We start from the raw sequence: 135,226 nt of genomic DNA, 5'->3' as shown, positions 1-135,226 counted from the left end.
AAGTCCAGAGGACACTAGGGAGCTCCTCTAGCCAGTTAGACTAGGTTAGTTCCAACCTAGTCTTCAACCCTTGCAGGATGGTTCGGTTGACGTTCTCCACTTGACCGTTGGCTTGGGGGTGATCGACCAAGGTGAAATGTTGGCTGATCCCGAGCTCGGCGCACCAGTTCCTGAAAGGGTTTTCGGCGAACTGTCGCCCGTTGTCGGATATCAAGACATGCGGGATCCCGAAGCGGCAGACTATGTTCTTCCAGAAAAACTTCTGAAAATTCCCTTCCAGAGATAGTGGCCAGGGGTTCCGCTTCTATCCACTTTGTGAAGTAATCGATGGCCACCACGAGATGTTCGTATCTCCCGGAAACTCGGGGAAAAGGCCCCAAAAGATCTATTCCCCACTGGGTAAAGGGCCAAGGACTGCGGATGGGGACCATCTCCCGAGTGGGCTGGTGACGCAGCGGGGTGTGCACCTGGCAAGCTTGGCATTTCTGAACTAGAGCCGCGGCATCTCGAAACACTGCGGGCCAATAGTAGCCTAAGATCAGGCACTTTTTGGCTAACACCCGGGACCCCACATGTGTCGCACATAAGCCTTCGTGAACTTCACGGAGGATGTAGTCGCCTTCCTCGGGAGTCACGCACTTTAACCAGAGAGACAGATACGACCTCCTGTAGAGAGTTTCCCCAGCGTAGGCGTATTTAGCAGCTCTGAGTTGGAGTCAGCGAGTTTCGGTTTTGTCCCCGGGAAGGACACCGGAGTTGAGGAAGTTCACGAGGGGAGTCATCCAGGTGGCCGAGCTGTCTATGGCCAAGACCTGGATCGGGTCATTGCTTTTCTGCTTGACTACCTCTACCAAGACTTCCTTGCTCAGGTGGTCAAACGAGGAGGACGCCAGTTTCGACAGGGCGTCCGCGCGCTTGTTCTGGGATCTCAGCACCCGCTCGATTTCAAAAGTATCGAACAGGGTTATTGCCTCTCGTACCTTAACCAGGTATTTCTTCATGACCTCCTCCTTGGCTTCATACTCCCCGCGAACTTGTTGGACTACGAGCTGAGAGTCGCTCCGGATTCTGATCGCGGTTATACCCATCTGGTGAGCTATCCGCAATCCTGTTAATAGGGCCTCGTACTCAGCCTCATTGTTGGATGCCGGGAAGTTGAATCTGAGCGCGTAGGTCAGCTCTTCCCCGGTGGGCGAGGTGAGCAGCAGGCCGGCACCGCTCCCTTCCTTACTCGAGACCCCGTCTATGAATAGTACCCACAGCTCTTCCGGCCGTACCTCCGTGGGCGGAGAGCTCGGCTCAGCCATGGACAAACTTGTCCCCTCGGCAAGGAAGTCTGCCAAGGCCTGAGCTTTGATAGCAGTGCGAGACTGATAGCCGATGTCGTGCTTGGCCAGCTCGACGGCCCACTTGATCATTCTGCCCGAGACCTCAGGTTTTGTGAGTATCTGACGTAAGGGTTGATCCGTCATGACAACAATGCTGTGGGTTTGGAAGTAAGGTCGGAACTTCCGAGTGGCGTGCACCAAGGCAAGGACCAATTTTTCTGCCGGCGTGTACCGCGTTTTCGGCCCTTGTAGAGCACGGCTGGCGTAGTATATTGACCTCTGAGGCCCCATGTCCTCCCGCACCAACACCGCGCTAACGGTCTCGTTGCAAGCAGACAAGTATAGGAACAGGGTTTCTCCCTGCTCCGGGGCGGTCAGAGCAGGTAGCTCAGCTAGGTATGCCTTTAGGTCGGTGAAGGCTTTCTGGCATTCCTCAATCCATTGAAAGTCCTTAGGTGCTTTCAAGATTCGAAAGAAAGGTAGCCCCCTTACCGCGGAGCGCGAGAGGAATCTATTCAGGGCGGCCATCCTTCCCGTAAGCCGTTGGACCTTCTTGACGTTCCTCGGAGGGGCCATGTCCTTAATGGCCTGGAGCTTATCCGAGTTGGCCCGGATCCCCTCTCGAGAGACTAGGAAGCCCAGGAACTTTTCCGACTTAACCCCGAAGGTACATTTCTTCGGGTTCAGCCGCATCCGGTTTTCCCATAGAATGTTCAGGATTTCCCTCAGGTCGGGAGCGAGCTGCCGGTCAATTCGACTCTTGACGATCATGTCGTCCACGTAAACCTCCATGCTCCTGTCGATCTGTTTCTGGAACAACTTGTTGACTAAACGCTGGTAGGTAGCTCCGGCATTTTTTAGCCCAAATGGCATTGTCCGGTAGCAATAAATCCCTTCCTCAGTGATGAAGGAAGTCTTTTTCCGGTCCTCCTCGGCCATCTCTATCTGGTGGTATCCCTTGAAGGCATCCAGAAAACACAAAACGTCAAAACCCATAGTAGAGTCTACTAACCTGTCGATTCTCGGCAAGGGGAAGCAGTCCTTAGAGCAGGCCTTATTGAGGTCTGTGAAGTCCACGCACATCCTCCAGGACTGGTTCTCTTTCTTCACCAGGACGGGGTTGGCTAGCCAGGTCGGGTAGTATACCTCCAGGATGATCTTGGAGTCCAGCAGCTTGCCGAGCTCCTTCTTGATCACCTCGTTCCGCTCCGGGGCGAAGCTTCTCTTCTTCTGTTTCACTGGCTTGAAGCGGGAGTCTATGTTGAGGTGGTGGACAGCCAGGTCAGTCGGAATCCCGGGCATGTCTTCAACCATCCACGCGAAGACCTGGGAATATTCCCTCAGAAGGGCCTTCAATCTCTCCTTCTCCTCAGAGGGTAGCAGCGCACCGATGCGGAGGACCTGGTCAGGCCTGTCCTCCCTCAAGGGGAACTCCTCGATCTCGTCTTGGGTGCCCAACTGTCGGGCCTCCTCCCCCGGGATGTAGGGCTCCAAGTTGGTCGTCTGGGCGACCACCTTCTCATGTCCTTGGAGCATGGCCAAGTAGCAAGCTCTAACCACTTCTGGATCTCCATGCATCTCGGCTATCCCTCCCGGGGTGGGAAATTTGACGCTGAGATGGAACGAAGAGGGAATAACCCGGAGGGCGTTCAAGGCGGGCCGACCCAAGAATACATTGTACGGGGATGGTTGCTTGACCACCACGAAGTTGACAGGGATGGCCCGGCATTTGGGCACCTGTCCTACCGTGACCATTAGGGTGATCATCACCTCCGGGCTGATAGGCGGTCCAATGAAGCCCATCAGGGGTGTCCGAACTAGGGTTAGCTATCCGTCCTCCAAACCGAGTTTCTTGAACACCCGGTAAAACAGGATGTCCACTGCGCTCCCCTGATCGACGTACATTTTCTTCACCCGATAGTTATTTGTCACGACGTCTATCACGATGGTCTCGTGGTTTCCAGACGCCAGGGGAATCGCATTCCTTGGTCCGAAGGTGATCTCCTCATCCATGCGCAAGCGCTTCAGGGAATCATCCCCCTCGGGGGGAGGCCGCCTGTTCTTCCGAGCTGCATGGTTGTCCCCCCCTGTGGGGCCCCCAGCGATGGTGTTTATCACCCCTGCTAAGTTCTGGGTGTCCTGGTCGGGGGAGTTGCCCCGAGGAACGTCACGCCGCTCAGGGCGGTCGCGACGCTGGCCCTCGCCCCTGTCTCCGCGGTAGGTGCGTCCTGACTCCTGGTCTGGTCGAACTTGCCGCACGAATCGCCCCAGGAAGCCGCGCTGGATCAGATCTTCGATCTCCTTTTGCAGGGCCCAGCACCCCTCCGTATCATGCCCAACATCACGGTGGAAGGCACAGTATCGGTCTTGGTTCTTTTTGTTCCTGGGGGTCCCCATCTTGGGTGGCTGTTCCCCTAGACCCTCTACCTCCATGACGGCCAGGATCTGGGCCCTAGGCCGAGTCAGGGGGTGTAGCCTTTCTCCGGGAGTGGCGGCGGAGCGGGGGCTTTCTCTTTCGAAAGTCGGTCAAAGACGTTCTTTTTGGTCGGGCCATCCTTGTTCTCGGGGGGGTTTCCCCGTCCCCTCCGGTTTCCGAGCTCCCGATCTGACTCTCTCTTCAAGCGGGCAGCCTCCTCTGCATTAGCGGCCGCGTGAGCCCTGGTCAAGAGCTCCTCCAGGTCTCCAGGAGGCTTCTCGGCGAGTTTGTAGAAGAGCTCCTCCGCCTGGAGCCCGTTCATGAAGGCGGGCATGACCACCTTTTCATTCTTGTCCCTGATCTGCAAGCTCTCCGTGTTGAAGCGGGTCATGAATTCCTCAGGAACTCGTCCGGCTTCTGCCTGATGGCCATTAGGTGAGCCGCGTTTTTCGAGTAAGTTTTCGAGGAGACAAACTGGGCGGCGAACTGTCTGGCTAGCTCAGGGAAACTCCAGATGGACCCCGGTGCCAGACCCTGGAACCAGAGCCCAACCTTCCCCTTCAGAAACTTGGGAAAGGTCTTGCAGCGGATTTCATCCGCTGCTGTTTGCAGACGCATGTGCGTCAGGAAGACCGAGAGGTGGTCTTCCGGGTCGGTGGAAGTGTCATATAGCTCAATGTTCGGGATTTTGAACTTCCGGGGCAGTGGGCAGTCGTCTATCTCCCGGGTAAAGGGCGAGGTGGTGTAGTTGTCCTTGTACAACCGTGGCCGCAAGATCTGCTTGAGTTCGTCTCAAACAGGCTTCCACTGGGGAAGGTCGCGCGGTCAGCTTTTGACAGAGCGGTCGGGGGAGCGCTCAAGCTCGCCCCGCGCAGGCTTCCGCGGTGAGGGGTTTCTCGGTCTATTCCCCGCAGACCGGTCGCGGGAGTACCTCTCGCTATCCCCGACCATCGAGGCTCGTGGGCGAGGGGGAGTCCCCGGCCGTTTCCTTCTGGGGGGCTGGTCCCGTGACTCATCCTCCGAGGGGTCGGGAGGTGATTCCTTCTCCTTCCCCTTCACCTTGGAGGTCTGCGCGCCCCCGGCTTCGCCTCCCTCCTTCGCCTGCCGGATCATATCTTCCAACATGGGTAGGTTCTCCGTCACGAACTGAAGGATCTGCTGTCTCCGCTCTCCTGAGAGGGCTGAGCCTCCGGCGCCCCGAGCCGCCTCGGTCTCCTTTCGCTGGGACCCCTCGCCAGCCTTGGGATCGGTGGTTTCCATGGTTCGCTTAGAACGAGTTCTTGCCATCAACACAACTGCACTTACCTTTCGTTCCCACAGACGGCGCCAACTGAAGAAGCGTTAAGTTTCCCTGAGCCGAGCTGACCTGATGAGCTCGGCGTGCTGATGATGAGAACGTATCCCAACCCTGCAAAACAAACAAGAAGTAGTCTCTAGGGTGACCAATTGGGGAGCCCCGAGGTGGTCGCCGAGGGCACTCCGACGGTCAAATTAGTCTTCCGGTGGGGGGGATTCACTGGGGGTAAAACTGCTGGGAGTGTTTTGCCAATAGTGAGCGTACCTTGTACAGTTGGTGTGCGGTACCATTTATACCTGCTTGTGAGTCCGACCTCCGTATGTTTCGGGACCTGCCCGGGATAACCTCAATCCCGCGCTGAAGGGGATTCTCCCCGCCCTCTGCGGGATTGTTTTCCAGAGCCTCTCGGAGCCCTAGTGGTGATGTGCCCCAGAACGGTTGTCAGGGGCCTGGGGCCCAGGCCAGCTCTGACCTTCTTGGGCTGCCACGTGTTTAAACCCAGGACGGGGCCTCTACAAAGTGCATTAAATTAAACAAAGTTAGTTACAATCATCCGAGAAAAGCAAACTCCTCTGATGTATCCCTCGATAAGATGTTGACCATTAATAGAATGTTTGTTACATATATATTCGTAGAGAATTTTTTAATCATTTTGAAAGATACTTGCTTAATTGTTTTATGGTCCATAACTAATTTTAATCGAGACGAGTCGAGTTTCTTTTACAGAGAATTGGTATGCTTCAAAAAGAGTGTGGTTGATTTTTTTTTGTAAGCTTTTTGTGGTTTACTCTTTTGGGAGTCCAAAGCCAATTTAATGGACAACAAAAGGCAATGATTGAAGCCCATGTGGAGCTGTAACTAGGTAGATTGGGAGATTCTGTACAAAACAAAAAATTGATTTTGCTTTGGAATAATACCTCTCTCGTGTTTTTGATTGACACAAAGAGGAAAATTTTTATTATGAAACTCAGTGGAAATCGTCCAAGTCCAACACAACTTGCTTGACAAAATTAAGAGGAGAGTTCTATAGGGTCTCAACCAGATTGCAAGCCTTGGCATGAAACGCTAAAGGATATACCTAACATCGTTTGGTTAGTTCAGCACCCATCTTTTAGAGACATTATTCGTAATTTAGGAACAATCACTTTTTATACGGAAGAATTTAGTATAAAACTTTCGTAAACAAAAAAAAAAAAAAAAAAACTTTGATCTATTAAAAGGTTTTTGAATAAAATTTTAATTAACTTGGCAATTACAATGTTTGTAAGTCGTTATGAGCGAGAATTAGTTGCGATGCCATTGATTGATAATGTGGGCAACATGTAACCAAATGATAAATGCATAATTTCGTGATTGTGAGGATAAAGTTGAAAATCTCAAAAGTGACCAAAAAAACAGTTTATACCAAACCCAATGCTTTCCCCTTATGTATAGTATAGTTTATTCAAGATTAACCAGTACATCATCAACATTCAGACCTTTAACTAGGTAACAAAAGATGCATCGCCTTCAATGGACAGCAAATTGGATAACTGGTTTTGCTTTTTAATTATAAGTCTAATTTGTTCTCTAATAAGTTAATTTGTGACTGGACCCTTCCTGAGGCCTGATTTCTGTGGAGAGTGGGACTATCTTTTTATGAAGTTTCAACTAATCAATCTTCAGAAAGGCGTAAACCATCAGGTTTGGTTTATTTTTGGCAAATTCCTGAGATAGGAAACAAATGAAGCTGCTTTTCTTGGAGCTCTTCATTTTGTACTAGAGTAGCTGTGTGGTCAGGACTCCCAGAGCCCAGGTCCAGGGTAGCATAGATCAGAAATAAGGAGAATGGAAGTAACTGTTCTGGTAATATGAATTAGAATGGAGCAGCATCTCAAACAAGAAATTGCATCCTGCAGTAGTTTATTCATGAAATACAAAGACAAGCAGTAGAATAACATCTCCAAGAAAACCACGTAACTTTGCATGCAATCAGAAAGAACCAAAGGAAACAGGATTGTTCAACTACAAATCATGATCAAGAATATTCTTCTGATGCGCACAAGTGACTAGATAGAACAATATTAATGTCTTACAACACACATGTTCATCAGGCCGAATATGTCCACATGGCAATGTTGCAGAAGAAAAACTAGGTACAAATCATCACATGAGAGCACAAGTAATAAGTTTTTCATTGAATTGTCAGTAAAAAGAAACAACTAATTTCAAGAATATAAAAGAGCGGAATAATGCACAAAATCCTGCCAGACAAATTGGAATATATCAAGCTATTCCGATTTAGCCAATAAGATATCGTATCTCTGAGGTGAGCAGTTCTCCAGAGTATTAAGAAACAAACTGGCTAAATTATACATGATGTTGTGAACAGCAGCATGAAAACAGAAACCCATCACACAAAAGGAAGCATCACGAGTCACTTGTGAAAAGTTCTTAAGCAACAGACTGCGTAATACAAGTGCAGTTACTAGTTAAATAGAGAAAACTTTTTCCTTTCTGCTGCGCGTGTAGAGACCCCTGATTCATGAGTAACGATCAGGCTGTAAAAGTTGTTATACAGAAGTGATAGTCATAAAAATACAAAAGTAACTTGCCAGGCAATTGTCCATACCTGCTCTATGTTGATATCAACAATTCCTAATAACAAAGCACACTAGCAAACTGGACCAAGACCGTGAATAGAGTTGCATTCATCAATGATCTTCAGTTAACTTCTCTAGTTTCAATGAGACATGCTTTTGAGTTGTCTTATGGATGTAAGAAAAGTTCGTAGCAAAACTATTAACAGCACCTTGCACAACTAAATGTCGCTTTGACAGATAGCGTAATGGGCTAATAGCTCAAACACATGGGAAAGAGCATATAGACCACTAAGATTATTCATCATCGTAAAGCCCCTTACAAAGAGCACACTACCATACTTCCCTAGAAAAGGTTTATGAACAATAATAAAGGAAAAATGGAGTTCCAAAAAAACATAAAAAAGCAGAACAGCAAGAATCCCGAGGGCAGATGAACTATAAGTTAAATGGTGCTATTTTCATGAAAAGAAAACACAAGAAGCATTTGGCTATGAAGTTAAAGGGAAAAGAACTAAGATGTCTCGAAGAAACCACAGTGTGCTTAAGTTGCCTGAAAATAGTGGCATACCATAGACTTGTATTTACTAGAAGTTGGATTTATATGTCATGTGCCTCAATGACAAGTAGCTAGAAAATTTGGGGAAATCCTTTCAGCTAAAAAACAAAAAGAAAGATAACATTAACTAATATGAAACAAATACATCACTGAAAACAAGTCATAGATCTGCACTCTTCAAATTGATCAGGGACCAAAATTCCTAATGCTATAAACATAGAACCAGGGCATGCGTAGTACTAAATATGACTTGGATTAATACGTCTGAACTAGGCTATTTAACTGCATGTATTTAGTTTCCAGGGAAAGAGTCTAGTTTGATACTTCTGTGTAGTAGAGAAGGGATTTCTTGTTTGATACAGTTTCAACGTAGTTAAAAGTGGTACACTTAAACAAGAAGCAAGAAGCCAGTACACATCTCCCTGCAAGAGGTACAGCAAGAAGTGGTATACTTAAAGGACGACTACAACAGGTTCTGATACATCTCCCTGCACTCAAGCTTGCGTGCCAGTACACATGGATAAAATATGGTATTTTGACTGCATGCACATATTTGCAAAAGTTTTACTCTGTAGTATAGTACCAGACATAAACCTGGTATACAAGTTCATGCCCAACATAAACTTCTTCTGAGGTCCATGACTAGTGTGTCCCTATATGTAGACATGCATGATCAATCATCCCTATGATCATGAGCACAATTTCAGCAAGGAGACAAATAGTTCCAATAAATTGTACCTGTCAATGTGAAACCTTCATAGTATTCCATATACTTTTCCATCCAAAATGCATCTTACATGTAAAGCAGTTACATGAGGTTACTATTAAGTTGCAGCCAAGTGCTCAGTTGGTATTAGATACATGTGCAAAATTCAAATTTTGTACTCTGTCATCAAGTCTGTAACTGATAGAAGTGCATCTAGGCAAAACACTTTTTTTCCACAGGAAGAAGGTCTTCTGGAAGTGTACACACTTAAGATGCATTTCCTGTGGCAAAATAAAGACTTTCAAGTTGCAGCCACACATACTTTTAAGTCATTTTACTGATAACCGTTTTGGTAAAGTAAAGCAACCAAATGTCATCCTAATATATCCACCATAATAAAATACCAGTTGCCCCTCTTCCTGCAAAAGTAATTAGTGGTCTCGTATTTTCATAGAGCACCCTGCTGTAAGTTAATCATCACTAAGATATGAAGTCAAACTTTCCTTCCTTTAAGGACCTATAGGCACAAGGGGTTTTGTATTTCAAGAGTCTAGAACTTTTGCGAGCCCAACCATGGGAATTCTCCTAAGACTGCTAGCTAACTCCCAAATATATCCTTTTGGATCCATCTTAAAGTCCAGGATGCTATCTCTAGGACCTTTAACTTTAACCTGAAAAGTGAGCATTCAACAATAAGTTCATTATACCACCAGTATCACCCAAGCACTTGACAAAATTATCTTCTCCCAACCTTGTAATTACCAATGCTATTATCCTTGAAGACACTTTCTAACATCTCTTTGTCAAGGTTGTACATAATCAACATAGAATCTCCATGAATGTCAGAGTTCAAAGCAACAGCTATCTTTCAGGAGAACATGTAAAGGGGAATATTGAGGAAAAGGCAAAAGGGGAAGCCTTTATTATGCAATATATGCCTTTCTTTAGGTTGTCGTTGATGGAAAGGAGATACATAGCTTTTGAGGGAACACACACAAGCTTCACCTGATCACTACCGAAGTGTAATATTTTGGTTAATTATAGTTACCCAACTAATTTTTTACTCTATGCAAGTTTCCTTGACAGAGTATTGGATATCCAATAAAGAGCTCTTTGCTTTGGTTTGTACTCTGGTGCATAGATCTCATGCTACTGATTTCTCTGGCATGCTCAAGATTTTATCTGGCTCGATTTAGATTTCTTCCCCATGCCTTTTGTCTTTGCTTTCAAGAACCAGTTGAAACTTGAAAAGTTGACATATCTTTGATCTTCTAGATATACCAAAGACGCATCCACAACCTGGTCATCCTGTAGTGACACATACTACCTGCCTCCCATATCCAGTATTTAGAGAAAAATGAGCAGTCTACCAAGTCATAATAGCATGTCCCACTATTATATCATTTTCTAAACCAAGAACATGCAAGCTAGAGAATGGTCTTATTCCTAGACTGGAAATTGGCCAGGTACCATGTATGGAATAGATTTGGAACTCAGTTTCTAAGTAAATACCAGTCAAGTATAAAACCGAGTATAAATGCATGGCTGTGAAAGGTCCATGACATAAAGAGGTGTATAAGACATTGTTCATATGGCTTTTTTTTTGGGGGGGGGGGGGGGGGGGTGTTTGTAGGAGGAAAAAAATTCAACTTGGAACCAGTTAAGTTCAATAGCCATTTTCTACTACCTTCACAAATCTTTAAGATAAATAACTGCAGAGATAATTTGAGATCTTACTTTAATTACCAATTTACTTGTCCATTTAGTGTGTGGTTTATCTGGGTTATTACATTTATGCTAAAGTATGTTATTCTCCACAAAGGTACCAGATGTGCCAGATATAATAAAGAAAGCAGATACACCATAGATGCAACAGAATATGCATCGAACAAGTGCCAGAATTTGAATAACAATTGTTTGTTCATTAGTTCCTTTTCCATTCTTGAGTGTGAGGGAGTCAGCTTACTTAGGTGTTTATACCCCATAAGCACTAGAAACAACATTCTTCAGTTATAACAAGCAGGATAGCTGAAAAACCTTGCATAGTCATCTTGAGATTTTGTTTTTACCATACAAAAATTTCATTCAACAAGAAGAGGAAAATTTACATTGCATCAACTTAATCTCAAGGTTGTACCAACAATGATTTCCAATTAACAAATATTCCCTACAGCCATTTTGCACGACAATGATCAATACATGATGAGACCAGTAGCATGGGTAGCCAAACTCTAAACATTTGGAGCGGTTTGCAGGTATCCAAGTCCAAATTACTAGACTAAGAGAATTAAACATGCATTATTCCTTTCACTGGTTTCCACATGGACTGATTTTTCTCTGCAATATATGAACAATTCATAGGGTGACTCAAGGAAACAGAAAATCATAACTCCTACTTATAATACAGCTTGAACTATCAAACCTAAACATGTGAAAAACATGCGCAGCATATACCAAGATAGAGCAAAGCATATGGAGGCAAATGCAACGTACATAAAATAACAACTAGCTAGGTTTATTACTGCAACAATGAAATACAATTGTCACAAAACACACACACCCCTTTGAAATTTTTTGTCTTTACAGATATCATTTGGTTTCCTTACAGAGAATCCGAAACAACACAGGGATTTAATAACCTCTCTTGCCAGTAGGAGTTCAAGCTAAGCATCCAAGTTCTCCATCTGAATGCTGCTTTTGAGAGGCACATACTCCCCAAGATATCCACCAAGATGGTCATAAAGAGCACTCTTATCAATTCCCTGATGATGATAGCTCTTACAAACATAGTAAAACACGCTTTGCACCAACAACCCCACAAGATTGACAATCACTAACACCCCAACCAAGAATCCACCAACCAAAATTCTTGGCAGCACACCATAAGAGTCCCCACCATGAACCACAATTGAACCAAAAAGGGCATTGATCACCCCACAAATTGCCAAATACCCAAAAACAAGCCCAAAAGCAATCCGGGTTCTGCCCTTGAGCAGCTCATAGCTCTTTTTCATAGCCGCAAATCCATAAACAGGCTCAAGAACAGACACCACACTAGCCAAATGCCACAATGCGCTTATATAAACATGAACCACCAAAAACAGTACAAAAACAACCACCATCGAAAACAAAAACAAAGGCACATTTTCGGTATCCACAGCTATAATCAGAAGCACAAGAAACCCGATAAAAATCACGTTATAAATCACCATAGTGAGTGTAACCCACATGAAAGTAACGAAAAGCCTCTTAAAAACAGAAGGGATGGCTGCCATTGTGGAGGAGAAAGACACAGGCTTGGAAGTGTAAAGCGAGGCAACAGTGAAGACTACAGCAGCCGTGGAAAGAAGGGAGAAGGCAAAGAGGAAGATGAGGTAACAGAACTGAAAAGTCAGGAGCTTTGTCCATTGGGAAGTGTGAGAACCAGCAGGGTCAGCTTGAAGCTGAGAAAGTATGGGGTGAGTGAAGAGGGAGTGGGCTAAAATGGCAAAGGAAAGTGGGAAGATTAAGGAAAGCGTGATGAGGTAAAAGGTTTTGGGAGATTGTTTTGGTATTGAAACTGATTCTTTTAGGATGTCTGGTATGGTCAAGAATTGGAGTTCTTCCAGAGACAGATCCATAGCTGTTTTCTGATGTTGACTGGATAGATAAATGGATGGACGGATGGATGGATTCTTGAGTTTTCAGAACAAATATATGAATTTGTCTGGAAAATTACTGGGTTTTTCTTGAGTTTCTATGTGGGGTTAAGTAATCCTGGGATCTGGAAATTGGGTAGGAGGAAAGTAAAGGAGATGAAGAAGAAAGGAAGAAACAAGAATGAGCTGAAAAAAAAAAAAAAAAAAAAAAATTGGTGGTATCAGATATGAGCTACTCCGCTAGTTTGCTTCTTGATGGGAATTTGGTTCACCGCCACTTGCAAACAGTCAATTCCTTTGCGTGTTTTTAATTGTTGGCAAGTAAATTGTTCCCCTCGTTCATTGAAGAAGTGCATCATTTTTGGATAAATTACACTTAATTCCTCTATATTCATATGCTTATCTTAGTTGGCACACTCAATTTTGTTTATCAGAACGATTTAGAAGGGGATTGACATTCACATTTTCACTCAATAAATAATGGCTAACTGAGAAGTGCAAATATCACCTCTTATTCAAAATGGGTTCATACTGATTTTTCTGATACAATTAGTACACTATGTCTACCTTTACCCTATTCCTTTAATTTTCTTGCCATTTCATTTTTTCAAGCCAATAATTTTAAAACATTATATTACCTTGAATGATCCTTTATTTACTTTAATTCATTGTCAATTTTGGTGCAAATTTTTATCATAAATTATTCACTAATAATGAGCTATAGTAGGGTATCTTTATACAAACTACAAACATTAGATAGTCAATTGAATATCCCTTAAAAATATAAACAATCTAATAAATAACCTTTTTGGGTTATGATAGGTAATTAGCTATCGATTTTTACGATCAAAGTATTACAATTATCTTCATATTCTTTTGCAGAGAATGGTTGAAAATTCATTTATTTTATAAATCATTATTATAAATGAAAACAAAATATAATTAAGATGTCACTAGTGAAATAATTTATATTTAAAAATAAAGGAAAGACAAGCGGGAAAAAATAGAGCGAAACAAAAGGAAAAACAACTGAATACTTCTTTTATGAAGGTTTTAAAAAGGGGTGAGAAGTCATGACCAACAAAATTGGAGGCACGAAGTGAGATAAGGGCATAAATACAAGGGGGTTGAGCATAAAGGTGTTAATGGGCTTGGAGGCGATTAAGACCCGAGGAAGCCTGGTCTGAAATTGGGTCGGGCAAATTGTATAAGCAGTAAATGTTGACCAAGTGGCAAATGCTGGGATCGACATCATACAATGGACCAAACCGTACGTCGCTTTTTCCATTGTGCGAGTGAAATTGGGAGGCCTGCTAACATTTCCGAATGATGGATAAGGTTCTCAATACTTAGGTTATAATCCGTCATACCTAATTTGTACAATTGTATAATAGAAGTGCGTAAATGCTGTTGACATTTATAAACGTCAGTTGTGTCAGAATTACGTGACGTGATTTTTTTTTTTTAATAGAATAGATCGTTTGATTCAAATAAATACACATTAATGGCAAAAAATACACCCAACAAATACGATACAGATACATATAAATCTGAAATCAATAGATATAACAAATCTAGCAAAATAATAATTCAAATAAAAATAACATTGATACTCCTGTATATCTTTCATTCGGATGAATCCTTGTAACCTAATACATCAATGCATGTCTGCTGACAATCAAATCTGATTAAAACTTGTTCAAACCTAAAAAGAAATTTAGATCGGACAATAATGAAGATATTTCAAATCTAAGAAATTAGATTCTAGATTTACAAAATCTCAAATTTCACAAAAATAAAAACCCAAAAAACGCACACACAGAAAAACCCAGAAGAGAGTAAATCAATGTTTGAATTTATTATATTTATGACTAAATCATGACTATAAATTATAGGGAGGGTCGTCTCTAATAAGTAATAACTCTTCCTGACGCTTGTTCGAATGGCATTATGTATACGATGATGATGATTATGCAGTCAACGACTAAAGTTAGTCTAGTGAGAATTGATGAATTCTTAAGCCCTTATACCAATGGCATCTTATTTTTTTCACCTTCTAATTTCTTTCGGAGTCTTTCCCTTGTATGAAGTAAAAAGAATGCTCATATTTAGATTTACATGGTGTTAATTTGTGAACTTGTGGATATAATTAAGAAAGTTTATTGCAAAAAAAAAAAAATTAGGATTGCCTGAAAATTGCATTAGAAGTTGGAATAGTAGAAAATAAAAACAGTTTCAGGTTCGACTTCTAGAGCATTATCTTCCATTTTTTGTCTACATCTGTTTCATTTGGCTATGTGTGTTTTCTGGATGTGTGTGTGTATGCGTGTTTTTTTTTTTTTTTTTTTTAAATCCTGATATACCATCTAATAACATTAACGAATAAATTTCTCTGGTATCATCTTGTTTTGATTGAGTATCCTTCTATAGTCCTGGGTCACTTGTGTTTCCCAGACACCAATCTGTTAAATTCCGAAAAAACCAGGTTGACAAATTCTGCATTTTTTCAGTTAAAAAAAAATTTTACAGTGTAAATGGGAATTAAAGACATCTCACTTGATACTCCTTTCCTTAGGGATGGCGCGAGCACCCGCTCCGTGGGGGCTAATGGAATGGGGGGAGGGGGAATTTTTTCCCCTCGTTAATAAACGAGGCAAGGAGCAGAGGAGTATTACCCCCGCTCTGCCATCCATTAGAAAAATAAAATGTTTGGGTGTATATAATTGGTTATAAATATATTATTAGTTATAAGTATTATATAATGTATATTAGTATATATAACATTAATAATTATACATATATATTAATAAAAATTATTAATTAGTTATACTCAATTTATTAATATATTTGTATTAAATTCCTAATGACAATTGAAGTAGGAAATTAAAGACTTGATGACCAATGACATGTTTTGGGAGGATGATTTTTAAAATTCAAAAATGATAACTTGACCACTTTAGTTGTATCTATCTCATCATGTTGAATTGTATTCAAATAACTTTTATTTGATTATTTTTATGAATTTCAATTGTAAAATTACAATGAATAATGACTTAATTATATGTTAGCATTTTAATTTCTTGATTTTTGATAAAATTTTCATTATAATACAATTATAGGACAAATTTTTAGTAGCTCCCACAGGGCACCTGTGGGGGAAGCGGCATTGGGTGGGGGCAGGGGAGACTAGTGGACAGCCTCGTCCCCACCGCCGCCCCGTTACCATTCCTGCCTTTTCCCTCAAACCATTAAACTCATCCCTCTCCGGCTCTCCCCCACAAAATTCTGCATTTGACTAGCCAAGAGTAGTAATTGCAATATGTGTTTCCTTAATTACTGTCGAATAAAATGTCACTTTCCTTATCGTCAAGAATCAAAAGACAACTCCGAGGGAAAACCCCATGGCCATGATGATTTTCATGTTGATCATGAGTTCATGACTCAAGATCCAAGAACTTCTTTCCATGCGATCCAATTTGACAAGGGTTTTTGGTAACTCTAAAATGGATTCTTATAGTATTATCAGTCATTAGTCACAAGGTTAGATTTTGATCCACTAGTTATCTTATTATTTGTCATAAGTATGATGTATTAAACACTAGGATATGAAACTTGTATGCTGAATTCAAAAAAAAAAAAAAAATGCTTCTTTTAGATATTGTAATGGAAACGAGAATATGAGCTTTTATGACGATGATAATTGGCAGATTTCTTCACTGATAATATTATTATCATCCAATGATCTAAATCTTATTAAAAAAGTATTCCCACAGTTTTTTGCTGCAACATTCTGACACCATACAAAATTACTGGATTTGGGGCAGTATGACCGTCCCTGCACGGTTAAAAATTTGTGCGGCTGAAAATTGGCCCTCAAAATTTTGTGCGGCTGAAATAACACCATGTAACTCGAAATCCGCGCCAAGTGTGGGGCCCACCACTATCTGTTGTGAAAATACATCCTGTGAAAAAAAAGTTACGCGCAGTTGAACCAATGTTACGCGCAGTTGAAATGAGCTAAAATTGGCAGGGACGGTTGCAGGTGCAACCGTCCCTGCCCCGAGTCCAAAATTACTCCATGGTTGTCGCATTTTAGAAATGTGGCGACCCTAAATGGGGGGCACAATCTTGCAGAATACCAAAATTGTGATGTTCTTTGAATTCATCATTATTTGTAGAAATTCGCCCTACTAATTGCTATTAGGCTGTATAATTAATATCGACTCTTCATTTTGTCAAAAATTGTAAGGCCTAATAGTTTTGGAATGCAAATATACTAATATGGATATACGTTTGACCACACAAAATTGGAGTTCGTTCTTCAAGAACTTTTGTGTGGGCAAAATATGAAGAGAATTGGCCTAATGTCTGTGCCGTTCTATCATAGCTATTTCATCCCAAATTACCACCACATACAAATTCACACTCGCAGTTTAACCACGAATTATTGCTCTTTTTTTTTCAGAAAAAGAAAGAAATCTTACTGGGCTTCTTTTTTTTTTTTTTTTTTTATAGGAAAGTTGATGTTATGCCCAAAGAACTAGATAAGAAATCACCACCATGATATGATTCACACACACACACACATATATATATGTATGATTTTGAACAACAAAAGTTACAATCAAAGCAGAAAACGGAGGGACTTGTCATTTCTTTCTAGCACTGAGATCAATCCAAAGATAACATAAAAAAGCTTAAAACGCCATTAATGAACTTTATTACATCAAGCTAGCCCATGGCACCTATTACATGCAGAGCAATTCTTGATCATGAGCTCAAGCCTTAGTCCTTTGCAGGTGGAGCAAAAGTAGGGGGATTCAAGAAAGGATTGGGAAAAGGGAATATTGGTGGAAAAGGAAAACTGGGAAATCCAGGGATTTTAGGGAAACCAGGAAGTGGAGATAAACCACCTGGGGAGGGAGGTGGAAGGGGGAAATTTGGGAATGGGGATGGAAATGGAAATGGAGGAAAAGGGATGGGAAAAAGCCAGGTTGGGGTGTTAGGGGCACCAACATTTCCACTGTCATCTTTTACCTCCTCCAAATTTCGAAGCTGCCGAGCACTGCAAAAATTGCAAGAAAAATTCATGACCAAAACCAAGATTACCAGAGAGATGAATTTGAGAGCCATTTTTTGAGAGGAAAATGCACCGAGGGGGAGAAGAAAAAGAGTGAGGCAGTGTAACTGGATTCACCAGCAAAGTGCTTATATAGAGGCAAATGCAGCTCTTACATTTTCTCTGCCCAGGAAGTTTGGTAAAGAAATTTGACCCTTTGGTTCCCTTGGTCACAAAAATTAATGTGCTTAACTGTAAGAATTATTGAGGTTAAAAGGAAGATAAACTGTGTAAATTGTGTTAATGGATTGCATGAATTCTTGAATGCGTGTGGAATTCACACTGTGCTATTTGGCACATACTAATCAAACCCTCAACCATAAAAGTTTGCATTTAATTTACGAGATTGCATTTGTTTGTTTACATTAATGTTTATTTGACTGTAGCAACAAGATGACAAAGCGCCACTATGCCACCAAGAAGGATTAAATGACTGCTATGTTAGTTATGCGTTTTCTTGAATTTGTTGTGTCAAAGAAGAAGTGTTCTATAATCAATATTTTGCTAAAAAAAATGAATTTTTTTTCACAGAGATTGAAATATAAGAAGCATGGAAAATCTAGAATGACTATGAATTGCTGTTACAACCGTTTACGTTCATGGCGTTCATCAGTGTTTGGGTGTTTATATACATATATTTTTCACTTTCCTATGTCAAATATAATTAGTAAAATTTTAATAAACACGACGTTGCCAGATTTCAAAAGTAAATATTTTAAAAGTCCATCTATGTACTAACGAGTGGGGTTAGCCTAACGGTCAGAGAAGAACTTTTAGAGTTTTTCCTTCTATGAGGTTCAAAATTCAAATTTTGTGTATGGCAGTTTATTAATGCTAGTATGCTTGCCTAATTTTAATTTTGTGTATGGCTGTTTATTAATGCTAATATGCTTGCCTACTTTTTAAGATTACCGATCGAACTTCTTGTGTAGGAAATCCTTTACTAATGCTAATGTGCTTGCCTACGCATTAATATGCTAATTCTAATGCTAATGTAGTGTTGAGTCTGTGCAATAATAAAAACCTACTCATAAGAATATTTATTCCAATATAATGGTAAGTAGGGTCGTCTCCACAGGAATTAGAAGAAAAATTTGTTTCTTTCCAAACAAAGCCAATTAAGGAGGTTTTAGAAAATTAAGATTAAAATAAAATACTTAACGAAAATAACAATAATTAAACGAAAGCAAATTAAATTTAAATCAAGGATCAACAAGCTCTAGTCAAGAATATAACTTCGGAAGTGGTTCATGCAACTGTTCTTCGATGCAAGAATTATTTCATCTATTCGATAATAAACAGGTTATGGTTGTCAAACAAACGATGACAACCAACTTTTTATCGTCTCGATAGTTAAGGTACGTCTGCTAGTTACTTCCTTAACAAAAAAATAACTCTAGATAAACTCGTAAAATTTAATTTCTTGATTGCATTAGAAATTAGAAAATTCATGTTCTAATTAATGAACACACTACCAAGATTCATTCAAATTAGATCATATGTCTCCCTAACATGAAACCAATCACGCTAGTCGCTACTAATTTAAAACAATTAAACAATTATAGATTTAACTATCCTAATTGACATTAGTTTGTCAAGTTGAATTAAATATCGAGCTTTTGATATTCAAACAACAAAAACACCCATGAGAAATTAAATCAGAAAACATACAAAACGAAAACAATTAGATCTCACAGATGTAGATGAATCAAATCCTTTGTTATTTCTCAATTAGAAAAGAAAACTTAGTTGCGCATGGCCAATTAAAACAATTCACCCTATTTTTCCAAAGCCATTCGCACAGTGTTTGATAAAAGAAAAACTAAAGAAACGAAAAGAAACATGTTGCCCTCGTTTTCTTTTTCCTGATCCAAAAGTCACCACCCCCTGTTTCTTGCCTGAGACTAATCACATAAAGAGTCCAAATGCAATTCTCTATCTTTTCGGAAGTACTAATCACTCAGGAATCCGGCTTTTCTCTCTTCCCAGTTTGCTAGTTCCTGTCAACTACTAATAATAAAGACGTGTTTTCTAAATAGAAAAGATACTACAAAAGATAATCTTCTATAGGGTTTGTTTGGATTGTAAATTATTTGAGATATTTTTACTGTAGCACTTTTGTGATGTGATGCATATGAGATAAAAAGATAATTGAGAAGATAAAAAGCTGTATTGAAAATTGTAATGGTGATGTAAGCAAATATATTTGGGAAAATAACCTACTATCCAAACAAACTCGAACTATAACTAATAAAGAAAATCAAAGTCTTCCAAATCTTCACCCAAAAGCTATCCGAAGTTCTACTCGGACTTGGAAATCCCCGTGTGCAAATTCCAAATCATCTGGACTCGATAGCAATTCTTGAAAAATCATCAATTTTATCACTTTTTGCTCCACTTCCCTACGATTAGCACCAAATACCAAATATAATTAAAATCTACCTAATAATGCAATATTTGGCAAATACCGAGGGGAAAATAATCATAAACTGAATAACAATTTTGCAACCTATATCACCTACACATTAATAAGCTAATGCTAATGTACTTTTTCAGAGTACTGAACTTCTTGCGTAGAAAGTCCTTTACTAATGCTAATGTGCTTGCCTACGCATTAATATACTTGCCTACTTTTTAAGATTACCAAACTTCTCGTCAAAAATCGGATTAGTAAAATAGAAACAGGAATACAAAACAAAGTTGATAAAAAATAATATAAGATTGATACAGTGTCTATACATGTAATTCCTTTGGAAGTTTTAAAAAAAATACTTCTTACATGCATTTCTAATAATACTCTTCTTTTTTTAGTCAGAAACATACGCATCACATCATATATAAATATTACTGAATAATACCAAAAAAAAATACTTTTTAAAATGATTTTCAATCAAAATCTTCCTTTCATGTTATATATTGTCTACTTTTTTATTTATTTATTTTCTGATGTTGTTGAAAGTGAAAGGATTCAAAGGGAGCATATTTTGGCATTCCAGTGAGTGTTATTTAGGCCTGTCAATCGGGCCTAATGAGTCGGGCTTTGATGAGCTCAAGCTCAACTCATTTAATTTGAAACATTTTCGGACTTCGGACTATGAGTTTCGGGTTCATAAATGTGAAGTTCATACTCAACTCACATAATATTCGGGTTGTGAGCCTTAATCGGGTTTAGCCCAAGCTCACTTATTACTCCTTAATTTTCTTCATATAATTACTATAACTATTAAGTTGTTAAACTAATTTAACATTTACAAGACTATAATATTAAAACTAAACATGAACAAATAATAGTTCTTAAAAAGTATATAAACCAAAAATTTTTTCAACAATATTTATATTTAATTCGTTCAAAATGCATGAAAAATAGTAATAAAACATGCGATCATAAGCCAATACATCTTTAAAAGTTGAAACTTTTTTTATAATCTTGTGATTTAAATCCAAATATGCTTGATGATTTTTGTGTTTGTAGACCAAAAAGAAATTAACCAATATTATGCCAGTACAAAAATTTACTCAACCAATAAGAAAAGTTAGAGATTTAGTTATGCATTACTAATATTGGCTCTCAAGAAAGCTCATGAAAGAGTCTTTAGATATATTTTTGTGTTTTGTAATTTATATATATATTTAGTATTTAGTAATAATATATTTGGATATATAATTATACATAATATCAAAATATAAATATTATATATATAGGTAATTAAAGGACCGGGCCTATATCGGGTTTGAGCCTAATAAGGCTCAAGCTCGGCTCATATTTAATTCGGACCTTTTTTTAGGCTCAAGCTCAGCCCGACTCACTAAATGATCGGGCTCATCGGGCTTTTTATCTGGCCGAACGAGCCAAGCTCGGGTTGGTCCAGCCCCATTGACAGTCCTAGTGTTATTACTAATTCGACATGTTACACCTGCTCAATATGAAGAAGTAGAATTTTTTTCTCATTTTCCACAAAATATTACATTTTGTTTGGATTGTATTTTTTTTGAATTATTTGTAAAAAATTACTGTAGTAATTTGATATATGTGAGGTAAAAAAGTAATTGAAAAATGTGTTCACGAAGAACGTAACAATTTTCCATTTCATCTGTTACTTAATTATGATATACCATTAGATAATAATAAGTACCATTGGGTACACAAATTAAGTAACCACTAGCCATTTGGGTTGGTGGCCACCACCAAAGACTTTAAATTTTGGTAGGTGGGAGGTCAAGTGTACACAAATTAAGTCGGATGTTGAGAGAGTTTATTGCCCTAATTATCTAAGTGATAGTAAACTCCTTTTCTAACTTTCTGACCTTATTACAATTAGCTAAAGACAACATGCTGCTAATTCATAGCAAAACATGCAGAAAAATATTCCGCTAGCAACAATAAGCATAACAAAAAAAAAAAAAAAAATCTTCATGCGGATCTTTCAATCAATTGATAATAAATCATTTTTCTACTTCAAAGAAAAAAAAAACAATAAGCATAACGTAGTACTCAAAAGTGATGGGAAAAATCAAACAGAATCACTTTTTTGATATCTCATTATTTGGAAAAATTACTTTGTCTACATCATGTACACGTTTCTAATCATATTTTTATCTTTCCAATTATTCCTATATTTTTATATCATATACATCACATCACAAAAGCGCCACAATAGCATAGTAAATTCTTTTTATTTTTTTTTCAAATAAAGACGTACCCAGGCACTTATTTGGTAGGAATTCTGTTGGCTTTAGTTCACCTCCAAAATCAAATGTCTGTTTGTGAATTACTATTCTATACGAAAAACTCATATAAAGGGTCTAATTAATCTTTATTGGGCACAATTTGTAGAGTTTCACCCTCCCACGGGGCATTGGTTTTTTCAGACTTGAAATTCAATCGTAAAGTAAGAGGGATCGTAAGTAGGAGGTTCTGGATTTAAAATCCCCCACTTATACAAAAAAAAAGAAAAAGAAAAAGAAATCTGATTATTTACTTGCAATTTGGATTAGGAATATTTTCAATTTTTCGCATCAAGAACAAGGGCAGAAAATCTCTGAGTAACGATTAAGTCCAGAAACATCAATCCTACACTACAAATATTCATCAAAGACTCCAAAACATAAAAGAGGTACGGTTCAGAAGAATTAATCTTACATTAAGATTATTAATGAAAATATCAGTTAGGTGCTCCCAAATTATCAACTCAACAAAAACTTGCAAAGTTGCATTCCAAAGGTGAAAGGTAAAATCAGAAAAGAAACTTCACAATCAAATCTATTTCATCACAGGTGTATATAGTCTTCAACAGATTCGATTCGTTGAAAAATAAAATTACCATAATCCCAAAGCATCACAGGAGCCATAATGCATTTCTCAAAGCCAGTCAGTAGGTAATAAAATACTGGTGTTTCATAGCCTCTCTCATTTTTCCTTAAAAAGGAGAAAAAGAGGGGGATGTTTTGGGGGGGGTTGGGGGTGGTTTGGGGAGAGCAAACATAAAAACGTCTTATTCTGGTGTAAAAGAAATGCACTACAGCATGTTATGGAATGCACTTTAAGGATTTGTGCATCTCCTAGACCAGAAGAAGTTCACTTGTTGCTTGAGAAAAGATGATCGACTAGTAGTTAACAAGGTTGAAGTTCACCTGACAAATTACATTTACACCAATTGAACGTGTAACAAAGATACCAAAATTCTACCATGTTTAGCCCTTTCATATCTATCGTGAAACAAAATCAAACAGTGCTATGAATATGCACTAAAATTAGCTAGAAATCACAATAGGAAACTATGGAAGGGAAAAATGAATTTAGCCTACAAAAATGAGTTTGTTCTACATAAATCAATGGTACACTCAATACCAAAATTTCACAAATCTATACTATCAGCACAAAACTACATTCTCTACTGGCAGAGCAAGAGAATGTGGGAAAGTCTAAGGACCTGCGAGATGCAACCAAGCAAGCATGATTGATCATTCAATAGGACCAGTTCTGCGTCTATATACTGCCTGGTATGTTTGTCCACCATTTCGTGCAACCTTCTGTCCTTCCTCAGTAGCAGTACTCAAAAGCTTTACAACCGGATCATCTTCCAGCTCTTGCACAGTAAGGGGTTCGAACAATGGGTGCCTCTCCAAACAAGATTTCATCCACTCCCCCAGTTCTTCCACATCAGTAATGGTGTAAATAATTCCACCAACTGCAAGAGCATAAGCATACTCATCCAGCAAGTAAGGACTAATAACACGACGGCGATGATTTTTTTCTTTAAAGTGAGGGTCCGGGAACAGAAAAAACATCTTTTTAAGCTGCCCCTTCTCAAAGTAATTGGGAATGTACTTCATCGAATTGGTGCGAACCACTGAAATATTCTGGTACTGCCCAGGATTACCAGTCCTCAGTGCTAAAATCCTTTCCTTTACATACTCTGTCACCTTATCCCTGAGTTCCATTCCAATCATAAGGGTTGCAGGAAAAAGCGTTGAAAGGCTAATTAAAAGCCCTCCAAAACCACAACCTATGTCCGCAAACTCAATCTTTTTGGAATCATTAGATATCTGAGGATAATGACTGGAATAATCAAATTGAGAAGGGGCAACAGGAACAGGGAAATGGGAATCACTCAATGGATTGCTATGTGCCCGAGCACGATAAAATCGTTTCCGAGGTAGCCCAGTACTCTTGCTAAGGGTAGGATTAACATTAGACTCATGCTCCATCATATTCCCACTTCCCTTCCCTATTCTTCTCCCCCGTTTCCTCCTCCTTTTGCCTAAATGAATCCAACAGCAAAATTAAAATTCCAAGTCAGAAAAATGTAGAATCTAGAGCTACAAAACTAACGAACGAAAACTAACTACTCTACATCAAAACTTAGGAAAGCCGAGCATTTTCAATTCTTATTCAATGCAAATAACAATAATCTTTCATCTAATAATACACGTAATCCCTCCTTCACCAAGAACCCTATTCTTTAAAACCACCAAATCACACACAAATATCGTACAACTAATTGGAAATTTCCCCATACCAGAAAAAAAAGGGTTCTTTTTTTACATTGTTATCAGTCTTGGATTGTAGTCAAGAATGTGAGAAATTCATGAAACAGTTACTGCTGAAGGATTTTTTGCAATCAAAATAGTAATATTCTGAGTTGGGATTTCAATTCTATTTCTTACTAATTTCCAAAATTCTGTTTACAAATGAATTTGAATATCGAAGTAAAAGCAAAATTTGCTCACCTGGTTTTGAACAAGTCCTTTGGAGAAGCTGCACTGGGTTGGAACAAAATTTGTGCCCTAGTACGGTATTATTTTACTCAACCGGGCTTTGCTTTGTATTTGGGATAATTTCAGAAACCTCCCTTGAGGTTTCATGAAATATCACCTAGATCTCCTAAACTTTTCAAAATCTCACTTAGCACCCTTAAAGTGATAGTAGGGCCATATACTAATATCAAGGGCGATGAATTGTCAATAATACCCTCATATTTAAATTTTCTAAACTTGTTTTTCTTTCTCTAAATTTCCTACTTTTCTTTAACAATGTCTATACAAACATACATATATACATACATACACACATATATATGTATATATATGTATAATTAAATTACAAATATCAATGAAATATAGGATTTAATCAATGAAATATTCAATGTATTTGGAGAAGAATAGCTGCAAGTTCTATTATTTTTTTCCTTTTTTGGTGTTTCACAACTTTATTTATTTATTTATTTATTCCTATTCATGTAGAGCGTAAGAGAAATAAACTAATTGAAACTCCGAACAATTATTTAAAGTCTAACTTTTTCTATAATAAAATTTTCATATTTCACACCCATAAAAAAATTCTGTCTATTTTGAGTAAATTTTTTGTATGATATTGAAATTGAATTTCGTCTATTACTAAGTTTTTTTTACTCAAATATTTGATTTTACATGCTAATTACCTTCAATGCTATGAAGGGTTCTATTTATAGAAATGGTTTTAGTGTTTGGATTGTAAGTTATTTGAGATATTTTTACTATAATATTTTTTGTGATGTGATGTATGTGAGATAAAAAGATAATTAGGAAGATAAAAAAGGTGTATTGAAAATTGTAATGGTGATGTAAGCAAATATATTTGAACAAATAATCAGCTGTCCAAACACAATTATTTTGCTTTTACTATCTTTTCCTACTGTAGAAGTGACATTGACTATAACATAAAATCTTACCATTTTTCATCTATCCACTTTTAAGATGGTTCTAATTTAGTACTTTTTTTTCTTGGTTTGTAAAATGTTCATTTTTTTATGGCCTAAGGGTATTAAAGGCACTAAAATAATCTTTCTCCTCAAACATGAATTTTTTTAATATTACTTTTGGTTAGAAGGGCTTTCAATGTTACCAAAATATCAATTCAAGGGGTGCTAAGTGAGATTTTGAAAACCTCAAGGGAGCTAGGTGATATTTCATAAAACCTCAGGGGAGGTTTATGAAATTATCCCTTTGTATTTTCAGAGCTTCTCGCTTGGGTAATTGCACTTTGCCCCCAAAGGTTCCAGTTTGTTATAATTTTGGCCCTGAATGCGAGGTCATTTTTCACGTGCTTTCTAGCATGGCCTATTTATTCAAGGTGTCAATTAGTGGAGGAATGCTAAGCCACGTCTTTGTGTTAAAGCCATTGTTTAAAATTGACACCAAATTTCACGCCTTCTTAATTAAGTCCTCACACAATACTCATAAAGGAGTGAAATTTAACTGTTTTTATGAATTATGATACCTTGGAAAAGCATCACCATTAATAGTGAAGGACATCCTATTTAAGTTTCAACAACATGGAAAATTAATGATTTTTCTTCTGTAGCATGGGACTATGTACAGGTACAATACACACTTTAATTTTATTCGACGTTTAATTCCTTGCTCTCATAAGTTTTGACTCTCTCAATAAAAATGCAGACTACATATAAGAAAGACGTCTAACAATAAAGGTGGATTACCTAACTTTTAAAACACTGCCCCAAAAAACTTTGGCTCTTTTAATGCAAATATGGACTACAAACAAAAGAGACGTCCAGTGATAAAAAATAATAATTGTAGAATTAAACTTTCAAAAATCTTGACAATTACCATCAGTCAAGACATGTTTACATACAAAGATATCCAAAGATCCAAGTATGAACAACTTTTTTGCATGCTTACCAATCTTTTTTTTTTTGTCGAAACGATAAGATTATATTGCTTGGAATATAAGTATATACAGGCGAGACTTGCTCGATGCTTTACAATGTGCATTTAGCACAATAGATTGGGGTTGACCCATTCTACATCAAAATAATTGCTCAAAGCTTGAGCGCTAAACAAACAACTTAGATCATTCCTTTTATATTTTCCTATGCAAAAAGAGCATTTGTAAAACATATTACTTAGCTCGCGGATGTCCTCTATCAGGGTAGCTAACCACATGTCTACTGTTTTTGTTCCCTGAATTTGCTGCAAAAGTTCTGTATCAGGAACTCCAATACATACCAGCCTCCAACCTTGTTCTGCTGCTTTGATCAACGCCCACTTTACACCTTCAGTGTCGTGTTGAAGTTGGTTTCAGCTTTCGTTTTCCCTCATTTTCCATCCCATCACATCCTGCCCTCTACAGTCAGCTGCTACAATACCATACCCAATGGACTTTGATGCCTTGTTCCACTTGGTTGCTATTCTTATATGCATTCCTGCTGATCTATTGTCTGGGTTTTGGCTAGCTTCTTGTTCCTCCATTTGAAGTGGTGCTGTTGTTTGTTCAATGCTACACCTCCTAGCCTTTTTGATCCCTTCATTGAACTCCATCCAAGCATTCCAGGCTTTGTTGATCACTTGTGCTGGATCATGTGTTTTGTTGTTGAACTCTTTATCGTTCCTGCTTTTCCAAATTTGCCAAAGAATATATGCTGTAAGAGATATATGGTCCATCCCCTGATCTCTCTGAATTGCTTCGGATAATGCAGCCCACCAGCTGTTGAAATTCCCAGTCAGCTCCTGAATCCCATCCCATTGTATTGGTGTAGCTTTCCAGATCTCCTTTGCTTTCTTGCATTTCAGCAGTAGATGTTCCAAGGTTTCTAGCTTCTCTCCACAACCTAAGCATATAGGGTCTCCTTTTGACATTCTTCTCCAGATTAATTCTTTGATTGGAATTGCTTCTTTCAGGCCTTTCCATATGAAGATCTTAACTTTGTGACTGATTCTTAGGCTTCACAGCACTCTCAACATGTCATTCCTTCTTGGTCTGTTGCTGGGCTCAATCCTTTCTCTTCTCCCTCTGCCCTCTTGTTCTTTCTTAGTTTGGATTGCCTTGTAGCCTGATTGTACCGTGTACTCCCCTTTTTGGTTTTCTGTCCAGAAGAAGTCATCCTCTCTTCCTGTAATACTTATGGGGATCTTGAGAATGTTTTCAGCATCTTCCTTTTTGAAATTTTTGAAGATGAGATTCCTATTCCACCTGTAGCCTTCTATCAAATCAGCAACTTTCTGTACTTGACAATCTTCTGGCTTGGTTGTGACAGGCCTCCCTAAATGTTGGTTTGGAATCCATTGATCTTCCCAAATTCTTGTTAAAAGTCCATTCCCTATCCTTTTCTGTATCCCCCATTGAAGCTCTTCTCTTGCACTCATGATGCTTTGCCAAAACCATGAAGCATTGTTGGGACTTTTGCAATCCAGCACACTGCAATTTGGGAAGTACTTGCTTTTCAGAATTTTTTGTTGGATAACAGATTTGGATTTCTGATGATTCTCCAAATCTGTTTAGCCAGCAAAGCACTATTGAAGCTTTGAATCTCCTGGAATCCCATGCCTCCTCGTTTTTTCTCCCTTGTCAACTGCTTCCAAGCTACCCAGTGAACCTTATTCTTGTTGTCTTTTTCTCCCACCAGAAATTGAAAAGCATAGCTTATCTCTTTGCATAACCTGCAAGGTAATTTGAAACAAGACATTGTGTAAGTAGACATTGCCATAGACACAGCTTTGATCAGAATTTCTTTCCCAGCTGAACTCAGGAGCTTATATTTTCAGCTTAGCATCCTTGTTTTGATGTTATCTTTTATGTAGCCAAACAGCTGTCCTTTAGACCTTGATATCACCATGGCCAATCCTAGGTACTTCCCTTGCGATACTGGTTGAATACCTCCTAGTTCCGTACACACGTCCTCCTTTGTTGCTAAATTCACATTTTTGCTAAAAAATACACTAGATTTGTCTAAGTTAACCATCTGACCAGATTCTTGTTCATATACCTCTAGTATCCTCTTCAGCTCCTTTGCTTCTTGAGAGTTGGCTTTGCAGAAGATCAGGGAGTCATCAGCAAAAAGAAGATGGGTTATTGAGGGACCATGTCTGCTTATTTTCATGCCAGCCATATTCCTTGTCTGTGTTGCTCTCTTCAGCAGGCTAGAGAAGCCTTCTGAACATATAAGAAATAGATAAGGTGACAGAGGGTCACCTTGTCTTATCCCTCTTTCTGGTACAATGTATTCCTTACACTCTCCATTGATGTCAAAGGAGAAGGAGACTGTACTTATGCACTTCATAATCCATGTTATCCATTTTTCACAGAACCTCATTTTTTCCATCATAACTTACAAAAAATGTCATTCTACTATATCATAGGCCTTAGACATATCAAGCTTCACAGCCATAAATCCATCCTTACCGTGCCTTTGTTTTTAAGATGATGCAAGTACTCATGAGAGATAATGATGTTATCAAGAATGTGTCTCCCAGGGATAAAAGCAGATTGATTAATGCTGATGCAATGATGCAAAATTGGTTTGAGCCTATTGACTAGAATTTTGGCAATAACTTTGTAAATCACACTACAAAGGCTAATGGGTCTGTATTGCTTGATGTTGGTGGGGCAGGGGACTTTTGGGATCAAGGAAATGATGGTATGGTTGATAGCCTTTAACATATTACCAGAATGAAAAAAGCTTTTATAGCATTTACCAGGTCTCCTTTGATTATATCCCAGAATTTTTGGAAAAAAAGGGGGGACATCCCATCTATGCCAGGAGCCTTGTTGCTATCCATAGAGAAGATTGCAGATTTGATTTCCTCTTCTGTTACATCCTTAGTTAGATCCTGGTTCATAGTCTCAGATATGGATTTTGGGATTCCAGCTAGAATCTCATGATTACTACTCTCGGTTGATTTGGTGAAGAGTTGCCTGTAGTAGTTACCAATTTCAGCTCCCAGTTCAGCCTCATTTTCTGTCCATGTCCCATCTTCCTTTTGTAGTTGCTGCATTCTATTCATCTTCCTTCTACTGTTAACCTGTGCATGGAAGAACTGAGTATTCTTGTCTCCTTCTTGTAGCCATCTGAGTCTAGCTTTCTGGCTCCAAAACATTTCCTCATCCTTGTAAGCTTCCTTCAACTGCATTTTAAGAGAAGCCTTTTCCTTTCTGATACTTGGCAGTGATGTTCCTTGGATCTGATCCAACTTCTCCTTTATACTCTCAATCCTTTTCCTAGAGTTCTTGTTACTTTTGTTGCTCCATCTAAGTAGAGCTATTCTGCAATTCCTCACTTTTGTCTTAATGTGAAACATCCTGGACCCCTCTACATTCTTGTCCCAAGCTTCCTTGATTACCTGAGTTATTCCTTCCCTTTGAAGCCATCTTTCGTCAAAGAAGAATCTTTTTTTCCTGTTCCTTTTCATGGGGTTAGTATCCAACAGTAGAGCACTGTGATCAGACGCATGAGACTTAATGTGAGTGCATTTTGCCTTTTCAAATTTCAGATTCCATTGTACACTGCTCAGTGCCCTATGAAGCCTTTGTTTAATCTCACCATCCCCCTCCCAGTTATTGCTCCAGGTCCAAGGCTGTCCTTCGTAACCAATGTCAACCAACTGATTCTCATTGATAAAGTTTCTGAAGTCATTGAACGTTCACTCTTCTCTTATCCTTCCTCCCCATTTCTCCTTGTTGGAACAAATGTCATTGAAATCCCCTACTATTATCCATCTATTACCCCATAGATGTTTCCTTCTTTGTATGACTGACCATTGCTGTCTTCTTATTGAGTCATCACAGCTAGCATAGATCCCAACCATCCACCAGTCACTGCTGCTGCTTTGGTCCTCTATATGAGCCTCTAAAGTGAAGGCCGTGTGTTGCACCTGTAGTACTTTGGTATGTGCACTCCAGTATAAGACCATGCCACCTGCTCTTTCCATTGATTCCACTATGTAGCTGTGTTCATAGTTTAGAATCCTTTGAATCTTTTCCATATATTGTTTCCTATTCTTAGTTTCACATAGAAACATCAATTCTGGGGAGAGGAGTCGCTTGAACTCCTTCAAGTGGGGAACTGTCAAGGGGCTCCCCGCACCTTGGCAATTTCACACCATAACCTTCATGGATCACTTGGGGTCCAGTGAAAGCTGGCACCCACCCCTTCCTCTGATCGTTCTATTTCCATTTCCTGGCCTCCTCCTTTGTTTTTTTTCTGAATGTGTTCGATGGTCTCAGTGTCTGTCATATTTTCATCCTCCAATGCCAATTTCCTTTTGGTCGTTCCTACTTGGCTTAGACAATTGCCATCAATCTGTTGCAAAACCTTCCTTCCCCTTCCCATTGATATCCTTGCTGTTTTCCTTGTTTTCCTTTCCTGTCTCTGAGGATGTTCTACTTGAGTGCATTTGCTGCTTTGACTCACAGGTTTGTCTTGTACCTCACTTGGCATGGTCATGTTACCACTGTCTTCTTGGATGGTTAGACCAGGTTTTTTCTTTGGTTCTTGCAGCTCCCTGTCCACCATTATCTCATCATCTCCATTATTTCCTTGAAATTCTGGCTTTTTGCATCTTTCCATTTCTTGTAAAAGCTCCACCATCTTGTTACTACTGAATGGTTGAGCTCCTGACTGGACTTCCTCATTTATGATTTCCTCCACACTGGCAATACTTGTATGACTTTCTCCCCTTTTTTCCTTGCTGACCAGAATCTGTACCTGTAGTTCCTTATTCAACTTCCTTGGTATATAGTCCACTTTCTCCTTTGGTTTATGTATTTCCTTATCCCTTTCTTCCAGATGTTCCTTTCCTCTTGGAGTTGTGGCTTCATGTTCCCCATCCTGTCTCTTTGAGTCTTTCCTCACCAGTTCCCCATTTTCCACCCCCCAATATTGCCTTTTGGAAGGAGATTTGTAGTTGTTATTCTCCTTTTGGAGTGAAGATTTCCCAGAATTTACTCTCAACCATGGACCATACTGGTTCTCTTGCTGACCATTTTCTACTACTATCTTTGACTTACAGGCCTTTTCATTATGGCCTATAATCCCACATGTGTAGCAAAAGTCAGGACACCTTTCATATTTGAATTTAATCCATCTCATTAGTCCATTCATTTTGATTGTTGTTCCTCGAAGCAATGGATGAAAAATGTCAACCATGACATGTGCCTTTAGATGCTTTCCTTCTTTACCTCCATTTTGCGGAATAACTACTTCCCTGACTTCCTTAAACACTGCACCTACTTTCTTCCCTACCTCCTTAGAGATGCAATGTAAAGGAAGGTTCCACATTTGAACCCATAGTGGTGCTATTCTGAAGGCATTAGGATCATCCTCAATCCCCTCGTACCACCTACTCAGCACAAGTATCTGGTTATCGAAAATCCAAGGCCCTCCATTGACTATCCTTTCTCTAGTTTCCTCCCCCTTAATTCCGAACTGGAAGAAGTTTGGTCCTAGCTCAGTCATCTTGAGATCTTTCGGATAACCCCAAGCATTTGCCACAAAATTTTTAACCCCAGTAAAATTAGCTATCTTATCTCCCTTGATTCTCCCCAACAGACTGGTCTGGCATTCCTGCCTGCCTATGCAAGCATCTCCTTCATCTAGGTCAGTCACACTGTATTCATGGCTATTTAAGGCAAACTTTTGCATAATTTCAGTCAACTCTTCCGCCATAGTAGTAATATGATATTTAGGTGAAATCCCACTTCTCTGTAGGTATGAACTAGATCTAACCAAATTTATACAGATGAGCACTCAAATCTGCGTACTTCCACTAGATAATGCCTTTCTGGGAGACCAGAAACAAGTAGATAGAAAAAGGAAGAAAAAAGAAGAGCAATAAATGTAATTAATGCAGAGAATTAGTTTAAGAAAGAAAACCTAAGTGAAACCCTGGCTTTAAGCAAGCATGCATTTATGGCTGCAAATTTCTGTACTGTGACGTTCCATCTTCTTAGCTCCGACCAGCTTGTATTTAAGTTGTCCGAAGCTCCTGGAACCTGGGCAAGCTCCTGTACTGACAACAATCAGCACTTACAACTGTTATTGTTTGGAAATGCGGACAAATTCGCCTTGATTGGTTGCAAAGTATCTAATTGTTTGCTCCTTGTCTGAGACTCTGTTTTTGGGTTTTTGAAAGTTTGAAAAGTTTGCAGAGTTGGAAAGTTTTGGCTCCCACTATTGGGGGGAAAAGCTCTAGTAGAGAGAGAAAGAGAACTCATAGGAGAGAGAAGATCGCATGCTTACCAATCAAAGGGGTTCAATTTGGATCCTCGAAACAAGTGCGCACATAGGTTAGCAAAGTTGATTGTTCAACTAGTTATGAATGCTGAATGAGAAGTAAAATTTTTCCATGTGGCTCCAAGAGAGTGTACAAAACGATTACAAAGAAAGTAGGAGTGTTGTATCAAACCTTGTGATATCAAGTTAATGCAATCAAATTGATTTTCGATAAAAAAAAAATGGATCCTCGAAACAATTACGCATACAACACCTTAGCCCCCACGCTATAAACCCGGGGACAAACTCCATGTAAACCTTCTGTCACGCCTTTGTGCTTCACTGATATCTGTAGCCATAGAAAACTCACGACTTCAGATGCTTGTTACTTACTCGTAAAAGCGTGACAGAAACACCAGCCCAAATTTACGCCAACTCCTCGTACTGATTAAAGGTGCAATTTTTTTTTTTTTTTTTGCAAGAAAAGTCAACGAGAAATGTGACTATTCCTTATCCATCAAATTGAGGGAAAGGTAATATTCTAAGTCCTCCTGGCCAGTGCCCACTCTTCCAACTTATCAGCCATGGCAGAAGAAATTAGTTCTTCAAAAAAAAGGTAAACGTCCTATGAATTCGTATAAGAATTGGGCTGTCTCCAAGTTCATTCTTCATCAAGAACCAACTTTTGGTTCTTTTTTGATTTGTTATTAATCTTTTTCTTGCAGATATGCAATTGTGACAGGGGCAAATAAAGGGATTGGCTATGGAATTTGCAGGCAGTTAGCTTCTAATGGAATCACAGTGGTATTGACTGCTAGAAATTTGAAGAGGGGACTTGAAGCTATTGAGAGTTTTAAAGGGCTTGATTTCTTTGACAATATAGTTTTTCATCAGCTTGATGTGGTTGATCCTTCAAGTATTGCATCTCTTGCTGAATTCATCAGAATACATTATGGAAGACTTGATATTCTGGTAATAATTAAGTTGCTCCAATTCTGAAAACTGTGTAGTTTCCGACTGAAAATGCTTTCTCTGCTTGCTAGATGAAGGGAAAAAATCCAGACTTTCGTACAAGAAAAGTATCTTGGTGAATCACCTAACAAAATCTGAATCAAAGAGCTTGATATTAATCATTCTTGCAATCTTGGGCCTTATTTAGGCCTTTTTTTGGTGCTTAAGTACTTATATAATCCCAGTCATTCTCTAAAAGGTTTTGGATTGGATGCCTTGGTTTTGAAATTAGTGTCTGCATCCAAATTTCTGACAATCTTTTGCTACTGAAAGCGTATAATTGGTTCATTTCATGTGTATATCAGCAGATATGAACTCTTATATAGCGAATTTTTTGCAATCGTCGTAATGAATTGCTTTACGTTCGAAGACATAAAATTGCAGATATTATTGGGAAGAAGATGAAATTGCATTGTCAAGTTGGTGTAGTGGCATCTTAGCGAACAAAAACAGGATGCACGAAATACTTTGGCTTCATTTTCTGTTATAATCTTCTGCTCTTTTTGGAGGTCTACTTAGCTTCTACATGGTTGAGAACCTTAATGTTTTAGTAACTTTTTGTAACAACCCTGCAGTCTTGTAACTTGACTTCTTTCAGCATTGCCCCAGGTTAAAAACTAAAAATGGTCTTTTTGACTGCTGTTGTTTTAGGGATGATCTTGTGTATGAAAGTTTCTTCCTCTTGGGAAGCAAGAAAATGGTGGGGTTTACAGGAAGTTGGGAAATGAGATCTGTGCACTAAAAATCTACTTTTTCACTTTTTTACAGTTCGAGAATTGTGACTTAGAACATCAATAGGACACTCATATATAAGCTTTTGTGTTCCAGGTGAATAATGCAGGGATTGGTGGAGTTGATGTAGATGTTGATGCTTTAAGAGCTTCTGGATATGGATCTGGTGGAGTGAGTCATTTCTGACTGTTAGCTTCTAATTGGCATTTTTTGATGCTAAGTTCATGATAGACTATGCATGTTGAAATTGTAGCTAATGAGGACTTCAGCCCTTGGAATGGATGCTTGAAATTTACAGCTATTGATTTATGTTGATTTACTTCATCTGCATCAGGCAATGATTATTCATACTTAGTCATGATTCTTAGCACCCATGGGAAGCTACTTATGTTTACAGCTGCATGTTAGAGCTTCTGTAGAATAATAACAAGGTTATGGTACCCTAGTTTTGGAGTTAATGATTGTTTCATACTTGCTGCTGAAAACTGAAGGCTGAAAGTGTAAATGTTTTTAGAATTCATTATCAATTCAGAGTATTCTGGTTCCAATATTGTCTGTAATTGCTTCCTCTGGATAGTATTAGCATTACAATTGTCCAGTTGCGAGCAACATTTTCCTTGGCCGAAGTTGCATTTTGTTTGAAAAGAGATGAATTCATTAGTTCTAACTTTGCAATAATCAATTAGGATTTGCAAATCAGAGCTCTTCGTACCAAATATCTTCTAGGAAAAGATCAAGTTTGAAGCCTTTTGACCTGCAAAGGTCATCTTTAATTGCCACAACCCAAACTGTGAAACCGATTTCTCTTTTGTGTTTTGATGTACTTATATGTGCACATACCTATGGTTACACATTGTGATGCATTTTTCTAACTAATAAGTTTGATGATGTGTGTAATGTTCATAATCATTCAACCTTATTTGCAGAGTAATGTTTTATCACCATTACAGTTATCTTGTGTTCTTCTCCTAAGTTTTTCTGTTTACACTAGCCATGTGTTGGCAATGCTATCTTCTGGAAAACAAAAAAACAGTAACTTTGCAGGAATCCCTCCCTTCTGAATAAGTTGAATTGTGCAAATACATAGCAAGTAGTTGAATAATTGCCCTTCACTTTAGTTAGTTGTTGAAGTGCTGATTACCTTCAATCATGCAGCCTGATGGATCACATATAGATTGGAATGGCATCTTGACTGAGACATATGACTTGGCAGTAGAATGTCTGCAGACAAACTACTATGGTGCAAAAAGAATGATTGAAGCATTTCTTCCTCTCCTTTACTTATCTGATTCACCAAGGATCGTAAATGTTTCTTCGTCAATGGGAAAGTTAAAGGTACTAAAATCTCAGATTGTGTTCTTGCATATGAAATTTAGGACCTAAAATGAGTGCTGTTTTACACCAAGCTTAGTTGGAAACAGGATACAGATGCATTGACTAGACCTGACAAACTAAAATGTCATACTTGCCTAAGTTGTTGAGACAATGCTAATGTTGTACCTTGGCCAAACGTGCTGTGTCTTTAAAGATGATCTCTTTCTGTTTCATACTTTCATTTTTCATGTCTTATGGTTAATGGAAATATGCTCTTGACTCATTTGATCATGTTTCAGCACATACCCAGTGAATGGGCTAAAGGAGTACTAAATGATTCTGGAAACCTTACAGAGGAGAGAGTGGATGAGGTGGTGAATGAATTTCTCAAGGATTTTAAGGAGGGTTCACTTAAAGCAAAAGGTTGGCCTCCATCTATGTCAGCATATACAGTTTCAAAGGCAGCTATGAATGCATATACTAGGGTTCTTGCTAAAAAGCACCCAAAGTTTCGTATAAATTGTGTTTGTCCTGGTTTTGTAAAAACAGATGTAAACTTCAATACTGGTCATTTAACTGTTGAAGAAGGTGCTGAAAGTCCAGTAAGACTAGCTCTGCTGCCTGATGATGGTTCTTCTGGTTTGTTCTTTGTTCGAAATGAAGTTTCTTCTTTTGAATAAAGTATTGAAGGAACACTTGAAATGAAGATGATGTATTATCTTACTATACAACTTATGGTAAAGTACGTACTTTAGCTCATCGGTTTACAAATAGTATCATTTTGCTGCATATTGAGCTCTAAGACCTAGCTAATGATGCCTACAAATTTTGGTTTTGCTCAAATCCTGCTTTATCCAGGTTCAAATGGTTCTTTCACTGCTGACAGATTACTCATCCAAATTGCTTAACCAAGATGCCACTCCATAGCAGGTTATATGCTCAGAGTCAATGATTATGAGTTCTGAATTCGACTGCACTAGACATCTAAGGGTTTGACACTTGAATCTGACCTAATGGTCTCAGTTCCAGTTGTCCATGTATCATCTGTACCAGAAATGCTCTCACTCTCAATTGTCAGTGTATGATGCATATCAGAAGTCAGTACAGATCCTTCGTCCATGCAACTTGGACTATGATAATTTGCTTGGATAGTTGAATCCCTTTTGGATATTTTAATGGCTTCCAACTCAATAGCTACTTCCTTCATAGTTGGTCTTCTCTCCTGACTTGAGTTTAAGCATCTTTGGGCAAGTTTAGCAACAAGAATAGCCTCTTCTTCGTTCTCTCGTCTACAAGTTGACGATCAAGGATTGTTTTCAGAGAATTCGGATTCATGGATTTTTTTAAAAACTGTCTGCCAGACTCCTAAAATCTTCTTCTATTTCTTTGGAAGGTATTGGCTTTTGTCTTGTTATTAGCTTAACAAAAACAACTCCAAAACTCAAGAGATCACTTTTCTCAGTACATTGGCTTGATTGAAAGTATTCTAGATCCAGATACCCAAAAATCCCTCTAACTCATGTAGGTAAGTAAGTTTTATCAACATTGATAGATTTCGAAGTTCCCAAGTCGGATACTTTGGCTATATATATATATTTATCCAGAAAGTATGTTGCTTGATTTCACATCTCTGTGTAAGATGGGAGCTGAAATTTCAGAATATGCAGATATGCCAGTGACCCTGCTATCTCTATGGCTATTCTTAGTCTCAAGTTATAAGTGAAGCGGAAATCATCATCACTCTGATTATGTATGAGATTATGAAGGCTTCGGTTGGGGATGAATTCATAAACCAGTAGGGGAACTTCTATAAGCAAACGACAACCTAGGAGTTTTACCACATTCCTATGACTGACTTGTGACAGAATTACCACCTCATTGACGAAATCCTCAAAGTGACTGTCAGTAACATTTCAACCTTTTTTATTGCTAATCTTTCCATCAGTTGACATCCCTTTATACACTGTAACTTGGCCACCTTGACTGAGTATTCGACTTCCATTGAATCCATCAATAGCCTTGCTCAATTTCTTAGCACTAACGAGATGTGTTCTTTCAATAGCATCCGCAGAAAAATGTTTCTGTGACATTCTTCATTCACTTCCTTTACTTTCAGACAAATGTTGCTGTAACATTCTTTCAATAGCACTAACATGTGCAATACGTTCTCTAGAAATACCATCAATTGAATGGAAGAACATTGCCATGGTCACTTAAATATTTACAAAAGGAAGGGAAGAAGGGGATCTAGGGTGGGTTAGCAACAATATCAACTATTTCTTCACGCCTTCCCTTGATTTGGGGGTTGGCTTCGACCAAAGAAGCAAGCAATCACCAAAAAAAAAAGGGTATTAGACTAATGTCCAAAAGGAGGATCAATTGGAGCAGAAGGAGTGAACACAAGCAAGAAGGCCAAACTAATAAACTCAACCATCTCTTTACAGCTTATCATGTTGGCAAGCAGCATCTAAAATCTAAATATGGGTTTAATTCATAGAACCAAGTTGCATTCCCCAAGCTTTTGCATTCACACTGATAAGTGAAAATGGCTCTGGATTGTAATTCAAAAGGGACTTCTTTTAGGATTGCAACCTGAGATGGAATCAATATCAGAAGAGTTTAGGGGCAAGGACCACACATCAGGAGCATATCTCAAAGGCAATTTTGGAGGGTCCGAATAGTTCTCCAACTTCAGTTTCTGGTCCTCCAAGAAGGCATAAGCACAGGTATTGGATGCAAAGCTCTGCAAAGCGTTACGTGCAATTGAAAACTGTATTAGCTGAGTAGCAGGGAATGCTTGCTTGACAGGAATTGATGGCACAGGAACCGGTTATGTTGTTGGTGCCACACATTGAGGTGCAACCAGACAAGATCTCTGGACTGCCAAGTCTCGGTCTGAAGAGAGCATTTCCACAGCCAAGAAACATCACTTGTTGCATTCTCTGGAAACAAAGAAAGGAGCTTCGGCGAGGGAACCTTCTGCAATGGCCCGATCAAATGAATCACACCAGCAAACTTGGAGCAAGGGTAAGTTTATGGTTACTGTTTGATCGCTCAGGGACATTTCCAGCACCTCAACAATTTCTTGGGAACCTTTTCCAGGTTAAAGCACCCCAGATACTGCTTTGAACTGCTCATGGAATCGCCAGAGACATTAGTACAGCTTATGGTGAATGCTTCATTTAGAGCACAATCAGGACCAATCCCAAAGAGGGAGGGAATTGTCACTCCTCCACAGGTATCAATGCATCCTGGCTTCGCCATTGGAATTCGTGTCGCCCCAATGATTGGACAATGAGGTAAAGAAACACAAATAACATACAGATTAAGCTCAAATTGCTCATACCAAATTATTTATTTCTTAACTTCTGAATAAAGTCTGAAATGTTGCAAATGCAGAGGGCTGTAGGAGCATGGGGGATTTTGTCGACTATCATAGTGGTGCATTTAGATGCAAAAGTCTGTGAGTCAAGTTAGAAACGTAGCCATTAAAGCAAAGTAAAAGAATGACACAAGCAATCATTTGAGGAATTTTCACTAAGCAGAAGAGCTGAACTGAATTGGTTTAAGATGCATTTCTTCAATTGCTAGGAAGGTGGCAGGATTTAGATATTTTACGTGAAATGTCTACGTCCAACTTGTCAACATTCAATAGTCCAGACTGACTTGCTAAGCCATTCTTACCAGCAAATTATAACCTCAAGTCAAGTGAAACATGATTTATCCAAGTAAAAAAAAAAGACAGCCTATGCTAAAAACACCTCTATTTTGTTCATGGTAAATATCTTGACCCTGCTGCGGATAACTTCTCTATAAATTTACAACTTTCACTCTATGTTATCATCTTATCTATCTTTATGCTACTACATTGCAGCAGGGCATCAAAGATTGGGACTGACTCACACAACGTGTGATGGCAACTTGACTAGTTTTAAATTAACGGGTTAGTCTTGTAATTACATTTTTATAAATAATATTTCGCTTACATTATAAACATATTTTTAACATATTTTTTTATATTTTTAACCACATTTTTATCTTACATTCATCATGTTACAAAAAGCGTTACAATAATTATTTCAAATAATGCTCTATCCAAACACACTGATGGACGCTAAAGCACAGTACATTGTCCCACAAAAAAATGGGAAAGAAGGAGGGGAAGAAAATAACCACAGGAAGTTGTTTCTTGAACACCAAGCTCACAGTGCATACAAACATTTTGTGGAATTCTTAGGGGCGACTGCCCTTTCCAGCCGTGTCATTTTCCCGCCAGCGCTGATTGTTCAATACCGCGTAGGCATCTGAAGTTGACTTAACGTTCTCATTTCCGATTGTCCATGTGTGGTAACATCACACATCACAACAGCTTCTTCGTCAGTGCAACTTGGACTTTGATAATTTTCTTGAATAGTTAAATCTCCTCTCGACATTTTGATGTTTTCCAACTCGATGGAAACTTCCTTCATAGTTGGTCTCCTCCTTCCATCCCAGTTTATGCATCGTTGTGCAAGTTTAGCAACAGCAATGACCTCCTCTTCATTTGTTTGATCTATAATTTGAGGATCAAGAATGGTTGGAAGAGAATTCTCTTCCATGGATCTCAGAAACCTTTGCGCCAATCCTAAATAGACATCTTCTCCTTCTTCTCTGGAAGGTATGGGCTTTTGTCTTGTCAGGAGCTCAAGAAGAACCACCCCAAAGCTGTAAACGTCACTTTTGTCAGTAATTTGGCTCGACAGGAAATATTCTGGATCGATGTAGCCGAAAGTCCCTTGGACTCGAGTAGTCATGTGGGTTTTGTCAATTGGAATGGACAATGAAGCTCCAAAGTCTGATACTTTAGCTATGTATTTTTCATCCAACAATATGTTGGTGGACTTGATATCCCTGTGAAAGACCGGAATTGAAAGCCCCGAGTGTAGGTATGCCAATGCTCCTGCTACCTCTGTGGCTACTTTTAATCTCAAGCTCCAAGTAAAAGGGAAGGATTCAGCCTCATTGTCGTTTTGAATGAGGTTAAATAGGGTTCCATTAGGGATAAATTCATAGACAAGCAGAGGAACTTCTGTCTCCAAGCAACAACCCAGAAGTTTTACCACATTCCTGTGATTAACTTGCGAAACAATGACGAGCTCGTTGATGAACTGCCCCAACAGGCTTTTGTCAACCTTCGACTTCATGATTGCCACAATTCTTCCATCGGCTAGGATCCCTTTATATACTGTACCTTGGCCACCTTGACCAAGTATTCGACTTTCGTTGAATCCATCAGTGGCCGCCTCCAATTCCCTAGAAATGAAAATTCTAGTTTTTTCAATAGCACCATCTGCAGCAGATAATTGTTTCTCCAATAGAAGACCTCCATTTCGTTCAAAATGGCCCTGCTTCTTCTTTTTATTGCGTCTCTTCTGTAGCAGGACAAGACCAGTAAACACTGCAATTGTCACCCCAGCAGCCACAGCAACACTTGTAATCGATACCAAAAAATATAATGGAACTGTGACTACTACGAGGATGAGAAATAGCAGAAAGAATAACTTGGGAGGTCTCATTATTGGGAAGTAGAGCAAAGTTTGTCTTTCAATAGCATAGGGATATTATCGAACTGATCGAAGAGCATCTGCCTAAATAGGTGAACCAAAATGTTGTAATTAATCAAATATCGTAGGGGAAATAGTCAAATTACCTTGGAGAAGTCTACATCAGTTGAGATCAGATGTGGGCTATTTTTTCCACTAGCAACTTCCTCGATGTTTCACTGCAATTGTTGGATGTACTCCTGGAAGCTCCACTGCAATTGCTGTATGTTATCGACGACTTTATGAACCAGTATGGAACAATCCACTTGTGTTCAAAACTTGTTTGGCCGGCCTCTTAGTCTTCTTGTCATCTTAACTCTTTTAACCATCTCTTTTCCTACACTAATTAACCATCGATGACTTGGCTTTTGTGTTGTTATTAGCTTTAATAAAAACAACTCCAAAACTCAAGAGATCACTTTTCTCAGTACATTGGCTTGTTGAAAGAATTCTGGATCCAGATACACAAAAATCCCTCTAACTCGTGTAGGTAAATAAGTTTAATCAACTTCGATAGATCTCGAAGTTCCCAAGTCAGATGCTTTGGCTATACATATTTATCCAAAAAGTATCTTGCTTGATTTCACATCTCTGTGCAAGATGGGAACTGAAATTTCAGAATGTAGATATGCCTGTGACCCTGCTATCTCTATGGCTATTCTTATTCTCGAGTTATAAGTGAAGGGGAAATCATCATCACTCTGATTATGCATGAGATTATAAAGGCTTCGGTTGGGGATGAATTCATTAACCAGTAGGGGAACTTCTATAAACAAACGACAAACCTAGGAGTTTTACCACATTCCTATGACTGACTTGTGACAGAATTACCACCTCATTGACGAAATCCTCAAAGTGACTGTCAGTAACATTTCAACCTTTTTGATTGCGAATCTTTCCATCAGTTAACATCCCTTTATACACTGTACCTTGACCACCCTGCCTAAGTATTCGACTTCCATTGAATGCATCAATAGCCTTGCTCAATTTCTTAGCACTAACGAGATGTGTTCTTTCAATAGCATCCGCAGAAAAATGTTGCTGTTACATTCTTTCAATAGCACTAACGTGTGCAATACGTTCTCTAGAAATACCATCAATTGAATGGAAGAACATTAGCCCCGCGTGAATGGTACAGCGGCAGTACCTCCCCTGGTGTACCTCTAGGTCCTAGGTTCGAGTCCCTGCGCTGCTGGATTCCTCCGCGCACTTACCGTGCTTGGATCGGGTTGGGGCGCCAAGGCCCGGGCCACAGGGAATTAGTCGGGCCCCATAAGAGTTGACCCCCATGTGGTTTAATTTTTTTTTTTTACACAACCCCTCTATGGTTTCAAAAACTATACATAACCCCCTCATAGTTTGGATTAAAGTGTCAAAGTGAAGGAAATAGTTATTCGTAATGGAACTTTTAAAAATGTTGAAATTACCCTTATAAATACATGATACACTAACCCAGTATGATTTTTATATTTTATCATATAATCCCCTTATGGTTTAATACTTTACCATATAACCCCCTTATGATTTTCAAAATATATGCATAACCCCCCTTGGTTAATAAATCATTTTAACTTTACATAAGAGTATTTTTGACATTTTAGGTAACTCCGTTAGGAATGATCATTCCGTCATTTTGATACTTTAATCCAAACCACGAGGGGTTATGTTTAACTTTTGAAATCATAGGGGGGTTATGTAAAAAAAGGCTAAATCACAGGGGGTAAAGTGAAATTTGTCCTAAATATTTACAAAATGGTGGCAAGAAGGGGATCTAGGGTGGGTTACCAACAATATCAACTATTTCTTTACGCCTTCCCTTGATTTGGGAGTTGGCTTCGACCAAAGAAGCAAGCAATCACTCAAAAAAAAAAGAAAAAAGGTATTAGACTAATGTCCACAAGGAGGATCAATTGGAGCAGAAGAAGTAAGCACAAGCAAGAAGGCCAAAATAATAAAGTCAACCATCTCTTTACAGCTTACCATGTTGGCAACCACCATCTAAAATCTAGATACGTGTTTACTTCATAGAACCAAGTTGCATTCCCCAAGCTTTTGCATTCACACTGATAAGTGAAAATGGTTCTGGATTGTAATTCAAAAGGGACTTCTTTTAGGATTGCAACCTGAGATGGAATCAATATCAGAATAGTTTAGGGGCCAGGACCACGCAGCAGGAGCATATCTCAAAGGCAATTTTGGAGGGTCCGCATAGTTCTCCAACTTCAGTTCTGGTCCTCCAAGAAGGCATAAGCACAGTTATTGGATGCAACGCTCTGCAAAGCGTTACGCGCAATTGAAAACTGAATTGGCTGAGTAGCAAGGAATGCTTGCTTGACAGCAATTGATGCGACAGCAACCGGTTATGTTGTTGGTGCTACACATTGAGGTGCAACCAGACAAGATCTCTGGACTGCCAAGTCTCGGTCTGAAGGGAGCATTTCCACAGCCAAGAAACATCACTTGTTGCATTCTCTGGAAACAAAGAAAGGAGATTCGGCAAGGGAACCTTCTGCAATGGCCGGATCAAATGAATCACTCCAGCAAACTTGGAGCAAGGGTAAGTTTATGGTTACTGTTTGATCACTCAGGGACACTTCCAGCACCTCACAAATTTCTTGGGAACCTTTTCCAGGTTAAAGCACCCCAGATACGGCTTTGAATTTGAACTGTTGATGGAATCGCCAGAGACATTTGTACAGCTTATGGTGAATGCTTCATTGAGAGCACAATCTGGACCAATTCCAAATGGGTAGGGAATTGTCACTCGTCCATAGGTATCAATGCACCCTGGCTTCGCCATTGGAAATCGTGTGATTGAACAATGAGGTAAAGAAACACAAATAACATACAGATTAAGCTCAAATTGCTCATACCAAATTATTTATTTCTTAACTTCTGAATAAAGTCTGAAATGTTGCAAATGCAGAGGGCCGTAGGAGCATAGGGGATTTTATCGACTATCATATTGATGCATTTAGATGCAAAAGTCTGTGAGTCAAGTTAGAAACGTAGCCATTAAAGCAAAGTAAAAGAATGACACAAGCAATCATTTGAGGAATTTCACTAAGCAGAAGAGCTGAACTGAATTGGTTTAAGAGAATGCATTTCTTCAATTGCTAGGAAGGTGGCAGGATTTAGAAAACAAAGCCGTAGGTTTCATTCTTAAAAGGAAGAAAAAAAGAGTCAGTCGTCACTTTTGCTAGTCGGCAGAAAAAATTGAAGAGAGAGAAAAAAGTAAAGCAGCTAGAGAGATAGAGAGAGTTCAAGGTCTTGATTGGAGGATGATTCAAAATCTCATTGAGACGAAATTTTATGCACGCAATCCTCTCATCAAGTTCTACTCATCTACCGGTTCAGATTTCAGATTTCCTTTTCGTTTGGTAACACCTTTCTAAACTCACTTCTTTGATAGTTGTAATTTTTGGGAGTGATTTTGTAGTAATTTCGCTTGCTTGATATTGGTAATATTATTGTCATCCGAATATTTCGAATAAACCTATGTATTCCCATTATTGTGATAGTGGAGATTTTTTACTGGACTAGGTCTCGTGATTTTTTTCAATTTGAGTTTTTCACGTAAAAATTTTTGGTGTCCTGTGCTTTTTATTTTTCTGCATTTTAGTACCACTGCTGGCATTATTCCTATTTTAACTAGTATTTGGAGAAAGAGTAATTTATTTTAGGTTAACTCTGATATTGCGTGCCTAGTACCCTTTCCCAACATAAAGAAACACAAATAACATACAGATTAACCTCAAATTACTCATACCAAATTATTTGTTTCTTAACTTCTGAATAAAGTCTGAAATGTTGCAAATACAAAGGGCTGTAGGAGCATAAGGGATTTTGTCGACTATCATAGTGATGCATTCAGATGCAAAAGCCAGTATGAGTCAAGTTAGAAACGTAGCCATTAAAGAAAGCAACGTAAAAGAACGACACAAGCAATCATTTGAGGAATTGTCACTAAGCAGAAGAACTGAACTGAATTGGTTTAAGAGAATGCATTTCTTCAATTGCTAGGAAGGTGGCAGGATTTACATATTTTTACGTGAAATGTCTACGCCCAACTTGTCAACATTCAATAGTCCAGAACTCCAGACTGACTCGCTAAGCCATTCTTGCCTGCAAATTATAACCTCATGTCAAGTAATTAAACATGATTTATCCATATATTAAAAAAAATCTACCTCCAATCATCCTATTAATTCTCTGAGTTTTTTTTTTTTACAACCCCATATACGGGAATATACGGGGGAGGGATATCAGCCCTTATTTTATTAAAACATAAGATCTATTAGGAAATTAAAAATTTGTTGCAGACTACCTCCAATAGCTTCTCGAAATATATGGACAATAAAGGCTGCCAAGAGACCTATTAAATGCTTGACGCGTACTAAAACAAGACATATAGGCCGGCTTACTTGTGCAGGAGAATTAAGTAGCTGAACCAATGCTTGGGAATCCACTTCCACTTGCACATTTTATTAATTCTCTGAGTTGAAGTTTCTTAAAATTGAGAATGTATGGCTACTTAAAGTCTTGAATATTAGCATCTATAATTCCCAAGTGTCTGAGGTTAAACTTTCTGCAGATTGAGAAACAGTAGATGTTGAGTCTTCCTCCGAATGAGGGCGTTTTGAAAGGTATACAACATCAGTTGTGGATCTGTTTTAACTCTAGTCATGGAATGGACTAACGTAGTCCCCATTTCGTTTTACAATTTAATTTACTTTCCACTTACTAGTATTGTAATTTGGAAACCAAACCCTTTAGCAGACTGATTCACTTGTTTATTTGGGATTTATCCCACTAATATCACACAAAGAATTTAAATTAGGAGTAATACTCATTCAAACGTAATGGATCTTCTGTCCAACTTTCCGTGTCACTCTTTGTCATACTTTTTGTTATATTGTTATTTCTTCTTTATAAATATCATATTTTAGTTCTTTTTTGTTTCCTTAAAATCCAATAATAATTAAATAGGTATGGGGTCCATAGTATAGACAATGAATATTGGAGTTTTAGTTTCTATATCACGTTAAACTTGAAAACAGATGTTCAAAGGGAACCAAATTACAATTCTTGTAACAGTTTAATATGTTGTTTGTCATAGCCTAATGTATTCAAATTGGTTTCTTTTCAATATAATTTTAGTAAATTAAGCTATCACAGATAATTGAGATATAGGGAATTAGAAGTTTTGATTTCAAATTCCTGTCTCCGTTGCTACTTCTCAATTTCTACCCTCCCCTACTATTTTTTTAAAAATATCCCAAGCAATTTGTAAATGGGAATATTTGAGAGTTTGAGGTAGAATTTTTTTTTTTTTTTTTGTGACTAACTGATTAATCTTTTCTTTTAATTGTTTAATACTTGGTTCACGACCGTGTGCCAGCCCATCTCTATTGACTACGCGAATATATTTCTAGTGCCAAGCCCACAAATATTTCTAGTACCCAGCCGACAAAAACGACTACTTTCCAAGCCTGTAGCTCTTCCGAAAATGGCCCAGAGTCTTTGCTGGGTCTGGCGGACACAAAGGACAGACTGAAATTTAATGTATTCATATGTTTATACGCGTTTGGTAATAAAAAATTGAACATTTGAATTAATTATGTGTTACTGAATTTTTTAGATAAAATTTACTTCAAAAAATAAGTGATAATCTGTTCATCTATCACTGAATGTGATATATATATATATATATATATTCAAATGTGTCAAATGTAATACTTAATAATTTAATAACTTAACAGATTTAAACTTCAGACTTCACATTTCAAAGTTCAGATTTCAGTTTTATCAAATGCAGCCTTAAGTGTTTGATAAAAACACACTACTACTATTTTGCACATTGTAAATATCTTGACCCGGCTGGTAGACAACTTCTCCATAAATGTACAGCTTTCACTCTATGTTATCATCTTTAGATTAGGACTGCCTCACACAACGTGTGAAGGCAACTTGACTAGTTTTAAATTAACGGGTTAATCTTGTAAAATAGAGTATTTCATGGTACAACGTCTATTGTTGTGTAACATGCGTAAAACTTAAACAAATTAGGTAGTGTCAATTCGTCAACAAACAGTCAGGTCTTGCTCGAGGTTTTACACGACCTGTTACCAAATATTTAAGTGTTTTCAGATTAGTTGAACAGGAAATCGACCAAGCAGCCGGTCTGAGTCTCACTAAAATACCGTCTGTTAAAAATTGGTCAAAAATCGGGATTGAACAGAAACCGACAAACCGGTTGAAGCCCGATTTTTTCCATTTTCTTATCCTGCCTTCACCGATTGACATATGTATTCCCACCTCAGGTGCAATTTCAAATACGGGACTCTCTTTTTTTTTTTTTTTTCCTTCCTTTGATCGTTAACTAGCTCTAAGAAGTAAAACTAGTCTGAATTGAAGTTACAAACCTGGGAGAGAAATTCCATTATCTTAATTCCATTCTCTAAGTTCTTGAAAGATTTCAAATCAAATAGAAGTAAAAAAAAAAAAAAAAAAAAGAAAGGAGCAAAGAAGGAAGAGAAGAGAGAGGAGAGAAATAGAAAAGGATAAAAAAAAAAAAAAAAAAAACCACTTGTGGTTAAGTGAATATACATAAAAACTTCTCATGGTATCAAAACATGGCATCCAACAACTCATGATTTGAACTAAACTAAAAATGCGATGGAAATCATCAAAACTAATGTGGGTAGGCGAAGTAAGAAAAATACCCTAATATATATATGGGTAAAATGCAAAAAAACCCCTGTGATTAAATCAACTTACAGAAAAGTTCCCTATGGTTCTAAAAATATATATAATATTCATCCCTTTCACACATAAAACAATTGTTCTGATTTCGTTAATATCTGTATATGGGATAACATCATAATTACAAAAAACCCGCGATTATCCATTGCATACGTAAAGTACAACATCCCTTTTGATAGCCTTTTCGATCTCGACAATTTTTACTTTCACTTTTCACAAATCTTGTATTGGTATCATAGTATTTAGTTCTGCTATCCACTCGAGAGTTTGAGAAAGATATAAGCAACCATTTTGCAAAATTTTCCTTCACCTTATATAACGAAAATGTATTGAAATCCTTAGTTTAAATTCTTAAAAAATACCCTCTGAGATAATATTATAATAGCAAAAACCCAGATTTAAAACTTTTACTATACCCTAAAAGTAGTGTACATAAGACTATTGGTTGATTTCTCTCAAGAAGTTTTACTCCCTTTTCAATATATTTCCTAAAAGTTTCGGATCAAATCCAACGTATATGTTTTAAATCTATAGTGAGTTTTTCTATAGGTTGGGTTAATCACAGAGGGCTTTTCTATAAGGTAGAATATGTATATCAATTGAAAATTATTATAAAAAACTATTTTTCGATATCACTAGTTGCAAAACAAGCGCATGTGCCACAAACACATTAGTTTTAACAATATTTGTCGCCTTCTCAGTTTATTTCAATCTACGAGGTATCGAATTATATATTTTAAAATCATAGGAGGGCTTTTCTATGTTCATTTAATCAGAAGTGGTTTTTTTTTTTTTTTTCACCTGAAAGAAAATAATGAAAACAAGAGAGAGTTTTAATGTGTGTGTGATAAAAGAAGAGAACAAAGCAAAAGAAACAACGGAGAAGAAACAAGGAAAAATGAAAGAAGAAAAGTAACTGGCGGCTGAGTAAGGGACAAACAAGGAGGACACATTAGGTTTGGCATTTATTAACTTTAAATACCCTAAAACTTTGAGATAATTTTATTTTGACCCTTTATTATTTTAATAAAGCATTAAATTAATCCATTATATTTTTCAAATTATATTGTTTACTTATAACTTTTAAAATTTTTTAAATGGAGTTCTTTTGGACTAAATCTAAATTCATCAAATATGTATGTACAGTTGCAAACAACCAATTTAAGAGGAATTTTTTTTATATATTATTTATATTATATATAATTAATATATATTTATGACGTGTTTATGATGTCATCCAATTTAACCTCCAACCTAACTGGTTCATTCCATTGATCCTGAAACCTGAGTTCGACCGAGTTGTTACTTGTCAGAGTTTCAAAACACATCCTTGCCTACTTTCATCATGCTTCAGAATTAATATGTTGTGATATGGTCAACGAACTTTTCCTACTTTACTTGATGAAGTTATCAGTAAAAAGATAGACGCTAAAGCTCTGTACATTCTGCCACAAAAAAGGGGGAAGAATTTGGGCCCCCGGCCCGGGGGAAGGGGGGGGGGGGTGGTGGGGAGAGGAGAAAATAATCACCGGAAGTTGTTTCTTGAACACCAAGTTCACAGTGCACACAAACATTTTGTGGAATTCTTGGGGACGACTGCCCTTTCCAGCCCTGTCATTTTTCCGCCAGCGCTGAATTAGATTGTATTGTTCAATACCGCGCAGGCATCTGAAGTTGACTTAACGTTCTCACTTCCAATAGTCCATGCGTCGTAAACATCACTCATCACAACAGCTTCTTCGTTGGTGCAACTTGGACTTTGATAATTTTCTTGAATAGTTAACCCCCATCTGCACATTTTGATGTTTTCCAACTCGATGGAAACTTCCTTCATAGTTGGTCTCCTCCTTCCATCCCAGTCTATGCATCGTTGTGCAAGTTTAGCAACAGCAATTACCTCCCTTTCATTTGTTTGATCCATAATTTGAGGATCAAGAATCGTTGGAAGAGAATTCTCTTCCATGGATGTCAGAAACCTTTGTGCCAACCCTAAATAGACATCTTCTCCTTCTTCTCTGGAAGGTATGGGCTTTTGTCTTGTCAGGAGCTCAAGAAGAACCGCCCCAAAGCTGTAAACGTCACTTTTGTCAGAAATTTGGCTCGACAGGAAATATTCTGGATCGATGTAGCCGAAAGTCCCTTGGACTCGAGTAGTCATGTGGGTTTTGTCAATTGCAATGGACAATGAAGCTCCAAAGTCTGATACTTTAGCTATGTATTTTTCATCCAACAATATGTTGGTGGACTTGATATCCCTGTGAAAGACTGGAATTGTAAGCCCCGAGTGTAGGTATGCCAATGCTCCTGCTACCTCTGTGGCTACTTTTAATCTCAAGCTCCAAGTAAAAGGAAAGGATTCAGCCTCATTGTCGTTTTGAATGAGGTTAAATAGGGTTCCATTAGGGATAAATTCATAGACAAGCAGAGGAACTTCTGTCTCCAAGCAACAACCCAGAAGTTTTACCACATTCCTGTGATTAACTTGCGAAACAATGACGAGCTCGTTGATGAACTGCTCCAACAGGCTTTCGTCAACCTTCGACTTCTTGATTGCCACAATTCTTCCATCGGCTAGGATCCCTTTATATACTGTACCTTGGCCACCTTGACCAAGTATTCGACTTTCGTTGAATCCATCAGTGGCCGCCTCCAATTCCCTAGAAATGAAAATTCTTGTTTTTTCAATAGCACCATCTGCAGCAGATAATTGTTTCTCCAATAGAAGACCTCCATTTCGTTCAAAATGGCCCTGCTTCTTCTTTTTATTGCGTCTCTTCTGTAGCAGGATAAAACCAGTAAACACTGCAATTGTCACCCCAGCAGCCGCAGGAAGCTTTGGAGTCCTTATGCCCAAAAGACATAACGTAACTATGACTACCGCAAGGATGAGAAGTAGCAGAAAGAATAACTTGAGAGGACTCATTATTGGGAAGTAGAGCAAAGTTTTATCTTTCACTAGCATAGGGATATTATTGAACTGATCAAAGAGCATCTGCCTAAATAGGTGAACCAAAATGTTATAATTAATCAAATATCGTAGGGGAAATAGTCAAATTACCTTGGAGAAGCCTACATCAGTTGAGATCGGATGCGGGCTATTTTTTTGACTAGAAACTTCCTCGATGTTTCGCTGCAATTGTTGGATGTATTCCTGGATGCTCCACCGCAATTGCTGGATGTAATCGACGACTTAAGGAACCAGTATGGAACAATCCACTTCCGTGGTCAAAACTTGTTTGGCCGGCCTCTTAGTCTTCTTCTGATCTTAACTCTTTTAACCATCTCTTTTCCTACACTAATTACCAATTATATTCAAGGTTATTTTTATGGTGTTTTTGTCAGATCATCGGCATCACCAGTTGAAATCTACCAAGTTGAAATCCATTAGTGTAAATTGTACATCAGATGTAATAAAATTACAGGTTTCAATTTGCGAGACCCCTCATCCGTTTCTGTTGGGTTCTTCCTTGAAAGCTTATAATCATAGTTGGCAAGACTCTGTGTAAATGGTATTAAAAATGGAACAGGATTCAGCTCTGACAAATCGATATACTTGCGGTAATATTTTCTTTGTTGACAGAAACCTATGACAATATTTGTATGTATTTCAATAACAAAATGCGTACATCCACTAAGATAGATGTATACGGATAAGAATACTACATGCATTAAACACTTATTTGGATACAAGATTGTTTGAAATATTATTTGAAATAATTACTGTAACACTTTTTGAAATATATTTAAAATAATTATTGTAATACTTTTTTACGATATGATATGATATATGCGAGGTAAAAAATGATTGGAAATAAGGGTGGTAATTGGGTCAGAAACGGGTTGGCTGGTCGGATTGAGATCCGGGTACATGGTTCTCCAACTTCAGTTCTGGTCCTCCAAGAAGGCATAGGCAGAGGTATTGGATGCAAAGCTCTGCAAAGCGTTACGTGCAATTGAAAACTGTGTTGGCTGAGATAGTAGGGAATGCTTGCTTGACAGGAATTGATGCGACAGCAACCGATTATGATAAGGAATTGATGTGTGTGTTGGTGCCACACATTGAGGTGCAACCAACCAGACAAGATCTCTGGACTGCCAAGTCGCGGTCTGAAGAGAGCATTTCCACAGCCAGGAACATCACTTGTTGCATTCTCTCGAAACAGAGAAGGGAGCTTCAGCAAGGGAACCTTCTGCAATGGCCGGATCAAATGAATCACTCCAGCAAACTTGGAGCAAGGGTAAGTTTATGGTTACTGTTTGATCACTCGGGGACACTTCCAGCACCTCAACAATTTCTTGGGGACCTTTTCCAGGTTAAAGCACCCCAGATACGGCTTTGAACTGTTGATGGAATCGCCAGAGACATCAGTACAACTTATGATGAATGCTTCATTGAGAGCACAATCTAGACCAATTCCAACTGGGTAGGGAATTGTCACTCCTCCATAGGTATCAATGCATCCTGGCTTCTCCACTGGAAATCGTGTCGCCCCAGTGATTGGACAATGAGGTAAAGAAACACAAATAACATACAGATTAACATCAATTACTCGTACCAAATTATTTATTTCTTAACTTCTGAATAAAGTCTGAAATGTTGCAAATGCAGAGGGCTGTAGGAGCATGGGGGATTTTGTCGACTATCATATTGGTGCATTTAGATGCAAAAGTCAGTGAGTCAAGTCAGAAACGTAGCCATTAAAGCAAAGTAAAAGGATGACACAAGCAATCATTTGAGGAATTTTCACTAAGCAGAAGAACTGAACTTAATTGGTTTAAGAGAATGCATTTCTTCAATTGCTAGGAAGGTGGCAGCAGGATTTACATATTTTTACGTGAAATGTCTACGTCCAACTTGTCGACATTCAATAGTCCAGACTGACTTGCCAAGCCATTCTTGCCAGCGAATTATAACCTCAAGTCAAGTGAAACATGATTTATCCATGTATTAAAAAGAGAATCTGCCTCCTATCATCCTATTAATTCTCAGAGTTTTTTTTTTTTTTTTTTCGGGACAAGCCTCCCATATACGGGGATATACGGGGGAGGGATATCAGCCCTTATTTTATTAAAACATAAGATCTATTAGGAAATTAAAAATTTGTTGCTGACTACCTCCAATAGATGCCAATGCATCAACTGCACTATTAGCTTCTCGAAATATATGGATCACAAAGGCTGCCAGGAGACCTGTTAAATGCTTGACATGCACTAAAATAAGACATATAGGCCAGTTTACTTGTGTAGGAGAATTAAGTAGCTGAACCAATGCTTGGGAATCCACTTCCACTTGCACATTTATTAATTCTCTGAGTTGAAGTTTCTTAAAATTGAGAATGTATGGCTAATTAAAGTATTGAATATTAGCATCTATAATTCCTAAGTGTCTGAGGTAAAACTTTCTCCAAATTGAGAAACAGTAGATGTTGAGTCTTCTTCCAAATGAGGGCGTTTTGAAACGTGTACAACATCTGTTGTGGATCTGTTTTAACTCTAGTCATGGAATGGACTAACGTAATCCCCATTTTGTTTTTTACAACTTAATTTACTTTCCACTTACTAGTATTGTAATTTGGAAACCAAACCCTTTAGGAGACTGATTCACTTGTTTATTTGGGATTTATCCCACTAATATCACACAAAGAATTTAAATTAGGAGTAATACTCATTGAAACGTAATGGATCTTTTGTCCAACTTTCCGTGCCACTCTTTGATAGGTTGCAATTTTATCATTTATTTTATTATTAATTTTTCTTATTACCTGACCTGATGTGGATTAATTATTAGATTCTACTCACTTTTAGTATTTTGTATTTATTTCAGGGAGTAGAACGAAAATATGATAACTGGTGCTAATTTGGCAAAAAGAAGTCCAAGTAATAGAGCTTATCCAGGGGCAATTTTGGAAAAGAAACACTGGAACCCAATTTGGTAATTACCGCAAAGGCTAGGACGGCTGGAGGGTTTTCTTCTTGCTGGTGGGCCGCCGCAGAGAAGGGTCACTTTTGGATTGCTTTTGTTGACTTTTCTCTTGTGGGCTTTTGGCTTAATTTTCAATTCTCGTATGTAAAAAGAGGGAATTAGCACTACTTTAGGGATTTTGGCTTTACACTTTGACTGGGCCGTCTTCTGTCTGTTAGTAGTTGCTCCTGCGCAAGTCAGGAGCACTGCTTTGATGGAGGAGCTTTTGACTTTTCCTTTCATCTGGAGTTGCGACTTTTCTTTTCTTTTCGGCAGCATTAGACGAGGGATGAATTAAATCCCTTCGTCTAGTAGAGAAATAATGAAGGACTTGGTTCTACTAAATTTGTGAGATCGAATTAATTTTTATTTATTTCCATTATTCACTGGTATTCGTCTATCTTCTGCTTTATGTTCATATGGTTGTTTTATTATTCGATTATCCAGGGCCCGGATTCTAGATTAATTCAATAACCTGAAGCCAATTAGGGTAGTTAAATCCGTAATTGTTTAATTATTCTAAACTGGTGGCAACTGGCATGATTGGGTTTGTGTCAGGGAGATAGACAGGCTAACTTAAAGAGACCCTCGTAGCGTGTTGATTGGTTAGAATTAGGCTCTTCTAATTATTCATGCAATTAGGAAATTGAACTTCTATGGTCGTACCTAGGGTTGTTTCTTGATTAGAGAAATAGTCAACGGTCGTACCTTGGCTATCGACAAATTGAGGAAGAGTTGATTGTTTATCGCGTGTATGACAACTATAACTAATTTATCAGATAGTAACTGGAATAATCCTTGCATCTGTGATCGAATTAAGTGAACCATCTCCGAAGTTGTCTCTTGGCTAGAGTTCGTCCATTATTATTTTTATTGTGATAATTAGTTATTTGAGTTGTAGTTATTTTATTTTGTTTTAATTTATTCCAAGTAATTTAGTTACTCTCATTTTCAAAAACCTCCCATACTTCGGACTCTAAAAGAAATAAATTAACCCTAGTCCCTGTGGATTCGACTCTATTTATCACTATCTACAGAAATTATATTTTATTTAAGCAGGTATTTATTATTGCACAGGCTCGACACCTGTCATTCTTTGTCCTATTTTTTATTATATTGTTATTTCTTCTTTATAAATATCATATTTTAGTTCTTTTTTATTTCCTTAAAATCCAATAATAATTAAATAGGTATGGGGTCCATAGTATAGACAATGAATATTGGAGTTTTAGTTTCTATATCACGTTAAACTTGAAAACAGATGTTCAAAGGGAACCAAATTACAATTCTTGTAACTGTTTAATATCTTGTTTGTCATAGCCTAAAGTATTCAAATTGGTTTCTTTTCAATATAACTTTAGTAAATTAAACTCTCACAAACAATCGAGATATCAGGAATTAGAAGTTTTGATTTCAAATTCTGATCTCCAGCTTTGCTTCTCAATTTCTACCCTCCCCTACTAAAAGTTCCATTTTTTTTTAAATATCCCAAGCAATTTGAAAAAGGGGAGATTTGAGAGTTTGAGGTAGAATTTTTTGATTAACTGATTATTGACCTTACCAAATATCAAATGAGCTGAAAAAAATATTTTCTTTTAATGGTTCAACACTTGGGGGTCATGACCTTGTGTCAGCCTATCTCCACTGACTACATGGAATATATTTTTCTTTAATAAGTTCAGTAGGTGGATTTTCATTTATCAAACACTCAAAACATCTGAATGTCTTAAAAGATTCAGTTTCAGCACTTTTTTATGTTATCAAATAGACCCTAAGTCTTTCAAATTGTATTTTCAAATCATTTGATGCACCATGGATGACAAACATATTGAGGCAAAGGAGATCTCCAATTTATTAATGCGATAATTGATGTAATCTTCCTTTTTTTTTTGTTTGGTGTCAATTAGTAACTTTCTGCACCTATATTTTCTCCTATACTATGGAAGAAAGGAATAGGGCCACTAGAACCAGAAGGGATTTAGTTGCTTCCGCAACAGATGGATGCACTAAAGCACATACTGAATTTGAGAAGTCAGGAATTCCTGATATTTAATATTGACAAAAGAATTTGATCTGTTAACTAATGCCTCAGAAGGGACTTGAAAGCCCTCCTGGTGGCCATGAGACCAAGGGGACCCTTTTTTTCTTTTTTCTTTTTTTAAATACTAAATCGCACTTCCTTTCTCCTCCCACCTACCCCTACCCATTTCAAAAAAAAGAAAAAGAAAAAGACAGCCTATGCTAAAAACACCTATTGTGTACATGGTAAATATCTTGACCCTGTTGTAGATAACTTCTCTATAAATTTACAACTTTCACTCTATGTTATCATCTTATCTATCTTTATGCTACTACATTGCAGCAGGGCATCAAAGATTGGGACTGCCTCACACAACTTTGACTAGTTTTAAATTAACGGGTTAATCTTGTAACTACATTTTTGTAAATAATATTTTACTTACATCATAAATATATTTTTTAACATACTTTTTTTACATTCTCAACTATCTTTTTATCTCACATATATCATGTCACAAAAAGTGCTACAGTATTTATTTTAAATAATATTTCAAATAATACTCTATCCAAACACACACAGGGCCTGTTTGGAAGTAAGTTTTTTTATCAAGTTTTTTACCTACTAGTTTTTTAACAACTTTTGCTACAGGAACCCCAAAAAACTTCTCAAAACTTTTTACCTACACACTTCAAAAATACACAAAAAACTTTCCCTTCAACTTTTCTTCTTTTTCCTCCCCCACCCAACCCACCACATCCTCCGCCGGCCACCACCTCCACCACCACTTCCGGCGCCGGTTACTATTCAGGCGGCCAGTTCCGGCCATACACAAAGTTTTTTTTTTCTCTCCCTCCCCCCTCCCTCTTCCCCTCTGCCTCCCCCGCCCCCTTCCCCCTCCCCTTTCAGGCGGTTTTTAAATCCTTCATTTTCAAACACAAAAAATGAACATAAAACCACCCAAGAACCGAACAAGCAAAATCATAGCCTAGAAAAGGCAAAAAAAGGGGAAAAAAAAAGTCCAGAATGGAGGAATTGAACATCAAATTCAACGTGATGGTTTCCTTATTCAACTGGATGCAGAAGAGCAAATCCTCCGCGACGAAGTGTTCCAAGTTCCGCAAATTCCTCGATGCTTTCTACCGGAAACCGGGGTACTATTTCAGCGTCGTCCGCTGGGTGGCGGGGAGAGGGGGTCGCGCTGGGGAAAGGGCAGGGGAGGTGGCGGGAGAAGCTGGGGAAAGGGCAGGGGATGGCGGGAGAACCTGGGGAAAAGGTAGGGGGTGGCGGGGGGAGGGGCTCGTGCTGGCAGAGGAAAGGGCAGGGGGTGGCGGGGGGAGGGGCTCGCGGTGTCAGAGGGGGAAAGGGCACAGGGGGTGGTGGGAGGAGAAGGGGAAAGGGAGGAGAGGGGTGGCGGGCGTGAGTGCTGCTGGGAGGTAACGGGGAGGAAAGAAAGAAAGAAGAAGAAGAAAAAGGAAGAAGAAGAAGAAGAGAGGAAAGAAAAGAAAAAGGAAAGAAAGAAAAAGAAAAAGAAAGAGAAAGAGAAAAAAAAAGAAAAAAAAGAAAAGGAAAAAAAGTTTTTCACTCTACAAAATTTTTCACCTTACAAAAACTTCTACAAAATTTTTTCAAAAACTTTTACAGTGCACTACAGTAAAGTTTTAGATAAACTCCAAAAAAACTCAGGTTCCAAACAGACCCACAAAATATGTTGTGATATGGTCAAGGAACTTTTCCTACTTTATTTGATGAAGTTATCGGTAAAAAGATAGACTGCTAAAGCACAGTACATTCTCCCACAAAAAAAGGGGAGGAGAGGGGGGGGGGGGAAGAAAATAACCACAGGAAGTTGTTTCTTGAACTCCAAGTTCACAGTGCATACAAACATTTTGTGGAATTCTTCGGGCGACTGCCCTGTATGCAATGGATCTTCCGTCCCACACCTTGTGTCACTCTCTATCCCATTTTTTATTATATTGTTATTTCTCCTTCATAAACATCATGTTTTAGTTTTTTTTTATTTTCTTAAGATCCAATAACTATTAATTCAGTAATACACAAAATTTAACAAACTCAAAAGATCAAAATGCATAAAAAATGAGATTTTTTATGAATTTTCTGCTATATTTTTTAATTTCTATTATATATTACTTTTTTGAAGCTGTTGTATTTATTTTTTTACTGAATTAATAGTTATTGGATCTTAAGGAAACAAAAAAGAACTAAAACATGATGTTTATGAAGGAGAAATAGTAATATAATAAAAAGTGGGACAGAGAGTTCAAAAAAGCAATATATAATAGAAAATTAAAAAATACAGCAGAAAATTCATAAAAATTCTCATTTTTTTATGCATTTTGATTTTTTGAGTTTGTTAAATTTTGTGTATTATTGAATTAATAGTTATTGGATCTTAAGAAAATAAAAAAGAACTAAAACATGATATTTATGAAGAACAAATAACAATATAATAAAAAAATGGACAGAGAATGGCACGTGGCGTGGGATAAAAAATCCGTCGCGCTTTTCCAGCCCTGTCATTTTGCCGCCAGCGCTGAATTAGATTGTATTGTTCAATACCGCGTAGGCATCTGAAGTTGACTTAACGTTCTCACTTCCAATAGTCCATGCGTCGTAAACATCAATCATCACAACAGCTTCTTCGCCGGTGCAACTTGGACTTTGATAATTTTCTTGAATAGTTAAACCCCCTCTGGACATTTTGATGTTTTCCAACTCGATGGAAACTTCCTTCATAGTTGGTCTCCTCCTTCCATCCCAGTCTATGCATCGTTGTGCAAGTTTAGCAACAGCAATGACCTCCCCTTCATTTGTTTGATCTATAATTTGAGGATCAAGAATCGTTGGAAGAGAATTCTCTTCCATGGATGTCTGAAACCTTTGTGCCAATCCTAAATAGACATCTTCTCCTTCTCCTCTGGAAGGTATGGGCTTTTGTCTTGTCAGGAGCTCAAGAAGAACCACCCCAAAGCTGTAAACGTCACTTTTGTCAGTAATTTGGCTCGACCGGAAATATTCTGGATCGATGTAGCCGAAAGTCCCTTGGACTCGAGTAGTCATGTGGGTTTTGTCAATTGCAATGGACAATGAAGCTCCAAAGTCTGATACTTTAGCTATGTATTTTTCATCCAACAATATGTTGGTGGACTTGATATCCCTGTGAAAGACTGGAATTGTAAGCCCCGAGTGTAGGTATGCCAATGCTCCTGCTACCTCTGTGGCTACTTTTAATCTCAAGCTCCAAGTAAAAGGGAAGGATTCAGCCTCATTGTCGTTTTGAATGAGGTTAAATAGGGTTCCATTAGGGATATATTCATAGACAAGCAGAGGAACTTCTGTCTCCAAGCAACAACCCAGAAGTTTTACCACATTCCTGTGATTAACTTGCGAAACAATGACGAGCTCGTTGATGAACTGCTCCAATAGGCTTTCGTCGACCTTCGACTTCTTGATTGCCACAATTCTTCCATCGGCTAGGATCCCTTTATATACTGTACCTTGGCCACCTTGACCAAGTATTCGACTTTCGTTGAATCCATCAGTGGCCGCCTCCAATTCCCTAGAAATGAAAATTCTAGATTTTTCAATAGCACCATCTGCAGCAGATAATTGTTTCTCCAATAGAAGACCTCCATTTCGTTCAAAATGGCCCTGCTTCTTCTTTTTATTGCGTCTCTTCTGTAGCAGGACAAGACCAGTAAACACTGCAATTGTCACCCCAGCAGCCACAGCAAGATTTGGAGTCCTTATGCCCAAAAGACATAACGTAACTATGACTACTGCAAGGATGAGAAGTAGCAGAAAGAATAACTTGAGAGGACTCATTATTGGGAAGTAGAGCAAAGTTTTATCTTTCACTAGCATAGGGATATTGTTGAACTGATCAAAGAGCATCTGCCTAAATATGTGAACCAAAATGATGTAGGAAATAGTCAAATTACCTTGGAGAAGTCTACATCAGTTGAGATCAGATGCGGGCTATTTTTTTGACTAGCAACTTCCTCGATGTTTCGCTGCAATTGCTGGATGTATTCGACGACTTAAGGAACCAGTATGGAACAATCCACTTCCGTGGTCAAAACTTGTTTGGCCGACCTCTTAGGTTGTGTTTGGATTGCATTTTCCGTCATTTTTCATGAAAAAATTACTGTAGCGATTTGATATATGTGAGGGAAAAAGGTGATAGGAAAATGTGATCACGGAAAATGACAATATTTTCCGACGGAAACAAGCAATCCAAGCATGGCCTTAGTCTTCTTCTGATCTTAACTCTTTTAACCATCTCTTTTCCTACACTAATTACCAATTATATTCAAGGTTATTTTTATGGTGTTTTTGTCGGATCATCGGCATCACCAGTTGAAATCTACCAAGTTGAAAGCCATTAGTGTAAATTGTACATCAGATGTAATAAAATTACAGGTTTCAATTTGTGAGACCCCTCATCCGTTTCTATTGGGTTCTTCCTTGAAAGCTTATAATCATAGTTGGCAAGACTCTGTGTAAATGGTATTAAAAATGGAACAGGATTCAGCTCTGACAAATCGATATACTTACGGTAATATTTTCTTTGTTGAGAGAAACCTATGACAATATTTGTATGTATTTCAATAACAAAAAGCGTACATCCACTAAGATAGATGTATACGGATAAGAATACTACATGCATTAAACACTTATTATTTTTTTTTTTGTCAGACTTTTTCAAGTTAGCAATTAAACCTAATCCCAAAATTAACCTCAAAAGCCGGCATTAAACACTTATTTGGATACAAGATTGTTTGAAATAATTACTGTAACACTTTTTGAAATATATTTGAAATAATTATTGTAATACTTTTTTACGATATGATATGATGTATACGGGGTAAAAAAGATTGGAAATAAGGGTGGTAATTGGGTCAGAAACGGGTTGGCTGGTCGGGTTGAGATCAGGGTACATGGTTCTCCAACTTCAGTTCTGGTCCTCCAAGAAGGCATAGGCAGAGGTATTGGTTGCAAAGCTCTGCAAAGCGTTACGTGCAATTGAAAATTGTGTTGGCTGAGATAGTAGGGAATGCTTGCTTGACAGGAATTGATGCGACAGCAACCGATTATGATAAGGAATTGATGTGTGTGTTGGTGCCACACATTGAGGTGCAACCAACCAGACAAGATCTCTGGACTGCCAAGTCGCGGTCTGAAGAGAGCATTTCCACAGCCAAGGAACATCACTTGTTGCATTCTCTCGAAACAAAGAAGGGAGCTTCAGCAAGGGAACCTTCTGCAATGGCCGGATCAAATGAATCACTCCAGCAAACTTGGAGCAAGGGTAAGTTTATGGTTACTGTTTGATCACTCAGGGACACTTCCAGCACCTCAACAATTTCTTGGGAACCTTTTCCTGGTTAAAGCACCCCAGATACGGCTTTGAACTGTTGATGGAATCGCCAGAGACATTAGTACAGCTTATGATGAATGCTTCATTGAGAGCACAATCTGTTCTGGACAAATTCCAACTGGGTAGGGAATTGCCACTCCTCCATATGTATCAATGCATCCTGGCTTCTCCACTGGAAATCGTGTCGCCCCAATGATTGGACAATGAGGTAAAGAAACACAAATAACATACAGATTAACATCAATTACTCGTACCAAGTTATTTATTTCTTAACTTCCGAATAAAGTCTGAAATGTTGCAAATGCAGAGGGCTGTAGGAGCATGGGGGATTTTGTCGACTATCATATTGGTGCATTTAGATGCAAAAGTCAGTGAGTCAAGTCAGAAACGTAGCCATTAAAGCAAAGTAAATGAATGATACAAGCAATTATTTGAGAATGTATGGCTAATTAAAGTCTTGAATATTAGCATCTATAATTCCTAAGCGTCTGAGGTTAAACTTTCTGCAGATTGAGAAACAGTAGATGTTGAGTCTTCTTCCAAATGAGGGCGTTTTGCAACGTGTACAACATCTGTTGTGGATCTGTTTTTTCTCTAGTCATGGAATGGACTAACGCAGTCCCCATTTCGTTTTACAGTTTAATTTACTTTCCACTTACTAGTATTGTAATTTGGAAACCAAACCCTTTAGCAGACCGATTCACTTGTTTATTTGGGATTTATCCCACTAATATCACGCAAAGAATTTAAATTAGGAGTAATACTCATTGAAACGCAACGGATCTTCTGTCTAACTTTCTGTGCCACTCTTTGTCCTACTTTTTATTATATTGCTATTTCTTCTCTATAAATATCGTATTTTAGTTCTTTTTTATTTCCTTAAAATCCAATAATAATTTAATAGGTATGGGGTCCATAGCATAGACAATGAATATTGGAGTTTTAGTTTCTATATTACGTTAAACCTGAAAACATTATGTTCAAAGGGAACCAATTTAGAATTCTTGTAACAGTTTAATATCTTGTTTGTCGTAGCCTAAAGTATTCAAATTGGTTTCTTTTCAATATAACTTTAGCAAATTAAACTATTGCAATTAATTGAGATATCAGGAATTAGAAGTTTTGATTTCAAATTCCTGTCTCCGTCGCTACTTCTCAATTTCTACCCTCCCCTACTAAATTTTTTTTTTTAAATATCCCAAGCAATTTGTAAATGGGAAGATTTGAGAGTTTGAGGTAGAAATTTTTTTTTTTATTAACTGATTATTGTCTTTACCAAATATCAAATGAGCTGAATAAATCTTTTCTTTTAATTGTTTAATACTTGGTTCACGACCGTGTGCCAGCCCATCTCTATTGACTACTCGAATATATTTCTAGTGCCAAGCCCACAAATATTTCTAGTACCCAGCCGACAAAAACGACTACTTTCCAAGCCTGTAGCTCTTCTGAAAATGGCCCAGAGTCTTTGCTGGGTCTGGCAGACACAAAGGACAGACCGAAGCAGGCAAATAATTTATGTGACTTTGACCCTATTTAATAATGTAATTCATCACTTAAATTTAATGTACTCATATCTTAATATGTTCATACGCGTTTGATAATAAAAAATTGAACATCTGAATTAATTATGTATTATTGAATTTTTTAGGTAAAATTTGCTCCAAAAAATAAGTGCTAACCTGTTCACCTATCACTGAATGTGATATATATTTAAATGTGTCAATTGTAGTACTTAACAATTTAATAACTTAAAAGATTCAAACTTCAGACTTCACATTTCAAATTTCAGATTTCAGTTTTATCAAATGCACCCTTAAGTGTTTGATAAAAAACACTATTTTGCACATTGTAAATATCTTGACCCTGCTGGTAGACAACTTCTCCATAAATGTACAGCTTTCACTCTATGTTATCAGCTTTATGCTACTACATTGCAGCTGAGCATCAAAGATTGGGACTGCCTCACACAACGTGTGAAGGCAACTTGACTAGTTTTAAATTAACGGGTTAATCTTGTAAAATAGTATTTCATGTTACAACGTCTATTATTGTGTAACATGCGTAAAACTTAAGCAAATTAGGTAGTGTCAATTCGTCAACAAACAGGCAGGTCTTGCTCGAGGTTTTACACAACCCGTTACCAAATATTTCTGTTTGGACCTACTAGTTTTTCAAAAACTAATTTTTCAAATACTATAAAAATTTTAAAAAGTATTCTAAAAGGTATTCTAAAAAGTAATCTATTTTTTTTAATTTTTAAAAAATATTTTAAAAACTCTGCTACTATTAAATATTTCAAAATGTTTTCTAAAAATATCCTAAAATATATTTTAAAAACTCTACTATAGTAAAATTTTTCAAAAATACCTCCAAAAACAGCTAATCCAAACAGAGTAGTTTCAGATTAGTTGAACAGGAAATCGACCAAGCAGCCGGTCTGAATCTCACTAAAATACCATCCGTTAAAAATTGGTCAAAAATCGGGTTTGAACAAAAACCGACAAACCGGTTGGAGCCCCATTTTTTCCATTTTCTTATCCTGCCTTCACTGATTGACATTATCTATTCCCACATCTCAGGTGCAATTTCAAATACGGTACTCGTTTTTTTTTTTCCTTCCTTTGATCGTTAACTAGCTCTAAGAAGTAAAACAAGTCTGAATTGAAGTTACAAACCTGGGAGAGAAATTCCATTATCTTAATTCCATTCTCTAAGTTCTTGAAAGATTTGAAATCAAATAGAAGTAAAAAAAAAAAAAGAAAAGAGCAAAGAAGGAAGAGAAGAGAGAGGAGAGAAATAGAAAAGGATAAAAACAAAAAAAACCACTTGTGGTTAAGTGAATATACAGAAAAACTTCTCATGGTATCAAAACATGGCATCCAACAACTCATGATTTGAATTAAACTAAAAATGCGACGGAAATTATCAAAACTAATGTGGGTAGGCGAAATAACAAAAATACCCTAATATATATAGGGGTAAAATGCAAAAAAACCATTCTGATTAAACCAACTTACAGAAAAGTTCTCTATGGTTCTTAAAAAAAAAATAATATTCATCCCTTTCACACATAAAACAATTGTTTTGATTTGGTTAATATCTATATATGGGATAACATCATGTACGTAAAGTACAACATCCCTTTTGATGGCTTTTTCGATCTTGACAATTTTTACTTTCACTTTTCACAAATCTTGTATTGGTATCATAGGATTTAGTTCTGTTGTCCACTCGAGAGTTTGAGAAAGATATAAGCAACCATTTTGCAAAATTTTCCTTCACCTTATATAAAGAAAATGTATTGAAATTCTTAGTTTAAATTCTTAAAAAAGACCCTATGAGATAATATTATAATAGCAAAAACCCAGATTTAAAACTTTTACTATACCCTAAAAGTAGTGTACATAAGACTAGTGGTTGATTTCTCTCAAGAAGTTTTACTCCCTTTTCAATATATTTCTTAAAGGTTTCGGATCAAATCCAACGTATATGTTTTAAATCTACAGAGAGTTTTTCTATAGGTTGGGTTAATCACAGAGGGCTTTTCTATAAGGTAGAATAGGTATATCAATTGAAAATTATTATAAAAAATTGTTTTTCGTTGTCACTAGTTGCAAAACAAGCACGTGTGCCACAAACACATTAGTTTTAACAATTTTGGAGCCTTCTCAATTTATTTCAAACTACGAGGTATTGAATATATGTTTTGAAATCATAGGGGGAGTTTTCTATGTTCATTTAACTAGAAGTGGTTTTTTTTGTTTTTTACCCGAAAGAAAATAATGAAGACAAGAGAGAGCTTTAATGTGTGCGTGATAAAAGAAGAGAACAAAGCAAAAGAAACAACGGGGAAGAAACAAGGAAAAATGAAAGAAGAAAAGTAACTGGCGGTTGCGTAAGGTAGAAACAAGGAGGACACATTAGGTTTGGCATTTATTAACTTTAAATACCCTAAAACTTTGAGATAATTTTATTTTGACCCTTTATTATTTTAATAAAGTATTAAATTAATCCATTATATTTTTTAAATTATATTGTTTACTTATAACTTTTAAAATTTTTTCAATGGAGTTCTTTTGGACTAAATCTAAATTCATCAAATATGTATGTACAGTTGCAAACAACCAATTTAAGAGGAATTTTTTTTATATATTATTTATATTATATATAATTAATATATATTTATGACGTGTTTATGATGTCATCCAATTTAACCTCCAACCTAACTGGTTCATTCCATTGATCCTGAAACCTGAGTTCGACCGAGTTGTTACTTGTCCGAGTTTCAAAACACATCCTTGCCTACTTTCATAATGCTTCAGAATTAATATGTTGTGATATGGTCAACGAACTTTTCCTACTTTATTTGATGAAGTTATCAGTAAAAAGATAGACGCTAAAGCACAGTACATTCTGCCACAAAAAAAAAGGGGAAAGAATTTGGGCCGCGGGGGCCGGGGGTGGGTGGGTGGGAGAAGAAAATAACCACAGGGAGTTGTTTCTTGAACTCCAAGTTCACAGTGCATACAAACATTTTGTGGAATTCTTGGGGGCGACTGCCTTCCCAGCCCTGTCATTTTCCCGCCAGCGCTGAATTAGATTGTATTGTTCAATACTGCGTAGGCATCTGAAGTTGACATAACGTTCTCACATCCAATAGTCCATGCGTGGTAAATATCACTCATCACAACAGCTTCTTCGTAGGTGCAACTCGGACTTTGATAATTTTCTTCAATAGTTAAATACCCTCTAGACATTTTGATGTTTTCCAACTCGATGGAAACTTCCTTCATAGTTGGTCTCCTCCTTCCATCCCAGTTTATGCATCGTTGTGCAAGTTTAGCAACAGCAATGATCTCTCCTTCATTTGTTTGATCTATAATTTGAGGATCAAGAATCGTTGGAAGAGAATTCTCTTCCATGGATGTCAGAAACCTTTGTGCCAATCCTAAATAGACATCTTCTCCTTCTTCTCTGGAAGGTATAGGCTTTTGTCTTCTCAGGAGCTCAAGAAGAACCACCCCAAAGCTGTAAACGTCACTTTTGTCAGTAATTTGGCTCGACAGGAAATATTCTGGATCGATGTAGCCGAAAGTCCCTTGGACTCGAGTGGTCATGTGGGTTTTGTCAATTGCAATGGACAATGAAGCTCCAAAGTCTGATACTTTAGCTATGTATTCTTCATCCAACAATATGTTGGTGGACTTGATATCCCTATGAAAGACTGGAATTGTAAGCCCCGAGTGTAGGTATGCCAATGCACCTGCTACCTCTGTGGCTACTTTTAATCTCAAGCTCCAAGTAAAAGGGAAGGATTCAGCCTCATTGTCGTTTTGAATGAGGTTAAATAGGGTTCCATTAGGGATAAATTCATAGACAAGCAGAGGAACTTCTGTCTCCAAGCAACAACCCAGAAGTTTTACCACATTCCTGTGATTAACTAGCGAAACAATGACGAGCTCGTTGATGAACTGCTCCAATAGGCTTTTGTCGACCTTCGACTTCTTGATTGCCACAATTCTTCCATCGGCTAGGATCCCTTTATATACTGTACCTTGGCCACCTTGACCAACTATTCGACTTTCGTTGAATCCATCAGTGGCCGCCTCCAATTCCCTAGAAATGAAAATTCTAGTTTTTTCAATAGCACCATCTGCAGCAGATAATTGTTTCTCCAATAGAAGACCTCCATTTCGTTCAAAATGGCCCTGCTTCTTCTTTTTATTGCGTCTCTTCTGTAGCAGGACAAGACCAGTAAACACTGCAATTGTCACCCCAGCAGCCACAGCAAGATTTGTAGTCCTTATGCCCAAAAGAACTAACATAACTATGACTACTGCAAGGATGAGAAGTAGCAGAAAGAATAACTTGGGAGGACTCATTATTGGGAAGTAGAGCAAAGTTTTAGCTTTCACTAGCATAGGGATATTATTGAACTGATCAAAGAGCATCTGCCTAAATAGGTGAACCAAAATGTTGTAATTAATCAAATATCGTAGGGGAAGTAGTCAAATTACCTTGGAGAAGTCTACATCAGTTGAGATCTACATCAGTTGAGATCAGATGTGAGTATTTTTTTCACTAGCAACTTCCTCGATGTTTTACTGCAATTGTTGGATGTAATCGACGACTTAATGAACCAGTCTGACCTGAAACATAATTTCAACTTATTAATTTACTATTGTAGTTTCTAACCGAATCAATTTCGCACAAGACTAAATACATAATCAAGTAATAAAATTTTCAATAAAATAATTTCAAACCAGATCTGAAATAAATTAAAACACCATAAAACTGTTTTATCCCAAATCAGATCTAAAATAAATTAAGATACTATAAAAATAAAAAATAAAGTAATATATCATTTATCCAATCTTAATAATTCCAACTTCATATAAGTTAAACAAATTCATTTCGGATTAAGTGGTTAATGCTGATGAATTTAAGTGGTAATTTGAAGGACGACAACATTTAAATGCTAATTTGACACATACAACTTCACATTCTGATTGGAAATTTATACCAAGAAATAGCTTTCATGAAATTTAAGTGTGTTTCACTAGGAACCTAAAAAACTTAAATTCGATTAAATTTGTATAGGGTTCTCGTGCATTAAACTGTGAGATCCATTGAAGATTTTCTGTAATTAAAATTTTCCACATGGTGCATCCTTTATTATTAATTTGATGGTCTTCTTAAAGTTGTGCTAATGAACATAGGACAAAATAGAAAAAGAAAAAAAAAAATCCGACCACTAGACTTGGTGAATTATACCGCCTATTCATTAATATAAACATTGGATTTCTGTCACTAAGCATGTAAATATGGTCGCTTTTTTCCTATTAATTGAATTAAATAGAATTCTTGTGCCGTAGTCAATAGTCAAGCGCCGGGTTAAGTAGGGAAAATACGGTAATTAGGCAGATAATTATAAAAAAATAATAATAATAGTCAACTGCGTCATGGATCAGCGGCTAAAAAAATACTCACATTTATTACGCTGGTGAAACTTGCTTGTCATAGTACTCCACCTCGAATTGAAAAGACAAGAAAAGAAAAAAAAAGGTATAATTGCAGAAACCTCCCTTAAGGTTTCTAACACTAGCACTCACCTCCCCTATAGTTTTTAAAATAGCATTGACCTTCCCCGGGAGGAAATTAGACCTATTGCTAACAATAAACTATATGAATTTACTTTTATACCCTAACTAATTGCAGAAACTTAATGAACAAATTTTTGATTACTAAAGATAAATTTATTTTATTAGTGTGTACTTCTAATTACTTGTAACTAGACTTATCTCATACTCAGTAACTTTTAGTGATGCTTAAGTATGCTGTTAATTAACTGATTGCTCAATGATTTTTTTTTTTTTTTTTTGGTATGTGATTGGTGCTGATAACATAAGTAGTTGTGTTACTCGTACAAATAATTATTCACATTACTAATAGAGAGTTTTAAAAGTGAGGTGTATTCTTTATAAGTTTTCCGTTTAACTAGCCGTTAGTATCCACCGCTGCTTCATGTATTGTTGGTAAACTTCATTCAATTACACTTACACCCCTTGAATTTTACTAATTCTTAATAGCTTTTCATATTATATCATTCCTCTGTTAATACAACTTGGTAAGCAGCATGAAGGGCAAATCTAGTACAAATTTCTCATCTTACTCCTTAAAACAATTTTTTTATGGTAACTTTTCTGGCATGGATTGAATCTGCAACAAAATCTTTAAATTCAAGGGTGGTTAGTGCTATTTTCTAAATCACAAGGGAGGTGAGTGCTAGTATTAGAAACTTCAGGGGAGGTTTATGCAATTTTCCCAAAAAAATAAAAAAAGAATCCTTTACGGACCACGTTTGCAACCACTTGTAATTCAATACAATAAAACATAGGGGAAATTGACGGTGGGAATAGGAAGATTTAAAATTTATAAATAGGATGAAACTTTTGGTCAAATTTAAATGAGGTATAGATTATTGTTCAATGATTAAAGTAGCTAATAAAATTTATCGTTAGTTGACTAAATCACCATCGTAACAATATGCATTTCATCGAATAAAAATATGCATCTTAATAAATAAAAATGTATATTTTGATGTATAAATACATGTACATGGACCTTGAATAAAAATGTGCACTTTGTAATAAATACATACACTTGAAGGTACACATATAAATTAATATAGGTTCACACATGTATACTCAAATAAACACGTACAAGTGATAGTATGTGCACATGAAGGAAACTCATATCCTTATTATAAATTTCGAATCTTCTTACTCCCATTTTCTAAAATTTCCCTAAATCATATACCATTCTTTAATGGTCCAATAATAGCCTTCCTTGTTGCTTTGGCTATGTTATGGCAGCCAAGTTATTGACAACCAAGTCTTAATTATATTAAATGGTATTAAAAATGGAACAGGATTCAGCTCTGACAAATTGATATACTTACGATAATATGTTCTTTGTTGAGAGAAACCTATGACAATATTTGTATGTACATCAACAAAAGAACGTGTACATTTACTAAGATAGATGTACAAAGACAAGAATACTACATACATTGACAATTGTTTGGATAGGAGATTATATGAAATATTATTTGGAATAATTACTATAACACTTTTTAGTAATGTGATGTATGTGAGATAAAAAGATGATTGAGAAGATAGAAAGGTGTGTTGAAAAATATGTTTGTGATACAAACAAATAATTTTTTGACAAATAATTCATATCCAAATACACCAAATTAAAATCTTTCAAGATGTGTACATTCTCATATGACGGGTGTACACACTTCCGATATGGATACTTTCTCATTTGTAAAAATATACGCATGATACACTTCTAAATGTACAATGGGTATTAACCATTGAAACGTTAAAGAGACAGTTTAGGACCATTTCTAGCACTGGCACAGGGAAACTGTTTGAGCAGATCAAAGAAAAGTTAGTTTAGTGAATGACATAGGAGTCATTCAACAGAGAAATATTTCTTGATGCCAAACAATATCATTGAGATTTGGGATTGGGGGTCTCACAAGTTGAGTTATTGTCCTGTTGCGTAATTCTTACAAAATCTGATGTAAGCTAGGCTAGAAACTCCTCGTTAAATTTGTTTGCCATTGGTCTCTCCATTTAAATATATTTAAATTATTATAACTTTATAAAATCATCGAATTGTGTTACTACTTTTCTTTTAATCTCTAGATCAACATACTAAAAAATGACATTATTTTGAGAATATTTTGGCATTCAATGTACACAAAACATTTGAACGGTGAAAAATGAGTCAAATTGTAACAAGATTTATAGTAATTAATCAAACGGCAAAATTGGTCAATTTCATATAAAATTTTATGTATAACTTATACAAGTGACAAAATATATAATGAACGGAATTGATTTTTGAAAATAATTTTCAAATTCATTTTATTACAGTGTAATGGAGACGATAGAGAGGAGCTTAGCCAATGTAATACAATTTTAGTATAAAACTTCAGTTTGTAACTTTTTTTTTTTTTTTTTTTCCGAAACGATATATGGTTGTCTACCTTTTCAAAAGATGTACAAGTACGAGCAAAGACTCGATGAAACTATACAAGCGGTCATTTAACCACTAAGGAAACAAAAGTTCCTCATCAAAAGTATTGCCTAAAGCATGAGTACTAAGTTTGGAGCTTAGATGATAGTTATCATTTTGAACTAGACAAAAGGAGCACATATGAAACAAAAGTCTAAGTTGAACAATATCCTCCACCACAGTTGCTAATCTGATATCCCGTGCTTGTTTGGATTGAATAAGGTTGAGGAGCTGCTGATTCTGCACTTGGAATTGGACCACTCTGTGTTGCATTTCAGCAACTTTACACATTGCCAATTTTAGAGCTAATGTCAGTTTGTAACTTATATGACTAAATTTGTGCAAAAATCACTATCACACTAAAATTGCACTAATTTACACCCAATATTATTTAATCCAAATACTATTAAAATAGAAATACAAGTGAACTATGGACATGAAATATCTTGTTGTACTATAATTTGTGGGCGATAAAGCCTTCTACTTATTTAGACAACTGGGTGACTAAATACTATAAGGTACAATTTTTTTTCACACTAGCAAATTTAGATCATGACACATAATATGAATTCAAATTTGAAATTTAAGTCATGCACGCGACATATATTGCTAGTGCAAAAAAAAATCATTACATTATCAATGCATAAAAGTTAATTCATGCTATAAATAAAAAAGTTCTTTTTTACCACAGGTAAGAAATGCAACATTTGGTGAGCATTGAGCACAACCTAGTGCTAGATGCACACCAAATGTGTGTGCCATCAAAAAATACATAATATTTATGGTCATATATTTTAAATAAAATTTTTATTACTGAAGCAAACTTTAATCTTTTAAATATTTTTCATTAAATAATTTTATATCGGTAGTTATAATGTTTAGGGGTAATTATGTTGAAAACATATAGTTAAATAGTTAAAAGTAATAATAGTCATGGGTAGTTATAAATAGTTAAAGTAAAAATAATTTTTATATGGGCAAAAAAGGAAGTTCATAAAGTGACAATAAATGTTAACCCTAATATTAATTCCAAACCCCTTCCTCAGGTTTTATATATAGTATAGATGGTCATATATTTTAAATAAAATTTTTATTACTGAAGCAAACTTTAATCTTTTAAATATTTTTCATAAAATAATTTTATATTGGTAGTTATAATGTTTAGGGGTAATAATGTTGCAAACATATAGTTAAATAGTTAAAAGTAAAAATAGTTATCAGTAGTTATAAATAATTAAAATAAAAGAAATTTTTATAAGAGCAAAAAATAAAATTTATAAAGTGACGATAAATGTTAACCCAATATTAATTTCAAACCCTAATAGATGTTTCTCCAGATTGGGCCTCGGGAATAGCAATTATCACTTGTATGGGACAATTTAGACACTACAATAGATACAAACATTAACGTGGTAAATGGTTATAATTGGAACCGTTGGCCTACTGTCCCTTCACATTTTCAAAAATTTTTCAACGTTTAATTCAAACCGTTCATTGTAAAAATGGGGAATTACTACCATGAATTGTTTCCAGCGACTGCCGAGAAACATCTCGCTTTTCCAACTCCTCGTTACTTGACTGTCGAGAACTTGTTATTTGTTGCGTTCTCACGCATGTATTTTGCCTTCAACCGGTCCCAAAATTCCTTTGTGATTGCAATAATGTGGTAGACATCCAATAGTCTGTCACTCAATAGTATTGAGAATATGTCTACGACAAATCTCATCATCGTTCTCCACTTTTTAAACCTTCAAATGTCATCAAGAGTCTCTTTCTCAGGGTTGACAATGAGTGGTTTTGGAATGGTTAATACATAGATCACTTGTAGGAATGTGAGAAGGAAACGAACTTGTTTTTGCCACTTTATTAAGTTTCTTCCATAAAACCGATCAAGTTTCTCAATGATAGTTGCCAATTCCTTCAATGAACTTGCCATTGTTACGTAGGAAGAATAAAGCCTAAAAATTGTTGGGAATAATACAAGAGAAAAAGGCTAAAAGTTACAAAGCAAATGATGTAAAGAGCTTTCAAATCATGACTTAAGATCACTTTCTTTTAGACTTTATATGTCCAGAATTTAGTGTGTAAAGATTTTGGACAAATATCTTTTACGATAATTTAAAGGGTATTTATATTAACTCTTGCAAAAAATTAGACAAATCTACTTGAATTATGGTATGCTTTTATAGAGAATTCTAATAGTACGAAAATAATCTTTTGTAGCAAATCATCCCTACTAGATCCTTATAGAGTTGAGATTGGAAATGATCAAGAATTGCAATATTTCACCACTGATTTGTGTATTTGTGTTGGTCAAAAGATTCCTCACCATCAACGCAAGTATTTAGATAGTTTTTAGATGTTTAAACACCATTTGGATGGTAATTAATTGTCAAAAACATGAAGAGATGCTAAATAAACTTGATCAATTTCTGACTGATAAGTTGCATTTTTATCATTAATTTATGATTGTTTCCCCTCTTATTTTACCAAATATTGCATTAATTGGTGATTCTACTTATTTTTGGTAATTTGTGTTAGTTGCAGAGATTTGGAGTAAAAAAGAATTAAAAGGTGTGATTTCTTCACTATATTTGTTGTTAATTATGAGCACGCCGAAACCTAAATTCTGCATATCCGGGGAGCTCGTGAGTTGAAATCACAAGAGTCGGATATTTCACCAAATGGATAGCATTTTGTTCCTACTAGTAGGTGTGGGCAAAATTATCCGCTAACCCGAAAACCCGTCATATCCGATCCGATCCGATCCGAAAATTAGGATATCCGATTTTTATTATTTGATCGGGTCAAAAGAGGGTCGGGTATCTGCTAAGATGCGGGGCGGGTTAGGGTCGCATAATTAAAAAACCATGGGTACCCGATCCGCTCCGCATATATATATTTTTTATTTTTATTTTTATTTTTATACACACACTATAAAATAATAAGTTAAAACTAAATAAGTAATTTTATTGAACAAATTGCATTACAAATAAGAGAGACTATAGTTTATTTACAAGATTCATTTGTAAAGGTCATGATCTTATATTTTATAGAAAAAAGTTTAATTAATGTAGAACATATATATTAAAAATTGTGCTACTTATTTCAAACTTTTATTGATTTTGAATTCTTTTAATTTTTTTCCTTTATCTTATATTTTCTTCATATGCTTGTTTCTTGGTGGGAAACCTTTTTTTAGAAAAAAAAAATTATTAAATCTTAGATGAATGTGTAAAATATAAAATTAAATTGGTATAAATTATTTTTTTTTAAATTAAATGATAAACGGGGCGGGGCGGGTATCCGCTGATCCGACCCTATCTTAAAGGGTACCTGATATAGGATACCCGCTGACATGCGGGGCGGGTAAGGGTCAGAAAATGGCTGACCCGCAAGATACGGGTTGGGTCAGCCAAATGGTGAATGTGACGGGTACCCGACCCGCGCCCACCCCTACCTACTAGAATGCTAGTATATTTTATCTACAAAGACTTTTTCTTTTCGGTTAAGATAGAATTTGTTGGAATAGTTTAACTTGAATTAGTAGTAGTAGTTGGCTTTTTTTTTTTCGCAACGGTAGAATTCATATAATCTAATCTAACCTAATCTATAGGGGATGAGGGGGAGGGGGACTCAATGTGAGTACAGACTTCATCGAAAAAAACCAATTAAGGCCTTCACATATTATGACAAATTTTGGTGGGAGAGACAAGGGTTGAACCCTTGACCTCCCACACCACCAAGTTGGTGGTGACCACCAAGCTAAAGGCTTAGTGGCTAGTAGTAGTAGTTGACTAGTATTAGGAAACAAAAAGTGAGTGTCGCGCCCCATTTTTTTTTTAAAAATAAAATTAATTACAGGTTTATAAAAATGATTTTTTTGATTAATTTTGAGTGAAAATGAGTTTTTGATTTGCAGAAAATAAATAAAGAAAAAGAGCCTAAAATGGGACTTAAAAAGTGCAACGATTTTGACCCAAAATAATAGTTTAAAAAGGGTTTTTAATGAAAAATAGGAGTCGCCACTTGGTATTGAGTTAAGGTGTACCAAGTCACCTAAAAATGAATTTTAAATACAAAGTAGAGAAAACCCTTTTTAAACGACTCCAAGTTTTCGAAAATCAAGAAAAAAGAGCTCGGGAGTCACGGTTAAAGAAAGGGAAGGCAAAAATAAAATTCAAGGCACCCTTTCAATAGGGATGGCAATGGAGACGAGTGCCCGCGGGCAACCGCCCCGCGGGGGGCTCTTGGGGCGGGGGGGAATTTTTTCCCCCCGTTAGAAACAGGGCGGGGGACGGGGGAGTATACCCCCGTCCCGCCACCCGCAAAAAAAAAATTATATATATAATTATATATAATATGTAATTTAATTAGTTATAAACTTATGATAATGATATTATTAGTTAGATGTATTATATAATGTATATTAGTGTATGTAATATAATTGATATTATCAATTATACGAATAATTAGACATGTCTATTAATAGAATTTATTAATTAGTTATACTAAATTTTTAATTACACTTAATAGAATAACACTTTTTTCTCAAAAAAAAAGAGCACAAACACAATAATGAATTAGTGATTGTATTTGTACAAAAAGTGAAAACTTAACTATTTTAGTTGTATTTATTTCATCATGTTGGATTGTATTCAAATAACTTTTGTTTGATTGTTTTTATGAGTTTCAATTGTAAAATTAAAATAAATAATAACTTGATGATGTGTTGATATTTTAGTACTTGATTATTTATTAAAATTTAACTATAATAAAATTTTATTAACCCAGCGGGGGAAGCGGGGCGGGGCGGGAGGAGTGGGAGGCGGGGGACGGGGCGGGGGCGGGGGGAGTTTGTAGGCAGCAGGGCGGGGGATGGGGGATGGGACCCCCGCCTCAACTCCGCCCCGTTGCCATCCCTACCTTTCAATCTAACCAAGGCTAGTTGCGTGATTTAGTCGGAAAATTTTCTTAATTTAACCTAAAAACTTATCACACTTGGATATTACTATATGAATGTAAACCTAGATCTAATGATTATCGGAAGGATCAATATGTCTCTTCGAATTTTAGTCGGTGCAAGTCGCATTAATTGCGACGTCCAAAAGTGATTTTTTAAAGAGGTCACGAATATGCAACAATGAGACTTGAAAAAAAAATAGAAAAAATTATAATATACAAATATACGTGACCTAAAAGAGAGGGATGCAACATAATGGGTACGGGGGTACTAAGATTCGTGACTCAATTTTCCCTTTTTTAGGAGAGATACGAGCGTGCTAAGGCTAAGAAGCCATACTCGTCCATATCCCATATTCGAGGGGTACTCTCTAACCTAATCAAGCAAATGCACTAACTTATTTCTAACTTTTCTTAAATGAAATGCAAATCTAAATGTCATGTTTCGCACATAGAGATAAGTGATATACATATAGAGGAAATATCATGCAAAAATGGTAAAGATTCTAAAAAATAGAAAATATGCATGAAATGTAGTGCTTGTCACACAAACATGATCTAGCGCGTAGACGGTCCTTAGGGGTCTAGCGTTGGACTAACCCATGTCTATAAGTTCTCACTAGCATTGGACTAGTGAGAAATCAGGGAGAAAATACCACAACTAGCGTTGGACTAATGTGGGAACGTCATGCATTTATTATAACTAAAAAGATCATATAAAGTACCATTAAAGCAAGTAAACACATAATGCACATAGAGCACATAACACATAAGTATAATATCTAAATGTAAAGATCCTAAGAAAACGAGTAAACACATAAACACACAAGCATGCAAACACACAAACAAATAAAAGCAAATAGGTACCTAACTATTACATTCGGGACCCTAACTACAATCTAAGGGGTGAAAAGACAAAATAATAACCTAACTATTACATTCATCTAACTAATTACATTTTTGGTAAGAATTAAAACTTATCTATTACATAATCTATTTAAATACATGCCTTGAACCTCTATCTATTATAATTTGGCATTTAAATGCCTCTCAAATAATCACCAAAATTAAATTAAATATGAAACTTAAAACAAATAAAACGAATAACTAAAAGAAAAATCACTTGCAAACATGCAATTTCATACATGAAAACACATAAGGGCACATAATAGGATTTAAAATAAAACAAGAAGATACCTCCCTTGAAGTAGTAGCTAATGGGGAATTGGATTTGCCCTATTTAACTCCAAAATTAACAAAAATCATCAAGGCACCAATTTAATTAAAAAAGCAATAACATGTAAAAATGGAAATAATCATGAATTTTATCAATTAGAGCATTTAAATGAAGCATAATTACTAATTAAGAAAGATAATCAACATATATTTAAGAAACTAAAACGAGCAAAGATCTAATTGAAAAGTTTTAAAAATTTTGAGGGGTCAAGTATTATTATTATAAAATTTAGGGGTCAAATTGAAAGAAAAATAAAGTTTAGGGACTTATTTGAAATTTAATTAAGGACCTAATAGAAATAAATCTAAATTTTTAGGGCTTTAAAATAATTATTTAAAAATACAGGGATTGATTTAAAATTTCGTTTTCTGGTTTCTAATAGGCCATAGGCCGATAGGCCAATTTTGCTTTTAGTTTGGGCCAAAACTCCCTAAGCCCGATGTAAAACCCAGAGGCAACAGATGGATCGGCCCTCATCTTTAACAAAACAAATCCAACCAAAAGAGTTGGGTTTTGACAATAAAACCCAAGCCAAAACCCAAAGAATAAAACAGATCTTAGGCCGATCATCAGCCCAGAAACACTAAAAATTAGCCCAACAGCTTTGAGAAATATCAACCAAGTCAAAAAATCGAAAATTAAAAGACCCAAAAAATTGTCAAGAATTCCGGCCATTTTGGCCAGAAATTCGCCGGAATCCATTTTTACCAACTTTTAAAATCGGATCTTCACATATATATGTATTTCATGGCATTTTAAGCTTAAGTAAACATCAAACAAAGGCCAAAATCCGAAAAAACATGAATAAACATGAGATCTAAACTCCTAAAGCATGAACATCCATAAATTCATTCCAATAAGTCGCATAAATGTCAAATCAAGCTAAGAAAGGTTGGAAAACTACCTGATGAAGCTTTGGAAACAGATTTGAGCCAAAAAAATGCGAATGAATGTGGGTTGAAGAAGTTCTCAACAATGTTGCAGCAGAACCAGGGTTGATGAAGCAGTGATTTTATGGTCAAATTCGAAGGCTTTTCAATCGTTTCTTCGACAAAATTTCTGAACAAAAGTTCTTTCCCTAGCTACGTAGATAGTGCAGAAATTCAGAGTTCCTGAAGAGAGCTATAATTAGAGATAAAAATGCCCCGAAATATGGCTGCCAGACCAGCCTTTTCCACAAATTTTCTGCAAAATATTTTTCTTCTTTTTTCGCTTTTTCTCCCTTTTTTCTCTCTGTTTTCTGCTGTTTTTTCTTTTCTTCTTGTTCTCAGCCGCCTACTTACTCTCTCATGTCCTCTTGAAGCTATTTATATGAGATAAGGGTTTGGCCCTTATATAGAGCCATTAGATGGCTTAATTCTAGATCCTTCTTGATGTTTGGATTAAAGCCAAGTGGCTTTGGTACTAGCATGATCGAATGGAGGAAAACAAAGCGAAGAAAATGAATGGAAAAAGAGGCGGGCATGGAGCTGCAAAATCCTGTGCTTGGTATGGTTGGTTCTTGTACCAGCTGAAGAAGAAGACGCGCGCGTGGGATTTTTTTTTTTTTATACCAAAAGCTGATTTTCACTTCTTTTCTTTTCTGTTTTTTCTGTTTTTTCTTTCTTTCTAATTCTTTTCTTCTTAATTTTTCTAAAATGATTTTTCCAAAAAACGGAAATGAAACAAATAAAATAAAATAAAATAAATAATATTTAACTAAAGTGCACAAAATGGAAATAAAAATAAAATGTTAAAATTTTGATGTTTACAGTGAGGACAATTGTTCTCTTTATCTTTTCTTTCTTCGGGCCAGAGATAGACTAGTCAAGGCGGAGTTTTTCCTCTTCTCCTTAAAAGACAAACAGCCATTCTTTTCTTTTTCTTTGCAATCGGATTTTCATCACATTCTCGAAAGAATGGTCTCGGCAATAAATCATATGATTTTGCACGCGGCTTTTTCCTTGGAGATGAACTAAACGCTTCATTCTAGTTAAGAAACAACGGAGGATTTGGTTAATTTAAAATTATGAGATCGAATTGATTATATTTATTTTTTTTTATTTACTGGTATTCGTATGTTCTCTGATTTAATTTCTTATGGTTATTATTTTATTTAAATATCAAGGGCGCCCGATATTTAATTTAATATAATAACCTAAAACAAATTAAAGCAGTTAAATCCGTAATTGTTTAATTGTTTTAAATTAGTGGTGACTGGCATGATTGGGTTTGTGTCAGGAGAACCTATGGGCTAATTTAAAATAACTCTCGTAGCGTGTTATTTGATTAGAATAGAGTTTCTCTAATTCTTAAGGCTATTGGGAAATTAAACTCTAAAGTCGTACCTAGGATTATTTTTCTTGATGAGGAAAGTGATTAATGGTCGTACCTTGATCACCGATACAGTAAGGAGAAGTTGATTGTCATCGCGTGTTTGACAGTTATAACTTATTTATCAGTGAGTGAATGAAATTATTATTGCATCCATGATCAATTGAGTAAACCATTTTCAAAATTATTTCTTGGTTAGAGATTATTCATTATTGATTTAATTTTGCTAAATTGTCGTTTAGTTTTTACTTTATTTAATTTATCTGAGTTGTTTTATTATCTTCAATTATATAAAAATTCCCTGAACTTTAGACTTTAAAAGAAACGAATTATCCCCAATCCCTGTGGATTTGACCCTACTAATCGCTATATACAAAAATTGTATTTTTTTTCTTGAATAGATATTTATTATTATATAAGTTTGACACTTGTCACTGACCATTGCATGAACTAGAGAAAGATGGGATGAGGGGCAGGAGCGGTCATCAGATGGATTGCTCCTGAGCTGTTAATGGCCAAGATTTGGCTCCAAAAAGATGTACGGTTCAGATCACTTCTTGTACCTCGTTTTTAACAATGTGTGTGGGACCCACAAAATTTTGTTCTAAAGTTACCCGTTATGCAAACAAAGTTATGCCGTGTGAAAATGAAGTTACGCGGTGTGCAAAATGCACAAAACCGCTAGGAACGGTTGCACCTGCAACCGTTCTTGCCCGTGGTCCAGAAAGATGGGTTTTATGTCGGGTCCCAGCTCCCAAGACCAGCCCGTCGTGCAAATGATCCAATTTTGAAAAATATCTAACACAGCCAAGAAACATCAGCTTCTTGTGTTCTGCTGAAATGAGAAGGGACTTCCCACAGAGAGATGATTCCCCGAGATCACATCAACTTGCCCTTGATAATCCCAAAAAATTCTAGAGGCTGAATCATTTATGGTTACAGTATGGTGGATGAGGGATATTTCCAGCACCTGCACAAGAGATTGGGAAACATGAGTTTGCGGTGGAAGAGCCAGATACGGCTTTGAACCCTTGATGGGATTTCCATGGACATCAGTAAATTGAGTACGACAGTTTATGGTGTATGTTATATGCTGGGCGACTTCAATTGATACAGTCTGTGTTGTTCTCTATCCAAGTTTATTGGGCAGGTTTGTTTATTCTTCCAAAAAAGGTAAGTGCAGAGATTGACCAAATCTTTCCAGCCTTTCTTTGGAAAGGTACTGAGCTTAAAAAACTGGTGCAAAGGTGGCTTGGGATAATGTTTGTTGTCCTAAAGAAGAAGGTGGCTTGGGCTTGGTTAAAATTACTCAAATTGAGACAAGAGGTGGTTCTAAACATGTTATTGGAATTGGTGAATATACGTTTCTTTGGTGGGAAAATTGGCATCCAGCAGGGCCTCTCCATCTTTTGCTTGAAGTCAGATTCTCCGACAATCTAGCCTAAGATTTGACAAAGTTGCAAAAATTATACATGCTGATACTTGGAGTTGGCCTCAACTTCCTACAGAAAACATGAGAAATTTGGCTGACAGCATGCCTCATTATGAGCCTTCAAGTGCTACAGAAGACAAGGTGGTGTGGTGTGTAGGGGAAGGAAGAAGAATTCACTGTGCAAAAAACTTGGAATTTCTTTAGATTGTGTAGGTCAATTGTCACTTGTCATAACATTTGTTTGGTATCCAAAAGCTATTCCCTGTCATTTCTTCGTCCTTTGGTTGGCTGTTCAAGAGAGACTATCAACCCACGTTAAGCTTCTCAATTATGGTGTTATTGCATCAATTTCATGTGTGTTTTATCGGGCTGATGTTGAAAGTCATGATTATCTATTTTTCTCTTGTCCATTCATTTACAAATTATGGTGGTATTTATTGTGGAAATCCATTATCATATGGCTTGAAGGTAGTTGGCAGGAGATCATTAGATGGGCTACCATGACTATGAAAAGGCAAAAAGTTTCTAGAATTTGGTGCTTTAACTGCTGCTAGCTGCTGCAGTTTATTGTGTTTGAAATGAAAGAAATCCAAAGATATTCACAAACTCTTACATCGTTGCTAAAAGTCTATAGAAACAAGTGTGCTTCTCAGTGAGAAGTAGGCTGATGTGCTTGACAGGGTCACTAAGTCTCAACCAAATACGTGGCTGCAACGCCAATGAAATTTATCTTAATCTAGTTTCGGCCAAAACTGCTATTTGGTTGGCTGGATTTTATTTAGGGCAAATTCCACTTTACACCCCTGTAGTTTAGCCTTTTTTTTACATAACCCCTCTATGGTTTCAAAAGCTATACATAACCCCCTTATGGTTTGAATTAAAGTGTCAAAGTAACGGGAATGATCATTCGTAATGGAGTCACCTAAAATGTCAAAATTACCCTTATGTAAAGTTGAAAATTATTTATTAACCAAGGGGGGTTATGTGTATATTTTAAAAACCATAAGGGGATTTTATGGTAAAGTATTATACCATAAAGGGGTTATATGGTAAAATATAAAAATCATACGGGGTTAATGTGTCATTTATTTATAAAGGTAATTTCGACATTTTAGAAGTTCCGTTACGAGTGACTGACTATTTCCGTCACGTTGACATTTTAATCCAAACCATGAGGGGGTTATGTATAACTTTTAAAACTATAGGGAAATTATGTAAAAAATGTTAAACCACAGGGGGGTAAAATGTAATTTGCCCTTTTATTTATTCATGTCTCTTTGTTTATTTGACTGATTCAACTTTTTGGATCACTTTTATTGTACTGATTATGACGTACATTTTACTACTTGGAAATAAATTTTAGCTTACCCCAAAAAAGTTTATGGTGTATGCTTGATTGAGAGCAGAACGAGGGCCAATTCCAAATGGGCAGGGAATTGTCACACCTCCACAGGTATCATTGCATCCTGGCTTCGCCATTGGGAAATGGGAATAGTCTCTCCCATGATGATTGACTTGAACAACAATGAGGTGAAGAAACAAGATTACAACTATCAGATAGATGAACCTGATCAGATCACCCATGCCAAATTGTATGTACTGTAGCCTAAGTTTGAAAATGTTGCAAGCAGTGGTAGGAAATATTTGGGATTTTGTAGACTGTCTTGGATGGTTTGGATGCATGCAGGAGATGCAAATTAAAGTCAGGATTTGTCAATTCATTTGGGTAGCTTAATTTGTTAGCTTTCACACGAGCAATTTGGTGAATTAGTGATACAAGTTTGAAAAGCTCTAGTTAAAAAAAATGATACCATGTTTTAAAATAGCCATTGTTTTCTCATTTGCAAGCAGGGCTGCCTCATTAAGATACGCCTAAGTGGGGAACAAACTACAATCAGCGGTCAAACTGCCTTTTGCCAGGGTGCCTCAATAAGATATTCCTAAGTGGCCCTTTTTTTTTCCTTTTTTTTTTTGTTGCATTTGTAGATTTTATTTTAGTTTTCAAATATAGACTTTTGAAACTTCATGTGAGATTATGTTTGCACTAGTTATTTGTGCAATTTCTTAGGTAATAACATTATGCTCAATAACATCGGTATTAAAGCACTTTGGAAATTAAGTTTTATCTGCCCTTAGACATTTCACAATAACAAGACTCCCTCAAGTTGCTTGCAAAAAAGGGGGAAAAAAAAAAGAGAAAATGATTCCCTCAAGTGGAGAAGCATGTATAGCTTGCTTTGATTTCAATACAAGTTCTAACGTTTCCGTAAAAAAAAAAAAAAAGAAAGAAAAGAGAAGCATGTAACTATTTTCTCACACAATTACTGTCCACAAAAAGCACTGCTCACAAAAGTTGTCAATATAAAGTAAAAATAATACTCAAATGCATGAATGCATGGAACCAGTGCCACCTAGCTGAACCTGAATGCATTGCTGCAAAGTAGAATTAGACTGTTTTATACATGAAAAGGTAGGCATCTGACGCCGACTCCACAGTATCACTTGCTATTGTCCATGTGTAACATGTAGTATCAGATTTCCCTAAAGCTTCTTTCCCAGAACAACTTGGATCTTGAAACTTTGCATGAATTGTAGAATCCACTTTGAACAGTTTAGCTCTTTCCAACTCCCTGTGCGTTTCCTTCATTGTCGGCCTTGCTTTCCCGTTCGAGTTTAGGCATCGTTGCGCAAGCTCAGCAACAAGAATAACCTCTTCTTCATTTCTCTCATCAAGTTCAGGATCAAGAATTGTCATAAGGGAGTTCTGATTCATGGATTTTAAAAAACTTTCTACCAAACTCACCCCAACATGATCTTCTTCCGTTTGTATGGAAGATATCGGCTTTCGTCTTGTAAGTAGCTCAACAAGAACAACTCCAAAGCTGTATACATCACTTCTGTCTGTGTACTGGCTCGTCCGAAAGTATTCTGGATCCAAATATCCAAATGTCCCTTTAACACGTGTAGTTAAATGAGTTTTATCAACTTCAATAGACCTCGAAGTTCCAAAGTCTGATACTTTGCCTATGTATTTTTCATCCAAAAGTATATTGCTGGACTTGACATCTCTGTGTAAGATGGGAACTGAAATATCTGAGTGCAGGTATGCCAATGCCCCTGCTATCTCTGTGGCTATTCTTAATCTCAAGTTCCAAGTGAATGGGAACTCATCATCATTCTGGCTATGAATTAGATTGTGAAGGGTTCCATTAGGCACAAATTCATAAATTAGGAGGGGAACTTCAGTTTGCAAACAACAACCTAGGAGTTTTACCACATTTCTGTGATTGACTTGCGACAGAATGACCATCTCATTTACGAATTCTTCAAAGCGGCTTTTCCCAACATTTTTACCCTTTTTGATTGCTACGATCCTTCCATCAGTCAACATCCCTTTGTAAACTGTACCTTGACCACCTTGACCAAGAATTCGATTCTGATTGAATCCGTCAGTAGCCTTGCTCAATTCGTCAGCTGTGAAAAGCTTTGTGTTTTGAATATCCTCAGTAGATAACTGCTGTTGTAACATTCTTCTGAAGACCTTTTCTTTGCGCTTATTGTTCTGTATCCTCCTCACTCTTCTGTGTGCGATCAAATAAATGATTATGAGAAGTGGTATTCCAGCTCCTACACCGGAACCTGCAAAGATGCCAAATAGAATCACACTTTTAGAGTTTAGGTTGTCGTGAACTATTTCAGTTTGTCAATAGGCAGTCATAGAAAAAGACAACCCTTGGAGTATGTGCAACTTGACAGTTCTAAATATTATGTTGTTGTTTAACACTAATTGAAACTTGAATGAAAGACCACCCTTGAGTAATTGCTGAATGAGGAAAAGAATGGAAAAAGATGAATGGCTTACCAACTACAGCCGCTATCCTATGCCTTCTGCTACCCCTGATTTGCGAAATGGCTTCAACAAGAAACAAGCAATCGCAAAGAGTTTTAGTCTTTCAGACAAAGATCTAAGGATAATCTGTTAGGATTTGAAAAAAGACCGCAGGAAAAAAAAAAAACACACATACACACACAGAAGCTCTATGCTGTCAGAAACTTACCGTTTCTGCAGGCACCATCTAAGTACGGATTGATATGATAAGACCAAGTATCATCTCCCAAGGCTTTGCATTCACAATAGTATGCGGAAATGTTGCTGGATCCTATATCAAGTGATCTGGATTTGGTACTACAACCTGAGATGGCATCAATATCAGAATAATTCTGGAGGGCCCAAGACAACACAACGGGAAAAAACCGGTCAGTTGTAGGGCCAAAATACGATTGAAATTTCCACTTTTGATCCACCAACAAGGCATAAGCACAGGTTCGAGGTGCGAAGTTCTGCGAGGCTGTTATGTTTATACCGAAGGAATCGAGGTGGTAAGGTATACTAGCTTGACAACAATTGAGGCCATAGCAACCTGTTACCTGCTTGCTAGTACACGTGGATGTGCAACCCGCCAAGATCTCTGGACTGTCAGGAGCCGATGTGAGGAGGACGTTGCAGCAGCCAACCAACGTCAGCTTGTTGTGTTCTGCAGAAAAGAAGAAACGACTCCCGTCAGGGAGATACCTTGTTATAATCTCATATGCTTGCCCTTGATCTGAGCAAATTGGAAAGGCCGTCACATAAATGGTTACAGTCTGATCACTCAGGGATATTTCCAGCACCTGCACAGGAAACTTAGAAACAGATTGAGGTACAAGTGCCAGGTATGGCTTTAAACCATTGGCGGAATCGTCAACTACATCGGTACAGTTTATGGTGTAAAATTCGTTGAGAGCACAACCACGGCCGACTCCAAATGGGTAGGGAATAGTCACGCCTCCACAGGTACCATTGCATCCTGGCTTCGCCATCGGAAATCTTGTCGCCTTTGGAAATCTTGTCGTCCCTGATGATTGAACAACGAGGTGAAGAAACAAGATTAACGCAGAGATGAAGCTCAGATTCTCCATGCCAAATTGTGCAGTGATATTGTATCTCCTTCTTGCTGAGTGAAGTTTGAAATGTAGCAAACACGAATAGGAACAATACTGCAGATTTTATAGACTATCTTGGACTTGGGTGCATGAATGAGATGCCCAAACACCCCCCCCCCCATCCCCACCAAAAAAAAAAAGTTGGGATGCCAATTTGGATTATTTAATTTTTAGCATTCTCACTAGCAATGTGATGAATTAGCGATACAGTTTCAAAAAACTAGTTATAACTAATCCGTTTGAAAATGTTTATGAAGTCTAAAAGCACAGCAAATTTAACTTAGTTTATCTATTGCAGTGCTTTTGACAGCATGGTGGCTCGTAAGACATTCCAAGTGATAAACAAAGCCACCACTCTCATAATGCTGTACATGCCGGACACGGATCAGAAATCGAGAGATGGACTAGGTAGGTAGATGATCATATTTTTAAGAATAGATGATAGTAATATTTTTTATAAAGTCCTTATATTTTGTGTGCTTATTCTAGTGTTCTTAAGGTACACAATTAAAAAAAAATAAAGATACAACAATTAGGGATTGAGACCACAACATGACTAATGGGACTTGATTTAAACCGTTAATTCTAAAATTGTTTTCTTGAAAAATAGATTTCAGTGTAAACACCATCGTATTTGTCCCCAATTACAATTTCAGATGCGAATGTAGAGGCTTCATATGGGGGGAACTTAAATGGAGGTGACGTTTATATTCTTCTTTTAAAGAACTTTATTAATTGAATTATTGGATATCGTCCAGCAGCACGATTTACTTGACAAAATTTGAAGAGAAATTCTACAAAAATTTTAAAAGGATTGATAGTTTTTGCATGATGAACTAAATAATGCACAAGCCTGTAAAGCCAACCATTATTGACTCCCACAGATCTTTATACGTCTGAATTCTCCTTGTTATGAATGCCATAGTTCTCCTCGATTGACTGCTCCATAGTACTAAGAAAGCCTCAAAGCACATTCATATTTAATTCTTTTATGGCCTATATTTAATAGTAGTGTTATTATTCCCTCGAGATTTGTTTTGATCTACATACCTACAAGAAATTGGGACAATGTGACCTTAGCTGCCCGTGGCTTCTCTCTTCGTGGCTTATTTAGTTTGTCTACTACCACGTTTCAGGATAAAATTCAATCACAAAATGTCGTGCATCATCTCTACAGTGACAAGATTGCAATTGTTGCTCGTGATGAAATTGGAGGTGATGTCAATGGAAGATTGAACTAAGGGAAGCAATGTTAGTAAAATATAAATCAAGTTTAGAAGTTTTTATTTATTTATTTAGTAGTTTTATCGAGGGCCAATTTTATAGTGTGCCTTTGATAAAACTGAAGTTTGAAGTCTGAAATTTGAAATATGAAGTCTAAATCCATCAACTTATGAATTGTTAAGTATTAAATCTGATACATTTGAATGTATATCACATTAAGTGATAAGTGAATAGGTTGTCACTTAATTTTGGAAACAAGTTTTGTTTAAAAAATTTAATATCATTTAATCAATTCAGATATTCTATTTTTTTGTTATAAAACACGTCTGTATATATTAAAATTTAAACCCATAAATATATATTAATTTTATTAAATATATCTCCTATAAGTTTTTGGTTAATATTTGGTTCTACCGAAAGCAAAAGGTCAGTGGTTTTTCGATACAGGAAGCGAGGAAGCAGATTCCACAATTCAAAAGCATCGGCAAAAGGTGTAAAGATTGGAGGCGCACGAAAATTAGGTGGGGTTGTGGTGGCTGCGATTATCTACCGCAATAATTTATCTTACATATGTCATATATATTACTTTATTTTATACATAAATTTTGTTTGTATATATCAAATTCTGTAAGAAATACAACAGTTTATGTATTTGTGTAAATTGAGTCTTGATGAAACACAATCAATCATAATTGCACCGAAATCATAATTAGACAGTGGCTTTCTCTAATTAATTAATTCCTTGGAAAACTAGTAAGTTCCAGTTGTTTCAATGACATTTGCTTAAGCAGGAACTGTCTCCAATAAAAGACCTCCATTTCATTTTTAAAAAGTTGGCTCTATTTCTGCTGGTTATTGCGCCTCTTCTTTAGTAGTTTGTACAAGACAAACCTCTAGTAACCATACGAAATATGACTGCAGGATAGTGGGAATACCTAAATCTCAAAACGAAAATAGGAATGTTACGGATCCTCCAACTTTGAAACTTATAGACCACTCTTAGCCACTGATTTTCCAAAGTCTATCATTATTTATTTCCTTTTTTTTTTTATACTGTAGGTTTTTTCATCATACATTATTTTCATTATGATAAAGATTCAGCGTAATAAAACAGAGGGAGACTCTAAAACTTAGAAGAATAGAGAGGAAGTGGATGACTTTTTAGACAAACTAGATCAGTCATACCATTACCTAGTTAATGTTCGTATTAGCTAAGCTAGTTTTTATTAGATGGAAATATATGTATGTATGTATGTGTATGTATATCAGCACTTGGGATGCTGTCTGGTTCTAAATGAAAAATTTTCAAAAACTTAATCCCTTGCTCTACTCACCATCATAATCTCCAGGCATTGGTATTTCAATAGTGTGCGATTGTTGCACGTATAAAAGAGTACCATAATTAAATGCATGAATGCAGTTAACAGAATAGAATATCTTTTTTTTTTTTTCGGACACAGTGGGTATCCAAGATTCAACGGAGTAATATTCTGGACCGGCTAATTTCACTGCGCTTGTGCCCCCACCCCCAGAAGACACAAGACGTTAATAGGAGTCGAGCCGCGACCATCGAATGCTAGGACCTAAAGAGACTTCCCCTAGCACCAGCTGAGCCAACCCTGGGGGTTAGCAGAATAAAATATCCTGATGATACGGATTTGATTAACTTCATTTGGAATCGGTATCAATTTGCTGAACCTGAATGCATTAATTGCTGCAAAGTAGAATTAGACTGTTTTATACATGAAAGGGTAATAGCATTATGCTCAATAACATCGGTATTAAAGCATTTTGGAAATTAAGTTTTATCTGCCCTTAACATTTAACAATAACAAGATTCCCTCAAGTTGCTTCCAAAAAGGGGGGAAAAAGATAAGGATTCCCTCAAGTGGAGAAGCATGTAATTATTTTCTCACACAATTACTGTCCATAAAAAGCACTGCTCACAAAAGTTGTCAATACATGCAAAGTAAAAATAATACTCAAACGCATGAATGCATGGAACCAGTGTCACCTAACTGAACCTAAATGCTTCACTGCAAAGTAGAATTACACTGTTTTATACATGGAAGGGTAGGCATCTGAAATTGACTCCACAGTATCACTTGCTATTGTCCATGTGTAACATGTACCATCAGATTTCCCAAAAGCTTCTTTCCCATTACAACCTGGATCTTGAAACTTTGCATGAATTGTAGAATCCACTTTGGACAGTTTAGCTCTTTCCAACTCCCTGTGCGTTTCCTTCATTGTTGGCCTTGCTTTCCCATTCGAGTTTAGGCATCGTTGCGCGAGCTCAGCAACAAGAATAACCTCTTCCTCATTTCTCTCATCAGCAAGTTCAGGATCAAGAATTGTCACAAGGGAGTTCTGATTCATGGATTTTAAAAAACTTTCTACCGAACTCACCCCAACATGATCTTCTTCCGTTTGTATGGAAGATATCGGCTTTTGTCTTGTAAGTAGCTCAACAAGAACAACCCCAAAGCTGTATACATCACTTCTGTCCGTGTATTGGCTTGTCCGAAAGTATTCTGGATCCAAATATCCAAATGTCCCTTTAACACGTGTAGTTAAATGAGTTTTATCAACTTCAATAGACCTCGAAGTTCCAAAGTCTGATACTTTGGCTATGTATTTTTCGTCCAAAAGTATATTGCTGGACTTGACATCTCCGTGTAAGATGGGAACTGATACATCTGAGTGCAGGTATGCCAATGCACCTGCTATTTGTGTGGCTATTCTTAGTCTCAATTTCCAAGTGAATGGGAACTCGTCATCATTCTGATTATGAATGAGATCGTGAAGGGTTCCATTAGGCACAAATTCATAAATTAGGAGGGGAACTTCAGTTTGCAAACAACAACCTAGGAGTTTTACCACATTCCTATGATTGACTTGCGACAGAATGACCATCTCATTAACGAATTCTTCAAAGCGGCTTTTACCAACATTTTTACCCTTTTTGATTGCTATGATCCTTCCATCGGTCAACATCCCTTTGTAAACTGTACCTTGACCACCTTGGCCAAGAATTCGATTCTCATTGAATTCATCAGTAGCCTTGCTCAATTCGTTGCCAGTGAAAAGCTTCGTGTTTTGAATGTCCTGAGTAGATAACTGCTGCTGTAACATTTTTCTGAATACCTTTTCTTTGCGCTTATTGTTGTATATCCTCTTCAGTTTGCCGTACAGGATTCAAGTAATGATCAGGAGAAGTAGCATTCCAGCCCCTACACTGGAACCTGAATAGAGTATAGACGCCAAATAAAATCCTGGACTTAAAAGAGTCTAGAGTATCTTGAACTGTACTAGTTTGTCAACAGCCAGTCATAGAAGAAGATACATAAATAGTATATTCAACTTGACCGCTCTAAACGTTATATTGTTGTTTAACACTAATTGGAACTTGAATGAAAAACCACCCTTGGAGTAATATCTGAATAAGGAAATGGAGGAAAAAAAATGGAAAGAGATGAATGGCTTACCAACTACAATCGCTATCCTAATCCCCCTGATTTGTAAAATGGCTTCAACACAAAACAACCAACCACAAAGAGGAAGTTTTAGACAAAGATATAAGGATAATCTGTTAGGCTTAGAAAAAAGAAAGCACAATGAAAATAAGAAAACACACACACACGCACACAGAAGCTCTATGCTCTCAGAAACTTACCATATTTGCAGGCATCACTTAAGTATGGATTGATATGATAAGACCAAGCGTCATCTCCCAAGGCTCTGCATTCACAATAGTAGGTGGGAATATTTCTGGATCCTATGGCAAGGGATCTGATTTTCGGACTACAACTTGAGATGCCATCAATGTCAGAATAATTCCGGAAAGCCCAAGACAACACAAGAGGAAAAAACATATCAGTTTTTGGGTCCAAATCTTGAAATTTCCACTTTTGGTCTACCAAGGAGGCAGCAGTACAGGTTCGAGATGTAAAGTTCTGCGAGGCTGTTATGTTCAGAGTGTACAAACCGAGATGGTAAGGGATGCTAGCTTGACAACAATTGAGGCCATAGCAACCTGTTACCTTCTTGTTAGTACACATGGAGGTGCAACCCGACAAGATTTCTGGACCGTCAGAAGCCGACATGAGGAAGGCATTGCCGCAGCCAACGAGCATCAGCTTGTTGTGTTCTGCAGCAACGAAGAAAGGACTCCCGTCAAGGAGATAATTTGCCATGGTCAGATCTGCTTGCCAATGATCTGAGCAAATTCTAGTGGCTGATTTATTTATGGTTACAGTTTGGTCAATCAGGGATATTTCCAGCACCTCCACAAAAACCTGGGAAACAGATTGATATAGAAATGATAGGTATGGCTTTAAGCCATTAACGTAATTGTCAACACAGATAATGGTGTAAGAATCGTTGAGCGCACAATCAGGGCCGACTCCAAATGGGAAGGGAATTGTCACACCTCCACAGGTATCATTGCATCCTGGCATTGCCACTGGAAATCTTGTGGCCCCTGATGATTGAACAACGAGGTGAAAGAACAAAAATAAAGCAGAGATGAAGCTCAGATTATCCATGCCAAATTGTGCAGTGTAAGTTTATCTCTTTCTTGCTGAGTGAAGTATGATATGTTGCAAAACAGGAGTAGGAAAAGTACTGCACCTTTTGTAGATTATCTTGGACTTAGATGCATGAATGAGATGCCCAAAAACCCAAAAAAGGAAAAAAGAAAAAGTCGGGATGTCAATTTAGATTATTTAATTTTTAGCATTCTCACTAGCAATGTGATGAATTAGCGATACAAACTCATAAAAAAAGCAAGTTAATTAACTAATCCGTTTGAAAATGTTTATGAAGTCTAAAAGCACAGCAAATTGAACTTAGTTTATCTATTGCAGATGCTTTTTGCTTTGCCAGCATGGTGCCTCAGCAACATATTCCAAGTGGAAAACAAACCACCACTCTCACAGTGCTGTACATGTAGGTCACAGATTAGAAATCGAGAGACTGAATAAACTAAGAGGGGTTCTTCCAATATGTGCACAGGGTAAGAGATGGTCTAGGTTGGTAGTTGTCCACGCTAAAATTTTCACAAAACAAAGTCGAGGGTTGTAAATTTGCTTCACTTTCTGTTGGGTAAATTGTAAATGACTAGCAAATGTTGTAACAAGAATTGGCTTCAAATCGTGATAGATATTACTTTCATTTAGGCTTTATTTGTCCGGTATAACGTGCAATAACCTTGGACAAATATCCTTTAGGATAAGATGAAGTTTTGTTTGTCTTAAACTTTTGCACAAAGCAAGACAAACCCTTTGTGAACTAAGGAGTGCTTTTTGAGAGAGTAAGGAGAGTAGGAAAGTGATTTTCTGCAGCAAACCACTCTCTACTTGACCTCTTTATATAGGAAGATTGTTTGGGAAACAAAAGACCTCATTAAACACTTGTATGAATAGATTCAAAGTATTGTGTATGAATAGATTCAAAGTATTGTGTACACATTCATGCACTTTAATTCATGCATCTCATGATCATTAGATCAAAACATGAATCTATCCTTTCATTCAATAATTCCCATATACATGAATACATTCATAAATGAATATACATTTTAGAAACATTCACAATACTATACATGTACCAAAAATTAATGAATATACATTAATTACATGTATGTACATCATACAAATTTTGAAAAGTTTCCAACAATCCCCCGCCATTTTCAAAATTAGAAAATGGATTTCTAAAAGGTCACCAAGTAATCTGACACTCATATGCATAAATAATGGTGTCTTTCGATTGAACCACTATCTTAGTGAAGGTTCTTTGAAATCAATCCTTCAAGATGGTAGACAAGCTTTGAACCACTTGGACATTGGACCAACCTCATAAACACATCACACACTGAGCAATGCACAACCATAAGTTCTTCAACGATACATTTTACGGCCTTGTATCACTATCCTTTCATGAATGTTTACAAAGTAAAGTCCTTAACTTTGTGGTTTGCCGAAAACCAACATTCATATAGGCGACATTTTAGTGCCCCCGCCATAGATAGCACTTTTAAGATTCGTTAAGAGTCCAATGACTCATCCTTACATTTGCACTGGCGAGAATAACATGCACTATTCAACATTGGGATGTCTAAACTTCACATAGTGCACCAACCACTAGAATGGTGTACTTTCACTCATTGAATTCAAGACTAGACGTTGTATCTAGCGTTGAATTGAGGTTCCACCATTAGTGATCAAGAATTTTGGACTTTAAACCCATCCCCCTTGATGTCTTTAACACCAAATTTCTTGATAATCCTTTTGTCAAAGGATCACTTAAATTTTCATTTGATCTCACAAAATCAATTGATATGACTCCATTTGTAATCAAATCTTTGACATAACTATGTCTCAAACCGATATGTCTTGATTTACCATTATACACTTGACTATAAGCTTTAGCAAGTGTAGCTGCACTATCACAATGGATTGAGATAGGCGACAAAGGTGTTGGCCACAATGGTATATCACAAAGTAAATTACGTAGCCATTCAGCTTCTTTACAGGCCGAAGCAAGTGCTACAAACTCTGCTGCCATTGTTGAATCGGTGATACAAGTCTGTTTCTTAGAACCCCAAGAAATTGCACCTCCACCAAGCATAAAGATCCAACCACTTGTCGACGAGTGATCATCTTTATTGGTGATCCAACTAGCATCTGAAAATCCTTCTAGAACTGAAGGATAACCGGTATAACATATACCATAGTCCTTAGTGGCCTTTAAATACTTTAAAATTCTGGTTACACCTTGCCAATGTAACCTACTAGGGTTGCTTGTATATCTGCTCAATATACCAATTGCATATGCAATATCAGGTCTAGTACAAGTCATTGCATACATTAAACACCCTATAACCTTGGCATATTCCATTTGAGATTTTGGATCCCCCTCATTTTTCACAAAATTTATTTTGGGATCCAATGGTGTTGAGGCTGGAATACAATCACTTTGATTGAATTTGTTAAGAATCTTTTCAATATAATGTGTTTGAGACAACATTATATTATCATGTTTGAAGATTCTCATACCAAGAATGACATCTGCCTCACCCATGTCTTTCATGTCAAATTTGCTTGAAAGCAAAGTTTTTGTGACTTCAACTTGTTCCAAATTAGTCCCAAAAATCAACATGTCATCAACATACAAACAAATTATTACACCTTTGCCATCATCAAACTTGCTATAAATACATTTATCGGATTCATTTATTTTGAATCAACTAGCAAGAATAACTTGGTCAAATTTCTGATGCCATTGCTTCGGTGCTTGTTTTAGTCCATATAAAGACTTTACAAGTTTACACACCTTATGCTCTTGACCAGGCATCACAAACCCTTCGGGTTGCTCCATATATACTTCTTCATCCAAATCACCATTCAAGAATGCTGTTTTAACATCCATTTGGTGAATGACTAGATTTTGGATCGAATCTATAGCAAGTAGCACTCTAATTGTAGCAATTCTAGCTACTGGTGAATATGTGTCAAAATAGTCCACACCATACTTTTGTGTGAACCCTTTGGCAACCAACCTGGCCTTGAACTTATCAATAGTTCCGTCGATCTTCATTTTCTTCTTGAAGATCCACTTACAACCAATTGGTTTTGAACCAGGTGGTAAGTCTACTAATTTCCAGGTTTTATTACCCATGATTGAGTCCATCTCATCATTAATAGCTTCCTTCCAAAAGGGAGCATCTTGTGAGTTCATTGCTTCTTCATAGGTCTTGGGATCAGCCTCAATATTGAAGCAATATGAGATTTGGTTGCTCACTGCATCTCTAGTTCCTTCAACTAGATACATATAAAAGTCTGAACCGAAGTCTTTTGACTTTCTAGCTCTTTTGCTCCTTCTCAATTCAATGGTTTCATTTTCACCATCTTTTGTCAATTCATTTGATTTTGGAATAACATCTTTTATAGAGGTGAACCTTTTCTCTTCAAAAATAGCATCTCTAGACTCAATTATGGTATTAACCGAAATTGAATCATTAGGTTCAATTACCATGAACCTATATGCTTTGCTATTTTGTGCATATCCTAAGAATATACACTCCACACCTCTTTCTCCCAATTTCCTTTTCTTAGGTTCTGGGAGTTTTACAACAGCTCTACAACCCCAAACTTTCAAATAGTTTAGGTTGGGCTTTCTTTTATTCCAAAATTCATAAGGGGTTATAGAACTCCTTTTATTAGGAACTCTATTTAGGATATGACAAGCCGTTAACAAGGCTTCACCCCAAAATCCTTGACTTAAACCAGATTTTGACAAAAGTGCATTAACCATTTCTGTCAATACACGATTTTTCCTTTCGGCTACACCATTTTGTTGTGGTGTGTAAGGAGCAGTCACCTCATGTTTTATTCCAACAGACTCAAAATAGGTAATATCATAATATTCCCCACCTCTATCTGTCCTTAGACATTTGATAAAGGATTCACAATGAAGTTCAACTTCTGATTTGTATGCTTTAAATTTTTGCAAAGTTTCACCTTTTGAGTGTAACAAGAAAACATGACAGTATCTACTATAATCATCAATAAAAGTCACAAAGTACTTTTTACCACCCAAAGTAGGAGTACCATGCAAATCACATACATCACTATGAATGAGATCCAAGATTTTAGATGATCTTTCAACTTTAGGAAACGAATTTCTTGTGATTTTCGTTAGCATGCATGTTTTGCATTTTACTTCAATCTTATCACAATATGGCAGCAAATCAAGTCTCATCATTTCATGCATTCTTTTGTAATTAACATGACCAATCCTATTATGCCACAATTCAAAAGAAGACTCAACCAAGTACGCAGAAATAATATCACTCTTATTATTTCTAATAGCAAGTACATTCAACTTAAACATCCCATTGCAAAGATAACCCTTGCCTACAAACATACCACCTTTAGACAAAATAAATTTGTCAGACTCAAACACAAGTCTAAAGCCAAATTTATTTAACAGCCCAGCCGACACCAAGTTCTTCCGGTACATAAAACACATTTGTCAAGGTTACAACATTTTCGGAAGTAAATTTTAATTCTACTTCTCCAATGCCTTGAACCGGAATTGTAGCAGAATTTCCCATGTAAACAACGGTGCTTTCATCCACCGGTTTCATGGATTTGAAGAACGTTCTATTGGTGCACACGTGTCGCGTAGCTCCAGAATCAACCCACCAAGCAAAATCATCTTCAATCATATTGATTTCAGATATCATTGCTACAAGATTTTTGCTTGTGGTTTGGGAAGACTCTTGCTTCTTCTTCTTGTTTTGAAGAATCTTGCACTCGGACTTGTAGTGTCCCTCTTTCTTACAATAGAAGCATTGTCCTTTCTTTCTTTTCTTGGATTGATTCTTGGGTTGTTGGCCCTTCTTGCTTCCTTGAGACTTTTCAGTTTGCCTCTCTTCAATCACATGCACTTTTGAAGTAGAATCTTTGTTCTCTTCAAGGATTTGACTATCCTTCTTTTCTTGCATGCGAATTTCCTCTTCTACTCGAAGAGATTTAGCAAGAATCTCAAGAGAGATATCCTCTTTCTTATGTTTGAGGTCTCTTTTGAAATCTTTCCAAGAAGGTGGTAACTTATCTATTATAGAGCAAACAATAATGGCTTCATCCATGTGTAGATTGTGTTGTGTGAAGTGATTAAGAAGCCTTTCAATCTCACTAAATTGCTCCATAACAGACTTATTATCTACCATTTTATAATTATTAAAAGACGAGACAAGAAACTTCTTACTTGTAGCATCTTCTTGCATGTACTTGGACTCCAATCGATCCCAAAGTTCCTTGGCGGTAGTAATTGAATGGTAGACATCGAACAGGTTGTCACTCATGGTATTGAGGATGTGACCACGGCATATTTCATCGTCGTTCTCCCATTTCTGACGGTTTCGGATGTCTTCAAGAGTTTCTTCATCGGGATTGATCAATGATTTTGGTGTGGTCAAAACATAGACCACTTTGAGTGCAGTGAGAAGGAAACGAACACGTTTTTGCCAACGAATGAAATTCCCTCCATCAAACCTCTCGAGCTTGACAATATTGGATGCCAAATCTTTCAAGGTACCAGCCATTGTAGAGTATAAATAAAGCCTAAAGATTGTTGGGTAAATTGTAAATGACTAGCAAATGTTGTAACAAGAATTGGCTTCAAATCGTGATAGATATCACTTTCATTTAGGCTTTATTTGTCCGGTATAACGTGCAATAACCTTGGACAAATATCCTTTAGGATAAGATGAAGTTTTGTTTGTCTTAAACTTTTGCACAAAGCAAGACAAACCCTTTGTGAACTAAGGAGTGCTTTTTGAGAGAGTAGGGAGAGTAGGAAAGTGATTTTCTGCAGCAAACCACTCTCTACTTGACCTCTTTCTTAGGAAGATTGTTTGGGAAACAAAAGACCTCATTAAACACTTGTATGAATAGATTCAAAGTATTGTGTATGAATAGATTCAAAGTATTGTGTACACATTCATGCACTTTAATTCATGCATCTCATGATCATTAGATCAAAACATGAATCTATCCTTTCATTCAATAATTCCCATATACATGAATACATTCATAAATGAATGTACATTTTAGAAACATTCACAATACTATACATGTACCAAAAATTAATGAATATACATTAATTACATGTATGTACATCATACAAATTTTGAAAAGTTTCCAACACTTTCCACCAATATAATGCTGTGATATATCCGTCTGCCCTTATTCCCTAATTAAGTAAAATATTATCAAATGAATAAGAGAAAATTTAAAGAAAATTTGACGTTAGATATAATGAGATTACCCTTTTTCTCCATTCTATTTTCACTGTTTTATGTACTCATCGAAGCCTAAGCCAATCATTAGTATTATTATTTTTTAATAAAAAAGGAACTTTACTAATGAGATTACTGAATACCGTACAGCACAACTTATATGAGAAAGCTTGAAGAAAAATTTCACAGAAATTCAAAAAGATTAGTAGTTTTTATTTTTACATAATGAACTAAACAATGCGCAGGCTTGTAAAGCGAACACCGTTATTGCGTCCCACTAATCTCTATGCACCTGGATTCCCCTCATTAAGAATGTCATAGAACTAGTTTAAGCCAGCACTAAGAAAGACTGAAAGCACATACGTATTTAATTCTTTTAGGGCCTTAATTTAATAGCAGTGTTATTATTCCCTCGAGACTTGTTTTAGCCCACATGCCTGCAAGAAATTAGGACAATGTGACTTTAGCTGACCGTGACTTCTCTTTGTCGCTTGTTGTTGTACTGTAGACCAGACAGCGGTAGGAGTGACTAGTAATGCTTCATGTACTTTGTACGTGAATATAGTTAGGTACTAAAATTTTCTGAAAAATTTTGATTATCGACCTCATATTACAATTTATGTATGTTTTTCACTTTTTTTTAACCCATTTTGGTTTCAAACGTTATTCACATTTGAACTCTTTGACCTAAAGCTATTTGAACTTTTTTTTTGAGAATTTTTAATTAAATTTAGATTGAATTTTGATAACAATTGTTACTACTATTATGTTTTATCAGAGGTGTTATGATTGTCCATATATTAGAAAATTGTACTTTTGTATAGTACAAAATAATGTTGTTAAGAAGGAAGTATAATTGCACATATCAAGTATGAAAGCAGCAAATCTTATTTGTAATGAAAATGTTAAAAAGGGCATTAGAGTACCACATGAATTGACTGGTCAGATTTTTATCATTTTGATTATTGCACTATGCATCTATTATGATTTCCTTCCCCTCATGCTTTTGCAAGCTCATTTATTAGTTGGGGTTTAGATATGTCTTTTTTCCAATTAAAAGTAAAATCTATTATGGATTTTCTAGTAAAATTATCAGATTTTAACAACTGATAAACCAAAATTTGGTTAAATTGTTAAACACTTTTGAATAGTATTTGCAGTATCAATACTTATGATTACTAATTATTTAATTGTAGAATTATAATAGGATGATTCTTTAAGAATAAATTACCTGAACAGTATTTCTTTTTTCTTTTGACTCAGGTTTTCTACAAATTTCATTTCGTATCTAACCTAATTCTTTGTATGGTAGACCATTATTATTTATTATGTTATATGAATTGAATTAGTTAATTTTTTGATGAAGTTCTTTAATATGAAGTGAGTTACACTATTTTAAATTTTTTTTGAATCTTTTTTAAAATTGTATACTTATATACTTGAACTCTTTGTAATTATTTAATTCACTAGGGTATTTTTATTCCATCATATTTAATCATTTCTGTGTGAATATTCAATGTCATCAATTGAAATTTCATTGGCAGAGTTAGTTGGATATTCTCTTTTTCATTTATCTTCTATTGTTTTTATAAATTTGTTTGAAAACAATGCAACATAAAGCACCAAAAGCAACTACTCCATTTCCCTACTAATCTAATAAGTGGCAAGTTCAATACGGATACATCTAAATTAACCTATGAATGCTTTTTCCTTTTCATCTTAGATAAAAAAAAATCTAATTGTGAAATTAAATCAATAAGTTGATTATAGGTTAAGTAAAGGAAAAATTTTTGTTGTTTGCTTGGATTTGGGTAACATGAACTATCATGTCAATTAAAACTAAATTGTTTGCTCTCTTTTATGTCTTGCTAGTTTTTCAACTTTTCAATTTTTATATGAATTTGAATGGTATGAAGTGAGGTTTAACATTCATTGAATTTGGACTATTTATAAGAATGTAAATGATTCTTAATGCTCAATCATTTTAGATTGATTATTTAGTTGTCACTTGAAATTCATTTGATTGAAATAGTTGAGCTTTCTATTTCGATTTTGTTTTTTAATTTCTTCATATTAGTTAAAAGTACATAATTGTGAAATTTGCTCATGATATTTGTATGGCTTTTTTCTTCTTATATGTTTCTCCTTTTTCCAAAGACTATCTATTTTTTTACACTGAATTTTTTTTTTTTTACAATCTCATATTATGACTAATGAGAAACTTTTCATGCTTTAATTAAGAAAATTTGATGCATATAATAATTAGAGATTGGCTCCAAGGGTAGGTAAATAGTTTTTAATGAAAAAATTTTAATTGTAATTACCAATAATATTGCAATGTAATCAACTAGAGTGTTTCATTTCTTTTAATTAGTGCCACACATTGAAATGTAGTCATTCTATTTATAAGACATGATGATAATTTAGCTATAATAAGAAATAAAACAAAAAAGTGCTTACACTTTCTAATCCCGACACTCATCACACTTTTCATATAGTAATAAAATAACAATGATGATTAGGACGTTAGTAAGCAACTCCAACTCGAACAATCCAAACACGAAATTAGAATAGCATGAAATTACTTGGCAGACTGTTATAGTGTTTGTGTGACAGGAAAAAGCTAGAAAATTTTTTTCCTGCACTTTCTCTCACTTTCATGCATTTTGTGTTATGCAAAATTTGCAAGAATGATTGGGGAGGAGGGGGGGGGGGTGTTTTCTTATTGACGATACTGACCGCGTTGATATTGTTATAACCATAAATTTGGGTTCTCCACCCATTCCAAAATGACTGCAGCCTAAGTTTATGTCTTTTTTAACTACTAAGTGAATGGAGGGGAGGAAAGATGGATTGGATGGTACGAGAAACGAGAAAAGCGATGTAAGCAGGAGCTTTGCATGAAAAAAAAAGAGTGAATAGTTTGAAATGGTGCAAATAGTAGTAGGAAACATTCCGGATTTTGTAGATTCTTAAATGGTTGGATGTAGGGCTGCAAACGAATCGAGCTGCTCGCGAGCCGCTCGCGAGCGGCTCGAGTCAAGCTCGAGTCGAGCTCGTTATTAATCGAGCTCGAGTCGAGCTCGAGCCGGCTCGAGTCAAACTCGAGCTCGAGCTCGAGCTCAGAATATTAAGCTCGTTAGCTCGCGAGCCGGCTCGCGAGCTTGGGTATATATATATATATATATATTTTTATTTTTATTTAATAATAAAATTACGTATATTATATATATATTTTTTTATTTTTTATTTTTATAGTAAAATTACGTATATATCCTTAATATTTTATTATTTATTAAGAAAAAAATATTATTTTATTTATTTTTTTAAAAATAAAATAATTATTTTTTATTTTTTTTTGAGCTCGAGCTCGAGCTCGAGCTCGGCTCGGCTCGACTTGATTCGAGTCGAGCTCGAGCTCGAAATTTGCCGGCTCGTCGAGCTCGAGCTCGAGCTCGAGCTTGGTAAAATTTAGTTAAGGCTCGGCTCGATTAGCTCAAAGCTCGACTCGACTCGGCTCGTTTGCAGCCCTAGTTGGATGCATGCATGAGATGCAGATTAAAGTCAGGATATGCCAATTTAGATAACTTAATTTGTTAGCTTTCAGACTGCCAATTTGGTCAATTTAGATAACTTAACTTGCTAGCTTTCAGACTACCAATTCGGTCAATTAGTGAGACAAGTTCGAAAAGCTAGTTAGATAATCCATTAAAAAGGAGGTCCCCATTGACTAGTGTTGAGGAATCAGCGGATGAATTGTGTTGTCAAAAAGCACGGCGATTGAACTTAAAGATATTCCTAGTGGTACTTTGTGAGTCACGGACTAGAAGTTGAGGGATTAATTTAGGTTGCTAATTAATTATAAAATTTATTTTATTTTTTTGAAATATAGGCATTTGGAACTTCATGGCAGGTGATGTTTGCACTCCTCATTTGTGCAGTTTCTTAATTATTAGCTTTATGATCAATAACACGGGGATTATACCTACTAAATAGATCAAAGTTATACGATTTAATAGAAAAAAAATAAAAAAGGGTCAAACACTATTAGAGTTCGAGATCTTGGACGTGGTTTTCATCAACCTTCTAAGTTTCCTTCACTTTCCATCAATAAATTTCATGCAATATCCGTCTACCCTGCCATTCCCTAAGTACACAAAAAGGTACCACTTGAATCACAAAAAAGCTTTAAGAATTTGAAGTCAAATATTGACCCCCATTGACATATATACTCCTTCGGCCTCATAGTTGAAGTTGAATAAGAAAGAAAAACTTAAGTTCATCTTTGGGAGTGTTGGTCAGGTTTGAACCCTGCCAACATCATTTACGTCAAGAAGGAGGAGCAGCAGCAGCAGCAGACAGGCACATCGCAGAAATAGCAGTAGAAGGCATCCCTTCTCCAAAACCCCTCCTTGGAATAGAATAGGATTTCAAAAAAGGAAAAGAAAGAAAAACTTAAAGCAATTTCAAAGTAAAGTTTTATATGCCCTTAAAATTTATAATAACAAGATTTAGACGTAAGACTATGTTAAACTGCCCGTGACTTGTCTTTGTTCTTTGTTGAACGTGGATCAGATGGCAATAGGAGTTTATATAAAAAGGAAGTGAGGAAGCAGCTTCAACAATCCAAAGCACGGCGAAAGTGAAGCATGAAATTATCATCTGACACAACTACTGTACATAAAAGAGCACTACTCCCAAAAGTCAGTCCTTAATTAGTAGAGGAATCATCATCATTCTCATTGTTGAATGAGTCTAAAGAAGGTTCCATTGCGATAAATTCATAAATAAGCAGAAAAGCTTTTGTATCAAAAGCAACAACCTAGAAGTTTTCACTACATTGTTGTTATTAACTTGCCAAATGATCAATTGTCCCAATTGGCTCGCGTTAACCTTCATTGTTTTTTTTTTGGTTTCTGCAATATATCCATGATCAGTTAGCAACCATACGGTTTTGGTCTGAGTGGTTATTGAGTGTTGTTATATATTTTACATTATTTGGTATATATATTATTATTATTATGTTATTGCGCGCATGAGTTTTGTTCGTGTATATTTGATTCTTGTGAGAAATAGAATCTTTTCTTTATGTGTAAGCCAAATCTTGACAAAGTATAATTAGACGGAAGTGTACTAAATCATAACTGTACACGCCCTAGGTCCCTTTATGATATATATAAAAAGGATATATATAGATATATATATAGATATATATATAGAGAGAGAGAGAGAGAGAGTGAGAGAGAGAGGATAAATGGGAATCTTTTTTAATCAAGACTGTTTTTAATAGTTTGAACAAGGGAAATAATATTAACACTTATAAAAAAAAATCTCAAACACTACTTAAACTTCATCTAATGCAAAAGAAGGAAAGGGGTATCTGAGATTTTCTGAGAAATACTTACTAATATCATCTCCCTTTGAACAAGATTATGCATTCGAAGTTAATTAACTAGTATGTTCAAAATCATCATTCACAAAGGAAAATGATATTTTATATGACACACAACCCTATACTATGTAATATAAAACAAGGTAAAAAATGTTTCACATTTTTTATTTTAGCAATTCTCATGTCCATATCTAATTGAATAACCATCTCAACAATCTCTTGTTGCTTTTTTGTAGCGGGACCTGTACTCTATATATATAATTTTGATGTCTATCCTTTCTATATATAATAGATAAAGGGAAAGTAATATTGCGTGGTGTAAACCCACAGTGTCACTTTTTAAAATTTCTAATCTACTCTTAAGGGCAAATTGATCCCAATATATTTAGAAAAAAAAAACTCCCCTCAATTAACAAAGAGTTATCCCTTTGAGATCAAATTACAATTTCTTCACACTAACTTCCTCACGTCCCCTTTTCATCTCCATGTTTTTTTAAACACAATAACTTCCTTTAAAGTAGTAACTAGATTTTTCAGATAAATATATATATGTCTACCATGATATGTAACTTAATATGAAAAAAATAGTCATACATTTTTTTTTGAAATAAGCACACACTTAGGGTGTGCCAAAAGCATTTGTATCTATACCATATATATAGGGAGAGGGAGAGGTTGGTGTAAGGTTTTTAATACCACTTTATGTTTTTTTCTAAACTACCATGATAACTGCCAACTTCTAACTTTGAATATGTCCTTCCAACTAATATGTATCAAACTTTCAATATATCCTTCTTCTAACTAATATGTCATTTATTATTATTTTATTTTTTATTTATTTAGTAAACCTTAACTTTTATTAGCAACTATTAGTTATGGTTATGAATTACTACTAAATAATTATTGGTTTATATATTTTATTTTAGTGAATTTTCTACATATTCACTATTACAACATAAAACTAATTCTCTTGAAAATGATTTCAAATATACTCAAAACATTCGGCACAAAATTTATATATATATATATATATATATATATATATATAGAGAGAGAGAGAGAGAAGGGGTTGGTTAAAATTTTTTGTGTCATTTTTTATAATTTCTATTTTACCCTCCAAATAAAGGGTAAAATAGTACTATCATCTCCCAAAACAAGCGCGCGCGCACACACACATACTTATTTTTGTAACCTAACATAACTTTCAATAAAAGCATTAACCACCAACAACTTCCTATCCAAGAGAAAAAATAAAAAAAAACACAATTCTTCTATCCATATTTCTTTAAAAAAAAAAAACCTCCTACAACTACTAAAAATTTTAATAAGTTTTTCTTTAAAAAAATTTTCTTCTAGATTTGCACACACATAGGGTGTACCATTCCCACTAGTTGTATGTAAGATGTGAAGAGCTTACGGTGTATATTATTTTATAACTTACCTTTTCTACCCTCACAATAAAAGGTACGTAAAATGGTCCAACATTACTAAAAATATTTTCTTTTTAGTTTTAGAAACTTGAAATTATGTTGACAACTTTCCATAGTTACAGGAAAATACCACATACTAATCATCTTTACATTTAATTTTCAAAAAGTTTAGAAATAAATATATATTTATTATTTACACACATATAGAGAGTGTTTTTAATCACTGCTTTGCATAATGCCTTACACAAATTTTTACTATAAATGCTGATGTTAAAGACTGAAGCACTAATCTAGTCTTGCTATTTCTCCGGTAACGTTGGTGCTGCTTATAGACGCGCATGTTCCGTAATAATTAGAAAAGTAATACTTCTAATTAGGACTAACTCTACTATGCAATCTCAAACTTGTACGGTTATATTTTATTCTCATTTTGACTTTAAATTCTAATTTTAAGACAAATTATACCCTAGTGTCTTGTCTTCGTCGTCTCACTTAAGTCCAACCAATAATAACATCATCATAAGCAAAATTAACGGAATAGAGGATTATGCAAATATTGACTCTATACTAAAAGTGGTCAAAATTCGCTGTTGAAATAAAATGATATATTTTCATTAATTGGCACACGCAGGTCAATTATGGGTCGATTACCTAAGAAATTCCAAAAAAAAATTTCTTTTTTTTTTTTGGTTGAAAGGAGATTCTAAGACTTATTGGAGAGAGAAAGAGACTGGGTATTTTAGAGACCCAAGGGAAGGAAAAAAAAAAGTACGGATTGCCAATAGCGGTCCCAGATTCTAATTGTACATGCCCCTCTTTATTGCAGCCCACGTTAGACCATTTCCATTGGACGGATACAGCCGTGCTCCCAGACCCAATGAAGAATACTAATTTAAAATGCTCCTTTTTTTGCAGCTCATGTCAGCCCGTTGAACGAGTAGAACTGAACTCCTAGGCCCACAAAGAATACGGGTTTCTCAACGTTTTGTGTCTACAGAGTATGGTCTACACCAAGTCCAAAACACTGCCGAAACACTGCCAACGCTCCATTTGGATTAGCTGTTTTTTGGGATATTTTTGAAAAATTTTACTGTAACAGACTTTTTAGATTATATTTTGAAATATTTTCAAAAAATATTTTGAAATATTTAAGAGTTAAAGAGTTTCTACTTTCTAGAATATATTTTGAGATATTTTTTAAAATTTTAAAAAAATTTAAACTAATTTTCAAATTACCTTTTAGAGTACTTTTTAAAAATTTTTATTGTATTTGACTACTTAATCCCTTTGCTCAATTCAGCATTACACTCTTCAGGCACTGGTATTTCAGTATTATGTGACTGTTGCATGCATAAAAAATTAAAGGGTAAATTACATATAACCTTCTGCGATTTCGTTTATTGCCACGTGACCCTCATAACATTTCAAAATGTTCATCTCATCTTCCTACGATTTTATGAAAAATGAAAACTTGCCAAAAAATAGCCTATGCAACGTCATTAATTGAAATACCAATAGTGCCCCTACTAAATCAGTTGACGGCTTAACTATCTTGTATAAAAGTATAGGAAGATTATGTGGATAAATGCAAAAATCACACGGGAATAGAGTGGATATTTATATAAACTATAAGAGGGTTACATGTAAATTAAGATTTTATTACACGCGCTTTTAAAAGTACGTTTGCTATAAATGCCATAACTGATTGCGCATTTTATCCATATTCCACTTTACACAAAATCATAGTAGGGTTATGTGGCTATTTTAAAACCTTAGGAGGGGTCACCTAGTATTATGTAAAATCACAGGGAGTTATAAGTAATTTACCAAAATTAAAGTCTACAAAGATTCATTCTACTTTATGTGGTGCAGTCATGCAGTAAAAGTGATACTTAATGCATACATGCAGTCAAGAGAAGATCCTCACTGGCTTGCAACTTAATAGGGATCAGTATCATATTGCTGAACCTAAATGCATTACTGCAAAGTAGAGTGGGAGTCCTCAATTATACTGTTTTATACATGAAAGGGTAAGCATCTGAAGGTGACTCAACGGGATCACTTGATGTTGTCCATGTATAACATGTACTATCAGATATCCCAACAGCTTCTTCCCCAACACAACTTGGATTGTGAAATTTTGCATGAATTGCTGAATCCCCTTTGGATGATTTCACGCTTTCCAACTCCCTATGCGTTTCCTTCATTGTTGGCCTTGCTTTCGCGTTAGAGTTTAGGCATCGTTGTGCGAGCTTAGCAACAACAATGACCTCTTCTTCATTTCTCTCATCAGCAAGTTCAGGATCAAGAATTGTCCCGAGGGAATTCTGATTCAGGGATTTCAGAAACCTGTCTGCCAAACTCAAGCTAACATCTTCTCCTGTTTGTATGCAAGATACTGGCTTTTGTCTTGTTAGTAGCTCAACAAGAACAACCCCGAAGCTGTATACATCACTTTTCTCTGTGTATTGGCTTGTCAAAAAGTATTCTGGATCCATATAGCCAAAAGTCCCTTGAACACGTGTGGTTAAATGAGTTTGATCGACTTCAATAGACCTTGAAGTTCCAAAATCAGATACTTTGGCAATGTATTTTTCATCCAAAAGTATATTGCTGGATTTGATATCTCTGTGTAAGATGGGAACTGAAATATCTGAGTGCAGATATGCCAATGCTCCTGTTATCTCTGTGGCTATTCTTAGTCTCAAGTTCCACGTGAATGGGAACTCATCATCATTCTGGCTATGAATTAGACTGTAAAGGGTTCCATTGGGGATGAATTCATAAACTAGTAGGGGGACTTCACTTTGCAAACAGCAGCCTAGGAGTTTTACCACATTCCTATGATTAACTTGCAACAGAATGACTAACTCATTGACAAATTCCTCAAAGCGGCTGTCATTCACATTTTTTGCCTTTTTGATTGCTACTATCTTTCCATCATTTAACATCCCTTTATATACTGTACCTTGACCACCTTGACCGAGTATTCGATTTTCATTGAAGTTGTCAGTGGCCTTGCTTAATTCATTAGCAGTGAAAAGCTTTGCATTTTCAATATCCTCTGCAGATAACTGCTGTCTTAACATTCTTCTATAAAACTTCTCTTTGCGCTTATTTTTGTACATCTTCTTGACTACGTTGTACAAACAAAAGGCAGTGATCAAAAGAATCAACATGCCAGCTCCTACGGTAGTACCTGTGTAAATTCTTGATTAGGTTAATACTAAATATCAGAGTCTATACACACATAACAGACACCTTATCATCATGTGCAACACCATCACTACAAAAGATAACTTCAAACAACAGTTGAAATGAAGACCATTTTCCGACTAATTTTCTTAGTATAAGAAATGGAAGTTACAGAAAGAATGGATGGCTTACCAGTAATAATCGCTTTTCTGTTCCCCTTGCCACTGATTTCCGAAATGGCTTCAAAAAGAAACAAGATTCAAAAGAAACAAATTTTTAGAGAAAGGTCAGAAAGGACAACATGGTAGGGAGGAAAAATTTATTACAGAAACGATCCACTCTCTAGAAAACTTACCATGTTTGCAGGCACCATCTAAGTATGGATTGACTTGGTAAAACCACGTATCATCTCCTAAGGTGCTGCATTCACACTGATAAGTGGGAATGGTGCTGGATTCTAACTCAAGGGAGCTTATTCTGGGACTGCAACCTGAGATGGTAACGATTTCAGAATGATTAAGGGGCCAGGACCAAACAACAGGAGCATGAACCAGAAGTACTTTTGGAGGGTTGATATAACTCTCTAACTTCCAGTTTTGGTCAACCAAGAAGGCATAAGCACAGGTGCTAGATGTAAAGTTCTGAGAGGCTGTTAAGCGCAAACTGTATTGGCTGAGGTAGTATGGAATGCTTGCCTGACAACAATTGATACCATAGCAACCGGTTATCATGGTGCTGTTACACATTGAGGTGCAACCAGACAAGATCTGCGGACCGCCATTTATCAATTTGAGGAGAGCATTACCACAGCCAAGAAGCATCAGCTTGTTATGTTCTCTAGAAACATAGAAAGGAACTTTAGCAAGGAAAGTATCCATCAAGGCCGTATCAACCGTTGACCCGTTCACAGAGCAGATTTGAGAAACTGGATAATTGATGGTTACAGTTTGGTCACTCAGGGAGATTCCCAGCACCTCCATGGTTGTTTGGGAACTTTGTCCCGGTTGAAGCCCCAGATATGGCCTTAAACCATGGATGGAATCGCCAGAGACATCCGTACAGATTATGTTGTATGCTTCATTGAGAGCACAGTCAGGGCCAATCCCAAATGGGTATGGAATTGTCACATTTCCACAAGTATCATTGCATCCTGGCTTCGCCATTGGAAATCTAGTCTCAGCTGAAGATAGAACAACAAGGCAAAGAAACAAAAGTAAACCATGGATAAACCGTAGATCATTCATTCCAAATTGTGAAGCTAAACCTCGTTTCTTGATTGCTGAATAAAGGCCGAAATGTTGCAATTAAAGAGCCGTGGGAACATTAACAGATTTTGTGGATTTTCTTGGTGCGTTGAGACGCAATTGTCAGAAAGTCAGTTGTGATGAATTAATATTTAATCTTCACAACGAGCTCTTCTTTGAATTTGTCATAGTTCAAGTTCAAAAATGGTATTAAACAATCAGTATAAAAATGATAAAATGTAGTCAAAAGGTCCAATTGAACTTAATTTTTTATTATTGCAATGCCTTTTCTCTTTTTTTTTCTTTTTCGGAAACGATAAATCTAATCTATCCTACACTAAAGGGAAGGGGGCGGACATAAGTAGGCCCAGGGATAACCCGGAGAGGACTGAATCACCACCAGATCAGACGGGTGCAAAGCACACCCATCTGAATTTTTTTTTGAAAACAAGCCACTTAAATGTAACATTTTGGTGGGAGACAAGGTTTGATCCCTTGCCTCCCACCCCATCAACTAGGTGGTGGCCACTGAGGCAATGGCCCAGTGGTTGCAATGCCTTTTCTCATTTGCCAGGAAGGCGCCTCGACATTTCACATCCATATAATTGTAAAGTCAACATACATGAGGAACTGGAAAACGAAATAACATATAATAATTAGCGGTTGAGATCGGATAGAGGATAATGTTATATGGATTGATTGCTAATTATGAATTTTATATGTTTTTGCAAGAAAAAAAAAGAGAAGAAAAGAAATTTAAGAGGTTCAGATCAAGCTATGTCAGTTGCAATGCTATTCAGACTTCTGATTGGCCTATAAATTACTTGATCAGGCGATTTCTTGACTGTTAACTTTAGATTATGGTTACACAATTAAATTGTTAACTGCATTCAAGTTGCAATCTAATCGATGTTCTGCAATTAATTTTTTTTTTGTAACAAATAACATGTACAAATGTAATTAGATGTTCGTGTAATTAATTTTATTTGATTTTTCATGGACCATTTTTTATTTGTTTTAAAAAAACAAACTTTTATCAACATAAAGTGCCATAGTCTTGGGATGGAAATGGTTTTGGATGCAAAACTTTTCACATTAACTGAAACTTTTGTACTCATCATATGATCTTGTATCATTGCGGATTTTGTGGGATCTTTGTGCATTGAGATGCTAAAGTCAGCAAGATAAATTAGTGTTTAATCTTCAGTTCTTCACACAAGTATTCTGAATTAGTCATTCATGATACAAGTGAAAAGAAAATGTAGTAGCAATAATTACTTTTAATGTAACATCTTATCAACACTGCAGGTGAACTTTTAACTGTTTTAAGTCGTCCATTTTCAAGGAAAACATATTGGACGAACTTCACGCATGGTTTCTGAGTAGGCAATAGCCAATAGGTTTCTGATTGTTTGCTGATAATTCCAAGAACAGACATACTGATTTATCTTTTATTATTCTTTTTGGTGATTTCTGTTTGGTTCTTGAGATAACAGAGAAAAGAGACTCTGAAGAGGGTAAAGAAGCTGAATCCAGATTGGACTATTTTATAGAAGCACAACATTAGAAGGAAAGATATACAATGGTACTTGTAGGATTAAAAATACAGAACAGAAGATCCAAGTACAAGAGTCCTTAATACGACTATTTAAAGCAGAAAGGGGTAGGCATCTGAAGATGATTCAACAGTATGACACTTCCACTTATCCATGTATAATATGTATCAGAACCAACAGGCAATTCCTCAATAAAACTTGGAGAATGAAACTTTGCAGGAATAGTTGAATCCCCTTTGGAGAGTTTAATGCTGTCCAGCTCCACAAGATGGAACTGCCTCAATTTTTTCAGTTGAGTTTAGGCATTGTCGTGCAAGTTTAGCAGCAGCAATAACCTCGTTTTGGATTCTTTCATCTGTAAGTTGTGGATCAAGAATTCATTTGCAGAGAATTCTGGTTCATGGGTTTTAAAAATCTTTCCACCAAACTAACGCCAACATGGTCTCCTCCTGTTTGTATGGAAGATATCGGATTTTGTCTTGTTATTAGCCCAACAACAACAACTTCGAAACTGTAAACATCACTTTTCTCCGTATATTGGCTAGTTTGAAAGTATTCTGGATCCAAATAGCCAAAAGTCCCTTTGACACCTGTAGTTAAATGAGTTTTATCAACTTCAATAGACCTTGAAGTTCCAAAATCCGATACTTTGGCTCTGTATATTTCGTCCAAAAGTATGTTGCTGAATTTGATGTCTCGGTGTAAGATGGGGACCATGGTTCAAAGTCACGGTCGCGGTCGCGGTCGCGGCCTGGAACGTTCCACATCGGTCTCGGCATATCGGTCGCGGTCTCGGTGAGATACCAATTTTAAAGTATTTAATATTCTAAAAATTGTTAATAATATAAAAAAGTATGCTAAATAAAAATAATTAAAAAATAGCAAAAGAAACGGCCAAGTCAATCCATCGCAGTGTGACTCGGCTGATTTTTCGTCTTGATTCGGGATAACTCGGAGTGACTCGGTGTGACTCGGCCGAGTCAATCCGTCGCGGTGACGACTCGGCCGATTTCTCGGCGAGTCAAGTATTTCGGTATCGTTTCGTCACGGTATCGTATCGGTAGGGGTCGAGACGGTGACGACTCGGCCGAGTCGTCTCGGTCTCGGCCGAGACTTCGAACCATGATGGGGACTGAAACTTCTGAGTGCAGATAGACCAAGGCATCTGCTATCTCTGTGGCTATTCTTCGTCTCAAGTTCCAAGTGAAGGGGAACTCATCATCATTCTGATTATGAATGAGACTATAGAGGGTTCCACTGGGGATGAATTCGTAAACCAGTAGGGGAACAACATATTACCATCTCTGGATCGTATCTACCTATACCTTCTTTCGAGAAACGAAATTTGACTAACTAAACCTAATCCCAGAAGTCAACCCAAAAGCCGGCAACTCTTGGATTGCTCCCAGGGACTTAACTACCCAAATCCCAACCGCCCCAAAGCCGATGTGGGATAGAAACCCCGACAGGGGCCAAGCCCACTAGACCCGCTGCTACTAAGTGGTAAAGACCCCCCACAAGCCCAGAGAATGACGACCCAAGCAGAGTTTCTTTCGAATTGACGCAGGCAGATTACTGCCATTGTTTTTTTCTTCTTTCGAGAAACGAAATTTGACTAACTAAACCTAATCCCATATCTACCTATACCATTTTAGTCGTTTTGGTAACGCCTTAGTATTTTTGAATGTTTGCATTGATGTGCTCTTAGATTTATTATTCCCTGCATCCTCTTATTCATTGATGAAATTCATTGTATCTGAATCATGCTTGGAATAAAAAAAAACCGTTAACATTTATTGTATCCAAATTTTGATTGCAATTGAAAAGAAGCATACCGCTTTCAAAGTTCCAATCATAATCATGTACCTTCTCTCCAATTATCTAACCTTGTCAATGTTACACTATGAAAAGTCACAAAATTTTATTTCTTGCAAAGTTTCAGCCCTTTTGATTTTAAAATTCTCCTCAAAATGGCAAATAATAATTGGCACTTCAAACAAACGTCCAAGGCACTCCACTCTTGATTTGTGCTTAATGAAAATGAAAATTACTTGAGCACCCACCCACATTCACAACTGATTCTCTCCAACTTGTAGCATGAGTATTGAATACAGAATATCACTTTTTTTTGTGCCCAAATGAATGAATGAATGAGGCCTTCGCCTACGGACCCTTCTGCAAAACATTTTTTTTTAAAAATTTCACCTATTTATCAATGTAAGCTTTTATCACCAACTTTATATCGAGAATATCAAGGAAAATCTCAAGAAAACAATGAAAAGATTGAAACTTTACTGATATAAGATTGCCTATGCATGGTGTGTGGGGGATTATCACGAAGAACTGAAGAGAAATTTGTCCAAAAAGAAGAAGGGGAGGGAAATAGAGGAGAGAAGTGAGGGGAGGGAAATTTTGTATTAGGGGTTATAATACATGTTATATTTGTTCTAAAGTTTCAAGTTTCAAGGCGTTTCAAAGGCCCCCTTGTTTTTCTGTATTATTCTTTTATTGTTGCTTGGGAGAAGATCATGAATGATCCTTGTAAATCTGAAGTTGGATCTCATCTCTACTCTGGCACTGAGACACACATGAAGTTTCCACGGGTTTTTCTATGAACTTTAGCCAGATTAATTGATTTGGAGTATAAGGTTGATCTGTAGGAAGTAGGAAGTGCCATGAAGGAAAAAGCACTTAGCTAAGTTTTGTGAGACAAAGAAGTTAGCTATTACTTCCATTTTAATGTTGCTTCAAATCTTTGATGGACTCTGCTAGACCTTGTCTGATACACTACTTTGGAGATACAGTGTTATATTGACAGACCATTTGCAATCTGGAGGTTATGATCTTTCCATAATAGCAGATGAGTTCCATGTTATTATGAATGTGTTGTTTCAGAAAACATTAAAGATTTGTCTTACTAAATAAAAATATCATCAATATGAAGTGCCATAGTTTAGGGTTGGAAATGGTTTTGGATGCAAAACTTTCACATTAACTGAAACTTTTGTCCTTAAAAGATGTTATTTTGATCATTGTGGGTTATCTTATGCATTGAGATGCAATATTCAGCAAGTCAATTTAGATGACTTAGTGTCTAATCTTCACACAAGCATTTTGATGAATTAGTCATACATGTAAAGAAAAGTAGTTGAAAAAATAATTAGTTATGAAGCGACACATTATCATTATCTTTAACATTCTGCAATTGTTTGCTGAAAATTCCCATGACACATACAGTGGCTTTTTTTTTTTGGGTTTTTTAAGGGATCGACTTAGAGACTATATTAGATGACATTTGGGAGAACAAGTTAGAATCTTAGATTGGATTTTTCTTTGCAGCAGAATATGGGAGGGGAAATAGGTAGTATGAAACTTTATTACAATAGACAACATCTCAAACACTTACACTCCAAAGTACCAAGACTCATGGTACTTTAATGATAATGATGTACAAAATCTCAAGCACTAGTTTTAAGAGTCCTTAATTAAACTACAGAAAAGGGTGAGCATCTGAAGATGACTCAACAGTGTCACTTCCACTTGTCCATGTACAATATGTATCAGTATTCCCAACAATCCCACCAGCCAAATTTTCAATACAACTTGGACTTTGAAATTTTGTATCAATAGTTGAATCACGTTTGGACAATTTAATGCTTTCCAACTCCAAAAGTATTTCCCTCATTGTTGGCCTCATTTTCCCCGTTGAGTTTAGGCACTGTCGTGCAAGCTTAGCAACAAAAATAACCTCGTTTTCATATCTTTCATCTACAAGTTGAGAATCAAGAATCGTTTGCAGAGAATTCTGATTCATGGATTTCAAAAACCTTTCTACCAAACTCATGCAAAAGTTATCTTCTCCTGTTTGCATGGAAGATATTGGTGTGGAAGATATTGGCTTTTGTCTTGTTATTAGCTCAACAAGAACAACTCCAAAGCCGTAAACATCACTTTTGTCTGTATAATGGCTTGTGTGGAAGTATTCTGGGTCCAAATAGCCAAATGTCCCTTTCACTGCTGTAGTTAAATGAGTTTTATCAACTTCAATGGTCTTTGAAGTTCCAAAATCCGCTACTTTGGCTATGTACTTTTCATCCAAAAGTACATTGCTGGATTTGACATCTCTATGCAAGATGGGAACTGAGATTTGCGAGTGCAGATATGCCAATGCACCTGCTATCTCCGAGGCTATTCTTAGTCTCAAGTTCCAAGTGAAGGGGAATTCATCATCATTCTGATTATGAATGAGACTGTAAAGGGTTCCATTGGGGATGAATTCATAAACCAGTAAAGGAACTTCTGTCTCCAAACAACAACCTAGGAGCTTTACCACATTCCTGTGATTGAGTTGTGACAGAATGACCACCTCATTGACGAATTCTTCAAAGCGGCTGTCATCAACATTTTTAGCCTTTTTGATTGCTATAATCCTTCCATCAGTCAACATTCCTTTGTATACCGTGCCTTGACCACCGCGACCTAGTATTCGATCGTTGTTGAATCCGTCAGTAGCCTTGCTCAATTCCTTTGCAGTGAAAAGTTTTGTGTTTTCAATATCATCAGCGGGTAACTGCTGTTGTAACATTCTTTTGAAAAACTTCTCTTTGCGCCTATTGTTCCATCTCTTCTTCAGTGCATTGTATGATATTGAAATAATGATCATGAAAATTAACACGCCTGCTCCTATGGTAGCACCTGTGTAATTTCCAAATCAAATTATTGCAAGTAAATTTGGGAGTCAAGACTATCTTGAACTAGATTAGGGATACTATGAGATGCATTATGTTTGCCAATAAAAAAGAGAGAGACCTGTACAACACGCTCACTGTAAAAGTTATGTTTCAATACCATTGAGACTTGAAATCAATAAAAAGTTGTAAATAAAAGGTGATGGATGGATTACCAATAATAATTGCTGCCCTCTTGCTTCTGCTGGCTCTGATTTGGGAAATGGCTTTGAAAAAGAAACAAGCAAGCACAAAAAATAAGTTTCAGATGAAGATCCAGAAGGACAATCTGCTATGATTAGAGAAAATGGTAGTTGAAACCAAAAGGTTAAATCATTAAGTTACAAAAAAAAAATGCCCTATCCTCTGAAAATGTTACCTTCTTGGCATGCGCCATCTAAGTATGGGTTGATCTGATAAAACCAAGTATCACCTCCTAAGGTTCTGCATTCACACTGGTAACTGGAAATGTTCCCGGATTCTAATTGAAGGGAGCTATTTTTGGGACTGCAGCCTGAGATGGCATCAATATCTGAATAATTTGGGAGGGTCCAGGACCAGACAACAGGAAAGAATGGATCTTTTAAAGGGTTCAAGTAATCATCTAAGTTCCACTTTTGGTCTACAAACAAGGCATATGAACAGGTACGAGATGTTAAGTTCTGTGAGGCTGTTAAGTTCAAACTGTATTGGCTGATGTAGTAAGGAAAACTTGCTTGACAACAATTGATGCCATAGCAACCGGGTGTCTTTCTGCCACTACACATTGAGGTGCAACCAGACAAAATCTCCGGACTGTCAAAACCCAAAGTGAGGAGAACATTACCACAGCCAACAAGCATCAGCTTGTCGTGTTCTGGAGAGTATAAGAAAGGGGTTCCATTAAGGACAGGATCGAGCAAGGGCAGATCGACTTGCCCTTGATCCCAGCAAACTGCAGATGTTGTAGTATTTATGGTTACAGTTTGGCCCCTCAGGGACACTTCCAGCACCTGCCTGAATTGTAAGGACCCTCCTTGCGGTCGAATGGTCAGATATGGCCTTGAACCGTCCATGGAACTGTCAACTCCATCGGTACAATTGATGGTGTAAGCTTGATTGAGAGCACAACCAGGACCAATTCCAAAAGGGTAGGGAATTGTCACAGTCCCACAGGTATCTCTGCACCCTGGCTTCGCCATTGGAAATCTTGTCGCCCCAGATGACAGAACAACGAGGTAAAGAAACAAAAACAACACAGAGATTAACCTCATATCACCCGTACCAAATTGTGCAGTCATAGGCTTATTTCTTAGTTGCAGAGAAAAAGTTTGAAATGTCAGGAATGTCTTGGAGTCTGCGGATTATACATTATATATATATATAGTCTGCATGAGATTCAAAAGCTGGTAAGATAAATTAATATCTAACCTTCACGCCAGCAATTTGAATTGCTGAATCAGTCGTAAAGCTTTATAGAATCAGTAAAAGAATCAGGAATGAGTTGAAGGTGTCACAATAAGATAAGATATTCTGGTTGGAAAAGAAAGCTACAAGAACTTCGTACGAGGTTCACTTGTCCAAATATCGTTCTTCATTCGGGGAAATCGTATCATCATTCTCATTATGAACAAGTCTAAGGTGGATTGAATTGGGATTTATTCTTATAAGCAAAAAAAAAAAAAAAAAAAAAAAAAAACAACCTAGAAGTTTTATTTTTATCATAGGTAGTGGTTAATTTCTCGGGAAAGAATGACGATCTTTCTTCTTCTTGATGAATTGGCCCAAGTGGCTTTCGTCAACTTTCATTGACCTTTTGGTTGCTATCAATGTGCCATAATCAATCAGCAACCCCTTTAGAAAATATGTATCTTGACCACCTTCACCAACTACTATTACATTTTTATGTATTGAATTCGTCAGTTGAGTTAAAAAAATTTTTTTGTCGGTTTTTGGTGCCTCTTTTTGACTGCTGCTTTGCACAGAGATATAAATAACGGGCCCAATGGTGGTAGCACCTGTGGAAGTCCAAAATTACATCTTTTTTTGACTTTTGTGTAGCACAATATGATTTTGCTTGCACATGAAGATAAGTTAGTAATTGACATGTCCAACAAGGTCTTTTTATTTTATACAAAAGAGTATAAAAATGAAAATATGCAATATTAGATAAAAAAAAAAATCAGCAACATAACACCTTGAAATCTCCTAAATATATTTCAAATTCAGTTGGATCACTGCAATCCAATAGTCAATTTATACTTGTCTTCAACAATTAAATTTACTAAACAATTGTATCAAGTTCAGGAGAAAGTTTAGATTTGACAAAAAAAAAAATGTTTGAGGAATTACAATTAAAAGTTCTCAAATCTAACAAAAAATAATAAAAATAGGAATAAGAAATGCTCCCAAAAGGAAGTGTTAGGAGGAGAGAAAACTCTTATAAGAGAAGATGTATTACTGGAAGTTGCATTGTTTTTGAAAAAGAAAAGTTGCAAAAAGTTGTAGCTAGCTAGGGATCAAGCTAATGGGATATTTTAGGGGCTTTTGTCCATTTTTTTTTTTTTTTGATAAACTGAGATTCAGTAGGCATTTAGTCATTTCCATGCCTCAATTTGTGGCGGTCTTAATTGACCTTCATCGATGGAGTCTGTACTCACATCGAACCCCCTCCCCTTCCCCTTAGACTAGGCTAGATTAGGTTATAGGACATCTATCGTTTCGACAAAAAAAAAGGAACAAATTTTTGACCTACTCAGCACAAGTATCTTGGTGAATTGTCAAACGAGTTGAATTAATGAAGCCATTTTTGGATGGTCAGGCTAGAAACTTTGACATGTCAATCAAGTATAGACAAAGAAGGTTTTCTTCCACAAATTGGTTTATAAAGGGTTATTTACAAATTATCTGTATGCTTACAAGAAATCACTTAAATTTGGTTAAATGCTAGTATTTTGATACAAAACAAATCTTTGACGAAGATCAGATTGATAAACAAATCGGGATAGAAACACAACAAAATATATAGACGCTTTGGATGACAATACTGTGTTTGAAGCGTTTTTATTTGTTAAAAAATTATTTGCTTGAATTATAAACACATTTTTATTTTTTCAATTATCTTTCTTATTTCAAGTACGTTACATCGTAAAAAGTTCTACGACAATTTTATTTCAAATCATATTTCAGATAATCACAAGTTAACATCGTTGGTGTCAATGTGTTAATTAAGAGAGGGAAATGGATACTACATTTTTTTATCTACTTGCATACTAACCAATGAAGAGTAGAGGTTTGTCACACAGTTACATGATTCAAAAATAAATGAATGAATCAATAGATAGGTGGCAGCACAAAAATATGGGACATCTCAAGCACTAGTGATAAAGAATCCTTCAATTAATTAGACTAGATTACTCAGAAAAGGGTAGGCATCTGAAGATGACTCAACAGGATCACTTCCACTTGTCCAGGTGTATGTATCAGGATCCCCAACAATGCCAACAGGCAACTTTTCAATACAACTTGGACCTTGAAAATCTGCATCAACAGTTGAATCCCCTTTGGACAATTTAGTGCTTTCCAACTCCGTGAGTATTTGCTTCATAGTTGGCCTTGTTTTCCCGGTTGCGTTTAGGCATCGTCGTGCAAGTTTAGCAACAAGAACAACCTCACTCTCATTTCTTTCATCTAAAATTTGAGGATCAAGAATCATTTGCAGAGAATTCTGGTTCATGGATTTTATAAATCTGTCCACCAAACTCACACCATCATGAGCTTCTGCTGTTTGTGTGGAGGATATTGGCTTTTGTCTTGTTAGTAGCTCGACAAGAACAACTCCAAAGCTGTAAACATCACTTTTCTCCGTGTACTGACTCGTCTGAAAGTACTCTGGATCCAAATAGCCAAAAGTCCCCTTAACACCTGTAGTTAAGTGAGTTTTATCAACTTCAATGGACCTGGAAGTTCCAAAATCTGCTACTTTGGCTATGTACTTTTCATCCAAAAGTACATTGCTGGATTTGACATCTCTATGCAAGATGGGAACTGAGATTTGTGAGTGCAGATATGCCAATGCCCCTGCTATCTCCGTGGCTATTCTTAGTCTCAAGTTCCAAGTGAAGGGGAATTCAACTTCATTCTGATTATGAATGAGGCTATGAAGGGTTCCATTGGGGATGAATTCGTAAACCAGTAGGGGAACTTCTGTTTGCAAACAACAGCCTAGGAGTTTTACTACATTCCTGTGATTGACTTGCGACAAAAGGACCAACTCATTCACGAATTCCTCAAAGCGCATGTCATTCACATTTTTCGCCTTTTTGATTGCCACTATCTTTCCATCATTTAACATCCCTTTATATACTGTACCTTGACCACCTTGACCAAGTATTCGATTTTCATTGAAATTGTCAGTGGCGCTGCTTAATTCCTTAGCAGTGAAAAGCTTTGCATTTTCAATATCCTCGGCAGGTAACTGTTGTTTTAACATTTTTCTGAAAAATTTCTCTTTGCGCTTATTTTCGTGTATCTTCTTCACTACTTTGTACAAACAAAATGTAATGATCAAAAGAATCAACATGCCAGCTCCGACGGCAGTACCTGTGTAAATTCTCGATTAGGTTAATACTAAATATCGGAGTCTGTTAGGATCCCAATGCAAAATACACGACTATTGAGATATCAAGTATACAACAATTTAATGACAAACAAGCTACATGCATGAAAGACAGACGACACACAATATTTAACGTGGTTCGACTCTACCATTGAGCCTACGTCTGCCTACGTCCATGGAGAAAAACCCGTTCTCTATTATGAGAGGAAAACCTATACAAGAATACAACTTGAACCCAAGAACCCTCGCCCAATTTTTATTATGAGAGGAAAATCTATACAAGAATACAACTTGAATCCAAGAACCCTCGCCTCTTATGTGCCAACTTATTTATGTAGTATGATAATTCACCTATTTATAGATAACATTATTTGGCCAAAACCCAAATAACAATAGGAAATCAATTCTAATTCCTAGACTTTTGCAAAATACGAAATAGCTTCTAATTCTAAATAAAATAGGAAATTTCTTGACTATTATTTCAAGCAACTAAAATCAATTAGGAAATTAGTTACTTCCATACAAAACAAGAAACCTGTCTAAAATAAATTAAACCAATTTCCGAACGGAGTCTATACACACATAACAGAAACCTTACCATCATGTGCAACACCGTCACTACAAAAGATACGATTAAACGCTAATTCAAAAGAAGACCATTTTCTGACTACTTTTCGAGCACTATGAATGGAAATTACAAAAGGGATGGATAGCTTACCAGTAATAATCGCTGTCCTGTTCCCCTTGCGCCTGATTTCGGCAATGGCTTTGAAAAAGAAACAAAGATTCAGAAGAAACAAGATTTAGAGAATATTCAAAAAGGACAATCTTTTAGGGGGAGGAATAATAATAATAAATCCATTCTCTTAAATACTCACCGTGTTTACAGGCGCCATCTAAGTACGGATTGATTTGATAAAACCAAGTATCATCTCCTAAGGCACTGCATTCACACTGATAAGTGGTAATACTGCTGGATTTTAACTGAAGGGAGCTATTTTGGGCACTGCAACCTGAGATGGTTTGAATTTGAGAATGATTCAGGGGCCAGGACCACACAACAGGAGCATTTTTTAGAAATACTTTTGAAGTATAATTCTCCAACTCCCAGTTTTGGTCAACCAAGAAGGCATAAGCACAGGTGCTAGATGTGAAGTTCTCCGACGCTGTTAACTGCAAACTGTATTGGCTGAGGTAGTATGGAATGCTTGCCTGACAACAATTGATGCCATAGCAACCGGTAATTGTCGCGGTGCTGTTACACATTGAGGTGCAACCAGACAAGATCTGCTGACTGCCATCTATCAAATGTAAGAGGGCATTACCGCATCCAAGAAACATAAGTTTATTGTGTTCTCTGGAAACAAAGAAAGGAGCTTGAGCAAGGGAACTCTCAAATACGGACGCATCAAGGGTTGTCCTGTTGACTGAGCAGATTTGAGAAAGTGGGTAATTGATGGTTATAGTTTGGTCTCTCAGGGAGACTTCCAGCACCTCCACGATTCTTTGGGCGCTTTGTCCAGGTTGAAGCCCCAGATATGGCCTTAGACCATTGATGGAATCACCAGAGGGACCTGTACAACGTATGCTATATGCTTCATTGAGAGCACAATCAGGACCAATTCCAAATGGGTATGGAATCTTCACACTTCCACAGGTATCCTTGCATCCTGGCTTCGCTATTGGAAATGTTTCCACCCCGGATGATGGAACAATGAGGTAAAGAAACAAGAATAGCGCATAGATTAACCTTATATCAGCCATACCAAATTGTGCAGTCGTAGGTTCATCTGTTAACTGCTAAATATCTTAAATCCTTTTTTTTTTTTTTTCTCTATTAGCTTTTTTCATTTTTTTTCCTTTTATTTTCTTTTTGCTCTTCTTGTCTCTTGGAACTAGCCAATATCTCTCTCCGATGTGAAAAGACTTACATCAAAAATTTTAATATTTTTTAAACTATTTTTTTAATTTGTTTATTTGTTAAATTCATTCTTAATAATTTGTCATAAACTCTTTGTTATTACAAAATATATGTAGCTTATATTATAAAGTGTATTAATCTAGTAATTCAACAATTTAAGTACCTATAAACTAATTAAAAGTTCACAGTTACTCAACTACTTATAATAAAAGTAACATTATATATCACATAAAAAAGAAAAGTTAGCAATTGTTATTTGTAGTGAAATAAAAAATAAGAATAAACAACAATAGTAGTTCATCTTTTTTGTTATTGATACTACTAATGATTGATTAATCAATTTCTCTATTTTGTTATTATACATTTGAAAAGTTCAATTTCTTAAATGACATTGACTTCAACATTTGGAAAAAAAAATATTGTATTCCATAGATTTTTTTTAATAAAATATTAGCATACGAAATTAAGAAATAAACAAATTTTGACTAATCTAGTCTACTTATTTAAACAATGTTTACAGAAAAAAAGGAAGAATTTAAAAAGAAAATGATAGGGAAAAAAGAAAAATAACAATGCTTAAAATAAAAGGGGTAGATTTGTCCAAACAAATCATTCAAGGGGGCAAAATGCCTATTATTATAGTTTAGGGGGTAAACTGCAACTCGGTATATAGTTTGTGAGGATTTTTTGCATTTAACCCTTTTCATTATGACCCAGTCTAAACTATAAAAGTCTATTTGAACTGGGATTATTCATAGATAAAATCCTTGAAATTTCATCATAGTGGTTGCCTTGGCAAGGCATGACGATCTCATAGTCATTCTAGAGGAGTTCGCCAACCTTTATTGACTTTCGGTTGCTATGATTCTTCATCATCAATCGGCATCCCTACAGAAAATCAGTAAACTAATAAGGGATGCTTTGAAATTTCTTCTTTTATTTCAAAGAATAAATGTAATTGAGATGAAAAGAATTTAATAGTTAATATTTAAAAATTGATTTTTCTAACCAACACCAATGCACAGGCAACAAAGCATTCCACTTTCTTTTGGATATGGGTGACATGAGTGCCTTTTTTTTTTCTATTGTCATTTGAGTTTATATTTTTAGCCTTTTGAATAATTTGTTGTTCTCCTTTATGTCATTTTATGAACCTTTATTAATTTTAGCTACTTTTTTCTTTATTTTTTTTCTATTAATCATGGATTGCAAAATGATTCATAGTGCTATTGCAATTGTAACACTATGTAAATTATATTGAAATTTCTTTCCTCAAATTTGAATAGCGTAACTTTAAAGAGAAATGATTTTTTTTTTTGTTCAAAAAAAGGACCTGATCCCACTTCAGACCCCAACCCTTATTCGGATTGTTTGGTTATTCCCCATTTTCGTTACGGGGGTCGAACTCTGATGGATACTCTAACTAGAGACTACACCACCAGATCGACTATCCTGGAGGGACTAAAGAGAAATGATTTCATTTGGTGAAACTTGTTTATATTTATCATTGATGACATCTTTTAGGATTATAGAGTTTATATAATCAGCAACTGTAAAACTGTTAGGATTATTTATTATACAATAGTCAAACTAATGAGGGGCTCAGATGTATTTTTGATTCACCATTGAAATACTCTTTTGAAGTGGGATATTGTATTAAATGTTTGACACTAATCCAAATGGACAAAAACTTGGGTAGCTTCGATGTACGGGCCCACCTATAGATCGAACGGACGATAATCTATCACATCATGGACATGAATTAAATATTCAAAACTCAATCGAAAAACCAATTTCCGGACGGACCGGACCCTATATTTTGCGGCGGCTGATTTTCCGATTTCCTGCTTGCCATCTCAAGTTCCTAATCCCACTCTGCATTTTGATGAATTGATGTCCCGAAACAATGACACAATCAAGAAGCCCTGAAAATATATAGTAAATATTGAGAGATTCAAATTCTCTCTCTTTTCTTTCCCCTTGTTACTATCAACCGATTCTGCCTTCTCAGCTAAGCGTTTGGAAGTTGGAATTCATTCTTAAAGACCCCAAATCTTAGGATCAAAATCATATATTCATCCATTCAATTTTTAAAGAGAGAAAGGAGACAAAATTTTTTTTTTTTGTTTTTTTGGGGGAGTGGAGGAGGAAGCATGTGGGTAGAAATCTTTGTGAGAAGAAGAGAGGAAGAAAATCCATCACTCCTACCTTTCCTCTGATTTCTGGATCTACTGGAAAGACATCATGGGAGAGGAGGATGTTTTGATTGGCAGGAGTTGATGTGTTTACAGATAGGGGGAAGACTGGAAGTTTCATGAGTCTGCAAATGAGGGGTGGCGGAGATGGGTGTGGTGGTGTTGGTAATGGGGGCGGAGGAATTCGGGAGAGGAGGCGGAGATGAGACCCAGTGGGTTGTTAGATTTGGAGCTTATTAAGGAGAGGATGTGGCAAACTGTAAGCCTCTCGATCTACGTGTAAGAATATAGACCGGATCTACGTGAGATACCAAAGTACTCCCTCTGCACATATGTTAACTTTTTTTTTTTCGAAACAATAGATGTCCTGTAACCTAATCTAGTCTAGTCTAAGGGGAAGGGGAGGGGGTTCGATGTAAGTACAGACTCCATCGATGATGAAGGTCACTTAAGACCGCCACAAATTGTGGCAAATTTGTGGGAGGCAGGGATTGAACCCCTGACCTCCAGCATCACCTTTAATGGTGATGATCACTGGATCAAATGGCCAGTGGCCTCTGCACATATGTTAACGTCTAACTGAAATGTTGCAGAAATTTGTAGCTGGGGATCAAAACCAATAGGGATATTTAGGGGCTTTGACCATTTTATTGATAAACTAAGGGTTTGTTTGGATTGAGATGATTTTAGATAAAAAAAAATTATTTTACAAATTTCAATCAACTTTTTATCTTTTCAATCACCTTTTTATTTCACATACATCACATCACAAAAAGTGTTACAGTAATTATTTCAAATAAATCATCTAAACAAATCATAAGATTCAGTAGTCAGGCAGTCAATTCAAATGAATAATTTGTACAAGTACTGGTATACAAGTTGAATTAGTGTGGCCATTTTTGGGTCATCTCAAAAAAAAAATTTTTTTTTTCATGCCCACCTCTCCTCACTCCCTTTCTATACCCAACTACTAGGTACAGGACTCGAACTTGATATCTTTAAAATGCTGTAGCCCAAAATAAAAATTCTGAAGCATTTTAAAGAGGTCAGTTAAAGGGATCTCTTTAAAAAAAAGTTCATTATCTTACCACTATTATGAATAACTGGACATATTAGCAGAAATGCATGCCATGAAGCAGATTGAAAGAATAGTTTTGAACTGAAGAAATTGAGATTTGGCGGCTTAAATACGAGGTGAGTCATTCATTAGAAGTTAGGGAGTTTAATTCTTGAAGAAACATGACAGAATGCATGGACTGATATCATCAAGACAAAACCACGTTTTCTTATTCCAGCAGGATAATGTTCTGGTCTGGCTATCACGCCTTCTGTAATTTAGTTCCAAGAAGCGTCAGATGGCAGTCCCTCATTATCTCACTTCTTAGCAGTTAATTTTCTTCTGCAAGCTGAAGTTAGTTAGGATAGCCACCACTTAAACGTTAGGATCATTTTCTGCATTGTCAGAATTATAATCATGTTTGCACTTTGCTTGAAAATGGAATCATTCTCCTCAAGTTTCCCTCTCTCTTGTAACTCCCTCTACAGCATTTTCTTTCTCTGTTTTCCATCAATTCTGTCCTCTGAATTTGGTGGGAATAACATTATTATCCTCAATGAAATTCGCATTATCTGAGCCGAGGCAAATTGCTGTTTCAATACTTAAGTTTCAGCAGCAATATTTATGTACTCTGATTGTTCAGCTTAATCGGATTAGCACAGAAATATAAGAGGTGTTCGCATTGGTATGAATAAAGGGACAGATAACAGAAATATAGCAGACATAATACAGTTACATACTTTCCCTTTCGAGATTAGTTTGGTCTAATTTCTTCATTCTTGTCTGAAGGCTTGCAAGATACTGCAGTATAAAGCATGATGAAAAGGAGAAGGGATTGAAGTTGGAAGGCTGGTTTCCCAACTTTTCTTCTGGCTCTAAGACATGTAAGAAGCTACTGATGATTTCTTTACTCACTGTTTTAAGCTCCTTTTAAGCTCCTTATAATAGTAATACTGAGGAAGACTGGATATAAGATAGCATGTAAAACCTGATTATCTGTTATGGTTACTTAAATCTGGAGCTAATTGTATGTGAAAGCTGATTATATGCATCAATCACTAAGAACCTGATTATGTGCTGAGGCATTCACTATTTTGGACTACAAGTTAAGCTTCTCAACAGCCTTCTGCAACATTCTGCTTTGAGAACTTTTAGTTCTATATCAAGAACAGAAAGTGCCATATATGGACCCAGTGCATGTTGTCTAATTAGTAAGGCATTACTCAAGACTCGGAACTTAGATGCTAATTACTATTATGACCAAGAAATCATAGATAACCTGTTGAATTACAACTGGAAAAAAAAAAGTCCTCTCTTTCTACAAAATTAGCTTGGATTTAAGTAACAGCAAGCCCGGGGCTGAGATCAAACCAGAATCCCTAAATTTGTACTTGTAAAAGCCATTTTACATTCCTAAAATATTCAACAAAACACAACGGAAGGCAGCTAAAAAAATGAGTACAGTGCTAACGAAAATAAAAAACTCGAAGCCCCTTAATGGATAATGTATGATAATTCGTGAATGGAATGCCATGATCATGAATCCTTTTCTCCATTGCTGCTACCATTTTGAAATCTCCTTTCTGGACCCACCCTGGATTTCAGAGATCCCAACAGATCTCATGTCCATCCCAATCCGTAATAATCTCTCTTACGCCCTCCACAAGAGGCAGGAGCCATATGAAGGATCCAATGCACAACGATCAGCACATCCAATGAACCTGGTGCCACCAAACCATATGCAATACAGCTCCCGTCATGAAAAAAAGGACCCAACCCTACCATTCACCTTTTCAGCATCAAATTGTAACATTGTAATTCAGGCTTTTGATCACAGCATATGCTTCATTCAACTTTTTGCAACATGAATCCAACTCTTCTTCGCAAGAATCCAGGGAAACTGCTTTGCCGTATTCCCTCTCAATTGTTCTTCTCCCTGTTTAATCCAAGTCTCCAAACCTTCAGGTTCTCTTGGATGGCTGAATAATGCAGCCTAAAATGGGTTTTTCCTTGGGAAGCAATGCAATTAAAGTCCCAAATGCATCCCGGTAATTGCAGGAAAAGGCCTCAGTGCCGTCAACAGGAACAAAATCAGGTGCAGCCGCCCCTTCTGTCATGGCCTGAAGATTGCACCACTTCGTTTCCTCTCCAATACTGTATGAGAAGGGAACTTCTTTAAGATAATTGAAAACACGGCTTCCTTTGCTCTGATTTTGGCCTCTGTAACTCGACACCCACCATTCTTTTCCGATGATTTCCTCCACGGCACCTGCAGCATTGTGGGCAACACTGACATATTCATCTAGTTCGGCTTGGGGGAGAGAGGATTCACCATTGATAGGTTCGCAGCTTCTTTATTGTGTTTTACGCTTTGACATTTTTCGCTGGTGAGTCAAAAACTTAAAAAGAACCTACGGTGGTAGACGATAAACAATCTTGGACAAATATATGTAATGAGGAATAATGTTTAGTCAGTTTAACACTCAGAAGCAATCAAGAAAAATTTTTTTTTGGAACACTTCACTATACTGATATAAAAGTGCAGGGTCTATGAAGAAGTCTTATGGAAGTCGAATGTGTAATTTCGTGCCCATATTTATGATGGAATGCTAATTGAGAATGGGGTTCGAACTTTGTGCAATATTGCTGTTTTATATTCTTTTTAGGCCTTTCAACTGCAGTAAACATGGATAGAGTAGCCCTCGACTTATGATGCTGAATTATGACATTATTAATGAAAATAGTGTTCTAAATGAAGCTGAAAGAATATAGCTAAACTTAAAAGCTGAAGTAAGCAAAAGTTCCATAGGTGATCTTCCCAGTGATGGGCATGATGGCCAGTTAGAAAGAAGCATTGAAGAATTAGGTTAGTCTGAAATTTTTTTTTATAATCAAAGGTATTTTGGAAAAATAAAACTCCTTATTTGTTACCATAACAAATTTAAGGATGTCCAGGACATGACATGACAAGTATGAGCATATCTGCGAAATAAATATACAACTCTAACCACTAAACAGAATACTAAACTAGTGCTTATTCAGTAGTGGATGGACATCTGAAGCTGATCTAAAGCTATCACCTTCAGTTGTCCATGTATAATTGTTATTGAAAAACACAAAAGATTCTCCCTCAGTGCAACTTGGACTTTGAAAATTTCCTGGAGTAGTTGAATGCACTGATGATAGTTTAAGGCTTTCCAATCCAATGACAACTTCCTTCATAGTTGGCCTTTTCTTCCCATTTAAATTTAAGCATCGTTGTGCAAGTTTAGCAACTGCTGTAACCTCCTGTTCATTCTCTTCATTTACCAGTTGAGGATCAAGAATATTTTCGAGAGAATCCTCTTCCATGGATATCAGGAACCTTGTGGCCAAACTCAAGTTACAAGTTTCATCTGTTGCTGCTGAGGATATTGGCTTTTGTCTTGTCAAAAGCTCAGCAAGGACCACCCCAAAACTGTAGACATCACTTTTCTCTGTAAATTGGCTTGACTGGAAATATTCTGGATCCAAATAGCCAAAAGTCCCTTTAACTACAGTAGTTAAGTGAGTTTTGTCAATTGCCACAGACCTCGAAGTTCCAAAGTCAGATACTTTTGCTACGTATTTTTCATCCAAAAGTATATTGCTGGATTTGATATCTCTGTGGAAGATTGGAATTGAAACTGCTGAGTGCAGATATGCCAATGCTCCTGCTACCTCGGTGGCTATTCTTAGTCTCAAATTCCAAGTCAAGGGAAGCTCCTCATTATTCCCAGTATGTATAAGGGTAAAGAGGGTTCCATTGGGGATAAATTCATAAACTAGTAGTGGGACTTCTGTCTCCAGACAACAACCTAGAAGCTTTACCACATTCCTATGATTGATTTGTGAAAGAATGACAACCTCGTTGATGAATTGTTCCAATTGGTTTTCATCAACCTTTTTTGACTTCTTGATTGCTACAATTCTGCCATCTGTTAGCATCCCTTTGTAAACTGTACCTTGACCTCCTTGACCTAGTATGCGATTTTTGTTGAATCCATCACTGGCCTTGTTCAATTCTTTAGCAGAGAATAGCATTGTTTTCTCAACCGCACCTTCATCAGCAGATAATTGTTGTTGCAACAAAAGACCTCCATTTCGTTTAAAAAATTTCTCTTGGCGCTTTTTGTTGCGCCTCTTTTTTACTATTTTGTACGAGGCATAAGCAGCTATCATGAGAAATACTACACCAACACCTGCAGAAGAACCTGTACAAAACCATATTTCGGTGGCTGTAAACTTTTAGAGTCGAGACTGTTGTTGTACAAGCACGGTGCATATTACAGTTAACACTTACAATACACTCAAAGATTCAATTTCAAAATGAGTTGTTAGTTGAAGTTTTTGAGGTTGACGGTTTTGGCTGGGCGATAAAGTAAATAATCCATGGTTCATTTTGGGGTGAGGAAGATGAAATTTTTTTTTACATGTCTAACTTTTCTAGGCATTAATGTGGCTTTCCTGTGTAATGTGTATCTGTGGTTCTTTACGTTCTTGGTAAAATTCTTTGCCCGTGGCTGGTTGGAAGCTTTTGGTGTTGGAAGGCTGTCTGGAGACTGGTTGGCATCACATTGAAGTGGTAGTTATTTGGAGAACTGTATTTCAAGAAGGCAAGTTTATGATTTTTTCGCCTGATTCGTGGAAAGCGAAAGGGAGCTGTAAGAACCGTGGATAAATGTGGAGAATAGCGAGGAAGGATTCAATCTTGGACTTGTCATATTTGCTTTAACTTTGACTGATATTAGCAAGATTTGACTTGATCAGAAAGGTAATGGACAGAAAGGGAGGTTCCCACAAAGAGTTTCCAGATAACAAGGGAAGTGAATGACAATTTGCAAAATATAGAACATGGAAGCAGATTGTAGAGTGGTAGATGATAAAATAAGTGCACGTTGACTTTATCTTGATCATTTATGATGAGACGTGATTGTTGAATTCGCTTTAATGATATAAGAATGTTTGCATCCATGGAATAGTGAAGTCGTTGGCTTGTTAACAATAGATGACAAAACTATGTATGCTTTGACATTGGCGGTAAAAGATGATTTACTACAGGGAATCAAGCACGTCATGACACCAAAGTAAGCATGGAACACACTCATGACACTTTTTGCAAAGACCAATGACCAATGATGCGAAACTCCAAAAGTTTGAAAATGAATTATTGTCTATTTCTCAGCAAAACATGACAATAACTCAATATTTCTCCAAGATGAAATTAATTTGTGATGAAATATCCAAATTAAATTCCCAGAATGCAATCATGGAGACCAGAATGTGGAGAATTATTGTTCATAGTTTAAAACTAGAATACAAGAGTCTTATTACTGCTACCTGTGGTTGGCCAAGGAGCCAACCTTAAATGAGTTGGAAAATTTACTTGTCAACGAGGAAGTTTTAGATAGCTCTATGTCTAAAGTATCTATTAAAGAAGAAGAAAAAACTCTCTTTACTAGAAAGGAAGGATCTCAAGCCGAAGATAGCAGACTAGTGAATAATTAGAATAACTCAAGTGGCAAGCAGGGCCATGGCAACAGAAGAAGTGGAAGAGCAACAATCAAGAGGGAGCTAGCCAAAGTCAAGGAGAAAATGACCAAAGTAGAAGACATCAATGGTTGCAAGGCAACCAAAAATAGCAAAATGATGACTGCTACAACTATGGTAAAAAAAGCATCATGCAAAATTTTGTAGATTCCCACCAGTAAAAGGTAATGCTACTAAAACCTCCAAAAAGGTGAATGAGGATGACGAAGATTGGGATATCTAGATATCCTTTGCAATAGAAGAGTTCATATTTTACTGCACTACTAAATTACAAGAAGAGCTCGATCTTACAGTGGTGAGTACTTAACCTATCAACTATATTGACGATTAGATTATTGACTCTACTTGTTCTAATCATATGACTGGACACAAAGAAAAGCTAAAAGATTTGATAGAGTACAAAAATAGTTGAGTGGTGGTGACAGCTAATAATTCCAGGTTACCAATTACTCATATTGGTAATATGGTGATACTACCTTGATACAGCTCTCAGTAGGTGAAGTTGCTAAACATCTACCACGTATTTGGAATGAAGAAGAATTTACTATCGATTTCTCAATTGAAAGTGTCTGGCAACTACGTGTTGTTCGGACTTGATGATGTCAAGGTGTTATAGGTGCACTAACGATACAAGAGACATGACTGAGGTCAGTGCACATGATGTCAGTTCAAGAAACCTGTGTTAATAAGACAAGAGAGAATGAGATAGATAATCAGTGGCATGCCAGACTAGGGCATGTTAGTTACCACAATTTGAAGATCATGATGATAAAATAGATGTTTAGAGGGCTTCCTCAGTTAGATGTTCGAGAAGATATTGTTTATGCAGGTAGCCATTATGGAAAGACTCATCAATTTCCATATGAAGAGTCAAAATTCAGAGCCAAGATGCCTTCAGAATTAATTCACTTGAACGTGTTTGGATGAGTGAAGGAACTATCGATCAGTGACATGAGGTATATGATTACCTTTATTGATGATGTTTCTAGATGTATTTGGGTTGACTTTATGAAGGAAGAGTTAGAAGCATAGTTATTAAACTCGACTCGGCCCGATGGTCGAACCGGTCAAACCGATGAACCAGTCATTGGATCGGGCTAGGTTTTAAATTAGATTGTTTGCGCAATCAAACCATTGACTAGTCAACGGACCAACGGTTCGACTGGATTAAATTGAAAACCCGGCTGGTTTTGTCCAAGAACCGGGTTTTGTAGAAAAAATTTATTACTTTGCCAGAATTCGAATCTTGGACCTCTGACCAAGCAATAACGCGCTCACCACCAGGCTACTTCACCTATAGTTATTAAACCAGGCCCGAGGAGGAACCCGGTAAAAGAGATGGGTCAACGGGTTACTGGTTCAACCGATGGGTGAGTGGTCCAACCGGTGGGTCACTACGTATATTTAAATATTATGTTTTATAATTTTTTATACCATAATAAATATTCAGTTAGTTTAATTTATTATAGATTCCTTAATTTTTATAAGAATTAACAACCTAAATTTAATTAGTAATCCACCAAATTTCAAGTATAAAATTTTATCTAAGTGTAATTATCTAGTTTATTTATGAATTTTAAGTGCAAAAGTTTATTAAGAATAATATTTGCCTTTAAAATAATTTGTGTAATATGTTATTTTTAAGTCAATTTCATAATTTATAGAGTTCAGGGAAAAATAAAATATTATTAAAAGATTCCAAATAAATTTTGTTTTGGAGAAATAAAATAAGAATAAGACTCTAATATATAGTATAAGAACAAAATAAATAACAAATGGTTGGCTGGTCTAGCGGTAATGGTAGTCTACTTCTTTGCATGAGGTCACGCATTCGAATCTCCATTCTAGCAATGTTTACAAAATTTTTCCGTAGACCGGGTTCTTTATAAAACCGGCCGGTTCAACCAAGTTGTCCGATTCAACCGCCGGTCCGTTGAAAAGTCAACGGGTTCAATGCAGAAACAATCTTATTAAGAACTCGGCCCGGTTTCATGGCCGGTTCACAGGGTTGACCGGTTGAACCGTCAGGCCAGGCCGGGTTTAATAAATATAACTTCACCATACGTTGATAAAGTAGCTTACTTATAATATATCAATGTTTTGTTAATTCTATCTTTTTTTTAAATTTCTCTAAAACAAATTTATTTGGAATCTTTTAATAAAAATTTATAACCCCCAAACTCTATAAGTTATAAAATGGATTTCAAAAATAACATATTACATAATTTATTTTAAAGACAAATATTATTTTTAATAATTTTTTGTACTTAAAATTCATAAATAAGTTAGATAATTACACTAAACATAGATAAAATTTTACATTTGAAGTATGGTGTATTACTAAATGACTTTATGTTTTATTAATTCTTATATGAATTAATTATTTTATAGTAAATTAAATTAAATAAGCATTTGCTATGGCATTATTTATTAAAATTTATATCATATATCTTATATAAAAAATTATGAGATATAATATTTAAATATATTTAGTGACCCACCGGTTTAATCACTTACCCACTGGTTGAACCAGTAACCCGTTGACCCACCTCATTCACCGGGTTCCTTTCAGGGTTGGGTTTAATAACTATGGTTAGAAGCTTTAAATAAGTTCAAAGAGCTCAAGGAAAAGGTTGAGAAAGAATTAGACTGGAAGATAAGATGCCTACGCACAGACAACGGAGATGAATACAAATTAGATGACTTTAATTACCAAATTCTTATAGGATTGCAAAATAAGGTGGCAGCTGACTTGTCTTGGTACGCCTCAGCAAAATAGAGTAACTGAGCAAAAAAAATAGACATCTTGTAGAGATCTGTAGGAGCATGTTACATGCCAAAAATGTACCTCCGCATATTTGGGTCGAGTGCATGAAAAAGATAGTTCATGTGACTAATATACTATCTCAGCCTAACTTAGGCTTTATTTCTTCAATTGAGAAACTGTGGACTGTTAAACCTAATGTTACTCACTTTAGAGTATTTGGGTGTGTTTGTTACATTTTTGTGCTAGATGATCTTCAAACAAGTTCAATAAGAAGGCCATTTGTTGTATATTTGTAGGCTATAATAATTAACGAAAAGGCTAAAAGTGTGACCCCATGACTGAAAAATGCTAAGTCTCACAAAATGTGGTATTCGATGTGGCATCATCTTAGTGGTCATCCCAGACTCACAGGAGTTAGAAGAAAAGCTGCAGGAGAGATCTAATGATCAACCTAAAAACAACAAACTAGAAGCACATCAAGAGAAAGCCAAAGAAATAACCAATGTTTGTTCATCTGAGAAGAGTAATTAAAAGACCTTGACGATGCTACCATGTACAGGTTTGCTAGATAGTTTAATCTATTTCACTTTGACTAGACTTGACATATCATAGTCAATTAGGGTGGTGAGTAGATTCATGCAAAATCTAAAGAAGACAAACTTGGAAGCTGTGCATCGAATTTTGAGATACATTAAAGGGACCATTGACTATGGTCTATTGTCCAAGGAAGGAGAAACTTGCAAAGGAACCAGATATTGTGATGTAGACTAAGCCGGTGATAACAAGGAGGTCAACCACAGTCATATGGTCAATCTTGGATCAGCAGCAATTTCTTAGTGTAGTAAGTGATAACCAAAAAATGTCATTATCCAGTATAGAAGTAGAGTATAGAGTAGTAGCTTTAATAGCACAGGAAAGCATGTGGTTAGTGCAACTTATAAAGGACTTGCACCAGCCAATTGATTGTCCGATTCAATTATATTGTGACAACTAGTCAGCTATTCGCATGACTGAAAATCCAGTAGTCTATGCAAGGACAAAGCATGTTGAATTCACTATCACTTTGTTTTAGAGAAGGTGTTGCAAGGAAAAATTGACCTGAAGTATGTCA

General features: G+C 36.5%; 16 protein-coding genes across 17 annotated transcripts in view; 1 reads left to right on the top strand and 15 right to left on the bottom strand.

The window, feature by feature from the left end:
* Positions 1 to 3,155: 3,155 nt before the first annotated feature.
* LOC113709790 (uncharacterized) lies at positions 3,156 to 3,761 on the bottom strand. Its single transcript, XM_027232647.2, has one exon. It carries the CDS (start codon positions 3,759 to 3,761, stop codon positions 3,156 to 3,158), a length of 606 nt encoding a protein of 201 aa, XP_027088448.1.
* Positions 3,762 to 11,379: 7,618 nt separating this feature from the next.
* LOC113710415 (uncharacterized) lies at positions 11,380 to 12,796 on the bottom strand. The gene has a single exon (XM_027233412.2). The coding sequence runs from the start codon at positions 12,503 to 12,505 to the stop codon at positions 11,549 to 11,551; it is 957 nt and encodes a 318-aa protein (XP_027089213.1). The 5' UTR covers positions 12,506 to 12,796; the 3' UTR covers positions 11,380 to 11,548.
* Positions 12,797 to 23,262: 10,466 nt separating this feature from the next.
* LOC113709431 (tRNA (guanine-N(7)-)-methyltransferase-like) lies at positions 23,263 to 24,968 on the bottom strand. The gene is made up of 2 exons (XM_027232195.2): positions 24,873 to 24,968; positions 23,263 to 24,403 (listed from the first exon to the last, which is right to left on the bottom strand). The coding sequence occupies exon 2, from the start codon at positions 24,351 to 24,353 to the stop codon at positions 23,604 to 23,606; it is 750 nt and encodes a 249-aa protein (XP_027087996.2). The 5' UTR covers positions 24,354 to 24,403; positions 24,873 to 24,968; the 3' UTR covers positions 23,263 to 23,603.
* Positions 24,969 to 27,221: 2,253 nt separating this feature from the next.
* On the bottom strand, positions 27,222 to 27,779 carry LOC140014699 (uncharacterized). The gene has a single exon (XM_072065796.1). The coding sequence runs from the start codon at positions 27,777 to 27,779 to the stop codon at positions 27,222 to 27,224; it is 558 nt and encodes a 185-aa protein (XP_071921897.1).
* An 87-nt stretch (positions 27,780 to 27,866) lies between these two features.
* On the bottom strand, positions 27,867 to 30,902 carry LOC113709791 (uncharacterized). The gene is made up of 5 exons (XM_027232648.1): positions 30,644 to 30,902; positions 29,586 to 30,499; positions 28,728 to 29,194; positions 28,468 to 28,580; positions 27,867 to 28,414 (listed from the first exon to the last, which is right to left on the bottom strand). The coding sequence occupies exons 1-5, from the start codon at positions 30,900 to 30,902 to the stop codon at positions 27,867 to 27,869; spliced, it is 2,301 nt and encodes a 766-aa protein (XP_027088449.1).
* A 2,694-nt stretch (positions 30,903 to 33,596) lies between these two features.
* LOC113710581 ((+)-neomenthol dehydrogenase-like) lies at positions 33,597 to 36,976 on the top strand. Of its 2 annotated transcripts, XM_027233676.2 has the most exons (6): positions 33,597 to 33,746; positions 33,856 to 34,102; positions 34,970 to 35,044; positions 36,029 to 36,208; positions 36,487 to 36,610; positions 36,737 to 36,976. In XM_027233676.2, exons 1-6 carry the CDS (start codon positions 33,715 to 33,717, stop codon positions 36,865 to 36,867), a joined length of 789 nt encoding a protein of 262 aa, XP_027089477.1. In that variant the 5' UTR covers positions 33,597 to 33,714; the 3' UTR covers positions 36,868 to 36,976. The 2 variants fall into 2 exon arrangements, with proteins under 2 accessions (XP_027089477.1, XP_027089476.1); XM_027233675.2 differs by having other exon boundaries at positions 36,487 to 36,976.
* Positions 36,977 to 40,183: 3,207 nt separating this feature from the next.
* Positions 40,184 to 41,812, bottom strand: LOC113710537 (wall-associated receptor kinase-like 1). Its single transcript, XM_027233592.2, has one exon. The coding sequence runs from the start codon at positions 41,740 to 41,742 to the stop codon at positions 40,474 to 40,476; it is 1,269 nt and encodes a 422-aa protein (XP_027089393.2). The 5' UTR covers positions 41,743 to 41,812; the 3' UTR covers positions 40,184 to 40,473.
* An 8,054-nt stretch (positions 41,813 to 49,866) lies between these two features.
* LOC113710536 (wall-associated receptor kinase-like 1) lies at positions 49,867 to 51,665 on the bottom strand. The gene has a single exon (XM_027233591.2). The coding sequence runs from the start codon at positions 51,524 to 51,526 to the stop codon at positions 50,171 to 50,173; it is 1,356 nt and encodes a 451-aa protein (XP_027089392.2). The 5' UTR covers positions 51,527 to 51,665; the 3' UTR covers positions 49,867 to 50,170.
* Positions 51,666 to 58,935: 7,270 nt separating this feature from the next.
* On the bottom strand, positions 58,936 to 60,513 carry LOC113710535 (wall-associated receptor kinase-like 1). Its single transcript, XM_027233590.2, has one exon. The coding sequence runs from the start codon at positions 60,426 to 60,428 to the stop codon at positions 59,073 to 59,075; it is 1,356 nt and encodes a 451-aa protein (XP_027089391.1). The 5' UTR covers positions 60,429 to 60,513; the 3' UTR covers positions 58,936 to 59,072.
* Positions 60,514 to 66,512: 5,999 nt separating this feature from the next.
* On the bottom strand, positions 66,513 to 67,849 carry LOC113709793 (wall-associated receptor kinase-like 1). Its single transcript, XM_027232650.2, has one exon. The coding sequence runs from the start codon at positions 67,836 to 67,838 to the stop codon at positions 66,513 to 66,515; it is 1,326 nt and encodes a 441-aa protein (XP_027088451.2). The 5' UTR covers positions 67,839 to 67,849.
* A 16,049-nt stretch (positions 67,850 to 83,898) lies between these two features.
* On the bottom strand, positions 83,899 to 86,411 carry LOC113709794 (wall-associated receptor kinase-like 22). The gene is made up of 3 exons (XM_027232651.1): positions 85,511 to 86,411; positions 85,315 to 85,365; positions 83,899 to 85,091 (listed from the first exon to the last, which is right to left on the bottom strand). The coding sequence occupies exons 1-3, from the start codon at positions 86,409 to 86,411 to the stop codon at positions 83,899 to 83,901; spliced, it is 2,145 nt and encodes a 714-aa protein (XP_027088452.1).
* Positions 86,412 to 89,708: 3,297 nt separating this feature from the next.
* LOC113709795 (wall-associated receptor kinase-like 1) lies at positions 89,709 to 92,206 on the bottom strand. Its single transcript, XM_072065795.1, has 3 exons — positions 91,336 to 92,206; positions 91,085 to 91,098; positions 89,709 to 90,836 (listed from the first exon to the last, which is right to left on the bottom strand). The coding sequence occupies exons 1-3, from the start codon at positions 92,204 to 92,206 to the stop codon at positions 89,709 to 89,711; spliced, it is 2,013 nt and encodes a 670-aa protein (XP_071921896.1).
* A 15,009-nt stretch (positions 92,207 to 107,215) lies between these two features.
* On the bottom strand, positions 107,216 to 109,836 carry LOC113709471 (wall-associated receptor kinase-like 1). Its single transcript, XM_027232244.2, has 3 exons — positions 108,839 to 109,836; positions 108,676 to 108,723; positions 107,216 to 108,487 (listed from the first exon to the last, which is right to left on the bottom strand). The coding sequence occupies exons 1-3, from the start codon at positions 109,725 to 109,727 to the stop codon at positions 107,295 to 107,297; spliced, it is 2,130 nt and encodes a 709-aa protein (XP_027088045.1). The 5' UTR covers positions 109,728 to 109,836; the 3' UTR covers positions 107,216 to 107,294.
* Positions 109,837 to 114,761: 4,925 nt separating this feature from the next.
* On the bottom strand, positions 114,762 to 117,290 carry LOC113709798 (wall-associated receptor kinase-like 1). The gene is made up of 2 exons (XM_027232652.2): positions 116,390 to 117,290; positions 114,762 to 115,978 (listed from the first exon to the last, which is right to left on the bottom strand). The coding sequence occupies exons 1-2, from the start codon at positions 117,288 to 117,290 to the stop codon at positions 114,774 to 114,776; spliced, it is 2,106 nt and encodes a 701-aa protein (XP_027088453.1). The 3' UTR covers positions 114,762 to 114,773.
* A 1,940-nt stretch (positions 117,291 to 119,230) lies between these two features.
* On the bottom strand, positions 119,231 to 122,326 carry LOC113709799 (wall-associated receptor kinase-like 1). Its single transcript, XM_027232653.2, has 3 exons — positions 121,486 to 122,326; positions 121,326 to 121,373; positions 119,231 to 120,591 (listed from the first exon to the last, which is right to left on the bottom strand). Exons 1-3 carry the CDS (start codon positions 121,946 to 121,948, stop codon positions 119,393 to 119,395), a joined length of 1,710 nt encoding a protein of 569 aa, XP_027088454.2. The 5' UTR covers positions 121,949 to 122,326; the 3' UTR covers positions 119,231 to 119,392.
* A 6,321-nt stretch (positions 122,327 to 128,647) lies between these two features.
* The window catches only part of LOC113709726 (wall-associated receptor kinase-like 1), a 9,176-nt gene continuing 2,597 nt past the window's right edge, over positions 128,648 to 135,226 (bottom strand). The window contains exon 3 of the mRNA XM_027232572.2: positions 128,648 to 130,012. Within this exon, the coding sequence (XP_027088373.1) occupies positions 128,808 to 130,012 (1,205 nt within the window). The 3' untranslated portion in view covers positions 128,648 to 128,807. The remainder of the gene's footprint in view (positions 130,013 to 135,226) is intronic.

This window comes from Coffea arabica, chromosome 9e (genome assembly GCF_036785885.1).
Source record: "Coffea arabica cultivar ET-39 chromosome 9e, Coffea Arabica ET-39 HiFi, whole genome shotgun sequence".
Classification (NCBI taxonomy): domain Eukaryota; kingdom Viridiplantae; phylum Streptophyta; class Magnoliopsida; order Gentianales; family Rubiaceae; genus Coffea; species Coffea arabica.
Note: the sequence above shows the minus strand (reverse complement) of the source record. Positions and strands in the feature narration are given on the sequence as shown.

Bases quoted from the DNA above. Each gene is read 5' to 3' on its own strand.
- LOC113709790 (XM_027232647.2), bottom strand. From the start codon at position 3,761: ATGGAGGTAGAGGGTCTAGGGGAACAGCCACCCAAGATGGGGACCCCC.
- LOC113710415 (XM_027233412.2), bottom strand. From the start codon at position 12,505: ATGGATCTGTCTCTGGAAGAACTCCAATTCTTGACCATACCAGACATC.
- LOC113709431 (XM_027232195.2), bottom strand. From the start codon at position 24,353: ATGATGGAGCATGAGTCTAATGTTAATCCTACCCTTAGCAAGAGTACT.
- LOC140014699 (XM_072065796.1), bottom strand. From the start codon at position 27,779: ATGTCAAAAGGAGACCCTATATGCTTAGGTTGTGGAGAGAAGCTAGAA.
- LOC113709791 (XM_027232648.1), bottom strand. From the start codon at position 30,902: ATGGAAAAGATTCAAAGGATTCTAAACTATGAACACAGCTACATAGTG. The intron at 30,500-30,643 runs GTAATAGATGGA...TTGGTTACGAAG, and splicing joins AAGAAGGAAACATCTATGGG to GACAGCCTTGGACCTGGAGC. The intron at 28,415-28,467 runs GCATGGGATTCC...CTGGCTAAACAG, and splicing joins AAGGGAGAAAAAACGAGGAG to ATTTGGAGAATCATCAGAAA.
- LOC113710581 (XM_027233675.2), top strand. From the start codon at position 33,715: ATGGCAGAAGAAATTAGTTCTTCAAAAAAAAG. The intron at 34,103-34,969 runs GTAATAATTAAG...TTTGTGTTCCAG, and splicing joins ATGGAAGACTTGATATTCTG to GTGAATAATGCAGGGATTGG. The intron at 35,045-36,028 runs GTGAGTCATTTC...TCAATCATGCAG, and splicing joins CTGGATATGGATCTGGTGGA to CCTGATGGATCACATATAGA.
- LOC113710537 (XM_027233592.2), bottom strand. From the start codon at position 41,742: ATGAGACCTCCCAAGTTATTCTTTCTGCTATTTCTCATCCTCGTAGTA.
- LOC113710536 (XM_027233591.2), bottom strand. From the start codon at position 51,526: ATGCTCTTTGATCAGTTCAATAATATCCCTATGCTAGTGAAAGATAAA.
- LOC113710535 (XM_027233590.2), bottom strand. From the start codon at position 60,428: ATGCTCTTTGATCAGTTCAACAATATCCCTATGCTAGTGAAAGATAAA.
- LOC113709793 (XM_027232650.2), bottom strand. From the start codon at position 67,838: ATGCTAGTGAAAGCTAAAACTTTGCTCTACTTCCCAATAATGAGTCCT.
- LOC113709794 (XM_027232651.1), bottom strand. From the start codon at position 86,411: ATGGAGAATCTGAGCTTCATCTCTGCGTTAATCTTGTTTCTTCACCTC. The intron at 85,366-85,510 runs GTAAGTTTCTGA...TTCTTGTTGAAG, and splicing joins AGATGGTGCCTGCAGAAACG to CCATTTCGCAAATCAGGGGT. The intron at 85,092-85,314 runs GTAAGCCATTCA...GCATCTTTGCAG, and splicing joins TAGGATAGCGGCTGTAGTTG to GTTCCGGTGTAGGAGCTGGA.
- LOC113709795 (XM_072065795.1), bottom strand. From the start codon at position 92,206: ATGGATAATCTGAGCTTCATCTCTGCTTTATTTTTGTTCTTTCACCTC.
- LOC113709471 (XM_027232244.2), bottom strand. From the start codon at position 109,727: ATGAATGATCTACGGTTTATCCATGGTTTACTTTTGTTTCTTTGCCTT. The intron at 108,724-108,838 runs GTAAGTTTTCTA...TTCTTTTTGAAG, and splicing joins AGATGGTGCCTGCAAACATG to CCATTTCGGAAATCAGTGGC. The intron at 108,488-108,675 runs GTAAGCCATCCA...GAATTTACACAG, and splicing joins CAGAAAAGCGATTATTACTG to GTACTACCGTAGGAGCTGGC.
- LOC113709798 (XM_027232652.2), bottom strand. From the start codon at position 117,290: ATGACTGCACAATTTGGTACGGGTGATATGAGGTTAATCTCTGTGTTG. The intron at 115,979-116,389 runs GTAACATTTTCA...GAAATTACACAG, and splicing joins AGATGGCGCATGCCAAGAAG to GTGCTACCATAGGAGCAGGC.
- LOC113709799 (XM_027232653.2), bottom strand. From the start codon at position 121,948: ATGTTTCTTGGATGCGGTAATGCCCTCTTACATTTGATAGATGGCAGT. The intron at 121,374-121,485 runs GTGAGTATTTAA...TCTTTTTCAAAG, and splicing joins AGATGGCGCCTGTAAACACG to CCATTGCCGAAATCAGGCGC. The intron at 120,592-121,325 runs GTAAGCTATCCA...GAATTTACACAG, and splicing joins CAGGACAGCGATTATTACTG to GTACTGCCGTCGGAGCTGGC.